The sequence below is a fragment of the Bos grunniens genome, chromosome 29 (genome assembly GCF_055505025.1).
Source record: "Bos grunniens cultivar Pamir isolate PY7600 chromosome 29, Bosgru_T2T1.0, whole genome shotgun sequence".
Classification (NCBI taxonomy): domain Eukaryota; kingdom Metazoa; phylum Chordata; class Mammalia; order Artiodactyla; family Bovidae; genus Bos; species Bos grunniens.
This window is the reverse complement of record NC_141193.1, coordinates 37,876,711-38,020,889: the sequence shown is the minus strand read 5'-3', so window position 1 is coordinate 38,020,889 and position 144,179 is coordinate 37,876,711. Positions and strand designations below refer to the sequence as shown.

At 37.5% G+C, this 144,179-nt stretch overlaps 2 long non-coding RNA genes across 4 annotated transcripts; both read right to left on the bottom strand.

Annotated features, from left to right (window-relative positions):
• Positions 1 to 45,056: 45,056 nt before the first annotated feature.
• On the bottom strand, positions 45,057 to 57,329 carry LOC147342508 (uncharacterized). The gene is made up of 2 exons (XR_015157850.1): positions 55,076 to 57,329; positions 45,057 to 54,897 (listed from the first exon to the last, which is right to left on the bottom strand). It is a non-coding gene; the product is annotated as an uncharacterized LOC147342508 (long non-coding RNA).
• A 13,306-nt stretch (positions 57,330 to 70,635) lies between these two features.
• LOC147342507 (uncharacterized) lies at positions 70,636 to 110,305 on the bottom strand. Of its 3 annotated transcripts, none has more exons than XR_015157848.1 (4): positions 110,097 to 110,301; positions 107,400 to 107,498; positions 74,251 to 74,476; positions 70,636 to 70,926 (listed from the first exon to the last, which is right to left on the bottom strand). It is a non-coding gene; the product is annotated as an uncharacterized LOC147342507 (long non-coding RNA). The 3 variants fall into 3 exon arrangements; XR_015157849.1 differs by lacking the exon at positions 70,636 to 70,926 and adding an exon at positions 108,476 to 108,516 and having other exon boundaries at positions 73,131 to 74,476; positions 110,097 to 110,305; XR_015157847.1 differs by lacking the exon at positions 70,636 to 70,926 and having other exon boundaries at positions 73,131 to 74,476; positions 110,097 to 110,299.
• Between the last annotated feature and the right edge of the window lie 33,874 nt (positions 110,306 to 144,179).

The following is a 144,179-nucleotide window of genomic DNA, read 5'->3' as shown; positions in this document are numbered from 1 at the left end:
ATCAGTACTGATTCAGTGTATTACACTGAAACCTCCAGGTCATTACCATGTGGTTCATTCTAGCCTCCACTCCTTTCTTATCTATAACCTTGCACTTCAATAATGAAAATCCAGGCTCCTACCATCTGCTATAACATTATTTAATTGTCCAATTCCAGCATACTTGTCTAATGATGTAAGAATTATAAATCAGGGACTTCCCTGGTGGTTCAGTGGTTAAGAATCTATTTGCAAATGCAGGGGACATGGCTTCGAATCCTGGTCCAGGAAAATCACACACCATAGGGTAACCTAGCCCCTGTGCCACAACTACTGAGCTTGCTTCCTACAACTACTAAAGCCCACACCACATGCCTAGGGTCCATCCTCTGCAATAAGAGAAGCCACGCCAAGGAGAAGCCTGCACACTGTAACTAAAGAGTAGTCCCCACTTGCCAAAACTAGAAAAATCCCACACATAGCAACTAAGACACAACGTATCAAAAAATATAAATTAATTAATTAACATTCTTAAAAAGAATTATTAATCAATATTTGCTTGGAAAATAACTTTATCCACTAGAGTACTTTGTTTGTCTTTAGTTGTACAGATTCTTTCCCAAAGGTAGTTGGAACAGCAATTTTTACTTCATCCCCTTCAATGAGGTTGTTTCACAATTTAAAAAAATTCATTTAGATATTTTTCACATTGTTAATTTTATCCTGGGATATCTGGACCTCCTAAATGACTTTTTAAAAATTTGCCTAAGTTAAGCCCTTTCCTTTGTGCTATATAGTTCATAGGTATTAAAAAGGAATGGTGGTATGAATTCAACTTCGTGGTAAGCAGCCTTTTCAGACTGGCTTCTTTCACTTAGCAATATAGATTTAAGTTTCCTCCATGTCTTTTTATGGCTTCTTAGTCATTTATTTTAATCACTGAATAGATCCCATTGAATAGATATGCCATCGTTCGTTTACCTGTTCACCTGTGAAGTACATTTCTTTTTGCCTCCAGTTTCCAGTGTATGAGAAAAGCTATAATAAACATTGTGTGAATATAGTTTTCAATGTGTTTGGGTAAATACCCAGGAACATGATTTCTGAACTGTATGGTAAGACTATATTAAGCTTTGTAAACAACTGCCAAATTGTCTTCCAAATGAAAGTAAAAGTCACTCAGTCGTGTCCGACTCTGCAACCCCATGGACTATACAGTTCATGGAACTCTCCAGACCAGTATACTAGAACAGGTAGCCGTTCCCTTCTCCAGCGGATCTTCCCAACCCAGGGATCTAACCCAGGTCTCGGGCATTGCAGGGTAGCTCAGCTGGTAAAGAATCTGCCTGCAACTCAGGAGAACCCCTGCTAGATTCCTGAGTCGGGATGATCTCCTGGAGAAGGGAATGGCTACTCACTCCAGTGTTCTTGCCTGGAGAATTCCATGTACAGAGGAGTTGGTCAGGCTACAGTCCATGGATTTGCAAAGAGGTGGACATGACCAAGTGACTAAAACATGCCAGAGTCCAGCTCCAGCAGCCAGGGATTCAACCTGAAGGGGTGAGTGGTGTCGGCGAGAGAGAAACTGAGGCAGCCTCTCAGTTTTCTTGGACTGCCTGTTTATTTCAAGCTTATGATTCTCTTTTATACTTTTACAAAAGCATTAGGTCAGAGGTTTGATATTTTTAGTTCCCATGGACCAGATTTATTTTTCTCCAAAAATCATTGTTGCCCCTCAAAAGGAGTTCCTTCCTCAGCGATTCTCTTATCTACTTTTTCTCATGTGTCCTTGTGAACACTGTAACTCATGCTAATGTCTGGGCTGCATACCACATTCCTCAGTTTATTTCTTGTCTTTATAAGTCCTGTTTGCCACTAGCATCCTAAGCTCACTATTTCTTAGAAAGGGCTTCTACCTAATACTATCTCTAAAGTCCCTAATTTCTATAAGCTATAGTAGAATATGCTAACATTACAGCAATCCTTAAATCTTTAGCTTCTAACTAATTATTCCTAAGCCCTAAATTCAGCAAACTCCTTTGCTATAAACTTTTCTCACAAATGGGCTTCAGATAGCAATCCCTCCCATGGCCTCAAGCTGCGGCCTGTGTGCTCACCCCGGAACACTTTTTTGTAAAAGTCCTTGAACAAATGTCAGTGATTAACTTTATGAATTATTCTTTGAGCACAGCTGCAGAAGGCTTTATGCCTTCTCATGCTCCTCTCAAAAACAATAAGCACCTTAATATTCTCTTCAGTCAACTCAGCCCGAGGAAAGGGAAAAACAAGTCAGAATCACAAAGCCTAACTCCTTCATTCCGGGTCCGTGCCTACAGAACAAAGGGAGGGGGTTTAGGGCCGTGCCTCTATTTTGTCAGTAATGCCTAACGTGGCTCCCGACAAATCCACACCCACCCACCCACCCACCCACACACACACCCCCCCACACACAAATGCATTGGCCTCATAGAATGAAAAAGAGTCTTGCTGTAATTTTTAGAAGAGCTTGTGTGCAATTGACATCATTTTTTCCCTAAATATTTGGTAGAATTCACCAACAGAACCATATGGTCCTAGTGCTTTCTTTTTTAGATGATTAATTATTGATTCATTTTATATTTTAGATTTTAAAAGAAACTAAAAATAGAGCTACCAGATGATCCTGCATTCCCACCCTGGGCATATATCCAGAGAAAACTATAATTAGAAAAGATACAGGCACCCCAATGTACAGAGCAACTCTATTTACAATTGCTAATACATGGAAGCCCCCTAAATGTCTATCAACAGAGAAACGGATAAAGGAGATGTGCTATATATACACAATGGAATACTACTCAGCCATAAGAAAGAAAGAAATAACGCCATTTGCAGCAACATGGGTAGACCTAGAGATTATCATATCTCTGAAGTATCTCTGAAGTAAGTCAGAGAGAGAAAGACAAATATCATATGATATTGGTTATACGTGGAATCTAAAAAATGAAACAAATAAACTTATTTATAAAACAGAAATAGACCTGTAGACATAGAAAACACACTTATGGTTGCTAAAGGAAATAGCAAGGAGGGCTGGTAAATTAGGAGTTTTGGATTAGCATACACACAATATATAAAATATACACTGTATATAACATATACACTACTTGATACAAAATAGGTTAGCAACAAGGATCTACTGTATAGCACACAACTATACTATCTCATTATAACCTATGATGGAAAAGAATCTGAAAAAGGACAAACACATATGTAAAAAAGTATTGATTCATTTTATTTATTAGATATAGGCCTATTTCAGTTCAGTTCAGTTGCTCAGTCATGTCTGACTCTTTGCGACCCCATGAATCACAGCACGCCAGGCCTCTCTGTCCAACACCAACTCCCGGAGTTCTCTCAGACTCATGTCCATTGAGTCGGTAATGCCATCCAGCCATCTCATCCTCTGTCGTCCCCTTCTCCTCCTGCCCTCAATCCCTCCCAGTATCAGAGTCTTTTCCAATGAGTCAACTCTGCATCAGGTGGCCAAAATATTGGAGTTTCAGCTTTAGCATCAGTCCTTCCAATGAACACCCAGAACTGATCTCCTTTAGGATGGACTGGTTGAATCTCCTTGCAGTCCAAGGGACTCTTAAGAGTCTTCTCCAACACCACAGTTCAAAAGGATCAATTCTTCGGCACTCAGCATTCTTCACAGTCCAACTCTCACATCCATACATGACCACTGGAAAAACCACAGCCTTGACTAGACGGACCTTTGTTGGCAAAGTAATGTCTCTGCTTTTGAATATGCTGTCTAGGTTGGTCATAACTTTCCTGCCAAGGAGTAAGAGTCTTTTAATTTCATGGCTGCAGTCACCATCTGCAGTGATTTTGGAGCCCCCAAAAATAAAGTCTGACACTGTTTCCACTGTTTCCCCATCTATTTCCCATGAAGTGATGGGACCAGATGCCACGATCTCGTTTTCTGAATGTTGAGCTTTAAGCCAACTTTTTCACTCTCCTCTTTCACTTTCATCAAGAGGCTTGTGTATTTGTGTGACATGTGCTTTATGTGTCTTTCAATGCTTTGGTACATTTAAGTTATAAATTTATGAGTATAACATTATATATAGTATTTCTTAATTATCCTTTTAAGATTCACATGATCAATAATCATGACCCTGATTCCTGATATTGATAACATTTCTTTTTTCTCTTTTTTTATTAGTTGGGTGAGATATTTACAAAATTTATTGATATTTTTCCAAAGATGCAGCTACTGATTTTTGAATTTTACTAGTTTTCTATTTTTTAAATTATTGCTATCTGCTAAAATTTTTACTATTTCTTTTCATCTACTTCAAGCTTAAATTATTTTTCTTTCTGTGGTTTATTATGGTGGAAGTTGATCTCACTGACTTTTGATCTTTACTTTTATTGAAGATGTATATTTCAAACTATAAATTTCCATCCAAATACTGTTTAGGTTGCATTCCTCAAATTTTCATAAGCTGTTTTTAGTGTTCATTTATTTAAAGTTTTTAAGTTCTCTTGTTACATCTTGTCGTGTGTTACTTAGAAGTGTGTTGTTTAATCACCAGGTTAGCTGGAGATTTTCAGTTATTTTATTGGTTTCTAGTTTAATTTCATTGTTGTCTGAGAATATAATTTGCCTAATTTCTGTTTTTATGAACTTAGGTTTTTAGGACTCAGAATGTGGCCTATCTTGATGAACATTTCATAGGATCTTACAAAGAATATATATTCTGCTCTTGCAGATAGATCTATAAATGAAAATTAGTCAAACTGATTAAGTTGTTGAACCATCCTCAGTGGTTTTAGCTGATTTGATCTATCAGTTAATGACAAAGGAGTGTTTAGTTTGACAATGATAGTGGATTTGTCTATTTCTCCTTTCAGTTCTTTGAGTTCTAGTTGCACATACTTTTATGTTCTATTCTTAGGTCCACAGACATTTAGGCTGATTATTATGCCTTTTTTGGAAAACGGAACTGTTTATCATTATGTAATGCATTTCCCCCCTGATTTCCCTTGGTTTGAAGCTTGCAGTATCTAAATTTAATGGAGCTACTGCAGCTTTCTATTACTGTTAACATGGTATATCTGTCTCCATCATCTTACTTTTAACCTATAAGATTTTATATTTAAGGTGAGTTTCTTATAGTGAACCTATAATGAGGCTTTGTTCTTTCTCATCCACTTTGACAAATTTCTTTTAACTTGTGTTTACATCAGTCACATGAAACTTATTGTTGATGTAGCTGGATTAACACTGTCATATTCTTAAGTATGTTCTATTCATTGCATTTTTTATTCCTTCTCTAGTTTTAAGTGAACATTTTATATATTTTATCTACTCTTTTAGCATATCAGTTATACTTACTCTGAATGATTTTCATGGTTGTCCTAAAGTTTATAATAAATTTTTTTTATAAACCTGTGTCCACTACCTATAATACAATTTATGTAGTATAGTGGAGGTAATGGAGGTGCTTCATGACAGACCATCTCCAGCCCCTCCATCTGTCCCTGTGAAATCTGTGATTCATTCATCTATCTGCTATAACCACCAACTATACTGTGCCAGTTATTACTTAAATATCAATTATCTATAGATCAATTATGAATAAGAGAAGAAATTGTGTCTTCTCGTATGTTAACAGGCTTTGGATTCCTATAATTTTCTTATGATTCTCTACTGTACTTCCATCTCTCTGATTATGTTACCCATCTGACAAGTATTTTACTTATAGCTTTTATCAATATATTTGTGAACATTTAAGTCTTAGTTATTTTAAGCTCTCTGTGTTATAGCTGAGTCTGTGATATTTGCTTTGCCTCTTCAGAGAGTGATTTTTTGTCTACTTTTAGCATGCTTTGCAACTTTTTTGTTGAAAGTCATGCATGGTGTATTGAATAATAAAAACTGAGCTAATAGGTCTCTAGTTGTCAGGTTATACATTAATCTGGCTATGCTTTGAGTTTTATATTTCCTGTAACTCTATGTGCCAGAGGCTTCAAATTCCTGTAATGTCAGTTTTTATCTTTGCTGTTGTCTTTGGATTTCCCTAAGAACTACTCTTGAAATAGCCTGCGTCTTGCAGCTCTTTTAGCTGTAATCTACTGCTATTGTATGGTGGTGTCAAAATATGGGAGTGGGAAACTGTTGTATAATCTTGTGATTTAATCTCTTTGTGCTGTGGAGCAGGACTGTGATCTTAACAGGCATTTCTCAATTATCCCTCTCCTCTCCTTAGGTGACCCAGACTCGCTAGAATGACTGGAATAAAATAAATGCCCTTCTTCTATGGCTTTAGGAAAAGCCTATGATAAATCTTTTTCTCTCAAAAACGAACCTATTTTTTTTTCAATGGAGAATGGTTTGGAGGTAATCTGTTAGGATTCTTTCCTTCTCCCTCACAAGGTGTTTCTTACTATCTGGCGAGTTACCTGCAAATAAAAGCCATGAAAATGTAAGGTCCCTTTAAGACTAAAGCCTCCAAGAGTTTCTCATGTAGTCCATACCCAGATAATATCTATTTGTCAAATTTGCCATTTAAGAACTCCTCTGTTTGTCTCCAGTGACTTCTCCAGATTTTCCTGTGACAGTTTTCCCTGCAATGTCAGTTTTTTGATAGGTTCACAAAAAGTCACTGATCTTCAGTTTCTTCAGGTTTTAACTGTTGCAAGAATGTAATGTTGACTCTCAAGCCCTTTACATGGTAGGGGTGAAACTACAGATCTCATTGCCTTTTCACTTTAAGAACAAGCATTTTATCAATGTTTTCCTTTTTTTTTTTTTTAACCAAATTTCCAGTTTATTTTTCACTTTCATGTTTTATCTAAGACTCTTTTATTTACTCCTTTCCTTTCACTAACTGTAATTAAAATTAAATACCGCTCATCTCATTCAGGATCCAGTATGTGCCTCTTAGAAAAACAAATGAATATCTGCTCTTTCTCAGTTAATTCCATAGAGCTGCGACCAAGAGTAAATACCACATTCAAAGAAATGTATAATTCAGACAAGGCTTTTACTGATGAGAAGAATTTTGCTAAAGCATGAAAGCTTTTTTTTTTTTAAATTGTTCTCTGAGAACTATCTTTTATTTTTTTTTGTTTTTGTTTTTAATTTTATTTTATTTTTAAACTTTACATAGTTTTCCATTAATAGCATCTCCACAGTAGCATTTGCACTATTTGTACACTTTTGTCCATTCGATGGTATCAGGTTAATGTGTATTCTCCTTGGTGATTTCCAGCTTCACAATTTTGGGCCTCATATTGTGGTAATGCTTTCTGCATGACTCAGATAAATAGATCTATCTGTACTCATTTATGGAGAAGGCAATGGCACCCCACTCCAGTACTCTTGCCTGGAAAATCCCATGGATGGAGGAGCCTGGTAGGCTGCAGTCCATGGGGTCTCTAAGAGTCAGAAATGACTGAGTGACTTCACTTTCACTTTTCACTTTCATGCATTGGAGAGGGAAATGGCAACCCACTTCAGTGTTCTTGCCTGGAGAATCCCAGGGACGGGGGAGCCTGGTGGGCTGCCGTCTATGGGGTCGCACAGAGTCATGACTGAAGCGACTTAGCGGTACTCATTTATAATGCTAATCCTATATTTTGCCCTTTCTTTCATTCTCAAGTAGATCTTTTTGTTTCCTTTAACCAGGTAAACCTAAAGAATTCTTCTTCCCCACTGTCATATAGAAAGAAAAATTCTGCTTCCTCTGTACTGACACAAACTTGAGCAAGAGATTGACGAAATGTGGAAAATTTAAAAGACTTATAGTTTAATTAAAAGACTGAGTCATACCAAAGATTTAAGCCAAGACTAATAAGTAGATGAAATTCAAAGTGACAAAATATTTTAACTAAAAGGGATAGTGATTAAACTGGAAATAAATATTTTAATTTGGCAAGTCTAAGTTGTCTATGCTACTGAGTGGGTTGCAAGCCTTTGAAACAAGATGTAGAGAATAAAAAAAAAAACCTATTCAAGTATGGAATGATTAAATATGTTATTCTGTCTTTCAAGTTAAATGTTACATATATACATTTGTCTCAAATAACATTTTTTAGCAGATTACTATACTTTTTTATAGAGTATATTTTCATATTTCTAATTCTAAGGCAATATTTATTAAAATGAAAAGTGAAATAGCTTTCTAGGGAAATAAATAATAGCATTGATAGCTTTTAAACTGGTTTAATTACATTTAGTACAAGAAAGATCCATAATATCACTGAGAGATCATGATCATATAAACAATTTATTACTAGTTATTTTGGGTTTAAAGCAGCAGTCTTTGAAAAATGCAAATGCATCCTCTATTCATAGAGGAAACATGATTTTCAAAGACAATCCCTTCCTGGTTGCTTGAAAATTTTCCTATATGTACACTGGTTGGCTTAGTGGGAAGGGAGGAATTAAAACCCAGGTTTATGGTGCTGTAATTTCTCTGTAGTTGTGAATGCTCAGGAAGGGAAATGGATTTTTCATACAAAGGCAAAAGGCTTGGAGGAAGAACAGAAAACAAAACAAGAACAGGATCTTTAGGTAAGTCAGATTTAAGAAAAAGAATACTGAGTTGGAATTTGAATATCTGGGTATTGAAATAAGCTCTTAGGGACACACCCTGTGACCAGGAGCAGGTTATATACTCTTTGGGCTTCATGTCCTGCAATAAAATAGATCTGAACTATATAAAAGTTTATGATCATCACAAGGTTCCAGTTTAAAATACTAAGTCTCAGGAGTACATAGCTTGATTTTTAACAAGAAAATGGCAAATAGCCTACAAAATGGTATCTTTTAGAGTCCATCAGAAGCCTGAGGTGGAAAGGTAGTGAGACACATCCAGAGTTTTGAGGCCGTCCAATGGAGAGTGGTACACACGAACTGATCCCTCTTTTACAGAACAGTGGTAGCTAGCATAAAAGTGGATAAGAAAAAGAGCAGCCCAAACTACAGCAAATTACTAAAGAACAAGTATGGCTGGCGTGACAATTTGAAATTCTTTGGATTCCCCAAACACAGTAAAAATCTATTACAACTTGGCATAAGAAAAAGTGTCGTATTAGACATGTGAGACCCCATCTTTGCTACAAGCATGGCAGTGCTTCCAAACTTTGAGGGTGAAGCTGGAAGATCAATAGAAACTTGTAGGGCACTGCATACATACAAACTATTGACCATCTCCATTTGGGGAAACACGAGAAAAGTATTCCTAGTCTGGACCCTGCACTGACGAGCAGTCAGAGGGAGCTTGCTTTTGGAAAAGGAGGAGAACAACTGCTCACTCCCTGAATGCTCCACCTGAGTGTAAGCAGGGATCATCTGCTACTGGAGCACAGGCAGGGACTTTGAAAGATCCTGACCCCTGAGGTACAGGCACATAGAATCCAACTCAATAAAAGACAAGAACAGGAAATTAAGAAAAAACCCTCTCTAAATCTCTGATACTTAAGACTTCATATCCTTGCATCAAGTAGCAGGCAAGAGATGACTCCCAGTGGGAAAAAGGGTGTCAGCACCAAGAGATCCTTTACAGATAGGGAGAGCCTCTTGATTTTTTAAGATAAAGCAGGACCGTGAGAAACTCTTTAGTACCGCAGGCCTTATTCTAAGTAGTCTATCACAGGAGCAATTTAAAGCACTGAATGTAACCAAAACAATAACAATAACAAAGATGGAACACTAACCCCAGGTTAAGTGTAAAATAAATGGACTAAACTCCCATTCCCCATGGGCTCACAAAAGAAATGGGGTGGAAGCATGCACGTTTCAGGACTTAAATATTAACTGCCACAGTCTCCTACTCATGGCTGGCATTATTAACCAAATAACAATAATAACAACGAAAAAAAAAACAACACACAAAGAGTTAGATCTGTTCTACCATCAAGAAATAGAGTAGTCAATAGAAACAGCCAGGAAAGAAAAGGAACTGTTAGTGTAACAAGGTTTCACAAAGATAACTCCAGGCCCAAATGACTTTGCTGATTAATTCCATCAAGCATGTAAGGAGAATACAATGCCAGCTGAGAAAAGAATATACCACAACTCATTTTATTGAGTCACTTATCCTGATGCCAAAAGCAAATAAAAATATTATAATACAATAGAAGAAAATTATAAAACCTAATATTTTTCATGATGTACAATATTATCAAATCAAATCCAACAGTGAATAAAAAGAATAATCACTGATCTCATGGGTTTTACTCCAGGAATTCAAGGTTGGCTTATATAAGAAATAAAATCCATCTTATTTACCACATTAAGAGATAAAAGGGGAAAACACACACACACTTTTAAAATTTGCAGAGAAAGCATTTGGCAAGAAACACCGCACATTCTTGGTTTAAAACTTCCAGTAAACCTTAATGGAAAGACACTTTTTCAATCTGATAAATAATGGAAAAACCTAAAGTTGATATCACAGACTAGCATAAAAAGTTAAATTTCTTCCTCGATTGTGGGCAAAATCAAAACAAGATCTAAAAATATTGTAAGTTATAGAACATACCACTGATTAGAACACTCAGTGTGATGAAAGGTCAAATTTCCTCAAATTCATCTATATTTGGTACAATCTCAATAAAAATATCAGCAAGTAACATAGACATTTACAAGCTCACTGGAAAATTCATTTGGAGAGGCAAAGAACTTAGACTAGCTAAAATATCTTTAAAAAGAAAGAGACATCATTTCTTCAAAATCTAGCATAACATTAAGAGTTACACTAACTACTTACATCAAGATTTATTTTAAAGCTATAGCAATACTTTGTCATATTGGTAAAAGCACGGGGAAAAAATCAGTAAAACATAATAAAGAGTCTATAATTTATCAGCACAAATATGGTCGGTATTTTTGACAAGATTCCCAAAATAATGCAAAAAACAGAACTTCCAACAACTGGTGGCACCAAAGCTGGATATTTATGTGGACTAAAGGAAAGTTGACCGGTAACTAACTGTTCATGTCATCATTCCAAGACAGATCATAGATGTAAGTGTGAAAAATCAAACAATGTCCGTAGAAGAAATTTTAGTAGGGTCTATCACTATGTTAGGGTAGACAAATATTTCTTAGAGAAAATAGAAGATACATTATTGAAGAAGGAAAATTAATAAATTGGAACTCTTACATCTTCAGTTCAATCGTTCAGTCATGTCCAACTATTTGTGACCGCATGGACCACAGCACGCAAGGCTTCCCTGTCCATCACCAACTCCCAGAACTTGCTCAAATTCATGTCCATTGAGTCAGTGATGCCATCCAACTACCTCATCCTCTGTCATCCCCTTCTCCTGCCCTCAGTCCTTCCCAGCATCAGGGTCTTTACCAATAAGTCATCTCTTCACATCAGGTGACCGAAGTATTGGAGCACCAGCTTCAGCATCAGTCCTTCCAGTGAATATTCAGGACTGATTTCCTTTAGGATTGACTGATTTGATCTTACAGTCCAAGGGACTCTCAAGGATATTCTCCAACACCACAGTTCAAAAGCATCATTTCTTCAGTGCTCAGCTTTCTTTATGGTCCAACTCTCACGTACATAAAAGACTACTGGAAACACCATAGATTTAACTAGATGGACCTTTGCTGGCAAAGTAATGTCTCTGTTTTTTAATATATGTCTAGGTTGGTCATGACTTTTCTTCCAAGGAGCAACTATCTTTTAATTTCATGGCTGTAGTCACCATCTGCAGTAATTTTGGAGGCCCCAACATAAAATATGTCACTGTTTCCATTGTTTCCCCATGTATTTGCCATGAACTAATGGGACTGTATATCATGATCTTCATATTTTGAATGCTGAGTTTTTCACTCTCTTTCACCTTCATCAAGAGGCTCTTTCGTTCCTCTTTCTGCCATCAGGGTGGTGTCATCTGCGTATCTGAGATTATTGATATTTCTCCCAGCAATCTTGATTCCAGCTTGTGCTTCATCCAGTCCAGGATTTCTCATGATGTTCTCTGTGTATAAGGTAAATAAGCAAGGTGGCAATATACAGCCTTGACGAACTCCTTTCCTGATTTGGAACCAGTCTGTTGTTCCATGTCCAGTTCTAACTGTTGCTTATTGACCTACATACAGATTTATTAGGAGACAGACAGGTCAGGTAGTCTGGTATTTCCATCTCTTTCAGAATTTTCCACAGTTTATTGTGATCCACACAGTCAAAGGCTTTGGCATAGCCAATAAAGCAGAAGTAGATGTTTTTCTGGAATTCTCTTGCTTTTTCTATAATCCAATGAATGTTTGCAATTTGATCTCTGGTTTCTCTGCCTTTTTGAAATCCAGCTTGAACATCTGGAAGTTCACGGTTCACGTACTGTTGAAGCCTGGCTTGGAGAATTTTGAGCATTACTTTGCTAGTGTGTGAGATGAGTGAAATTGTGTGGTAGTTTGAGCATTCTTTGGCATTGCCCTTCTTTGGGATTGGAATGAAAACTGACCTTTTCCAGTCCTGTGGCCACTGCTGAGTGTTCCAGATTTGCTGGCATATTGAGTGCGGCACTTTCATAGCATCATCTTTTAGGATTTGGAATAGCTTCACTGGAATTCCATCACCTCCACTACCTTTGTTCGCAGTGATGCTTCCACAGGCCCCTTGACTTCACATTCTAGGATGTCTGGCTCTAGGTGAGTGATCGCACCATCATGGTATCTCGGTCACTAAGACCTTTTATGTATAGTTCTTCTGTGTATTCTTGCCACCTCTTCTTAATAGCTTCTGCTTCTGTTAGGTCCTTACTGTTTCTGTCCTTTATTGTGACCATCTTCACATGAAATATTCCCTCAGTATCTCTTCTTTTTTTGAAGAGATCTCTAGTCTTTCCCATTCTGTTGTTTTCCTTTATTTCTTTGCATTGATCACTGAGGAAGCCTTGCTTATATCCTTGCTATTCTTTGGAATTCTGCATTCAAAAGGGTATATATTTCCTTTTCTCCTTTGCCTTTATATTCTCTTTTTTCCTCAATTATTTGTAATGCCTCCTCAGACAACCATTTTGCCTTTTTGCATTCCTTTTTCTTGGAGATGGTCTTGATCTCTGCCTCCTGTGCAATGTCATGAACCTCCATCCATAATTCTTTAGGCACTCTATCAGATCTAATCCCTTGAATCTCTTTGTCACTCCACTATATAATTGTAAGAGATTTGATTTAGGTCCTACCTGAATGGTCTAGTGGTTTTCCCTACTTTATTCAATTTAAGTTTGAATTTTACAGTAAGGAGTTCATGATCTGAGCCACACGCAGCTCCTGGTCTTGTTTTTGCTGACTGTATAGAGCTCTCCATCTTTGGCTGCAAAGAATATAATCAATCTGATTTCGGTGTTGACCATCTGGTGATGTCCATGTGTAAAGTTGTCTCTTGTCTTGGAAGAGGCTGTTTGCTATGACCAGTGTGTTCTCTTGGCAAAATTCTGTTAGCCTTTGCCTTGCTTCATTTTGTACTCTAAGGCCAAATTTGCCTGTTACTCTAGGTAGCTCTTGACTTCCTACTTTTGAATTCTAGTCCCCTAGAATGAAAAGGATATCTTTTGTGGATGTTAGCTCTAGAAGATCTTGTAGTTCTTTATAGAACCATTCAACTTCAGCTTCTTCATCATTACTGATTGGTGCATAGACTTGGATTTCTGTGATATTGTATGGTTTGTCTTCGAAATGAACAGAGATCTTTCTGTCTTTTTTGAGATTTCATCCAAGTATTGCATTTTATACTCTTATTGACTGTGAGAGCTACTCCATTTCTTCTAAGGGATTCTTGCCCACAGTAGTATATATAATGGTCATCTGAATTACAATCACCCATTCCTGTCCATTTTAGTTCACTGATTCCTAAGATGTTAATGTTCACTCTTGCCATCTCCTGTCTGACCACTTCCAATTTACCTTGATTCATGGACCTAACATTCCAGGTTCCTATGTAATATTGCTCTTTACAGCATCGGACCTTGCTTCTATCACCAGTCACATCCACATCTGGGTGTTGTTTTTGCTTTGGCTCTGTCTCTTCATTCTTTCTGGAGTTATTTCTCCACTGATCTCCAGTAGCATATTGGGCACCTACCGACCTAGGGAGTTTATCTTTCAGTGTTATATCTTTTTGCCTTTTCATACTGTTCATGGGGTTCTCAAGGCAAGACTACTGAAGTGGTTTGCCATTCCCTTCTCCAGTGGACCACGTTCTGTCAGAACTCTTCACCATGACCTGTCCATCTTGGGTGGCCCTACAAGGCACTGCTCATAGTTTCATTGAGTTAGACAAGGCTGTGTCCATCTGATCAGTTTGCTTAGTTTTCTGTGATTGTGGTTTTCATTCTGTCTGCCCTCTGACCAATAAGTATAAGAGGCTTATGGAAGCTTATCCTGGTTGAGTGTTCACAAATGGCCATATTTTACCCATTTCTTTTCAAAACCAAACTTCACTTAGACTTTTTTCTTCCTTTTATTTCCCTGAACTCTGATGGTCCCAAGTCTGAGAAAATATTAAAAAGAGAATGTAGCCCCTTATTATTAAGAGCTTATCCCAAGGATTGGCTGATCACAGCAAAGACACATTCCCCATCAGGTACTACTGATTGTTTTCTCTACTTTGTCTCATTTCCCCTCCCTCACTTCTTATCCTCACTGTATAAAGAAAAAGCCATTTTTCTTCTTGATGTTGAGTTCTTTGCAGATTTCCAGTGTTTTCCCTATTGCAATAGGGAAATAAAGCTTGTCTTACTTTAAATCCAGATTTGTTTTAAAGTGCCACCACTCTTCTAAAGATTCTGTTGTAGAAATGAAAGATAACTCACAGACGGAAAAACTTTTGGAAAGCATATCTGATAAAGAACGTGAACCACAGTATTTACAAAACTTTGTTGTTGTTTACTTGCTCAGTAATGTCTAACTCATGGCCTGTAGCCTACCTGGCTCCTTTGTCCATGGGATTTCCCAGGCAAGAATAGTGGAGTGAGTTGCCATTTCCTTCTCCAAAGGATCTTCCTGACCCAGAGATCCAACCTGTGTCTCTTGCACTGGCAGGCAGATTCTTTGCCACTGAGCCACCAGGGAAGCCTTTATAGAACTATACCTCAATTAAAAAAAAAAAAAAAAGAATCATGCAATAAAGACAAGCAAAACTTTTGAGCACATCTCACAAAAAAGACAAATGCCACTGAAACATGTGTAATGTCATATGTGAAATGAATCACCAGTCCAGGTTCAATGCGTGATACAGGATGCTCAGGGCTGGTGCACTGGGATGACCCAGAGGGATGGTACGGGGAGGGAGGTGGGAGGGTGGTTCAGGATGGGGAACACGTGTACACCCATGGCGGATTCATGTTGATGTATGGCAAAACCAATACAATATTGTAAAGTAATTACCCTTCAATTAAAATAAATAAATTTATATTAAAAAAAAGACAAATGCCAAATAAGCACACGAAAATATTATCAAAATTATCAGACACGAGGAAAATGCAAATTAAAGTCGAATGAGATGCCAGTATAAATTCATTAGAATAGTTAAAAGAAATAGACACTACCAAACGTTGGATCAAATCTGTAGTAACTGGACTTTTTATATATTACTGGTGGGATTTTGAAAGCGGTCTAATATTTTTCTATTTTTTTCTGTAACAAATTACTATACATTTGGGGCTTAAAATAACACAAATTTATTATCTCACATTTTTGTAGGTCAGAAGTCTGATATGGTTAGCAGGGCTATGTTACTTTCAGGGGGACCTAAGTGAGAATCCATTTCACTTCTTATTTAGGTTGTTGGAAGAACTTAGTTTCTTGTGGTTTATGACTGAGGTCACCATTTCCTTGCTGTGAACTGAGAGCTATTCTCAGCTTCTAGAAGCAGCTTGTAGTTTTTGCCTTGTGAACCTCTTCATCTCAAATCCAGCAAAAGTAGATCAAGTTCCTCTCATACTTTTAATCTTTCCTGCCTCTATTTCCAATGCCACATTTCTGACCCACTCTCTGCCTTCCTCTTTCATTTTCAAGGTTTTATATGACTATGTTTGAACCACTAAGATAACACTGAGAAATCTCTCCATCTCAATATATTTAACCTAATCACACTGACAAAGTTATATTTGCCATATAAGGTTACTTATTCACAAGTTCTCAGGGTTAGGTCCTAGAAGTGAACGGGCTCTTTTCTATCCTAACACAAAAGGTACAATCAAATTCAGAGATTTTGTTTTCTTAAAAAGTTAAATACATATATGCCTTATTACCTAGAAATCCTACTTCTATGTACATAATCAAAGAAAGAGAAACACACGTTCACCAAAAAAACAAAACAAAACCCACATACAAAAAAGGTCACAAAATGTTGTTCATACTAGCTCTAAACTTGAAAGATCCTAAATGTCTACAAGAATGAGAATGAAGAAAAGAAGTGATGTATATGAATTTATGAAAGGGAACATACTTCTGATTAATGACAAAATGTGAATGAAACTTCAAAATATATACTGAGCAAAAGAGAACACAAAAATATGCATGCTATATTTTCCCATTAATATCAAATTGAAGAATAGGCAAAATTGGTTTATAGGGAAAGAAATCATATTACTAGTCTTTCTAGGAGGAGGATTGTCTGGGAAGAGGCATGTGAAATGTTATGTATCTTCATATTATTCATCAAAATTAAATTGATGTGTCTTCCCATCAGTCATCGAACCTGATTAAAGAATATATTTAGGATCTGAGCTATCAGTGAATGTAAAAGCTACCTAAAAAAAATAAGATCTTTCAAATTCTCAGATTCTCAAATTCTGCAAAGAATACAGTTTGCTTTTACTTGTTGTTCCTAAAAATGAAGTGGAAATTTATAAATGAAATAAATTTTCTTGGATGTTTAGAAAGCATTATCTTTTTAAAGCATGATGACCAAATTTTAATGTCCGAACACCATTAGCAATCAGTAAGCATTTCTTTAGTTCCATCCTTTTAGTAGCCAAAATGAAAATTAGTGAATGTTTGGGGGGACCAAAAAATATTCTTTTTCTCAAATGTGAGATTTAGTATTAAAAGCAGTTCAGATCAAGAAATTAGATTTCGGGGGAGGAGTCAATATGGCATAATACGAGGATTACCAAAATGGTCTTTCCTCACAAGTACATCAGGAATACATCTACAGACGGAACGATTCTCACAGATCACCTGCTGAACACTCGTGGAAGGCTTTGGATAGCTGAAAGGGTAAGAAAGATCCCCTTGCAATCACTTGGATGAAGGAAAGAGGAAAAGAGAAATCTAAAAAAGAAACCAGCAATTCTGGTGAAAAGCTGAAGGGGAGGAGGGATTCCTACCATCAGGGGAAAAAAAAAAATCCAAAAAAGCTTATAGTGGGGATGTCTGCTGGCACAGTAAGAGACTTTCAGGGGATCAAAGGGGAACACAGTGGACAGCCTCTGCAAGGCAGGACAAAGCAAGAAATGTGCACGTGGTCTGTCGCAGTTCTGCGCTGCCCCAGCCTGAGTCTTGTGTCTCCTGCTGTGCAGGGGGTCTGGGTGCTGGAAGGTGGAGTTTGGAGCATGGACCTAGGGAGGGGACAGCTGCTGGCTGCTGAAAGACAGCCTGAGGGAAAAGAGTAAGGAGCTCCACAACCAGGAAGGTTTGTGGGAAAAGCCCAGGACACCATAGAAGGAAGACATCATCGCTGAGTGGCATGCAAAGGGTAAAGACAACCATTGTAACCCCCTTCCCCACCAACCAGCTTCAGCTTCCTCAGGCCTTGGGAAGGGCACTCATCAGGCTTGCCCACTCCTCAAGCTCAGGCCTCATCTGCCTGCATAAACTCTGAGGTCCTGACAGGCATCCATCCCAAAGCCTCCTCGAGAATCAGCCCTGAGCACCCCTGCCTGAGACAGGAATTCGCCAGTGCTGGCAGGGGTTGAGCGCTAAGGCATGGGGCTAAGCAGACCCAGGGAAAGGACTGCTGTTGGCTGAGCAGGTTACAGCAGTGGGGATGGGGTGAAGGACTCTGTGGCCAGGAATGCCCCAGAGGAAGTGCAGTTTACCTGGCAAATGAGGGGCCAGTGTTGAGTGGTGTGCAAAGGTGGGGCCGCCACCACCCCCCCACACCAGCTCCTACCTCTGAGGGCACAGGGAGGGACTCACACCAGAATGAGCTTGTCCCAGTCTGTGGCAAGTGCCTGCTGGTCTCTGCAGCTGTAGCCATTTCAGCCACACCCAAGCTGGGTCTGCCATACCCCTACCCAGTCTGAGTAGGTAAGTGTGCCCCAGGCAGTCACAGCTTTCACTCCCTTTCACCTGGCTAGCAACTGACACCTGAGGAGGTGTCCACGCAGAAACAGAGCCCAAACCAAAGCCAAGGCCCAGGGGTGGTGGGACAAAGGGAGAGGAACAGAAATCTCTTCCTACAGCTGCATAAGCCACAGATTAAATACTTGGAACTGGCATAGTAAATCCAGCATCTGTGGAGGTGAGGCTTACCACAACTGAGCCAAGTTTAGTTTTACCAACAGTGGACTTTTGGGGACAAGTCCATGTGGGAGATTGGCCAGACTCTGAGCTGGTCCCACAGTAGGTCATGGGACCTATCTAGAGGTATTGGGGGCCCTCCTGGAGAGGTGGGTTTGGCTGTGGCTCACTGTGGGACACTGAGAGAATGTTTTTGTTCAGTCATTGAGTTATGTCTGACTTTTTCTGACCCTATGGACTGCAGCATACCTCCACAGTCCTTTACTATCTACCCAAGTTTGCTCTAATTCATGTCCATTGACTTGGTGATGCTATCTAACCATCTCATTCTCTGCCACTCCTTTTTTCTTCAATTTTCTCCAGCATCAGGGTCTTCCCCAGGGAGTAAGCAATTCACATGAGGTGGCCAAAGTATCGCAGCTTAAGCATCAGTCTTTCCAATGAATATTCAAGGTCAATTTCCTTTAGGATCGAGTTGTTTGATCTCCTTGCCATCCAAGAAACAAGCATCTTCTCCAGCACCACAACATGAAAACATTAATTCTTCGGCGTTCAGGTTTCTTTATGGTCCAACTCTCAAATCCTTAACCTGACTAGTGGAAAAACCATACCCTGACTATATGGACCTTTGTCAGAAAAATGATGTCTCTGCTTTTTATATACTCTCTAGATTTGAAATAGCTTTCCTTCCAAGGAGCAAGAATCTTTTAATTTCATGGCTGTAGTCACTGTCTGCAGTGATTTGGGAGCCCAAGAAAATAAAACCTGTCACTGCTTCTACTTTTCCTCCTTCTGTTTGCTATGCAGTGATGGGAGCATATGCCACGGTCTTAGTTTTATTTAATGTTGAGTTTCAAGCCAACTTTTGCACTGTCCTCTTTTACCTTCATCAAGAGGCTCTTTAGTTCCTCTTCACTTTCTGCCCTAAGGGTGGTATTATTTGCATATCTGAGGTTATTGATATTTCTCCTGGCAATCTTGATGCCAACTTGTGCTTCATCCAATCCAACATTTCTCATGATGTATTCTGCATATAATTTAAATAAGCAGGATAACAATATACAGTCTTGACATACTCCTTGCCCGATTTGAAATCAGTCTATGATCCAGCAAATGTTGGCAATTTGATTGCTGGTTACCCTGTCTTTTCTAAACCCAGATTGTACAGCTGGAAGTTCTAGGTTCATATACTGCTGAAGCCTAGCTTGAAGGATTTTGAGCATATCCTTGCTAGCATGTGCAATGAGCACAATTGTATGGTAGTTTGAACATTCTCTGCCACTGCCCTTCTTTGGGATTTGAAGGAAAACTGACCTTTTCCAAACCTGTGGTCACTGCTGAATTTTCCAAATTTTCTGAAATATTCAGAGAAGCACTTTAACAGTATCATTTTTTGGATTTGAAATAGCTCAGCTGGAATTCCATCACCTCCACTAGCTTTGCTCATAATAACGCTTCCTAAAGGCCACTTGACTATACTTTAGGATGCCTGGCTCTAGGTGAGTGACCACACTATCAAGGTCTGGCTCATAAAGACCTTTTTTGTATAGCTCTGTATACCTCTTGCCACCTGTAGTTATTCTTACTACCTGTTCTTAATCTCTTGTTGCTTCTGTTAGGTCCTTACCCTTTCTGTCCTACTTATGCCGATCCTTACATGAAATTTTCTCTTGGTATCTCCAATTTTCCTGAAGAGATCTCTAGATTTTCCCATTCTATTGTTTTCCTCTACTTATTTTCACTGACTATTGAAGGAGGCCTTCTTATTGCTCTGCTATTCTTAGGAACTCTGCATCCAGTTGGATATATCTTTCCCTTTCTCCTTTGCTTTTCACTTCTCTTCTTTCCTCAGCTATTTGTAAAGCTTCATCAGACAAACACTTCTCCTTTTTGCATTTCTTAATCTTTAGGATGGTTTTGGTCACTGCCTCCTATACAATATTATGAACCTCCATCTATTGCTCTTCAGGCATTTGTTTTACCATATCTAATCCCTTTAATCTATTAATTACCTCCCATGTATAATCAGAAGGATTTGATTTAGGTCATAATTGAATGGCATAGTGACTTCCACTACTTCCTTCAACTTAAAACTGAATTTTGCAATAAGGAGCTCATGATTTGAGCCACAGTCAATGTCGGGTCTTGTTTTTACTGACTGCATAGAGCTTCTTCACCTTCGGCTGCAAAGAACATCATCAATCTGATTTCAGTATTGACCATTTGGTGATATCCATGTGTAGAGTCATCTCTTGGGTTTTGGGAAAGTATATTTGCTATGACCAGCATATTCTCTTGGCAAAACTCTGCCTTTGCCCTGCCCCCCCCCTTTTTTTTTGTACTCCAAGGCCAAACTTGCCTGTTATTCCAGGCATCTCTTGACTTCCTCCTTTTGCATTCTAATCCCCTATGATGAAAACTTTATTATTATTATTATTTTTTTTTTGGTGTGAGTTCTAAAAGGTCATGTAGGTCTTTATAGAACTGGTCAACTTCAGATTCTTTGGCATCAGAGGTTGGGGCATAGACTTGATTACTGTGCTATTGAATTGTTTGTCTTGGAAATGAACCACAATCTTCCTGTCATTTTTGAGATTGCACTCAAATCCTGCATTTCAGATTCTTCTTGACTCTGAGTGCTACACCATTTCTTCTAAAGGATTCTTGCCCACAGTAGTGTAGTTATAATGGTCATTTGAATTAAATGTACCCATTCCCATCCATTTCAGTTCACTAATTTCTAAGATATAGATGTCCATTCTTTTCATCTCCTGCTCGACCAGTATAATTTACCTTGATTCACGGACCTAACATTCCAGGTGCCTATGCAATATCGTTCATTACAGCATCAGACTTTACTTTCTTCACAAGGCACATACACAATTGAATGTCATTTCTGCCTTGGTCCTGTCTCTTCATTCTTTCTGGATTTATTAGTAATTCTCCTCCACTCTTACTCCAGTAGCATATTAGACACCTTCCGACCTGCTCATCTAGTGGTGTCATATCTTTTTGCCTTTTCATATTGTTCGTATGTTCTCCAGGCAAGAATACTGGAGTATGCGGCCATTTCCTCCTCCAGGGAACCACGTTTTGTCAGAACTCTTCACTATGACCTGGCAATCTTTGGTAGTCCTGCATGGTATGGTTCATAGATTCATTGTGCAAGCCCCTTCGCCATGACAAGACTGTGATTCATGAAGGATACTGAAAATGGTGGCCTAGTAAATATTCTTATTACTATTGTTCTTTTTGGTTTGTTTAAATTTGTTTAGTTGTTGATGGTGCTATTATTATTTATTGTATTTTTTAATATATGTTTTAAAGTGTGTCTATTTTTAATTTTTGTTGTTTTATGTGTTTGTTTTTGTTACTGTTAAAATCACTTTTTATGTTTATGTTTTCTTTTTTTGTTTAAGCTTGCAGTCTGTTTCTGTTTCATTTCTCATTGTTTTCTGTTAGTGTAGTCCTTATTGTTTTCTATTTTAAGTTCTTTTATTGTTCTCTTTCTTTTGTTTTTTTATTTATCATCTATCTTGGCTTTGATTTGTCTATTTATTTACTTTATTCTTATTTTTTGTATGTGTATATTTGTTGTCAGTGGTGCTGTTTATTTTGTTTTTGCTATTTGTCTTGGGGTTTGTGTTTTCTTTTTTCTTCTTTTCCCTTTCTTTCTTTTTTGTCTGGTCACACTGTGTGGCTTACAGGATCTTGGCTCCCAGACCAAATCAGACTTGGGTCTTCGAGGTGGGAGCCCTGAGTCCAGGACACTGGACCACCAGAGAATTCCCAGGACCAGAGAATATTAATCAGCATATGCTTTCCTGGAGGTAATCTTCTCAACACCTAGACCAGGCTCCACCCAACTACCTGCAGCCCCAGTGCTGGACATCTCATGCCAAACAACCAGCAAGATAGGAACACAGCGCCATCCATCAGCAGACAGGCAACCTACAGTCTTCCTACCACATAATGCAGTCCCGCTCATCACAAGGAAAAGGATTCAGCTCCACCAACTAGAGCACAGACACCATTCTTTCTCACCAAGAAGCCTACATAAGCCTCTGGACCAACCTCATTTGCCAGGGGGCAGACAACAAAAGTAAAAGGAGCTATCACCCTGCAGTCTGTGGAAAGGAGACCATAAACACAGTAAATCAGACGAATTGAGAAAAGAGAGAAATATGTTGCTGAAGAAGGAGGAAGGTAAAATCCCACAATACCAAATAAATGAAGAGGAAATAGTCAATCTACCTGAGAAAGAACTCAGAGTAATGACAGTAAAGATGACCCAAAATCATGAAAATAGAATGGAGGCACATACTGAGAAACAGATGACAATGAAAACACAATGGCCTCAAACCTAAGTTATGCAACAAAAGCAGGTCTAAGACTCATGTACCCCAATGTTCACTGAATTACTATTTGTCAGAGCCAAGACATGGAAGCAACATAGATGTCCACTGACAGATGAATGAATAAAGAAGTCATGGTACATATATACCACAGTAATGGAATATTACTCAGACATAAAAGGAACAAATTTGAGTCAGTTCTAGTGAGATGATTAAACCTAGAGCCTATTATACAAAGAAATGAGAAAGAGAAGCATGTATTGTGTATTAATGCATATATAAGGAATCTAGAAAAATGATACTGATTAACCTATTTGCAAGGCATGAATAGAGAAGCAGACATAGAGAACATACTTGTGGACACAGCAGGGGAAGGTGAGGGTGGGACGAGTTGAGAGAGTAGCATTGAAACATATACATTGCCAGATGTAAAACAGACAGCTAGTGGGAAATTTCTATATAACACAGGGTGTCAACCTGGTGCTCTGTGACAACCTAGATGGTGGGATAGCATGGGGGTTGTGAAGGAGGTTCAAGAGGGAGGGAATATATATACTTACGGCTGATTCATGTTGTTGTATGAGAGAAAGAAACAAAGCATTGAAAAGCAATTATCTTCCAATTATAAATAAAGAAAGCTAGACAGGTCTAAGAGGGAAGTACATAGCAACAAAATCCTGCCTCAAGAAACAAGAAAAATTTCAAATTAACATCCTAACCTTATACCTAAAGCAAATAGAGAATTAAGAACCACAACAAAAACAACCAAAGTTAGTAGAAGGAAATAAATCATGAAGACCAGTGAAGAAATAAATGAAATAGAAATGAAGAAAATATAGCAAAGATCAATGAAACTAAAAGCTAGTTTTTTGAGAAGATAAACAAAACTGATAAACCTTTAACAAGACTCAATAAGGAAAAAAGGGAGAGGACTCAAATCAATAAAATTAGAAATGAAAGAGAAATTACAACTGATGCCATGAGATACAAAGGATGGTAATTAATTACTATGAGCAATTATATGCCAGTAAAAAAGACAAACCGGAAGAAACAAACTTTTTTAAAAAGCACAACCTTCCAAGACTTAATCAGGAAGAAACAGAATATATGAACAGACCAATCACAAGTAATAAAATTGAAATTTTAATTAAAAATCTTCCAACAAACAGAAGTGCAGATGGCTTCAGAGGTGAATTCTATAATACATTCAGAAAAGAGGTAATACCTATTATTCTCAAACTCTTCAAAAAAAAAAAAAATGGAGAGAGAGAGACACTCCTAAACTCATTCTACAAGGCTACCATTACCCTGATATGAAAACCAGACAAAAATATTGCCAAAAGGAAAATTGCAGGCCAATATCACTGATGAACATAGATGCAAAAATCCTTAACAGAATCCTAGCAAACTGAATCCAGCAACACACTGAATGGACCACACACCATGATCAAGGGGGATTTATCCCAGGGATGCAAGGATTCTTTAATATATGCAAGTCAGTTAATGTGATATACCATTAAAAAAATGGAACAATAAAAACTATTATCATCTCAATAGATGCAGAAAAATCTTTTGACAAAATTCAACACCCTTTTATGATAATAATAATAATAATAATAAACAACTCTCCCAAAAAAAGGCATAGACGAAACCTGCTGCTACTAAGTCACTTCAGTCATGTCCGACTCTGTGCGACCCCATAGATGGCAGCCCACCAGGCTCCCCCATCCCTGGGATTCTCCAGGCAAGAACACTGGAATGGGTTGCCATTTCCTTCTCCAATGCATGAAAGTGAAAAGTGAAAATCAAGTCGCTCAGTCATGTCCGACTCTACCTCATCGTTAACAAAAGCCATATATGATAAACCCAGAGCAAACATCATTCTCAACGGTGAAAAACTAAAAGCATTTCCTCTAAGATCAGGAACAACACAAGGGTGTTCATCCTTGCCACTATTATTCAATACAGTTTTGGAAGTTCTGGCCATGACAGTGAAGAAAAATAAATAAAAGGAATCAAAATTGGAAAAGAATAAGTAAAACTGTCATTGTTTGCAGAAGACATGATGTACATAGAAAATCCTAATGATGTCCAGGAAACTACTAGAGTTAATCAATGAATTTAGTAAAGTCACAGGATACAAACTTAATACACAGAAATCTCTTTAATTCCTATATACTAATAATGAAAGATCGGGAAGAAAAAGAAATGATCCCATTTATCATTGTCACTAAAAGAATAAAATACTCAGGAAAAACCTACTTATAGAAGGAAAGACTTGTTTGCAGAAAACTGTTAAGGTACTGATAAAAGAAATCAAAGATAAAAACAGATAGATATATACTATAATCTTGGATTGGAAGAATAAACACTACCCAAAGCAGTCTGCAGATTCAGTGCAATTCCTATTAAATTACCAATGGCAGTTTTCATGGAATTAGAACAAAAAATTTAGTGTATAGAAACTAAAACCCTAAATAGCCAAAGCAATCTTGAGAAAGAAACACAAAGTAGGAGGATTCAGGCTTCCAGACTTCAGGCTATACTGCAAACCTCCAGTAATCACGACAGTATGGTATTAGTTCAAAAACAGAAATACAGATCCATGGAGCAGGATAGGAAGTCCAGAGATAAATCCATGCACCTATGGTCATCTAATCCATGATAAAGGAGGCAAAAATATACAATGGAGAAAAGATCTTGTCAATAAGCAGGTGCTGGCAAAGCTGGACAGATATGTGTAAAAAAATGAAATTAGAACACTCAACACCATATACATAAACAAATACAAAATGGATTACAGTCCTAAACATAAGGCTAGACACTATAAAGCTCTTAGGAAAAAACACAGGCAGAAAACTCTTTGACATAAATTGTAGCACATTCTTTTTTGACCTACCTCCTTACAGTAATGAAAATAAAAAAAATAAACAAATGGGACCTACTTAAACTTAAAAGCTTTTGCACAGCAAAGGAAACCATAGAGAAGACAAAAAGACAACCTTCATAATAGAATAAAATATTTGTAAATGAAAAAACTGACAAAGGATTAATCTCTAAAACATAAAAACAATTCACGTAGCTCAATTAAAAAAAAATCAAAAAATGGATAGAAGACCTAGATAGACACTTCTCCAAAGAAGACATACAGACATAGCCAACAAACATATGAAAGGATGATCAATATAGCTAATTACTAGAGAAATGCAAATCACAACTACAATGAAGTTTCACCTCACGTCAGTCAAAATGCCCAGCATCAATGGATCTACAAACACTAAATGCTGGAGAGGTTATAGAGAAAAGGTCACCCTCTTATCCTACTGGTGGGAGTGTAAATTGATAAACTACTATGGAGAAACATATGGAGGTTCCTTAAAAAATTAAAAATAAACCTATAGTATGGACCAGCACTCCTACTACTGGGCACGTACCCAGCAAAAACCAAAATTCAAAAAGGTACATGCACCCCAGGGTTTGCTGCAGTATTATTTACAATAGACATGGAAGCAATCTCAATGTCCATCAACAAAAGAATGGGTAAAGAAGATGTAGCACATACTGTGATGGACTATTAACTCAGCCATAAAAAGGAACAAAATGGTTGCTTTTGCAGAGATGTGGATTGATCTAGAGACTGTCATACAGAGTGAAGTAAGTCAGAAAGAGGAAAAATAATACATACATATAAATGCATATATGTGGAATCTATAAAAATGGTAAAGATGGTCATATGTGCAAAGCAGAAACAGAGACACAGACGTAGAGAACAGATATACGGAAACCAAGGGGATAAATTAAGAGACTGAGATTGACATATACACACACACACACACACAATTATGTATAAAATAGATAACTAATGAGAAACTACTGTATACCATAGGGAACTTGACTCAGTGCTCTGTGGTGACCCAAATGGGGAGGATATCCTAAAAAGAACAGATTTATTTATAGGTATGGCTGATTCACTTTGCTATACAGTGAAAATTGACAGAGTAGTGTATAAAGCAACTAAAGTACACACACACACACACACAAGATAAAAGGAATTCAATTTTATGCTATGGATGACAATTCACCAACAGCTTTCAATATTGCTAATCCATCTCAATACTATTATGAGTCAGAGCAATGTTTTTGATTTTGAGGTTATTTCTTATACTTTCACTCTAAAGTTGTTGAAAACAACACAGTAAACTGTGGTGCCCAGTTGGGGGACATGGGGAAGGGGAGTTAGGAGTAGACACGCTACCTTCCTTTTGCCAACATTTTCCACCATGCCATATGACTTGGAGAAAAACAATTCATAGGTTAGAAATCTTCTTCACATAAAAAATAAATCTGGAGCTAACAAGAAGGGAATAAGTCTTTCCTGAGGCACAGTGAGTCTGGGCAACCATTTCCTCAAACAAAGATGATTTAATAACATGGAAGACCTTCTATTCACTATAATAAGGCACAGTACTTGGCCCATTAATTGAAGAGACTGAATAAATGAGGAATCACATTCTATGATACAGAATACAAAAAATTTTACCTTAAAACATATGAATGTATGGCAAAAACCACCACGATATTGTAATTAGCCTCCAATTAAAAATATATATATATAAATGCACTTTGATTCACACTTTTTGATTACTATGAGGCTAAGGACTTTTTCCAGTGTTCTTGCCTGGAGAATCCCAGGGATGGGGGAGCCTGGTGGGCTGCCGTCTATGGGGTCACACAGAGTCAGACACGACTGAAGTGACTTAGCAGCTTAGCAGCAAGGACTTTTTATTAAATATGAGTCATATAATTGGAGCTCAGTCTATTTTTTTGCCTGTGGATCTTGTCTAGTTTCATTTCAATTCTTTAAAATGATATTACAGCGTAAGGTGACTAAAGTGAGAGCATGCATGGTGTATAATAAATCTAAATGCAGAATAAAGATTTTTAATAAATATCTCAACACATTCCCCAGCATTTTAGTTGCTTAAATTTCATCAAAGTCATCCATTGATATACAGATAATATTTCTACTTCTGCACCCATATTGCAGTGTGTTACTTAATAGTGAGTACAAGCGGCAACATGAAGTTGGAAACAGAAACAACTAACTCTCACCTGAAACTGCTTGACTTTCATGTTGGGAGAAATACAGGGGCGAACTGGAGAGTAACCTGCTGTTTCACACATTCAGGGGGTTTGGGGTATCTGTTAAATTCTTTATGGAGAGAACAATTATTCTGACGGATGTATTAAAAGGACATGTGACTAAGAGAACGTCTTTTGAAGTAATAATTGACATAATTACATGTGGTGATTAGAAAAGCTCTAAGTCTAGACTGTCATTTTCCATAAACCTACTTTCTTTCCTGACTCATTTTACTGTATTTAGTTGTGCATTATGGTTTCAGAAACACATGTGACTTTCATATTTTATTTCTATAATCAGTCACAATGATCTATCAGTTAGAATTGGTAGCCTCTACATTTCTATCTCAACTAGTGCCTAATATTCTTCCTGTAAAATAACACACAAGGGCATATCTACAACCATGCACAGAGTGTACAGTTCATAGATCATTGCTATTCAGTATTACTGCTAAAAGAATAATTCACAAGTCAAAACCACACTAGTTGTTATTGTTCAGTCGCTCAGTCACATCCAACTCTTTGTGACCCCATGGACTGCAGCATGCCAGGCTTCCCTGTCACTTGGAGGAATTTACCTTATACTAGAGGATAAGTATATACTAGTGAAAGTGAAAATGAAGTCGCTCAGTCGTGTCTGACTCTTTGCAACCCCATGGATTGTAGCCTCAGAGGCTCCTCCGGCCATAGGATTCTCCAGGCAAGAATACTTGAGTGGGTTGCCATTTCCTTCTCCAGGGGATCTTCCCGTCACAGGGATTGAACCCGGGTCTCCCACACTGCAGGCAGACTCTTTACCATCTGAGCCATATACAAGAGGATAAGGTAAATCCCTCCAAGCATCTTGGAATTCATGAGCAATTAAGAAACATACTCACACCATTAGTATCTCCTATAAGTTAATATATTATATTTGGCTTTCCTTTGACAGCATTGTTAACAAGTGCTTATGCTGTTGACTCTGTTTATTGTTATTTGACTGCCAGGATTAAGAACTGAATGGTCATTAGGAAAGGATCTTCAATATTTAAATAACAAAGCTCCCTTCTTCAAGCCCTCAAGCTAACAACCCATCTCTAGCATTATGCCTCTCCCAATATATCCACTTATTCCTCTACACTTACATCTGAGTATAAGTTGGCTCCTGCTATTCACTCATCTATTCTTTTAGGGCATAATCTATTCCTTACCCCATAAGTTTACTTAAAATAGGAAAGCATCCTAGCATTTGAGATGTTTCACATACTTGGTCCAGGTGGCACAGTGTTAAAGAATCTGCCTGTCAATGCAGGAGACACAGGAGACGTGGGTTCAATCCCTGAGTCAGGAAGATCCCCTGGAGAAGGAAACAACAACCCACTCCAGGATTCTTGCCTGGAGAATCCCATGGACACAGGAGCGTGGCCGGTGATAGCACATAACAGGGTCACAAAGAGTCATACATGACTGAGCACATGTGTAAACCTGGCCCTGATTGATGGTGTATCCTTCTCCACAAAACATATCTAGTAAAGGAACACTCTTTGGCTATAATATGCCAGGAAGATGCTGCTTTCCATGAACAGCAATTATATTTGAATTAGGGTTACATTTGGGAGTACAGCAGCAGGAAAAGATTATCTAGAAGAAAGTTGCTATAGTGGGAAATGCTTCAAAGAAGAACAGAGACAAGGAATCAGTAGCAGCTAGTAATAGGAGAAAATAATGACATTTTCATTCATGTACAGGAGCTTAAATAGTGATAACTTTTAACATTCCCTGTTTCCCACTCCTATTAGATACTAGTAAATACCTACAATGGCAGAGATCGAGGAAGGAAAAATGTTAAGAACACTAGAAGCTATTAATCCCTTATTAGATACAGGGATTAAAAATATTTTTCCCATTCTGCGCATTGTCTTTTCAATTCATCAAATCAACTTTGTTGAATTTTTTGATTGAACTACAGCTCAATAGCAAAAAAATAACTATACTGAAAAATGGGCAAAGAACACTGATTAGCCATCTTTCCAAAGAAAACATATGAGCAGCCAATAGGTATAGGAAAAGCCTCTCAACTAATCATTAGGAAAATGCAAATCCAAACAATGTGATATAACTTCAAACTTGTTAGGATACTATTACCAAAAAAAAAAAAAAAAACAACAACAAAGAGAGTAACTATCAGAGAGGACATGGAAAAAATTGTGCCCATGCACACTGTTGGTAGAAGTGTAAAATAATGCAGCAACTGTGGAGAACATCATGGAGATCTTTCAGAAAAAAACAAAACAAAACACTACCATATTATCAAGCATTTCCATCCCTGAGTATATATCCAAAATAACTGAAATCAGCATCTCAAAGAAATATTTGCATTCCTGTGTTCACTGCAGCATCATTCACATAAGCAAGATAAGGAAGCGATTCAAGTGTCCATCAACAGACGAATGGATGAGGAGATGTTGCATATACATACATTAAAATATTGTCATTTGTGACAACAAAGTAGACTTGAAGGATCCTAATCAAAATGAATTAAGCCAGTAACAGGAGTTATTGCTTGGGTCCACCTATATGAGCCATCTAAAAAGGTCAAATTCATAGCATCAAGAGTGTACAGTTACAGTGCCACAGGCTGGTGGATGAGGAAAAGAATGGATATAAAGTGACTGCCAAATGAATAAATTCTACAGATATGCTATACAACACAGTCCCTTTAACAATGCAGTGTTGTGTACTTAAAAATTTGTTTAAAAGGTAGATATCATTGTATTTTTTTCAATTTTATTTTTAATTGGAGGATAATTACAATGTTGTGTTGGTTTCTGCCATTTAGTGTTCTCATGAAAGAATTTTTTACCATAGTGTGTGAAAAATGGTAATAGAGCAGTTTCTAGTGACTTCTGGAAAAAAATGTGGTTTCTAAAAAATTCTATCTAGGACTAAAATTCTTTCACATGTAACACTAAAAGCTACTTTCAAATATGTGAAAGTTCCAAAAATGTGCAACCAGTGTACACTTCTCAGAAACAAAAACACACTGAATACATAGTTGAGCCAATATATACATAAATAATATAGGTTAATAATATAAATCAAAATTAATAAAAAAAAAACACAGCCTAGCTATATCTCTGTATGAAAGATCATCATAAATTATAAAGCCTCCTAAGAAACCCTTATGCAGGCCAAGAAGCAACAGTTAGAACTGGACATGGAACAACAGACTGGTTCAAAATTCAAAAGGAGTACATCAAGGCTCTATATTGTCACCCTGCTTCTTTAACTTATATGCAGAGTACATCATATGAAATGCCCGGCTGAATGAATCGGAAGCTAGAATCAAGATTCTACCTCAGATATGCAGATGACATCACTCTGATGGCAGAAAGCAAAGAGGAACTAAAGAGCCTCTTGATGAAGGTGAAAGAGGAGAGTGAAAAAGCTGGCTTAAAGCTCAACGTTCAAAAACTAATATGGCATTCAGTCACAGAACTTCACGGTAAATGCAACGGGAAAAAGTGGAAACAGTGACAGACTTTATTTTCTTGGGCTCCAAAATCATTGAGGATGATGACTGCAGCTGTTAACAGAAGCTTGCTCCTTGGAAGGAAAGTTATGATGAACCTAGACCTATATTTAAACCTGTATTAAAAAGCAGAAACAAAGCTTCTTATAGTTAAAACTATGGTTTTTCCAGTGGTCATGTATGGATGTGAGTTGGACCATCAACAAGGCTGAGCACCTAAGAATTGATGCTTTTGAACTGTGGTGCTGGAGAAGACTCGAGGGTCCCTTGGACAGCAAGGTGATCAAACCAGTCAATCCTAAAGGAAATCAACCCTGAATATTCATTGGAAGGACTGATGCTAAAGCTGAAGCTCCAACACTTGGCCACCTGATGCAGAGACGACTCACTGGAAAAGACCCTGATGCTGGGAAAGAGTGAGGGCAGGAAGAGAAGGGGACGACAGAGAGGATGAGATGGCTAAATAGCATCAGTGACCCAATGGACATGAATTTGAGCAAACTCTGGGAGACAGTGGAGGACAGAGGAGCCTGGCATGCTGTGGCAGTCCATGGGGTTGCAAAGAGCCAGACACGACTTAGTGACTGAACAACAAAGGGGAAATCATAAAGTTGAATATAAATGTAGCAAACAACATATGATATAATAAAGGGGAAATCACTGTAGGGAAGTAATATTTGCCACCCCCAAATGCCTCATGAAGATTAATTTAGGCTGAATATTTTTAATAAACAGAAAATTCAAGAAGTTTTTCTTGTCCTTCTCCTTAACTGCCTAAAAGAATTTATGTAAAGAGACTCTTCTCACAATATAGCTATCAGACATTATCTGTGAAGAATATGAGCTTGGTGTGGTGGGGTCAACTCTAGAGATCATCTAAGTCCCATAGTCTCTGCATGACCCAGTAAATATTTGTATACTAAACATTGGCTCCTCCATCTCCATGTGAATCCTCTTCTTTAAAATCCCAAACATCATCTGTTTCTTTAGTACTGAAGATAGTACTGAAAGTGAGAACTTCAGCCATTCTGGTTAGACTCAGTTTTCCTGAGTCTTTCCCATATATACCTGTTATCAAACTTTAAGTTTCTCCTGTTAATCCGTCTCATGTAAATTTAATTCTTAGATGACCAAAAGAATTTAAAAGGACAGAGGAAAATCTCTTCCTTCCCTCCAATGCTAACAAGAAAGAATATTCTATAAACAGGAATTACTTTTGCAAAAGGTTGGACTTGTAGCTTTTTAAGTGTGACATTAGTCTTGATTTTTATGTTACAAAATTAGTCAAATGTTATTTTGAAAAGTATAAAAACCCACCAGTGGAATTAAAAATGATAATTACCTTTCACATCACTATGCAAGGTAAAAAGCAAATATAGATTCTACATGACAAATTACAAGAAGCAAAGACAAAAAAATATTAAAAAACAAAACTGAGAACATAAAACAAACTGACAGAATTAAGGCTGCATATAACAGTGAAAACAGGAAAGGAAATTGCCTTAAACTATTTTGTTATTAGGAAGGAAATGTTTTCAGGAAGAATAACAAAACTAAATCAAATTTTAAAACCTACAGAAAATGACATACAAAGATTTCAAGTAAAAGGATGCATAAAGTTTATCATGCATGGACAAAAGAAAGCAATTGAGCGTGGAAATGCTAGCAGCAAACAAGGAAATATTTAAGGCAAAGAGCATTAGCTAAGATAAATAGGATCATTTTATAATTCTAAAATTGGCCCTCAATAGTGCAAACTAAATGGCATTAAATCCTTGTACATTAAATATGTAATATCAAAGTATACAAAATAAAAGCTAAGAAATAAAGCAATAAATTCATAGGGGAAAATTATACCGATAAACACATGCTGTGTGCTTATTGCTCAGTAGTGTCTGACTCTTTGCTACCACATGGACTGCACCTGCCAGGCTCCTCTGTCCATGGGGATTCTCCAGGCAAGAAGCCTGCTGTGGGTTACTATGCCCTCCTCCAGGGGGGTCTTCCCAACCCAGGGATTGAACCCAGATCTCCCACATTGCAGGTAGATTCTTTACCATCTGAGTCACCAGGGAAGCCCAAAATAAACATATAGATATTTATAATATTGTATAAGTACATTAATATTTAAATTAACATGCATCAATTGGCTTCCTTGAAGATGCAGCCATTAAAGAATCTGCCTGCAATACAGGAGACACATGAGACATGGGTTCGATCCTTAGGTCAAGAAGATCCCCTGGAGGAGGAAATGGCAACCCACTCTAATATTCTTGCCTGAAAAACCCCATTGACACAGGAGACTGGCAGGCTACAGTCCATATGATTGCAGAGTCAGATACAACTGAGTGACTAAGCACATTCATGCACACACACAGGAAAAATATGAATGAGTCAAAGCTTTTACAGGGGTTATCACCTCATTTTAAATAGGCATGCAATATTTGGGAGAAATATTATCCCTAATTGGGCTTTCCTGGTGGTGCAGATGGTAAAGAATCTGACTGCAAAGCAGGAGACCTGGGTTAGATCCTGGGTCAGGAAGATCCCTGGAGAAGGGAATGGCTTCCCACTCTAGTATTCCTACCTGGAGAAATTCACAGATGGAGGAGGCTGGAGGGCTACATTCCATGGAGTCACAGAGTCAGGACTAAGCAACTAACACTTTCATTTTTATCCCTAATTAGCCAAAAGGACCCACAAATTCTAAAATGTGAAAACTGTATTTGACTATAAAACTAGGAATTATTACCAGTGTTTATACTAAAATATATCTACATTAAAATTTAAAACAATACACAAAATTACTATAAAGAAACTAGTATTAAAAATGAACAATATATTGTAACAGATTATTTGATAAGAGGTTTTTATATTTTATTGAAAAATAAAGAAGTAAACTAATGTTCAAAACAATTTTCTTTAAAACAAAGGTGTCCTAGAGAAAATTTAAAGTATTAGGTAATTCAGTAAAAGTTGTGAAAGGCAAAGGAGAAAAGGAAAATATACCCATCCAAATGCAGAGTTCCAAAGGATAGCAGGAAGAGATAAAAAAGCATTATTAAGTGAACAATGCACAGAAATAGAGGAAAATAACAGAATGGGAAAGACTAGTGATCTCTTCAAGAAAATTAGAGATAATGAGGGAACATTCCATGCAAAGATAGGCACAATAATGGACAGAAATGGTATGGACCTAACAGAAGCAGATGATGTTAAGACATGGCATGAATACACAGAAGAACTGTACAAAAAGTCTTAATGACCTGGAAAAACACAATGTCATGATCACTCCCCTGGAGCAAGACATTCTGGAGTGTGAAGTCAGGTGGCCCTTAGGAAGCATTACGAACAAAGCTAGTGGAGGTGATGGAATTCCTTAAATGCCAAGTCGAATCAGTCATGTCCAACTCATTGAGACCCTATGAATTGTAGCCTACCAGCCTCTTCTGTCCATGGAATTTTCCAGGCAACCATACTAGAGTAGGTTGCCATGCCCTTATCCAGGGGAACTTCCCAACCCAGGGATGAACCCACCTCTCTTGTCTCCTGCATTGGCAGGTGGGTTCTTTACCACTAGCGCCACCTGGTAAGCCCAGGTGGAATTACAGCTGAGCTAGTTCAAATCCTAAAAGATGATGCTGTTAAAGTGCTGTATTTAATATGCCAGGAAATCTGGAAAACTCAGCAGTGGCCACAGGACTGGAAAAGGTTAGTTTTCATCCCAATCCCAAAGAATGGATATGCCAAAGAATGTTCAAACTACCTTGCCTTTGCACTCATTTCACATGCTAGGAAGGTAATATTCAAAGTTCTTCAACACAGGCTTCAACAGTACGTGAACCAAGAAATTCCAGATGTACAAGCTGGGTTTAGAAAAGGCAAAGGAACCAGAAATCAAATTGCCAACATCTGTTGGATCATACAAAAAGCACAAGAATTCCAGAAAGACACCTGCTTCTTCTTCATTGACTACGCTAAAGCCTTTGAGGGTGTGGATCACAACAAACTGTGGAAAATTCTTAAAGAGATGGGATTACCAGACCACTTGACCTGCCTCCTGAGAAACCTGTATGCAGGTCAAGAAGCAATAGTTAGACCTGGACATGGAACAATGGACTGGCTCCAAATTGGGAAAGGAGTATGATTAGGCTATATATTGTTATCCTGCTTATTTAACTTATATGCAGAGTACATCAGACAAAATGCTAGGCTGGATGAAGCTCAAGCTGGAATAAAGATTGCCAGGAGAAATATCAATAATCTGAGATACTAAGATGACATCACTCTAATGGCAGAAAGCAAAAAGGAACTAAAGAGCCTCCTGATGAAGGTGAAAGAGGAGAATGAAAAAGCTGGCTTAAAACTCAACATTCAAAAAATGAAGATCATGGCATTCAGTGTCATATCTACATGGCAAATACATGAGGAAACAATGAAAACAGTGACAGACTTCATTTTCTTGGGCTCCAAAATCACTGCAGGTGGTCACTGCAGCCATGAAATTAAAAGATGTTTGATCCTTGGAAGAAAAGGTATAACAAACCTATACAGCATATTAAAAAGCAGAGACATCATTTTGCCAACAAAGGTCCGTATAGTCAAAGCTACAGTTTTTTCAATTGTCATGTGCAAATGTGAGAGTTGGACCATAATGAAGACTGAGTGCTGAAACACGATGGTTTTGAACTGCGGTGCTGGAGAAGACTCTTGAGAGACCCTTGGACTGCAAAAAAATCAAACCAGTCAATCCTAAAGGAAATCAATGCTGAATATTCATTGGAAGGACTAATGCTGAAGCTGAAGCTCCAATAGTTTGGCCACCTGATGCAAAGAGCCAACCCTGGAAAAGACCCTGATGCTGTGAAAAATTGAGGGCAAGAGGAGAAGAGGGTGACAGAGGATGAAATGTTTGGATGGCATCACCGACTCAATGGACATGAGTTTGAGCAATTTCTGGGAGACAGTGAAGGACAGGGAAGCCTGGCATCCTGCAGTCCATGGGGTCACAAAGAGCTGGACAAGACTGAGTGACTGAACAACAAGAACAAAAGGTAAAAGAAAATTTGTCAAAGGAAAAATAGTATGAACATTATAAAGATCTTAATATTGACTCTAAAAATTATCAATGAAACAGAAACAAAAGAAAAGCAGATACATTTAATGTCTTTGCTACCTTTCAACCCAATCTCAAATTATTTGCTTCCATTTGTAAAGGTGTTCTTGGCAGCCATAGGCAGATATACAGTGTATGTGTACATAAAATGAGGCTTTGTTGGGGTCTTGGTAAAAACAAATGATCTAGGACCAGGCAAGAGATCGAAAATTAGCACCATGGCAATAAATACGGAAATAAAACTGTACTTTAAAAATTTCTGAAAGCTTCCAGGATTAAAATTCATCAAACTTGCCTGACTATGCCGGTTTGTCCTGACTCTCAAAAGAAAAGAAACTGCTGAATGAGCACACTGAGTCTCTGTGGCTTTGAGGGAAAGAGGATGCAAAGAGCCTGGAGAACAAAGACAGGGGAGCTGCTGCAGCACAAGCCTGGTACCTTTACCGCACCTATACAGCAGTCACAGGACCCTAGACACTGTTCCACTTCCATGTGTGAGACATCCCAGTTTCATGGAAAAGGACATTCACATCCGTTGAGGAAATACCTCATTTTGCAGATTGTAACCAGTGGCCTATTTCTAGAAAGGAAAAAGGAATAGAAATATACATTTAGTGTATCTGTAGACTATCCCTGAACTCATGCAAAAGGGACTAAGTTATCTACAAAGTGTGGGGGGTTTCTACTATCATTGTTCAATAAAATAACAAACACATTGTAAAAAGTCAAGAAAAATAAGATAACTACAATAGTTAGAGCAAATAGAAATACAGACTAGAATTACTTGGTTGGGGTCAAGATAGCAGAATATGAGGGCCTGGAGCTCATATCTCCCCACAGGTACATCAAGAATACATCAACAAGTGGAACAATTTGCACAGAGCACCTACCGAACACTAGCAGAGGACCTCAGACACCTACCAGGACAAGTAAAGATCCTTGTGTAATCGGGTATGACAAGTAAGAGAAAGGGAAGGAAAAGAAAAGAGGAAATGGGATAGGACTCTCACCCCTGCTGGGGGACTGAAAAAGAGAAGAGGTTATAGCATCTGGGAGGCCCCCTCACTGGCAGGGAGATCAGCTGAGATAGAAGGGGAGCTTCGGGGGCTATCAGAGGAAAGTGCAGCAGACAGTCAGGACAGGCAGGACAGAGTGAGACTTAAGCAGACAGTCCATGACATAGCCCTGTGTGCCCAAGCCTGAGGGGGGGTTCATCAGTGCTGGCAGGGCCTGGGTGCCGGAAGAGGGGTTTAGGAGAGTGGGCCTAGGGAGAGGACAGCTGTTGGCTGTGCAGAGATGGCCTGAGGGTATGGGAGTGAGGAATGCTCCTCAAAGAAGCCTGGATGGCCATAGCAGTGAGTCAGCATTGTTGAGTGATGCTCAAAGGGTGAGGTCACAGTCACAAGCTCTCTCCACGCTCCAGCCCCTGCCTCTGCAGGCTCGAGGAGGGGCTCTTCCCAAAGGAACCACTCCTGCCCCAGTCCCTGCCACCTTCCTGCCCTCCCCCCAGAGCGGCAAGTGTGCCCCAGTCAGTCGAGAAGTTACAAGAAATACTTAACAAGGACCTACAAGAGCTAATGAACAAACAACGATGAGCACCAAAAGAAAAAAAAAAGGAATACACCAGAAAGAATTAATAGCAGAATAACTGAGGCAGAGGAATGGATAAGTGAGTGGAAGATATGATGGTGGGAAACACTGCTGCAGAACAGAATAAAGAAAAAAGAATGAAGAGAAATGATGGCAGTTTCAGAGGCTTCTGGAACATTTAAACTCCAACATTCAAAATTATAGGGGTTCCAGAAGAAGAAGAAAAAGAGAAAGTGTCTAAGAAAATATTTGAAGAGATTATAGTCAAAAACTTCCCTAACATGGGAAAGTAAATAGTGACCCAGGTCCAAGAAGCACATAGAGTTCCATACAGGATAAACCCAAAGAGAAACATGCCAAGACACACAATAATCAAGCTAACAGAAATTAAATACAAAGAAAAAATATTGAAAGCAACAAGGGAAAAGCAACAAATAATACACAGGGAACACCCATAAGGTTATCCACTGAGTTTTCAGCAGAAACTCTGCAAGCCAGAAGGGAGTGGTGCAATACATTTCAAGTGATGAAAGGGAAAAAACATGACAACAAAGAATACTCAACAGAGCAAGGCTCTCATTCACATGCAACAGAGAAATGAAAAGTTTTACAGACAAGCTAAAGCTAAGAGAATTCAGCACCATCAAACCAGTTTTATGGCAAATGATATAGGAGCTTCTCTATATCATTTGGGACTCATATCATAGGCAGGAAGCACAAGAAAAGACAACAGAAGAGGAAGGGAAGAAAAAGACCTACAAAAAACCAACCCCAAACAATTAAGAAACTGGCAACAGGAACACGAATAATAATAACTTTAAATGTAAATGGGTAAGTGCTCCAGCCAATCAACATCAAATATCTTCAGTCAAAATCACTGAATACAGTTCAGCTCTAAGCTGAAAGATTAATAGGGGAAAAGAGCTTATCCCAGCAAAGAATGAATGGTAAATTTGAGACTATCTATTAACACAACAGTTCCTATTAATACATCAAAAATAAACTATGAGCTGGTATTACCATTATTATACTTTAATCCCTGGTAGCAGAATTATTTTTAGGGAGAACGAGACCCAGACATGGAACAACTGATTTGTTCACACTTGGGAAAGGAATATGACAAGGCTATATATTGTCACCTTGTGTATTCAAATTCTATGTGGAGTACATCACGTGAAATGCCAGGCTGGATGAAGCATCAAAACTGCTGAGAGAAATATCAATAACCTCAGATATGCGGATAAGAGACAGGGGGGCCTTCTTCAATGAATAGTGTATAAAACTAGAAGAAAACAACAGAAGGGGAAAGACTAGAGAGCTCTTCAGGAAAATTGGAAACATCAAGAAAAAATTTTGCTCAAAGATGGGCACAATAAAGGACAGAAATGGTAGAGACCTAATAGATGCTGAAGAGATCAAAAAGAGATAGGAAGAATACACAGAACTGTACTAAAAAGATCTAAATGAATGAACCAGATTACTACGATGGTGTGGTCAGCCACCCAGAGCCAGATATTCTGGAAAGCAAAGTCAAGTGGGCCTTAGGAAGCACTCTGTTACTAAAGCTAGTTAGTGAATGTAACAGAATTCCAGTACGGAATTCCAACTATTCAAAACCCTAAAGGATGATGCGTTCAAGGTGTTGCATTATATGTCAGCAAATTGGAAGACCCAGCAGTGGCCACAGGACTGGAAAAGGTCAGTACTCATCCCAATTCCGAAGAAGGGTAGTACCAAAGATTGTGCTGACCATTGGACAATTGCACTATATCCCATGCTAGTAAGGTCATGCTTAAAATCTTGCATGCTAGGCTTCAGCAGTATGTGAACCAAGAACTTCCAGATGTCCAAGCTTGGTTTAAAAAAGAAAAGGATCAAATTGGCAACATTCGCTGGATGATAGATAAAGCAAGGAAATTTCAGAAAAACATCTACTTCTGTTTCATTGACTATGCCAAAGCCTTTGACTGTGTGGATCATAATAAACCGCAGAAAGCTCTTAAAGAGATGGGAATACCAGGCCATCTTACCTGTCTCCTGAGAAACCTGTATATGGGTCAAGAAGCAATAGTTAAAACCCTGTATGGAACAACTGATTGGTTCAAGATTGAGAAAGGGGTACAACAGGGCAGTCTGCTGTACTGCCCTGTTTGTTTAATCTATACGCTGAGCACATCATGAGAAATGCTGGGCTGGATGAGTTACAAGCTGAAATCAAGACAGGCAGGAGAAACATCAACAACCTCAGATATGCAGATGATACCATTCTAATGGCAGAAATCGAAGATCAACTAAAGAGCCTCTTGATGATGGTGAAGGAGGAAAGTGAAAGAGCCGGCTTAAAACTAAATATTAAAAAACACTAAGATCATGGAATCTGGCTGCATTTCTTCATGGCAAATGGAGGAGGGGAAAGTGGAAGTAGTGACAGATTTCCTTTGCTTGGGCTCTAAAATCCCTGCGGATGGTGACTGCAGCCATGAAATCAGAAGACATGTGCTTCTTGGCAGGAAAGCTATGACAAACCTAGACAGTGTGTTGAAAGCAGAGACATTACTCTGCCAACAAAGGTCCGGATGGTCAAGGCTATGGTCTTTCCAGTGGTCATGTATGGTTGTGAGAGACGGACTGTAAAGAAGGTAGAGTGCAGAATAATTGATGCCTTTGAATTATGGTGCTGGAGAAGACTCCTGAGAGTCCCCTGGATAGCAAGCAGATCAAACCAGTCAATCTTAAGGGAAATCAAGCCTGAATACTTATTGGAAGGACTGATGCTGAAGCTGAAACTCCAGTAGTTTGGTCATCTGATGCAAATAGCTGACTCATTGGAAAAGTCCTTGATGCTGGGAAAGATTGAGGGCAGAAGGAAAAGAGGGCATCAGAGGATGAGACAGCAGGACGGCATCACTGATACAATGGACAGGATCTTGGGCAAAATTCGGGAGATAGTTAGGGACAGGGAGGCCTGGCATGCTGCAGACCATGGGGTCACAAAGAGTCAGACATGACTGGGTGACTGAACAACAATGCAGATGATACCACTCTAATGGCAGAAAGTGGAGAGGAACTAAAGAGCCTTTTGATGAGGGTGAAAGAGGAGAATGAAAAAGCTGGCTTAAAACTCAACATTCAAAAACTAAAATCATGGCATCCAGTCCCATCACTTCATGGCAAATAGATGGAGAAAAAGTGGAAGCACTGACAGATTTTCTTTTCTTGGGCTCTAAAATCACTGCAGATGGTGGCTGTAGCCATAAAATTAAAAGACTCTTGTTTCTTGGTAGGAAGGTTATAACAAACCTAAATCAGTTCAGTTCAGTCGCTCAGTCAGGTCTGACTTCCTGCAGCCCCATGAACCACAGCACACCAGGCCTCCCTATCCATCACCAACTAAAACTTAACAAACCGAAATAGTGCTTAAAAAAACAGGACATCACTTTGCTGACAAAGGTCCTTCTAATCAAAGCTATGATTTTTCCAGTAGTCATGTACAGATGTGAGAGTTGGATCATAAAGTGAGAGTTGGATCATAAAGAATGCTGAATGCCAAAGAATTAATGCTTTCAAATTGTGGTGCTGGAGAAGATTCTTGAGAGACCCTTGGACAGAAAGGAGATAAAACCAGTCTACTTTAAAGGAAATCAACCTTGACTACTCATTGGAAGGACTGATGCTAAAGCTCGAATACTTTGCCTGCCTGCTATGAAGGGCTAACTCATTGGAAAAGACCCTGATGCTGGGAGAGATTGAAGGCAGAAGAAGATGGGGGTGGTAGAGGACGAGATGCTTAGCTAGCCTCACTGACTCAATGGACATAAATTTGAGCAAACTCTGTGAGATAGTGGAGGACAGAGAAGCTTGGCTTGTTGCAGTCCTTGAGGTCACAATGAGCCAGATATGACTTAGCAACTGAACAATAGCAACGACAACTGCTTTTGTTAAAAGACGCTTTGACTGGGAAGTGATTCCTCTGGTGCCTGGAAAGATATTCATACCAAGGTTTCCAAAGAAGAAAGACGCAATCTTTATTCATGGAGGAGATTTTTATTTGTGTAGCCCCTAGGACCAACTGAGACAGAACAGAATAAGAAAGAAATCAAAAGGAACATAAGGAAAGCACAAAAGGTGGTAGATGTGTTAGAAAATCTGTTTCATTTCTCTGTAGCCTTAACTCTTTAATTACTAAGTAATAGTAAAATTTCTTACAAAAAAGCAAATGTACTGAATTTTGCATTTGGTTTGCCACAGATCCAAATTAAGATACTGTGAGAAAAAAACTAAAGCAAGGAGGGAGACAGAAATAAAGAGAAGTAAACCCTGAAAGCACAGAGTTGGGTCACTGGTCAATTTTAACCACATTTCCCCAAATCAAGGAAATCTACCTAACATCTGAGTTACATGTGGAAACCTTTTTCATCACTTCTACAGAAGTTAAGAAAAGTATTCCATTGAATTCAATAAAAAGTTTTGAAACTGTATCAGCCAGGGCTCCTCAGAGAAATAGAACCAGACTTCCACACAAGGTGGAGAGGCTGCTTTCACTTGCAAAAAAAAAGACTGCAGAAATCAGAGGATCAGTGTCCCCAGCTTCATTAGGGTCTTTCCACACATCTCATTACAACTTTCAGGATCCCTTACCTCCTCGGCAATGGCCTCACTTTACAGTAGACACCCTGAAAGGCTGGGAGTTGTAGTTGCATTGATATTCAGCCAGTGACAGGATGAGATTCGCAGCTTGATTTTCAGCAATCTTGCTCTTTGGCTACAGGAGACAGGTTCTCCTACATACAGAAGACTGTGGGTCACTAGTGCAGTGTTTGAGCTGGGAAGTCAAATCCCTGATTTCATCCTTTTCTTTTCCCACACTGACCAGCCACATCCAATCTCATTATATTCATCAGTTTGACAAAACGTTCAAAAATATATTTACAATTACTCGGCTATTTGCATCTTGTAAGTGGTTGATTAGGAGTAAATGATGGTGATATTTTTCACAGCTCTACTGCCAGATCACTCTCTGGACTACCCGTGCTCTCTTTACTACTGGAAATAGAATCACTGGCATCTTTAAATCAAGTCACATTTGAGATTCAATTCCATAGCCCCTAGAACAAATTCAGGAGACTCATCCTAAAAGTCTGTTTCTCAAGAGCCATTCCTGGTACCAAATCTATACAAAAACCCTTATTATAGGTGCATAATAAGTACATATTAAACATTAACTTTCATTATTAAAGCCACCACTGAGCTATTTAACTCCAAGTTCCTCTACTCCACCCATTCTTGCCCTTAAAAAAAGAGGCATATTTAACACTATTGAACTGAGAAATTCAGTTATAAATAAAACAATCACTCATTTTTTATTAGGAAAACAGTAATTTCACAAACTTTCATATCACATTTACACAGATTATTTTGCTATCTATTTTTTTTTTTAAATCAAGATGACCAGATGTGATAAGTTTTCCTCTAAAATATCTAATCTCATCTAACTTGGCAAATTCTTCAAATGTAGAAGAATATAGAAAGGAAATACATTTACTTAGATTTATCAATGAGCATAATTCTACACTTCCACATGTGTTATCTCTGTTTCCCCATTCATCCTTTCCATATTGTCTTCCTTCCCCTCTCCTCTCTCATTTTTTGCTCTAAACCATTAAGAATTTCAAATTTCATAACACTTCATCACTAAATACTTCAAAATACATATTTTAACAATAAAAGCATTCTCCTACATAGCCACACTATCATAATCAGACCTAAGAAAATTAACAATTTGATGGACTATCTAAATGAAATCCATTTTTGAAAGCTTATTTTGCCATTCTCTCAAAGATATCTTTCATAGCCCTTTAAAAAAATCTAGAATCTAATCAGTATGTACCCGTTTGCATTTAGTTATTATGTCTCTAAGTTCTAATGAACTCAGCTTTTTAAATCAATCACATTGCTAATCTTGGCTCATGTCATATTACTGTAGTTATCTTGGCAAATTCTGGATCCGTCCGTTGTTTCCTTCTGAACAGACTCATGATAAACATTTTGGCAAGAATGCGACATAGATGATTGTTTGTGCTTATTACATTATACTAGGACACACTATTGAACAATACTGTGACTATGATGTGAGCTAAATTCTGTACTATGGATTAACATTTTACAGTGCCACATTTTATATCCATGTTATGCCAAGATTCTTCCATGAAGGTTTATATCATACTTCATTTTTACACCTGAGAAAGCATATCATTTCGGGTAGGAGTCTGTGGCATTCTCTTACTCTGGCCTGGGGAAGGACATTTGTTTTCCTCATCATGTCTTTACTAAAACTCTAACTGCTTTTAACTGTCACTTTCAATAGGGAAGCCAATTTCATGCACCCTTAGAAATAATAGCAGATTATTTTGCTACCTTTTTTTTATCATCTGGTCATCATGACCAGATATCATAAATTTTCCTCTAAAATATCTAATCCCATCTATAGTATCCAAGACCTTAAGATATATTTTGCTTTCTCAAATACTTTGTCATTCATTTGTTTTCCGTTGTTAACAATATTGAAAACTGCAGAATATTTCTAACCCAGTAGGACAAAGCTGGTTTATCAAGTTGAAGCAAAATTATTAAATTATAATATTTATTCTACAATGATTAATAGGTCTTGTATTTTCTTTCCCAATATATATTATAAAATGATAACAATTCTTCTGTTTTCAATTTGTTTTGTTTTTTACCACCTTGAAATTAAAAAGATACATATTTGTATAGCACATAGGTAAACAAACACAAGACATGTTTGGTAATAAATGTAACAAATGTGGTAAATAGTATAGCTCATATTTTATGCCTGTTTTATGACTTAGCACTAACCTGTTATTTCATTTTCCACTTAAATCAACTTGCTATTTTTCTTTTTCCTTCTCTACCTTGAGCTAAATTCTTTGTTTCACATAAACTTAAGAAGCTCTGATCAACTGCTGATGAAAACCATCTCTCTTTTCTGTCTCTTTAAAAACTGCATGAATACAAATGTAGGCATTCAGTGTTTTTAAACTTCAAGTCTATTTATTTTAGTATAATTTTATCTACTTCATATAATCAAATGTTTTCTAAGGGATTTTTTAGAGAAAAAATACCTACTTAAGGAAAAAAAAAATCTAAATCACTTTTCTATGCAATAGAAAACCATTGAGTGACTTGTTTTCAAAAGTCATCTCCACTCTACAAGACTCAGCAAGGCTAAAAAATGTTTGGAACAACTAGATACTGTGTGCTAGGCGAATAAAGTAAAACTCCTAATTCTTTCTAAAAGGCTTGAAATTTTATTTAAGCACCAAAAGGTATGACCTGTTATATATGCCTGGGTATGGTATAAGGCATAATATCTACTAAAGATTAGAAGAATAGAAAATTATTATTGGCTGGTTTTGTTGTTTAGTTTTTAAGTCATGTCTGACTCTTGCGAACCCATGGAATGTAGCCCGCCAGCCTCGGTGGAATTCTCCAGGCAAAAATACTAGAATGGGTTGCCATTTCCTTCTCCAGGGGATCTTCCAGACCTAGGGATCAAACCCAGGTATCCTGCATTGGCAGGCATCCTTTTCCACTGAACCACCAGGGACCTGGTTGGATAAAACTCAAAAAAGCAAGTGTCTTCAATTAGGTCGCATACAGACCTGGGATTTCAACATGTAGAACAGACAAGGGTCAATACACACTCTCTTCATGTATCTTCCTTTTCCTAGAGGTTTTGCCCTCCAGGTAGCTGATCCCATCTGTTTACATAAGTGTTATCCATGGACACCAAATTAATTCGATATCTTTCCTTTCCCTTTATCATCTTGAAGTTGGGTGAGAGCAGCTGTCTGAGATTCATAAATCTCCATCAGTTCTGGTGCTATGCTTGCTGTTCAGCTCTAAATAGGCAGCTTATGAGTTGTGATGATTTATAGTTTTAATCTTTTCTATAAATGAGTATGGAGGCTATGCAACAGGCCCATATTTACAAAGAAAACAGCAGATAAATAAGTAAATAAATAGATAAATAGGTACATAGATAATCACAACAACCTTGAGATTAAGGCATAATGTTAAAAGGCATTAAGGTTGAAGAAATACATTTTTAATCCCCTCTTCTGAAGTGATTCCTAGAATGTTATTTGCTGTATCTATAAATTTCTATGGACGAATAATTGGAAATATATCAGATTATTTTATTGCATCCACAATAGTAATACATTAGAGTATGGCCATTATCTTACACATAGATTTTTAATTTATCTAACAAGCTTTAAATAGTCTCCTATCTCTATGCATTTTCTAAAAGTACAATAGAAATATAAAGTATCAGAGACAAGATGTTTTAAAGTGAGTTTAATCTATGCCCAAGATTACTAAAGTATTTATGGCTAAAGTTATAGTAATAGTTGGGGCTTCGCGGGTAGCACAGTGGTAAAGAATCTGAGGGCCAATGCAGGAGATGGGGGTTCAATCCCTGAGTTGGGAAGATCCCCTGGAGTAGGAAATGGCAAACCACTGCGGTATTCTTACCTGAAAAATTCCATGAACAGATGAGCCTGGTGGGCTATAGCCTGAAGGGTCACAAAAGACCCTTTGACTGAGCAACTGAGAACAAACCCTGAGCACATAGCAATAGTTGTCAGAAACTGTAGACCGAGACTCAATTTTTCACTCTTTGCCCAATATAGCATGCTATCTGTGTTAAAACCATGTTAAGATTTAATGCTAAAATAATTAGCCAATAGAAAGATAAATCCCTGAGTGTTTTGTGTGAGTTGTGTTCTTTAAAAATGTGTTCAAATTTTAGAATGTGTACATATTTTAAAATGTATACATATTTTAAACTATTCTGGGAAGTCTCACCTTGGACACTATGCATGATCATTGGTTTATTGTGATGACCTCACTGATGGCTAAATTAATTGAAGGTATTGGCTTATACATTGTGATGCATTATAAATTTTGGCAACTGTATTTTATTTCCTTTCTGTGAGATTGCCATTTTCTTTTTCTATTGACATTACAATAACCGCATCAATGTTGTTTACTAGCTAAGTCGTGTCTGACTCTGCAACCCCATCAACTGTAGCCAGCCAGGCTCCTCTGTCCGTGGGATTTTCCAGGCAAAAATAATGGAGTGGGTTCCCTCATCCCAGGGATTGAGCCTGTGTGCCTGCGTTGGCAGGCAAATTCTTCACCACTGAGTCACCAGGGAAGCCATGTATTTCTCCAATACAAACTAATAATTTAATCTATTATGTGTATAGAGAAATGTTATAATTCAGTTTGTTAGAATAATATGCAGTAAATAAGCATTGAATGCAGTTTGACAAAAGTATTTAAAAGTTATGGCATGGATTTTGTTACTTTTACAAATTAATATCTCAACTATTAATTCCATACTGGATGGGTGTAATTGTTGGGTTCTTGACTTTAAGTTCAGGAACTGAAGCAGGAAAATTCTGTCATCAGTAAAAACCTTGTAGAATGTTCATCCTCATCTTCATTATCATCATCATTCTCATCACCACAGAGACCTTTTATTAATAAAATACAGGTGAATTTATATAGAGGTTTAACCCCGACTCTAGCATTTATTATGTGCAGAACATCGAGGAATTACCTAGTCAGGTCTTGAATAATAAAATGAGAATAACAATAGAACTTATGCATTGAGTTTTTATAAAGACTAAATGACTGAAATTGTTATAAAAGTGTGTGTCACAATGCCTAGCACACAGTAAGTACAGTGATTGTTGTAGCAGTTACAGTTATAGTAAAAAGTAGTAGTCGTTGCTGTTGAGTCACTAATCATAAAGGAGTATTATTAAAGCATATAGGTAGACTGGTGGTAATAATATTGGTGCTAATACCTCATGTTTCCCTAATGCCAACCCTGTAGAAATGATCGATAAAGGTCCCTAAATTTAATGGAATTAATTTTAAATTGTCTGTTTTCCAACAGCAAAATGGAAATAAGAAAAATACTCTGAGGACAAAATAAAATCTCATACAGTTTTTACGAAAACTGGGCCAAGGGCAGCCACTTCAAAATATGCTTCAATACATATTGATTATTTTGAATTAAAATTACTTAAGAAGTGACTGATCAAAGAAGGACATTTGACCCTGATCTTTCTCTCTCTCTGAAAGCAAAAAATATATCTCCCTCATGAAAGGTGCCCTTCCTGTATTGGGAGGCAGAAAGGCATTATCAGAGAGACAGAAAGCAGAGCTGAGAGACCTATATAAACAAACCTCATTATATAAACAAACCTCTCTACTAATTTTCAACCCAAGTCCAAACTTTGCTTAAATTCCTTACTAACTGAGCACCCAAAATTGTTTGTCTTTTCAATTTCTCTCAAATTTATTGTTTCTTTGTCTAAAAAATATAAAAGTTGCCTCCTTTGGCCACTTAGGTCTTATTTCCATGAGAACTTTGGGTACGCTAATTAAACTTTTTTTTTTCTCCTGTTAATCAGTCTTGTATCAATTTTATTATCAGTCTAACCACAAGATGGGTAGAGGTGGAGAATTTCCCTCTCTCTGACAAAATAAAATACAGTGGTATACGTAAACACCAAGGACAGAGCCTTAGAGGCTCTTCTGGTGGCTCAGTGTTAAAGAGTCTGCCTGCCAATTGAGGAGACACAGGATCAATCCCGAATCAGGAAGATCCCACATGCCGTGGAACAAATAAGCCCATGTGCTACGACTGTTGAGCCTGTGCTCAAGAGCCCAGTGGCCACAACTGCTGAGGCCCACATGCCCCAGAGCCCTTTTCCACAGAAGCCACCACAAAGAGAAGCCCACACACTGCAGCTAGAGAGTAGCCCCCACTTGCCACAACTAGAAAAAACTTGTGAAGCAATGAAGACCCAGTGCAGTCAAAAGATAAACAAAATTAAAATTATTAAATAAAAAAGAACAGTGCCTTACTCAATAAAGATTATTATTTTCTATATTATTTTGATGTTTTTGTTGTACCACATCACTGGGCTCGGAAGTGATATTACTGACGTTTACATCTATTGTCTATAACCAAAAATTATACTTTACCCAACACTATATTGCCTCCCCAATTAACATACTGATTGATGAAGTTGAGTTTACTTTTCTATCACAGTAGTGAGAATGCCATAATCCAGTCTAAGTGAATAAGCTTCCTATCATAGGGAATAGTTGACTAACTTGTTAAGCATTTTTACTGTATTAATATAACCTGGATTCTCTTGAGATCTGACTTCAGGAAAGCACTGTCAACACTATATGTTAACTCTGATGTTTTGTGGCATCCAAGGAGATCCAACCAGTCCATTCTGAAGGAGATCAGCCCTGGGATTTCTTTGGAAGGAATGATGCTGAAGCTGAAACTCCAGTACTTTGGCCACCTCATGTGAAGAGTTGACTCATTGGAAAAGACTCTGATGCTGGGAGGGATTGGGGGCAGGAGGAGAAGGGGACGCCAGAGGATGAGATGGCTGGATGGCATCACTGACTCGATGGATGTGAGTCTGAGTGAACTGCGGGAATTGGTGATGGACAGGGAGGCCTGGCGTGCTGTGATTCATGGGGTCGCAAAGAGTCGGACATGACTGAGCGACTGATCTGATCTGATGCCTCCAAACCTTGAGGTGATTTTAAGGGCCTAATTCCCTATTTTAACATATCTTTCTTCTTAAATTAGTGGTTTGATATGTCCTTTTCTCTCTCCTCTCTTTTTGAAACGTTTATTTAACACTCTACCATTGAACTCATGTTGGCTTTACGTTAGGTAGATAGTAGACTTTTAAATACCATTCTATTGTCTTACAGTTCTATAATGACCTCATCTAGATATCAATAACAATAGCCAACTGCAACCATTGGAGAAGGTGATAGCAACTCACTCCAGTATGGTATTCTTGCCTGGAGAATTTCACAGACAGAGGAGCCTCATAGACTACAGTCCACGGGGTTGCAAAGAGTCAGACACGACTGAGCGACTTGCACTAATGAGATCATAATTTGTATACAATGTGCCTGAGTGTGTGTATGTGTGTTTCTTTCTTTCTTCTTCTTAGCTATCATCTAGGTTTTTGTATCTGGAAATTGATTCCCTTCTCAAAATTCAAAAAATATAGGGCTTTTATTTTTTCTATTTTTTCCTTCTCTCTGAGACTATGATTTATGTTAATTTACATGATATCATGCCCCATGTTTGACACTCTGCTCATTGTCTACCATTTTCCTCTTTGTTTGGCTCAGATTTATAATTTTCTATGGGCCTATTTTCAACAGGCGGCACTAGTGGTTAAGAACCCGCCTGCCAATGCAGGACACTTAAGAGATAACAGGCTCGATCTCTGGGTTGGTAAAATCCCCTGAAGGAAGTCATGGCAGCCCACACCAGTTTTCTTGCCCAGAAAATCCCCCTGACAGGGGAGCCTGACAGGCTACAGTCTGGTCCACAGTGCTGCAAAGAGTCAGAAACGACTGAAGCGACTTGGCACCCAAGCACACATTTTCAAGTATACTTTCTTCTGTCTTCCATTAACCCTTATCAACTGGTTTATTTTTCAGTTGTTGTACCCTCCAAGTTCTAGATTTTCCATTTGCCTTCTCTCTATGGTTTCTATGGTAAAATTACCTATACATTAACTCATTCTGTTTATTTAAGTTTCTAACTATATTTATAATTGATGTTGCTTAGTCACTAAGTCATGTCCAACTCTTTGTGATCCCATGGACTGTAGTCTGCCAGGCTCTTCTGTTGGATTTCCCAGGCAAGGATACTGGAGTGGGTTGCCATTTCTTTCTCCAGAGGATCTTCCAAATACAGGGATCAAACCCATGTCTCCTGCATTGGCATGCAGATTCTTTACCACTGAGACATCAAAGATACCTGTTTTTAAATCATGTCTATCGTAATATCAAGGTCATCTTGGGTTTGAGTACTATCAACTGTTGTGTTTTGTTTTTTAAGTATACATGGCATTTTCCTGTTTATCACAATGACATCAGTAGGAATCTGGCTGCAGTCTTTTATATCTTACTTTTAGCAAGAGAGAAACTATGTAAACAACTAATTATTATCCGATTTGAATGTGGCCACAAAGTAAAGCAAGGATTTTGGAGGAAGACAACAGAGGAAATGTCCATGTTTTTGAGACAGGAAATATTTTACAATCTTTTAAAAATAAGAATGTTCAGGATAACAAAGAATACATTGCATCTTTAGCAATATAATTCAGATCAAATGTTGTTTTTTAAACTCAAAAGCTATATAAACATATAGTATAAGGAAATGATAATTCAGAGTTGCAGAACTTGTCTGCAGCTTGGTTTGTCAGATAACCGATACAAGCTCTTTCCTCACCTGAAAAATATCTATTCCTGCCAGATCTAAGAACATGTATAAATAAACGACATTCCTGAGAACAATGAAAAATGCCCCTCAATCCTTTGAAAAGTGTAAAGCTTTTTGCAAATTTCATGTATTATGATCATTATTTCCTACAATTAAAAATTTTTACACATTTAGAATAAATTATTCTGTATCAGAAAGAATAAAATGCCTAAGAATAAACCTTACCTTAAGAGATAAAAGACCTAAATTTGGAAAACTATAAGACACTGATGAAAGAAATCGAAGACCACACAAACGGATGAAAATATATACAGTGTTCTCGGATTGGAAGAATCACTATTGTTCAGATGAACATACTACCCAAGGCAATCAAGAGAGTCAGTGCAACCCCTCTTAAGTTGCCAATGTCATTTTTCATAGAATTAGACAAAAAATTTAAAATCTGTATGGTAAAACAAAAAACCCAAAACAGCCAAAGCAATTCTGAGAAAGAAATCAGGAGCAGGAGAAATCAGGCTCCCTGACTTCAGACAATACTACAAATCTACAGCAATCAAAACAGTATGGTATTACTAAAACAGACACAGATCAAGGGAACAGGACAGAAAACTCAGAAATAAATCCATGCACTTATGGCTTACTAATCTACAACAAAGAAGTCAGGAACATACAACAGAGAAAAGATGCTTTTAAATAAATGATGCTTGGAAAACTGAACAGCTACATGTAAAAGAATGAAACTAAAATATTCTCTAACACCATATCCAAAAATAAACTCAAAATGTATTAAAGATCAAAATGTAAGACTTAATACCATAAAATGCTTGGAAATATAGGGAGAACATTCTTTGATATAAATCATAGCAATATTATTTATGATTTGTCTTCTAGAGTAATGAAAATAAGAACAAAGTTTTAAAAAATGGACCTAATTAAAAATTTTCACAACAAAGTGAAAGTAAAGTCACTCAGTCATGTCCAACTCTTTGCGACCCCATGGACTGTAGCCCACCAGGCTCCTCCATCCATGAAATTTTCTAGGCAAGAGTACTGGAGTGGGTTGCCATTTCCTTCTACAGGGGATCTTCCTGACCCAGGGATCGAACCAGGGTCTCCTGCATTGCAGGCAGATGCTTTACCGTCTGAGCCACCAGGGAATGGAAACCGTAAACAAAAAGACAACCTTCAGTCAGTTCAGTTCAGTCGCTCGGTTGTGTCTGACTCTGCGACCTGATGAACTACAGCACACCAGGCTTCCTTGTCCATGACCAAATCCCAGAACTTACTCAGACTCATGTCCATCAAGTCAGTGACACCATCCAACCATCTCATCCTCTGTCATCCCCTTCTCCTCCTGCCTTCAATCTTTCCCAGCATCAGGGTCTTTCCCAATGAGTCAGTTCTTCGCATCAGGTGGTCAAAGTATTGGAGCTTCAGCATCAGTCATTCCAATGAATATTCAGGACTGATTTCCTTTATGATTGACTGGTTTGGTCTCCTTGCAGTCCAAGGGACTCTCAAGAATCTTCTCCACCACCACAGTTCAAAAGCATCAATACTTTGGTGTTGTCCTTTCTTTATGGTCCAACTATCACATCCATACATGATTACTGGAAAAACCATAGTTTTGACTAGATGGACCTTTGTCAGCAAAACAATGTCTCTACTTTTTAATATGCTGTCTAGGTTGGTTATAGCTTTTCTTCCAAGGAACAAGCATCTTTTTAATTTCATGGCTGCAGTCACCATTTGCAGCGATTTTGGAGCCCCCCAAAACAAATTCTTTGTTTCCATTGTTTCCCCATCTATTTCCCATGAAGTGATGGGACTGGATGCCATGATCTTGGTCTTCTAAATGTTGAATTTTAAGCCAACTTTGCTACTCTCCTCTTTCATCAAGAGGCTCTTTAGTTCCTCTTCACTTTCTGCTTTAAGGGTGGTGTCATCTGATTATCTGAGGTTACTGCTATTTCTCCCACAAACTTGATTCCAGTTTGTGCTTCACTTAGCCTGGCATTTAGCATCAGGTGTTCTGCATAGAATTTAAATAAACAGGGTGACAATATAAAGACTTGTTGAACTCCTTTCCCATATGGAACCAGTCCCTTGTTCCATGCCTGGTTCTAACTGTTGCTTCTTGACTTGCATACAGATTTCTCAGAAGGCAGGTAAGGTGATCTGGTATTTCAAAGTCTCTAAGAATTTTCCACAGTTTGTTGTGATCTATACAGTCAAAGGCTTTGACATAGTCAATAAAGCAGAAGTAGATTTTTTTGGGAGCTCTTTTGCTTTTTCTATGATTCAGTGGATGTTGGCAATTTGATCTCTGGTTCCTTTACCTTTTCTAAATCCAGCTTGAACATCTGGAATTCTCAGTTCACATACTGTTTTGAGCATTACTTTGCTTGAGTGTGAGATGAATGCAATGGTGTGGCAGTTTGAACATTCTTTGGCATTGCCTTTCTTTCAAATTTGAATGAAAACTGACCTTTCAAGTACTGTGGCCACTGCTGAGTTTTCCAAATTTGCTGGCATATTGAGTGCAGCACTTTCACAGCATAATATTTCAGGATTTGAAATAGCTCAACTGGAATTCCATCACCTCCATTAGCTTTGTTCATAGTGATGCTTCCTAATGCCCACTTGACTTTGGACTCGAGGATGTATGGCTCTAGGTGAATGATCACATCATTGTGATTATCTGGGTCATTAAGAGCTTTTCTGTATAGTTCTTCTGTGTATTCTTTCCACCTCTTAATATCTTCTGCTTCTGTTAGGTCCATACCATTTCTGTCCTTTACTGTACCCATCTTTGCATGAAATGTTCCCTTGGTATCTTTAATTTTCTTGAAGAGATCTCTAGTCTTTCCCATTCTATTGTTTTCCTCTACTTCTTTGCATTGATCACTGAGGAAGGCTCGCTTATCTCTCCTTACTATTCTTTGGAACTCTGCATTCAGATGGGTATATCTTTCCTTTTCTCCTTTTCCTTTAGTGCTTTGTCTTTTTTCAGCTATTGGTAAGGCCTCCTCAGACAACCACTTTCCCTTTTTGCATTTCTTTTTTTTGGGGGGATGGTCTTGATCTCTGCCTCCTGTACAATGTCACAAATCTCAGTCCATAGTTCTTCAGGCACTGTCTATCAGATCTAATCCCTTGAATCTATTTGTCATTTCCACTGTATAATCTTAAGGGATTTGATTTAGGTCATAACTGAATGATCTAATGGTTTTCCCTACTTTCTTCAATTTTAGTCTGAATTTTACAACAAGGAGTTCATGATGTGAGCCACAGTCAGCTCCTGGCATTCTTTTTAATGACTGTATATAGCTTCTCCATCTTCGGCTGCAAAGAATATAATCAATCGAATTTCAATACCGACCATCTGGTGATGCCCATGTGTAGAGTCATCCCTACACATTGTATTGTTGGAAAAGGGTGTTTGCTATGACCAGTGTGTTCTCTTGTCAAAACTCTGTTCACATTTGCCCTGTTTTATTTTGTACTCCAAGGCCAAACTTACCTGTTACTCCAGGTATCTCTTGATTTCTACTTTTGCATTACAGTCCCCTGTGATGAAAGGACATCTCTTTTTGGTGTTAGTTTTAGAAGGTCTTATAGGTCTTCATAGAACCATTCAACTTCAGCTTCTTCACCATTAATGGTTGGGGCATAGACTTGGATTACTCTGATTTTGAATGATTTGCCTTGGAAATGAACAGAGATCACTCTGTTATTTTTGAGATTGCACCCAAGTACTGCATTTTGAATGCCAGGCCAAACATCTGACAGGAAGGGAGCACAGCCCCACCCATAAGCAGACAATTGGATTAATGTTTTACTGAGCACAGCCCTGTCCACCAGAGCAAGACCCAGGTTTTCCCACAGCCAGCCCCTCCCACCAGGAAACTAGTACAAGCCTCTTATTCTCATCTACCAGAGGGCAGACAGAAGAAATAAAATTACAATCCCATCATCCTCCAGAACTAATACCACAATCACAGAAAGCTATCCAAAATAAAAAGAAATAGGATTATGTCCCAGATCAAAGAACAAGATAAAACTATAGAAAAAGAACTAAATGAAGTGGAGATTGGCAACTTCCCAGAAAAACAGTTCAGAATAATGATACTGAAGATGATTCGGAATCTTGAAAAAAGAACGGAGGCAAAGGTTGAGAACATGCAAGAAGTGTTTACCTAGGACCTAGAAGAACTAAAGAACAGACAGAGATGAACTGGACAGTAGAAGGAATCAGTATCAGATTAACTGAGGCAGAAGAACAGATAAGTGACCTGGAAGGCATAATGGTGGAAATCAATGCTACAGAACAGAATATAGAAAAAAGAATGAAAAGAAATAAAGACAGCCTAACAGACCTCTGGAAAAACATTAAATGCACCAATATTCATATTATAGGTATCCCAGAAGGAGAAGAGAGAGAGAGAGAGAGGACTTGAGAAATATTTGAAGATATAATAGCTGAAAACATCCCTGTCATGGAAAAGGAAACATTCAGCCATATCCAGCAAGCATACAGGGAGCCAGGCAGGAGGGACACATGGTAATCAAACTGACAAAAATCAAACACAAAGATAAATTATTAAAAGCAACAAGGGAAAAAATACAAATAATATATAAAGGAACTCCCATCAGGCTATCAGCTGATTTCTCAACAGAAACTCTACAAGCCAGAGGGGAATGGCGTGATAATTTCTAAGTGATGAAAGGGAAGAAGCTACAACCAAGAATACTCTACCCAGCAAGACTCTCATTCAGATGTCATAGTGAAATCAAAAGCTTTCCAGACAAGCAAAAGTTAAGAGAATCCAGCACCACCAAACCAGCTTTAGAACAAATACTAAAGGAAATTCTCTAGGTAGGAAATACAAGAGGAGGAAAAGATCTGATGAAAAATAAACTCAAAACAATTAACAAAATGATAATAGGATCAGACATATTGATAATTACCTTAAATGTAAATGGATTAAATGCACCAACCAAAAGACATAGGCTGGCTGCATTGATACAAAAATAAGACCCATATATATGTTGTCTACAAGAGACCCACTTCATATCTACCAACACTTACAGACTGAAAGTAACGGGATGGGAGAAGGTATTTCATGCAAATGGAAATCACAAGAAAGCTGGAGCAGGAATACTCATAACAGACAAAGTAGACTTTAAAACAAAGACTGTTATAGAGACAAAGAAGGACACTACTCCATTTCATCAATAGATCATCCAGACAGAAAACCAATTAAGGAAACGGGGGCCTTAAATGACAATTTAGATGAGTTAGACTTAATTGATATTTATAGAGTATTCCATCTTAAAGCAGCAGACTACATATTTTTCTCAAGTGCACATGGAATATTCTCCAGGACTGACTGCATGGTGGGCGACAAGACGAGCCTTGGTAAATTTTAGAAAATCAAAATAATAGTAAATATCTGTTCTGATCACAATGATATGAGTATAGAAATAAACTCAAAAAAAAAAAAAAAAAAAAAAAAGAACACAAATGTGGCGAAAACAATATGTTACTAAACAACCACTGGATTACTGAAGAAATCAAAGACGAAATTTAAAAAATACCTTGAGACAAATGAAAATGAAAGCACAATGGTCCAAAACTTTTAGGATGCAGCAAAGCAGTTCTAACAGGGAAGTCTATAGCAATACAATCTTATGTCAAGAAACAAGAAAAATCCCAAACAACCTAAACTTACACTGAAAACAACTAGAGAAAGAAGAACAAACAGCACCTGAAGTTAGTAGAAGGAAGGAAATCATAAAGATCAGAGCAGAAAGAAATGAAAGAGAGACAAAGAAAACAATAGCAAAGATCAATTAAACTAAAAGCTGGTTCTTGGAAAAGATAAACAAGACGGATAAACCATGAGGCAGACTCATCAAGAAAAAAAGTGAGAGGACTCAAATCAGTCAAATTGGAAATGAAAAAGGAGATAACTGACTCCACAGAAATAACAAGAATTATAAGACTACTGTGAACAACTGTATGCCAATAAAATGGACAATCTGGAAAAAATGGACAACTTCTTAGAAAGGTACAGTCTCCCAAGACTGAATAAGGGAGACATAGAAAATATGAACAGACCAATCACAAGCACTGAAAATGAAACTGGGATTAAAACCTCCCAACAAACAAAAGTCTGGGACCTGACGGCTTCAAAGGTGAATCTTATCAAACATTTATAGAAAGTTAACACCTATCCTTCTGAAACTGTTCTAAAAAGTTGCAGAGGAAGAAAAACTTCCAACTCATTTCATGAGACCACTATCACCTTGACGGAGAAGGCAATGGCACCCCACTCCAGTACTCTTGCCTGGAAAATCCCATGGAGCCTGGTGGGCTGCAGTCCATGGGGTTGCTAAAAGTCAGACACGACTGAGTGACTTTACTTTCACTTTCATGCACTGGAGAAGGAAATGGCAACCCACTCCGGTGTTCTTGCCTGGAGAATCCCAGGGATGGGGGAGCCTGGTGGGCTGCCGTCTATGGGGTCGCATAGAGTTGGACATGACTGAAGTGACTTAGCAGCATCACCCTGATACCAAAATCAGATAAATATACCACAAAAAAAGAAAATGACAGTCCAATATCACTGATGACACATAGATGCAAAAATCCTCCACAAAATATGAGCAATTTGTAACTAACAATATGTTAGAAAGATCATACACCATGATCAAGTGGGATTTATACCAGGGATGCAAGGATTTTTCAGCATTCACAAACCAATCAATGTGACACACCATATCAACAAACTGAAGAATAAAAACCATCTGATCATCTTAATAGATGAAGAAAAGGTTTGTGATGAAATTCAGTTCCCATTTATGATAAAAACTCTCCAGAAAGTGGTCATAGAGGACACATACCACAATATAATAAAGGCCATATATGACAACCTACAGCTAGCATCATACTCAATAAAATATAAGAGCATTCCCTCTAAGATCAGGAACAAGACAAGGATGTCCACTCTCACCACTTCTATTCAAAATAGGTTTGGAAGTCCTAGCTACTGCAATCAGAGAAGAAAAAGAAGTAAAGGAAATCCAAATTGGAAAAGAGCAATCAACCTGCAGTCTCTACTACAAAGCCACAGTCATCAAGACAGTATGGTACTGACACAAAGACAGAAGTATAGATCAATGGGACAAAATAGAAAGCCCAGAGATAAATCCACAATCCTATGGACACCTTATCTTTGACAAAGGAGGGTTAAAGACAATCTCTTTAACAAGTGGTGCTGGTAAAACTGGTCAACCACCTGTAAAAGAATGAAACTGGAACACTTTCTAACACCATACACAAAAATAAACTCAAAATGGATTAAAGATCTAAACATTAGCCCAGAAACTATAAAATTCCTAGGGGAGAACATAGGCAAAACACTCTCTGACATAAACCACAGCAGGATCCTCTATGACCCACCTCCCAGAATATTGGAAATAAAAGCAAAAATAAACAAATGGGACCTAATTAAAATTTAAAGCACTGCACAACAAAGGAAACTATAAGCAAGGTGAAAAGACAGCCTTCAGAATGGGAGAAAATATAGCAAATGAAGCAAAGAACAAAGAATTAACCTCAAAAATATATGAGCAACTCCTGCAGCTCAATTCCAGAAAAATAAACGACCCAATCAAAAAGTGGGCCAAAGAACTAAATAGACATTTCTCCAAAGAAGACATATAGATGGCTAACAAACATATGAAAAGATGCTCAACATCACTCATTATCAGAGAAATGCAAATCAAAACCACAATGAGGGACCATTTCATGACAGTCAGAATGGCTGCTATTCAAAAGTCTACAAGCAATAAGTGTTGGAGAGGGTGTGGAGAAAAGGGAACCCTCTTACACTGTTGGTGGGAATGCAAACTAGTACAGCCACTATGGAGAACAGTGTGGAGATTCCTTAAAAAACTGGAAATAGAACTGCCTTATGACCCAGAAATCCCACTGCTGGGCATACACACTGAGGAAACCAGAAGTGAAAGAGACACGTGTACCCCAATGTTCATCACAGCACTGTTTATAATAGCCAGGACGTGGAAGCAACCTAGATGTCCATCAGCAGACGAATGGATAAGAAAGCAGTGGTACATATACACAATGGAGTATTACTCAGCTGTTAAAAAGAATACATTTGAATCAGTTCTAATGAGGTGGATGAAACTGGAGCCTATCATACAGAGTGAAGTAAGCCAGAAAGAAAAACACCAATACAGTATACTAATGCATATGTATGGAATTTAGAAAGATGGTAACAATAACACTGTATGTGAGACAGCCAAAGAGACACAGATGTATGGAACAGTCTTTTGGACTCTGTGAGAGAGGGTGAGGGTGGGATGATTTGGGAGAATCACATTGAAACATGTAAATTATCACACATGAAACGAATCACCAGTCCAGGTTCAACGCATGATACAGGGTGCTCAGGGCTGGTGCACTGGGATGACCCAGAGGGATGGTACGGGGAGGGAGATGGGAGGGAGGTTCAGGATGGGGAACACATGTACACCCATGACGGATTCATGTCAATGTATAGCAAAACCAATACAATATTATAAAGTAAAATAAGTAAATAAATAAATAAAAAAAACTGAGATTAAAAAAAAAAAGAAGTTAAACTGTCATTGTTTCCAGATGACATGATACTATAAACAAAAAATCCTAAAGATGCTACCAGAAAACTACTAGATCTCAATCAATTTGGTAAAGTTGCAGGTTGCAAAGTTAATACAGAGAAATCTGTTGCGTTTCTATACACTAACAATGAAAGATCAGAAAGACAAATTCAAGAAGCAATTACACTTACCATTGTATCAAAAATAAACCTACTAGGAATAAACCTATTGAAGAAGACACAAGACCTATATTGTGAAAACTATAAGATGCTGATGAAAGAAACCAAAGAAGATTTAAATAGTTTGAAAAACACACCATGTTTGTGGATTGGAAGACTCAATATTGTCAAAATGGCATGCTGCCCAAGCCAAGGCAGTCTACAAATTCAATGCAATCCCTATAAAATTACCAATGACATTTTCTATAGAGCTACAACAAAAAAATCTCAAAATTTGGATGGTGACACAAAAGACCTGAAGACCCAGAGGAATCTTGAGGAAGAAAAATGGAGCTGGAGGAATCAGGCTCCCTGACTTCAGATTACATGAAAAAGCTATAGTCATCAAAGCAGTATTGTACTGGCACAAAGACAGAAATATAAATAAATGAAACAGGACAGAAAACCTGGAAATAAGTGCATTTACCTATAGTCAATTAATCTATGACAAAGGAGGCAAGACTACACAATGTTGGAAAGACAGTCTATTCAACAAATGGTGCTGGGAAAACTGTATATCCACATGTAAAAAAATGAAATTAGATCATTTAACTCCACACACAAAAATAAGTTCAACATGGATTAAATACCTAAACGTTAGATTGGACACTATAAAACTATTAGAGGAAAACATAGCCAGAACACTCTGACAAAAATCACAGAAACATCTTTTTCAATGCATTTTCCAGGATAATGGAAATAAAAGAAAAAAAGAAGAAATAACCAAATGGGACCTACTTAAACTGAAATGATTTTGCACAGCAAAGGAAACAATAAACAAAACAAAGAGACATATGTACACCATATGTTCGTTGAAGCACTATTTATAGCAGCTAGGATATTGAAGCAACCTAGATGTTCATTGGCAGATGAATGAATAAGGAAGTTGTGGTACATATACACAATGGGATATTACTCAGCTATAAAAAGAAACACATTTGAGTCAGTTCTAATCAGGTGGATAAAACTGGAGCCTATTATAAAGAGTGAAGCAATTCAGAAAGAGAAAGACAAATACTGTATTTTACCACATGTATATGGAATTTAGAAAGATGGTAATGATGATCCTACATGCAGGGATGCAAAGGAGACACAGATGTAAAGAACAGACTTTTCGACTCAGTGGGAGAAGACAAAGGTAGGATGATTTGAGAGAATAGCATGGAAATCTGTACATTACCATTTGTAGAATAGATGGCCAGTGCAAGTTTGATGCACGAAGCAGGGCACCCAAAGCCAGTGCTCTGGGACGATCCAGAGGGACAGGGTGGTAAAGGAGGCGGTAGGGGGTCAGGATGAGGGGCACATGTTTACCTGTGGCCAATTCATGCTGATGTATGAAAAAACCATCACAATACTAATGGGTAAAGTAATTTATCCTCCAATTAAAATAATCTTAAAAAGAACAAAATTAAGTAAAAAAATAAATAAACAAAATGAAACAACAACCCACAGATTGGGAGAAAATATTTTCAAATGATGTGACTGATAAGGGATGTCTCTGAAATTTACCAACAGCTTATGACAATTAATAGCATAAAAATAAAAAACCCACTCTATAAACGGGCAGAGGACCTAAATAGACATTTCTCTAAAGAGGACATACAGGTGGCCAATGGGCACATGAAAAGATGTTCAACATCACTATTCAGTTCAGTTCAGTCGCTCAGTCTGTCTGACTCTTTGCGACCCCATGAATCACAGCATGCCAGGCCTCCCTGTCCATCACCAACTCCTGAAGTTCACCCAAACCCATGTACATCGAGTCAGTGATTCCATCTAGCCATCTCATCCTCTGTCGTCCCCTTCTCTTCCTGGCCCCAATCCCTCCCAGCATCAGGGTCTTTTCCAATGAGTCAACTCTTTGCATGAGGTGGCCAAAGTATTGGAGTTTCAGCTTTAGCATCAGTCCTTCCAATGAACACCCAGGACTTATCTCCTTTAGGATGGACTGGTTGGGTTTCCTTGCTGCAAGCGAAAACTACAATGAGATGATCACCTCAAGCCAGTCAGAATGCCTATCACCAAAAAATCCACAAACAACAAATGCTGCAGAGAAGGGAACCCTCCTGAACTGTCAGTGAGAATGTAAATGGGTATACCATTATGGAGAACAGTATGTAGGTCCTTTAAAAAAAACTAAAAATAAAGCTAACATATGACCCTGCAATTACACTCCTGGGTGTATATCCAAGAAAAAAACACGTCCTGGAAGATACATGTGTGCCAACATTCTTTGCAGCACTGTTTACAACAGCCAAGACATGGAAACAACCTAAATGTCCATCAACAGAGGAGTGGATAAAGAAGATGTGGCACATATATACAATGGAATATTACTCAGCCATTAAAAAGAATGAAATAAGGCCATTTGCAGCAACATGGGTGGATCAAGAGAGTGTCATACTGAGAGAAAGAAGTCATACAGAGAAGCAGAAATGTCATACGACGTCCCTTATATCTGGAATCTAAAAAGAAATGATACAAATGAACTTACTTACAAAACAGAAAGAGACTCAGACTTAGAAAATGAAGTCATAGTTACTGGGGGGAAGGGACAGTTAAAAGACTTTCGGAAGGTCATGTACACACTGCTATATTTAAAATGAATAACCAACAAAAACCTATAGTATAGCACGTGGAACTCTGCTTAGTGTTATGGGCCGGCCTGGATGGGACAGGGGTTAAAATAATACACATGCACCTCAATAGTCACAGTAGAACTAGTTAAAATACTCAAGATGTGGAAGTAACCTAAATTTCAATCAACAGATGAATGGATAAAGGAGATGTGGTATGTATACATAAGCCATGAAATATTACCTGACCATAAAAAATACCACTTACAGCTACATGGATGGACCTAGAGATTATTATACTGAGTGAAGTCGATCACACAGAGAAAGACAAGTATCATATATCACTTTTACGTGGAATCAAAAAAAATGATACAAATGAACTTATTTACAAAACAGAAACAGACTCACAGACATAGAAAATAAACTTACGGTTACCAAGGGGAAAGGGAAGGGAGGGATAAATTAGGAATTTGGGATTAACATATATATACTACTATATATAAAATAGTCAAACAACAAGGATCGACTATATAGCACTAGGAACTATAGTCAGAATTTTGTAATAATCTATAAGGGAAAAGAATCTGAAAAGTATACATTTTTATCGATATTAAAAGTATGTATATATATGTGTACATAAAACTGATTTTGCTCTGCTACAGTTGACACTAACACAACATAAATCAAATATACATCAATTAAAAAATAAGTTTATCTTGAAACATCAATGTTCAAATACTAAAAGTTTTACTATAATTTTTTAAAATTACAGAGCTCTTTGAAATCTAATATAATTTTAACGTTGGAATATCCTGCACTGTCCTCTTTAAATCTTTTCTCTTTTGGTAAAAAATCTAACACCAAAAAGTTATCTTCAATTTAAGTAAATAAACGTACAAACCAGAACTTTAGTAAAGAACATAATACAGTATGAATTAAGACATAAAATATTAATTTTCTCAGAATTTAAAGAAGGCTTTTTGTTATATCATATGATTATTATGATTGGGAATGACAACATGATTTATTGATTTAATTTTTAATGGTATTAAAGAGAGTCACGTAGTATCTGGAGGCTTTAAATGAACTCTTCTGTCATAAAATGGTATCTCCTTCACACAAGTATACATTTTTATTACTTTCAAGTTAATTATAAATGTGGTATTAACCATGGGATAGATATTTAGGTCTGCAAAGAAATAAGAATATGTATCGGTTTTGGTAAAATAAGTTTTACTTGTTAGATTGCAGTCAGCATTTGGAAAATTACTGTTGAGTTTTCCATATTCTTGCATGCCTAGAAAGAAGTCAGTTGTTTTCAATAATGGTGCTTCAGAAACTATCACCATCTCCTTTATTTTCTTTAGGATGTTATTGTTATCATTTTTAACATTACATCTCAGGAGATTTTGCTTCAAACATGTGAAGCCTATAAATGAATCCATGAATACTGAATAAAAAACATTTTGAAAAGACAACAGTATAGGAATCTAATTAGTATTATTCATTTCATATAGTTTTAGAATGGTATCAATAAGATATTTAATTTATTGTGATTTTGGTTAGCTATAGTCTGTAACTGCTTTTACAAAAGTCTTAAAAATTCTGAGCTCACTCTAAGTTTCCCATGTCTCTTTTCAGGTATGGGTCCCCTTCTTTGTCTCTCTCCTCACGTCTGAGTAATTCTTCGGTTGAGGCTCGCTCTCTCTTTCCTACATTCTTTCTTTGTGTTGTTTTTCCACTTTTCTGATGCAAGAGTCTTTCCTCAAATATGTGCTGCATTTTCAAGACGGTCTAGTGTGTGCTGGTCTCCAGAGTCCAGCAGACTGACGTATGGAAAATATAAAAGTACATAAAAAGATCACTATAGTAATTTTTCCTTGTGTTCTGAGTACCAAGATACTTATCTACGATACGAAACTGGCTAGAATTTGGTTGGCAGGCTCAAATAGTACCACAAAGATATTCAAACAGGGCAAGTCATTAATTTTCTCACATATTTATGGGATATTTCTCACACAACATCTATCATAAAAGGAGACACTTTATTCACTGAACAGAGAGAGTTAGTGAACAAGTCCTCTAGTCCAATACTACTATGCTTTCAAATCTTTTGTTTTGACTAGACAGCAGAATGTCATGAAAGAATTCAATGATAATTAAAAATTCTATGACCCTAGTATTCAAACACCACCATTGAAAGAGTAGCAACTGTGTAGAAATAACGTTCTTAGTAATGTGTGAGAGACAGTGAATTTACAGTCTGGTTTAGAGCTTGACTAAAAAATGTAGGGATAAAATAAAGAGTAAAAGATATTTGTCACAAATGATGAATTGAGGGTCCTGAAAATAAGTGGACTAACTTGTCAAATTTCAAGTAAAATTTAGCACTGCTTTAGTACAATATCTTCCAAAGAACAGGTCTGCTGTTCCTTGCTTCATGGACGTGGAAACAACACAGATTTCCTGAAAGCAGGTTTCAGAAGTTATCTGGATGGGCCTTTCCATTTGGGGATAGGACTCGTAATGAGATGCTTTGAAGATAATGAATTTGCTAAATCAGCACATTGCCTGCTAAAAAACACCACTGATGGCCTTCTAACTCTTCCTCAATTGTCTCCATTCGTTCCCTCATATAACCTTTTTAACACCTAACACAGAGATCCATGTTCTTAATGCAAAGTTGTGTCAAGCGGTTTGCTACACAGAAATCATCAAGGATATAATTAGTGCATCCAGGGGACTACATCTTACATCAGTTTCTTCCCTGGGTGCAAGGCCAACATTTCCTTCCTCTTGATTCCACCACCATCACACAATTCTACTCAGTTATCTCACTACTCCTTTAGTCTCAGTATTTCTCAGTCAGAATTCTTGATCTCTATTTCACAAACCTTGCAGTTGACAATCTTTGTTTTGTCTGTCTAGCACTTACTCCGTCTGGATCACAGGCCCCTCAACCCCACTAGAGGTATGGGCCATTCAACCCATACAGCACTCACTATTCATAATTATCTTTAGTTTCAGAAATGTGTTCAAAGAGCAGGCATATGAGCAAGGCTGGTTCACCTACAAACTGGGAGAGGAAAATCCCTTGCCCCAGTGAATCATGGAAGGAAATATATCTGGACCTGAAATTCCTGGACCTATGCTTTTAATCATATATTTTTTTTAATTCAATAGGAGCAAATAAAGAAGGAATCAAGTTGAGATGACAGTGTCTGAATCTCCAGTTCTAATCTTTGAAGTATCTAGAGATACCATGTTTCCCATAGCTTTTCCTTTGGTTTTGTCAAAGACTCCAGTACATTTCCAATGAATTATCTTATTCGTGTATGTGTATAAGCTAGTTTAAAGGGAGGTTTCTGCACGTGTAACTACATATTCTGACTAATTGATTCTCCCTCTCCTATTTTGCCTTCTTTTATAATACCATCCCTGCCCAACCTTCTAAAGTAGCAATTTGCAGACAGGCCATTCCTGTCCCTTTTGTTTACCTTTGTTACTGAAACAGTGACTGTAACGTCTTCATCTATAACACTTTATCTTAATATTCAATGACATCTTAATAACTCCGAAGGTTTTCTGCATCTCCATCACCACTACGACACTGAGGCCACTTGCTTCAGTCATCTCTGCCTCCTGAATTCTGGTGCCAGTTTAGTCTCTCCCAAGTGCCCAGGAATTAAAATACAAATCTGATCATGACTTCCCTGTGTTCAATTTTAGTGCTCACAATTTACGCTGCACTGATAATTTTAAGTTTTCCATTTTATATGTCCCCTAAATGTCCCAAACTCTTCAATACAAAATGCTTCCAAATTAATTCCCCACCCCCACTTCTGTTTTACTTTTCACTTTCTGACTTGGTTAACAGTAACTTATTGTGGTGATCATTTTGCAACATATACAAATATCAAATCATTATACAGTATACCCAAAACAATGTTATAGGTTTACTGTAACCTATAACAAAAAAAAAAAAAAGAGAGAAAATGGCGATTCTGGGGCACAAATTCATATTATCTCCATATAGAATCCTTTTTTTTTTTCTATTTATTACATATAAGACTCTAGTTGTTAAACTATACTTTGTTTTCTTAAGAAATCCAGGGAAAATACATATTACAGGTTTGGTGGTGGGAGCTGGTGGGAGAAACAACAATGAAAATATGAACACAGTGCCCCTTAGGGTTGTTTATGTAGATCACTTAATTACATATATTTGAGTGACTTTCATATTAAAAACATTAACCAAATAGTATTTTTAAAATAAGATGATTCTTTCAAGAACATCAGATATGTTTTTCATACCTGATTTGTCTTTATCCTATATATATAATCAACGTACAGCTTCTCTTTTCATTCTATATCACCAAACCCTTATTGAAAGGCTCATTGTATTCAAAATAACTCCTTTTAAATTGCTTGTTATGAGGCAATTTAAAATCATTTCTTGTCAGTCAACTGCATAATGCAAGCTCCCTCTCTTTGAGAGAATGGTGTTATATATCCAAAATAATCTCCAAAAACATAATCAAGGAGAAGAATCACTTTGAAAATGCTGCATGCTATATTCATCAAAGCATAGGCCAGAGATATCCTCAGTTGATTTTAAGACCATTGAATTAATGGCAGTTTCACTGGATTGGGATATTTGAAAGTTGAAAAATCTTATCAACAAGACAAGCTTAGATAGCAGCAGCAAGCTGCACCAGGCTTAGGTATTTAGGAGAAAACTCTAACTGGCAATGTATCATGAGGAACATTACTCAGTGTCTTAGGGTCCCCATTTCTTCTTGGGCTATATGAAGGATACTATACCTGACTAACCATTTCCTAGTTTTCTTTGAACTGCAAGTTTCCCTGATATATGAGAGAGTTAGAGTATGTGGCTACAGTCATTATTTATAAAAATTACAGAGGAAAGAACAACCTATTTTGGATACAAAATCAGATGTTGATGTAACTTTCTTGTTTTTTATATGCATAACTATGTCTTCATCTTTTTATCATTTTTAAAACTACTGAATGAGGCAGTTTTGTCATAATGTCGTTTCTCTCACTGCATTACTATATTTAAACTATTAACACTAACAAACAAACATTTTGAGCACTTAATAAGCACAAGACATTGTATTACTCACTTTATACTTTTTAAAAATTTTATTGGAGTATAGTTTATTTACAATGTTGTGTTTGTTTCAGATATACATTAAAGTGAATAAGCTATGTGCGTGCTCAGTCATGTTCGACTCTTTGTGACCCTAAGGACTCCTCTGGTTCTGCCAGGCTCCTCTGTCCATAGGATACTCCAGGCAAGAATACTGGAGTGGGTTGCCATTTCCTCCTCCAGGAGAGCTTCTTTACCCAGGGATCAAATCCACGTCTCTTGTGTCTCCTTGCATTGAATCAATTATACTTATTAATATATCCACTCTTTTTTTTTTTAAGATTCTTTTCCCATATACCCCATTACGGAATATTGAGTAGAGTTCTCTGGGCTGTACAGCAGGTTCTTATTGGTTATCTATTTTACACATAACAGTGTGTATATATCAATACCAATCACCCAACTTATCCCTCCCCCTCATCCCCTGGTAACCATATGTTTGTTTTCTACTTCTGTAACTCTATGTTTGTTCCATAAATAAGTTCATTTATACCTCTTCTAATATTCCACATATAAACAATATCATATGATATTTATCTTTCTGTGTCTGACTTAACTCAGTATGACAATCTTTAGGTTCATCCACATTGCTGCAAATGGAATTATTTCATTCTTTTTGTGGCCAAGTAATATTCCAACATTCAAAAAACTAAGATCATGGTATCTGGTATACTATCACTTCATGGCAAATAGATGGGGGAAAAGTGGAAACAGTAACAGATTTTATTTTCTTGGGCTACAAAATCACTGTGGATGGTGACTGCAACCATGAAATTAAAAGATGTTTGCACCTTGGAAGAAAAGTTATGACAAATGTAGACAGCATATTAAAAAACAGAGATATCATTTTACCAACAAAGGTCTATATAGTCAAGGCTATGGTTTTTCCAGTAGTCATGTATGGATGTGAAGAGCTGAACCATAAACAAGGCTGAATGCCAAAGAATTGATGCTTTCAAACTGTGATGCTGGAGAAGACCCTTGAGAGTCCCTTGGACTGCAAGGAGATCAAACCAGTCAATCCTAAAGGATATCAACCCTGAATATTCATTGATAGGACTGATCCTGAAGCTGAAGCTCCAATACTTTGGCCACCAGATGTGAAGAGCCGATTCACTGGAAAAGACCCTGAAGCTGGAAAAGACCGAGGGCAAGAGGAGAAGCGGGCTACAGATAAGATGGCTGGATGGCATCACTGACTCACTGCACATGATTTTGAGCAAACTCAGGGAGATAGTTAAGGACAGGAAACCTGATGTGCTCCAGTTCATGCGGTTGCAGAGAGTTGGACAAGACTTGGCAACTGAACAACAACAATATTCCACTGTGTATATGTACTACCTCTTCTTTATCCATTCCTCAGTTGGTGGGTATTTAGGCTGCTTCCATGTCCTGACTGTTGTAAATAGTGCTGCAGTGAACACTGAGGTGCATGTGTCTTTTTGAATTACAGTTTTCTGTGGGTTTATGCCCAGGAGTGGGATTGCTGGGTAACTTGGTGGTCTTATTTTTAGTATTTTAAGGAACCTCCATATTGTTCTCCATAGTGGTTGTACCAATTTACATTCCAACCAGGAGTGTAGGAGGGTTCTGTTTTTTCTACTGGAGTATTTATGGTTTGCAGATTTTTTGATGATGGCCATTTGGACCAGTGTGAGGTGATTTCTCACTGCAATTTTGATTTGCATTTCTCTAATAACTAGAGATGTTGAGAATCTTTTGATGTGTATTTTTTGGAGAAATGACTATTTAAATTTGAAGTCCATTTTTGATTGGGTGTTTTTTTTTTAATATTGAGCTGCATGAGCTGTTTGTACATTTTGGGGATTAATCTCTTACCACTTGCTTCATTTGCAAATACTTTATTCTGAGGGCTGTCTTTTTGTTTTGCTTATGGTTTCTTTTGCTGTGCAAAAGATTTTACATTTAATTTGATCCATTTTGGCTATCATATAGAGATCAAGACAGATACTGTGCCCAACATGTGATACATGCCTGATAAATATTTTTGAATGGATACTTTCATAAGTGATTTCTTGAAACCATTCAAAAATATTTATCAAGCATGTCTTACATGTTGGGCACAGTATCTGCCATGATCTCCATTCGATAGATGACATAAAAGAACGAACTTGCCATAGCTCACATACCACATAGAACTTTAGTGTTCTGATTCCAGTGATCATGGACAGCAATGGCAGAAGGAAAATTCATAAAACATGGTGAAAGAGCAGCCTACAACTGTCAACAGAATAGATAAAGCAGTTTGTTTGTTTTTTTTTTAAATTCTGCATGAGCTATCTTGGAGACCAGGCTACAGGTCTGGCTTAGGAGACAGAAACAGAAGTCAGATATCTATGGATGAATGAAAGCTTAAGACATCTGTCTTCCACTTGTCAGAGTAGATCTGATTCTGCAGAGATGACACATGAATCCTTTCCCATTTGGTCTCCAGGGTTACCATTTTTAATGCTATGGTCTATGATTGTTTTTCTCATTTGATGGTTTACTTCTGTAAACAATGTGAAGGCTTCTCTTACATATTCTTGGCTCTACAAACTTTTCAAGACCCAGGCTGTCTTCATAACACAAGTAGCCTGTTTTACCATTTATCAGGCTGGTTTTTTTTCATGCCTAATGTTTTCAGAGTTCAAACCTGAGACCCAAGGGCAGATTTGAGGGCCACGATCTCCTCACTGGACACTTTTAACATCTCCATGCTTCTTCTGGATGTCTAAAAGTATTAAACAAATCGCTTGGTTTCAGGATAGTGCTCTAGTGGTTTCTAAAACAATGAAATCTTTTCTTAAAAAAAAAAAAAAAAAAAGGATTTCAAATGCTGTAAGAAGTGACATCATTATTATATATTTGGGCCAGGGACGATTTCTTTCTACAAAACAGTCTATAATCTTTTGGAAATGTTTTAACATCCTTTCTTTAGTGGTATAACTAGGCTCTCAAAAGGTGTCTAGAGGACTTCTGATCGCTCAATGCATTGCCCTCTTTCTTAGTTCCCACCTTTCTCTCTCAGCGGCAACTGGACTGTCAACATTTGCAGAAATGATCATGGGCTTTGGAAGAAATACACATAATTGATTCTAAGTTAAGTTACTTGCAAGCTGTGTATCCTAGGGTATGCTACCAAACTGTCTAAGATTTATGTTCTAGTAGATAAAAACAGTTTTTAGAACCATCTTGTGGTGTAGAGAATTAAATGAATGTTAGATATGTTTCCCAGGGTAGGATTGTGCAGGGTAACAGCATCTCTCAATTGGTCCTGGTCTGTTAATAAGTTAAACACCATGCCTTACTTTTATTCAAATATCTGTTATTTTATTCAAATAACTTTACTTTTATTCAAATATCAAATATCTGGTGTAAGCATCATAGAGACTCGTACAAAGCAATAAATATATTTTTTCCTTTTCAAAATGCTCTTATCATCTGGATTAATTCATTAAAGCTCAGGAAGTATTTACTATAACTGAATATTAAGTTCTTTCTCCTTTAGGAGAAGTGCTTATTATACCACTGGGGAAACTATGACAGTAAGGTTATGTCAGGCACTATGTGGAACATTTTAGATGAAATGTAGCTCAAACTAGTAAGAAAACAGAGCCCTTTAAAAATACTCCATAGTCAGATAAACTGTGTCTACCTAAATTGCCAACAAACATTGCTACTCACGGCTCCAAGTGTTAGCACATAGTCTGTTTTCCCAGTTTCAGGACACTAGTTCTTTCCATGGTTACTTTCCTAAAAGCAGTCCCTAATTCAGCCCTTTGAGACAAGACCTCCCAAATGTATCTATTTCCTATTGTCACTGAAATCACATTGGGTGTTCAGATACTGACACTTTCTGACCACAAAGTGCTTGATGTCACTCACTTTGTATAGTTCAACCCAATATTAACTGCCTTGATTTTATCCTGAGCTTCTTTAGCACTACAGGTTAAGTGGTATGACAAAGTTTAATCATATATATATATATATATCCATTCATTCATTCCAATCCCCAAGTATTTATTGCTTAATATCATTCCTATATACTGTCCTGGTCATTGGAGAATAAACTCACAGAGCAGGAAACATACAAACAGAAGTAGAATTTATTTATGTAAAATACAATGCAAGTAAGCAAAGGGAATGTGGAAACTCGCTACCTGAGAGGATACTGAGGGTTTATATCTGTAGGATGGGTCGAATACTCAGATAAATATGTAAGAACAATCCCAAATGTCCAAGGACAAATGAATGCATGAAGCACTCTGGTAAAGGGAAAGCTAGTAAAAAAATAAATAAGACTGGAAATGGTTCAAAGGGAACAAAGAACTTAATATGGAAGACAACATTGGTCTTTGTCAACATTAAAATTAATATTTTCTTAGAAATCATGTTAAAAGTCATACAAAACTTAAAAGATGTACATAGTTTTATGACAGTTTGAAGACTATTATCACAATGTGTCCTTTTGGAAATAAGCATTGGTAACTGACATATATTTTGATAGAGATTTGTTGTCATTTAATAAAAATTAAACAAAAACACAAAAAAGATTTGTTCACCCTGGGGAAAATGATAAACCAACTTTATGTCCCCATTACACCTAGCACATATATTTAGTTGTATATGCGACACTGAATAGCCTCCACACTTTCCTGTAGTCTGAATGTCCCTTGAGTGATCACTTTGAACTATATAGCTCCAATTCTCATCTATGTGCTTATTACTCTCAAAATTAGAGCTTCAGATTGATTTTTATTTTGTTATGCCTGCTAGATAAGATAGCTTAAATATTTCATGCCTTCATTATCATCCACATGACTAAAACTGAACTAATGGGATATCTTCTGGAAATATGTCATTAAAAATATTCTAGGTAACTATCTCCCCTAATTTAGTATAATTTGATCCTAAGTAAATGACAAAAAAGTCTCCCCACAAAACTCTAAAATCATTTATTTTTGATGAACAAAATAAGAAATAGCCCAAGTGTTCCCTCCAAAAGGAATCTTAACAAAATGAGAGCAGTGAATAGTACATGATATAGTAAGTATCACCTGTGGAGAACTGCAATCATTGACCTGGTCTAATCAGATATGGAATTCAAACATGCACAGCCTGTGAAGTCTGGGAAATCTCCAACATATTCATTATATTAAAATAGTTCCAGCCATGTAGCATCTGCTGGCAAAGCAAATAAATGCAGAATTCGCAGGAGGAAAGGATCTGCAACTCAAGCTCCTCAGGACCCCACAGATAAAACAAGTTAACTCTAACAATACAAAATAATAATAATTACTTCATTCATGATGAAATAAACTATTCTGAATAGGAGTGAGCAGTAATAGCAAACAGCTGTTTTAGATCACCAAAGATTACAGGCATTAAATGATCAGACATAGAATATAAAATAACAAAGTTTAAAATATTTAAAAAATTAAAAATATATAAAATTCAAAATATGTGTGAGAACCTAGAAACAGACTTAAATTCCATTTGTAGTCATTGCAATCACTCAGCTACATACCTCTCCTCTTTGGACTGAACTGAATAGGAGGTGCACAGGGATTTTTAGGGCAGTGAAAATATTACATATGATATAACGGTGGATATATCACACTACATATTTTCAAAAATTCACAAAACTTACTGAAGTGTGAACCCTTAGTTATGCAATTTTATAAGGATCATTTAGGAGGTTAGTGGATACAAGCATGGAGAGCAGACTATGACAAATAATCAAATTGTATTACAAATATATTTAGCATCTCACAGAAGGGGCTGGGAAGAAATGCTGAACTAAGCAGACTGGGCAATGTGTGAAGTCTATGAAAGCAGAATAAGAAATTGTACACAGATAAAACTATGAGGTTGGAGGTGTGAATTAACTATTTTAATATTACTATTCATGTATCCTTGGCTTGGACAATTAGGTAAGTGGATAATTCATGACTGAGTCAGGATTCTCATTTTGGAGTAGGATGTTAAAATAGACAAAGGAAGAGGACACAGCGATCAGTGTGGTAGTGGATTAGAAACACTGGTATAAACTCACATTTCGCTGAATAGTTACACATAGAAGTGTAGATTTGTTCCCAAAGTCAGGTCCAACACTTTTGCAACCCCATGGACTATTATCTGCCAGGCTCTTCTGTCCTTGGGATTTCCCAGGCAAGAATACTGGAGTGGGATGCCATTTCCTCCTCCAAGGGATCTTCCTGACCCAGGGATCAAGCCCACATCTCCTGCACTGGCAGGCAGATTCTTTACCACGGAGCCACCTGGGAAGCAGAAATATGTATAGGCATGTATCTATTCACTGGTTAGTACAAACATGGAGTCCCTTGCTCTGTCAGTTCAGAGGACTAGAGCAGAGACACTAAGAAGTAAAGATCCTGACATCTAATATCATTATTCAATAAAAAGAAAGAGGGATGCTTGGGAAAAAGTCTGATATTAGGACTGGGGCAAAAAAATATATATGAACCAGGGACATTTTCAAATGCAATAAAGTAGGGAAGCATTCAAAAATAAATTTAACCAAACAAAAATATCCACAATGATAGAAGTATGTCCAAAAGACACAGTAGATAACTGAAAGAGCTTCCAAAAGTCAAATTTGAAAAGAAAATTGAGCAAATATTTCTAGTAAAGCAGTGTTGAATTACATCCCAAAGTATAAAATAAATATCCAGAGTTCATACTAATATATGAGTAATTAAAGAAGTGAGAGAGTAGGCACAAATCTGTTATCTTCCAAATAATATATGTAGATACTTTTCCCTTCAAAAGATAGAGCGTATCTCCTTTGGATGCACAAAACAATTTCCTTTCAAAGATGACACTATGGAAAGGGCTGGATGATGCACAAATTAGACTCGAGATTGCTGGGAGAAATATCAATAACCTCAGATATGCAATTGACACCACTCTTATGACAGAAAGTAAGGAGGAACTAAAGAGCCTCTTGATGAAGGTGAAAGAGAAGAGTGAAAAAGCTGGCTAAAAACTCAACATTCAATAAACTAAGATCATGACACCTGGTCCCATCACTTCATGGCAAATAGATGGGAAAACAATGGACACAGTGACAGACTTTCTTTTCTTGGGCTGCAAAATCACTACAGATGGTGACTGCAGCCATGAAATTAATAGATGCTTGCTTCTTGTAAGAAAAGCCATGACCAACCTGGACAGTATATTAGAAAGCGGAGATATTACTTTGCAGACAAATGTCCATTTAATCAAAGCTATGGTTTTTCCAGTAGTCATGTATGGATGTGACAGTTGAACCATAAAGGAGGCAGAGTGCAGAAGAATTGATACTTTTGAACTGTGGTGTTGGAGAAGACTCTTGAGAGTCCCTTTGGCTGCAAGGAGATCAAAGTGGTCGATCCTAAAGGAAATCAACCCTGAATATTCAGTGGAAGGGCTGATGCTGAAGCTGAAACTCCAATACTTTGGCCACCTGATGTGAAGAGCTGACTCATTGGAAAAGACCCTGAGGCCGGGAAAGATAGAGGCAGGAGAAGGGGTCAACAGGAGATGAGACTGTTGGATGGCATCACCAACTCAATGGACATAAGTTTGAGCAAGATCCAGGAGATGGTAAAGGACAGGGCAGCCTGGTATGCTGCAGTCCATGGGGTTGCAAAGAGTTGGACATGACTGAGTGACTCAGCAACAGATGCAAAGTGCAGAGGAAAGCACCTTTAACATGGAGAAAACTGATAAATACTACCTCATCCCGGTAACCAAGATCAACAGTGATATGCTGTTTTGATATTATGTACCCATGATAACTCTCTTGTTTTTTCAATGATCCATCAGACATTTGCAATTTGATCTCTGGTTCCTATGCCTTTTCTAAAACCAACTTGAACATCTGGAAGTTCACAGTTCACGTATTGCTGAAGCCTGGCTTGGAGAATTTTAAGCATTACTTTACTAGCATGTGAGATGAGTGCAATTGTGTGATAGTTTGAGCATTCTTTGGCATTGCCTTTCTTTGGGATTGGAATGAAAACTGACCTTTTCCAGTCCTGTGGCCTGGATGGTTTGGATGGCATCACTGACTCAATGGACATGGGTTTGGGTGGACTTCAGGAGTTGGTCATGGACAGGGAGGCCTGGCGTGCTGCGGTTCATGGGGTCGCAAAGAGTTGGACATGACTGAGCGACTAACTGAACTAAAAGCAAATGAACCCATGACAATAATATGATGAAAATAGCATTTCTCTTTCTGGTCTTCATCCCAGTCACTCATAACCCTAGTCTATTCATTTTATGGGAAAGCATCAACAAATTCCAATAGGCCCAAAATATCTGATAAGAATTCCTCAAATCTGTCAAGGTCATCACAAACAAGGAAAACTGAATGTCACAGCTAAGAGTAGCCTAATACGGTATATTGGAAGGGATCCTGGAAAGGGGAAAAAAGACATTAGGCAAACTCCAGGGAACTCTGAATAAAGAATGAAATTCAGATAATAATACTGTATAAATACCGGATCATTAATTACAAAAATATACCATACTAATGCAAAATTTTAATAATAAGAGAAACTAGCTATAGAATATAGGAACTCATATCATCTTCACAATTTTTCTGGATATCTAAAATTGGTGTAAAATAATACTTGTTTAGAAGAAACATCACTATATATTTCATATAAATAAATTTATATGAAAAAATAGCAAATTCAATTGCCAGGATGAATAAAAAAGTATTCTCTTTTATGAACCTAATAAAATAGGCTCAAATAAGTAAATTTATTTACATATTTATAAATACTACTTCTAGTATATATAATATGCATATGCCTAATACACTTAGAATGCATATTTTATAGATATATGCATATATAAACTAATATGTATATATTGGAGGCAAACTATATCCAATGTAATATTTAGTTATTGATAAAAACAGATGAACATTTTCATTATAGGGGACTGGAATGCAAAAGTAGGAAGTCAAGAAACACCTGGAGTAACAGGCAAATTTGGCCTTGGAATACGGAATGAAGCAGGGCAAACACTAATAGAGTTTTGCCAAAAGAATGCACTGGCCATAACAAACACCCTCTTCCAACAACACAAGAGAAGACTCTATACATGGACATCACCAGATGGTCAACAGCGAAATCAGACTGATTATATTCTTTGCAGCCAAAGATGAAGAAGCTCTATACAGTGAGCAAAAACAAGACCAGGAGCTGACTGTGGCTCAGACCATGAACTCCTTATTGCAAAATTCAGACTGAAATTGAAGAAAGTAGGGAAAACCACTAGACCATTCAGGTATGACCTAAATCAAATCCCTTATGATTATACAGTGGAAGTGAGAAATAGATTTAACGGCCTAGATCTGATAGAGTGCCTGATAAACTATGGAATGAGATTCGTGACATTGTACAGGAGACAGGGATCAAGACCATCCCTATGGAAAAGAAATGCAAAAAAGCAAAATGGCTATCTGGGGAGGCCTTACAAATAGCTGTGAAAAGAAGAGAAGTGAAAAGCAAAGGAGAAAAGGAAAGATATAAACATCTGAATGCAGAGTTCCAAAGAATAGCAAGAAGAGATAAGAAAGCCTTCTTCAGTGATCAATGCAAAGAAATAGAGGAAAACAACAGAATGGGAAAGACTAGGGATCTCTTCAAGAAAATCAGAGATACCTAAGGAACATTTCATACAAAGATGGGCTCAATAAAGGACAGAAATGGTATGGACCTAACAGAAGCAGAAGATATTAAGAAGAGATGGCAAGAATACACAGAAGAACTGTACAAAAAAGATCTTCACGACCCAGATAATCACAATGGTGTGATCACTGACCTAGAGCCAGACATCCTGGAATGTGAAGTCAAGTGGGCCTTAGAAAGCATCACTATGAACAAATCTAGTGGAGGTGATGGAATTCCAGTTGAGCTATTCCAAATCCTGAAAGATGATGCTGTGAAAGTGCTGCACTCAATATGCCAGCAAATTTGGAAAACTCAGCAGTGGCCACAGGACTGGAAAATGTCAGTTTACATTCCAATCCCAAAGAAATGCTCAAACTACTGCACAATAGCACTCATCTCACACACTAGTAAAGTAATGCTCAAAATTCTCCAAGCCAGGCTTCAGCAATATGTGAACCTTGAACTTCCTGAATTTCAAGCTGGTTTTAGAAAAGGCAGAGGAACCAGAGATCAAATTGCCAACATCTGCTGGATCATGGAAAAAGCAAGAGAGTTCCAGAAAAACATCTATTTCTGCTTTATTGACTATGCCAAAGCCTTTGACTGTGTGGATCACAATAAACTGTGGAAAATTCTGAAAGAGATGGGAATACCAGACCACCTGACCTGCCTCTTGAGAAATTTGTATGCAGGTCAGGAAGCAACAGTTAGAACTGGACATGGAACAACAGACTGGTTCCAAATAGGAAAAGGAGTTCGTCAAGGCTGTATATTGTCACCCTGTTTATTTAACTTCTATGCAGAGTACATCATGAGAAACGCTGGACTGGAAGAAACACAAGCTGGAATCAAGATTGCCGGGAGAAATATCAATAACCTCAGATATGCAGATGACACCACCCTTATGGCAGAAAGTGAAGAGGAACTAAAAAGCCTCTTGATGAAAGTGAAAGTGGAGAGTGAAAAAGTTGGCTTAAAGCTCAACATTCAGAAAACTAAGATCATGGCATCCGGTCCCATCACTTCATGGGAAATAGATGGGGAAACAGTGGAAACAGTGTCAGACTTTATTTTTTTGGGCTCCAAAATCACTGCAGATGGTGACTGCAGCCATGAAATTAAAAGACTCTTACTCCTTGGAAGGAAAGTTATGACCAACCTAGATAGCATATTGAAAAGCAGAGACATTACTTTGCTAACAAAGGTCCGTCTAGTCAAGGCTATGGTTTTTCCTGTGGTCATGTATGGATGTGAGAGTTGGACTGTGAAGAAGGCTGAGCGCTGAAGAATTGATGCTTTTGAACTGTGGTGTTGGAGAAGACTCTTGAGAGTCCCTTGAACTGCAAGGAGATCCAACCAGTCCATTCTGAAGGAGATCAGCCCTGGGATTTCTTTGGAAGGAAGGATGCTAAAGCTGAAACTCCAGTACTTTGGCCACCTCGTGCGAAGAGTTGACTCATTGGAAAAGACTCTGATGCTGGGAGGGATTGGGGCAAGAGGAGAAGGGGACGACAGAGGATGAGATGGCTGGATGGCATCACTGACTCAGTGGACATGAGTCTGAGTGAACTTGGGAGTTGGTGATGGACAGGGAGGCCTGGCGTGCTGCGATTCATGGGGTCTCAAAGAGTCAGACACGACTAAGCGACTGATCTGATCTGATCTGAAAACAGATGAAACACTAGTGAATTTTAAAAAAATTAACAACACAATTAGCTTACTTGATTTAAAGGAAATATATGGAATGACAAATAACAAATTAGAGAAAATGCATTCTTAGTAAACATGATAAAATATATACAAAATACTTTGTGTTCCCAGTCATAAAATGTCAACAGAGCAAGACATTTTGCATACATATTCAACTTTTCAAAGAAACAATATGCAGTTAAATCAGAAATCAGCAAGTATGGGATACCTTTACCCTCCAATCAATCTGAACATTATCATAGACACTTCTGATTATCTGTAGCTCATAAGAGCTTGTGCTCAGTCATGTTTGACTCTTTGGACCCATGGACTGCAGCCCACTAGGCTCCTCTGTCCATGGGATTTCCCAGGCAAGAATACAGGAGTGTAGCCATTCCCTACTCCAGGGGATATTCCTGACCCAGGGATTGAACCCATGTGTACCTGCAGGCAAATTCTTTACCACTAGTGACACCTGGGAAGCTCTGTTCATAAGAGAAATCATAATAAAAATTTAAATGCTTAGAACAGAATTGATTACTATTTTAAAAATTTTAGCATGAAGATGAGACAAACAATATTAAAGATAAATGTATAGCCTTAAATGTTATATTAAGGAGATAAACTACTAAAAATTAATGAGCCAATAACCAAATTCAGAATGAAAAAAGTAGGAAAAACAGTGGCAAGAACAGAAATTAAAGTAAAGATTAAAAATAAATGGAAAATTTGCTTTAAAAGAGTTAAATATGCCACTTTTGGGCAAGAGAAAGTGAATAAAATACAGAAATGCTCAAATAAAAGTACATTAGAAAATGAAAATGGCAAATTAAAAAAAATAAGAGCATACCTTTAAGAAACATGTGCCAATACTTTGCATATTTATATACTACATACTATATATATGTATCAATATATGTGTATGTACATACATATATATACACATACATGTCATATGTGTGTATATGTGTGTACATATATATATACACACACACACACACAACAAATTTCTAGAAATGCTCTTTAAAGAGGAGAAAACCAAAATTCCATCAGGGGAATTAAGTTTCTTATAGAGGTTCAAAATATTCTCCAAAGAGAAATACCAAGCTTTATGATTTAAAGGACTATATGACAAAACATTAATAAAACAGATCATTGCAATTTTAAACAAATCTCCTAAGGCATAGGAAAAAAGGACTCTCTTCAATTAAATCTATGAAGCCAATATAATCTTGATAAACAAACTTTGGCATGGTAGTATAAAAGAGGAATGTTACAAGTAAATCACCTCGTGAATAAATTTGTAAAACCTTCAGTAAAATATGAGCCAGCTAAATTCAGCAATATATAAAAGAGATCATAACTCATGAGCAAGTAAAGCTTATCTGTAACAAGCAAGGTGGGTTTAACACTGAAAAATCTAATGATGAAGATTGTCACATTAACTGATTGAAAGAGGGGAAAAAAGTTTTCCATAATGCAGAGAAAAGTAACTGATATTAGTAAGCATTCATTCAAGATGTTTAGTTATTAACAATAAAAATAGAAAGGATTTCCTCAGTCTTCTAGATATTATTTACAAAATCCTACAGCAAAGTTGGTTACTAAAAATAAAGAAGATGCTCATGAATGGTTTCTGTTGGACTGAGATTCTTGTCATTGGAGTATGCATAAGGAAAAAACTTAGTTAAATGTTTACAGATCATGAAACAAGAAACACAAGCATATCTGTAGACAAAATTATCTAAAATAAACACTTCAAAGAATCTGCAAGTTATTAGAATGAAGAAGAATGTTTGCCAACGTAACTAGATACATACTGCTAAGTCACTTCAGTCATGTCCGACTCTGTGCGACCCCATAGACGGCAGCCCACCAGGCTCCCCCGTCCCTGGGATTCTCCAGGCAAGAACACTGGAGTGGGTTGCCATTTCCTTCTCCAATAACTAGATACATAACCAATATATAAAACTCAATGGGAATATTGCACAGCAGCCACAAATGCAAATTGTAGTTTGTAAAATAATACAATTTACTAAATCGTAACAAAATGTGAGATTCACAGCAACATATATAATGAAGGAAGTACAAGACTGAACCTCAAAATTTAAAAACAAATATTGAAGGGTATTTATGAAGAGACCAAAAGAGGTGTGGAAATATACTTTGCTCTTGGATAAAACAACTCAATATTCTGACATATTTTTTCTTTATATCCAGAATCATTAGTTTAAATAAAATTCTAATAACACTTTCAAAGTTTTTCTTTAAAAGAAACTTGAGGGCTATTTAAGGATTATATAATAAGAATGATGTTAGAAACACCAAACTCTTCTGAAAGAATTGAAGAAGAAAGTGGAAGATATATATCCATCATGGTATCAAAAATAAATTAAAAAAAAATACAGTAACTAAAATATTACTTAAGAATTAGAAATAATTGGCATGGGAAGAGAAAATAGCCACATAAAATAGTATAGAACACAAGAATATTTTCAGCATTATATAAAAGCTTGATATATAAAAAAGTTTTGTTTTGCCAATTACTGGGGAAAGATAGGCTTATAAATTAATTATGCTTGGACAATTAATTATCATGTACACGATTCTATTCTAGGTGGATTAAAGAAAATAATAACTTATGTGAAGAGGAAAAATAAATTTTTTTGAAGAGAATATATATAACTATTTATATGACCTCAGGCTAATGAAGAACTTCTCATTACAAGATTTCAAATGCACAACCCATGAAGGGATGCAATAATGTAAAATTCTGTTTATTAACTCAACAAATTCTCCTTGAGTACTCTGTGTTCCAGTCATTGCGCCAGAGGCTATGGACACATCAGCGAATAAAACTTTTTGTGTCCCCCTTGTAGAATCTACTTTCTAGTTAGATGTTTGCAATATATGTGTCTCAGGCCATTTGTGCTGCTATAACAAAACACCATAGACTAAATGACTTAAAACAATAAAAATGTATCCCTCACAGTTCAAGAGGCTGGAAAATCCAAGATGAAAGCACTGACGGATTCAGTGGTGTGGCTGCTGCCCGCATGTTTCCTGCTTCACAGATGACTATCTTTTCACTGTGGCAGAAAGGAGGGATCTCTCTGGGTCTGCTTTATAAGGGCACTAATCTCATTCAGGAGGGCTCCACCCATGCTATCCAATTAGCTCCCAAAGGCCCATCACCATCAACGTCACATTGGATATAAGGTTTCAAATATGAACATTAAGGGGGACACAAATTTTCAGCCTATAGAAATAGAACTGTCAAAGGATTTGTATTTAGATACATACCTATCTTCAAAATGTAAGTTTTCAGAAAGGGGCAAAATAACCTCATAGAAAAATAGCCAAAGGTCATACACAGTGTTTTTTACAGAAGGAGAAGCCTTGATATTCAATAAATAAAATACTTTTATGTAACAGTAATGAAGAAAATAAAAATGAAAATCAAATGTAATAGCACTTTATACCCTCCTGATTGGCCAAAACTAAAAAGCAAGACAAAAACCAGACACTTGTGTAACTAAGAAACAAATACAAATTTTAGACACTAATGACAGAAATACAAATCATTAAACCACTTTGAAATCAATTAAGCATTATCTTGTGAAGTCAAAGATATGCATTTCCAATGACTACGCAGTTCCCCTCTTAGCAAAACACTAGGATATGTGCACCAGAAGTTCATGTTCAGAGCACCAATATTCGCTATAGCAAAAAGCTGGAAACAACCCAAGTGGACTAGATCAATAATCTGAATTTTATTTATACAATGAAATATGTACTTTTCCACATAATTTTGGAATCAACAAATCTGAATAAAATGACATTTCATATTTTGCAGACTTTTATCTCTGCCCAATATTCCTCTGTAACTAGCCTTTTTTTTAAACCAATTATTAAAAATGACAATGCTATGACCTGTGTTATACATTTCTCACAAGTTAACCTATTTACTACTTTGTTTGACAAGTATTATCTCCTGTTTTGCAAGGTAAAGAAACAACATCACAGGGATCAAGTGCTGTACCCAAATCTCACAACCCAAAAGAGGCTGGTGTTATATTTAAACCCAAATCTGTTTATCTACAAGGGCTATACCCCTCTCTATTATTTCTCTGTTTCAATTTTGTGTGTCATATCTTTTAAGGACTACTTTTACAGTTTTTCTCCCATGAAACCTTTGAAAAATGATCCCCAGATGGAAAACCTGTAATATCCATCTGGGAAATGTATCTGTGTCTATATGTAAGTATGTATATAGATACACACATTAATACATACACAGATATATATATATATATATATATATATATATATATATATATATACACACACACACCTGAATTTCATTCAAAATAAACCATCAAAAGTTTTTATGGATGAGAAATCATATATATTTCTATAATAGAAATAAATTATTATTTTACTTGGCTATACAATTTTACATTGTAGCATAGTTTTATTTGTTCCTCTATACCTGATTCCTTTTGCTGGAAGTGGGTAGAGAGCAATTATTAAATTTTGGCTTCCTGTTGCAACATTTTTTAGAGGATCTTTCATGGCAAGTACTGAATTAAGTGTATTTCCATTGAATTATGTCTTTTTATCTTGATAGACAGGTAGATAAATTAAAAGGTACACACAATACACTTAAAAGCAATACACAATAAGGTTACTGTCTAAGAAGTAATTTAAAATTTTGTGTGTACTAGATTTTGAGCCATGTGCCAACACAAACAGGATGACTAATGATGACAGATAAACTGGGAAACCCAGGTGACAGCTAACATTTGGCAAAAGATCCGTTCCCCATCACAGAGAACTAAATAGTTTCACTATATCATACAAATTGCAAAATTATGACTACCTGGAAAACTATAATAATTTACTGTAAATCAGAGTACAACAGGACAAACATTTTCAACTGTGTATCTCTCTAGCTCTGATCTTCAAAATATTTCAGCCTCTGAGGAAAGATGTGAATTTACTGTAGTCATAAAGAACAATTTGCAATGCATATTTTGATGTCATGAGACTAATAAAACTGCATCCTCTGGGCAATGATTCGTCCCAGGATTGGCACAGCCTCTAAAGGGCTGTAAATATTATTGTACATAAATAGTGCACAAATTCTCAACACGTCAGTATACTTATGAAATGAGGAAAATTACTGTTTTAATCATAGTCAAAATGTTATGGCAGGTAGAGTTGGAACATTTATAGGGCAGAGATTCTATTAGACATTATCATTTTTAGAACAGCCTCTATTATTTCCACCAGTTAGGTCAAACAAATTTAAAACAATAAAACAAAAGCATGTCTCCTGAAATTCACAAAGGCATGGAAGAAGACTGTTTCACCACTGTCCTTCATAGGTACAACCATCATCTCCCAGCCTAAAGGAGACAGGACATTTCCATCTTCTTTGAAGTGGTTTTAGCTGAGTGACTCATCTGAGGTTAATTTCACAGTCTATGTTCCTCGGGGTCTTTATGTCTGGATTTATTTTGTCTCCTAAGAATATGCATCTTATTTAGACTTATTAAAGATATATTTATTGAGTACTAACTACTAGACATTATTCTAGAGATTGCATATACGGAGATGGAGAAAACAGATCAGGTCATGCAGCCGACATTCCAGAGAGGACAGAAACAGTGCCACTTCTATGACTGATTATCCCTGAGGTGGTGTAGAAAAATATTTTTAGGTAGTAGGATTGAGAAATAGTTTTTTTTTTTTTCCTGAAAAATATTTATTACTATATAGCAGATTTAGCTGGAATATGTATGGAAATGTTCTTTGGCTTCAGACAACGGAACAACAAAACTACAGTGCTCAAATAGTGGCTTATTTCTCATATAACAAAATGATGTGAGTAGCTAAGTCTCAGCTCTGGTTCAGGGTCTGCATCTATGTGACTTATTATCTTTCTTCATGAATACCAGATGGTGGACGCAGTTCAAGCCTTGACCTACTGACAAAGCAGGGGGAAAAAAGGGAAGGGGGCAGTGTGGATTAGGTTTGTCCCATTGGCCAAAACTGTAGCATATTGTCTTCCCCATTTCTTTAGTTGAATCGGAGGTTGGAAAGTAAATATTTGCTTCTATGGCCTTTAAAACAGAGCTAGACAGGACAGAAAGGAAATGGAATTTTGAATTGAATTAGACTACCTATACAACCTGCCATAACAGAGGAAGCAGATTTGGGTATCTTCTGCATATGATATTTAAATAGAAGTGAATGAGATTGATGTGTCTAGATCAGTGCTTTTGAATAAACCTCTGTAATGCTTAAATTGTTCTGTGTCTCTGCTGTTTAATACAGTAGTTACTGGCTACATGTGGCTGTTGAGTCCATAAAATATATCTAATGTGGCTGAGGAACTTTATTTTATTTTTTAAATTTTATTTTATTTTTAAACTTTACAATATTGTATTAGTTTTGCCAAATATCGAAATGAATCCGCCACAGGTATACCTGTATTCCCCATCCTGAACCCTCCTCCCTCCTCCCTCCCCATACCCTCCCTCTGGGTCATCCCAGTGCACCAGCCCCAAGCATCCAGTATCGTGCATCGAACCTGGACTGGCGACTCGTTTCATACATGATATTATACATGTTTTTAAAAGTTAACTTCACGTAGCTACTGATGACCATACTAAACAGAAAATCTAGATAGTGTAGGATTGAAAAGAGAGATTAGCACTTAGAAACTCAATATTTTGAAGGTTTGTACAAAGAGAATGACAAAGACTATATATATATACACATACACACACACACACACATACATACATACATATATGAAAGTGAAAGTCTTAGTCACCCAGTCATGTCTCTTTGTGACCCCATGGACTGTAGCCCACCAGGCTCCTCTGTCCATGGGGTTTCCCAGGCAAGAATGCTGGAGTGGGTTGCCATTCCCTTCTTCAGAAGATCTTCACGACCCAGGGATTGAATCCGGGTCTCCTGCATTGTAGGCAGAATCTTCATTGTCTGAGCCAACAGGGAAGCCCATGCATACATATACATACACACATTTATGTTTTGTTTATTTTTCTATATAAATAATGATATATGATATCTGAAGATGAGAAAGGTGGGAAAAAAACTGAAAGATAAGGTATGAAATACTTAAATAAGGTAACAATATAGAAATGGATCAGCTAGTGATGTCAGTAAGATAGTGGGATAGGATATTCCAGGCCTCATTGCCCTTAAGAAACCAATTCGACAACCATTCGTGGAGCAAATACCTTCACTAGAGCACCGAAATCCACATGAGAGATTGTAGCATTTGAAAATAGCACAGAAATGAGAAAAGACATGGTAGAGAGAGGAGGAAGCCCAGTTTTACTTAGTCTGCATCGCTCTTCCTCCAAGCCTGTGCAGCACAGGACCAAGAGAGAGAGCCCCCCAGCCCAGAAGTTCTCTTATGAAGGTAAGAGAGCCCAGTGACTGTCAGACTTCACTGCAGACCTTCTCTCCAGGCCTGCCAGGGTCTGCAAGCTAGCAGGTCTAGGTTCACAGACCTAGCTTGCTTGCAGACCCTAAAGCTGAGCCCACCTGTGGTCCCTGGTACAAGGTAGGGGAGCAGAAAAGATTTAAATGAAATAAACTATAAATAAGACACTTATTAGAGAGTTAAGGGAAGAAATCATATACATAAACCATTACCATGGTACCAACACCAAGGTATTAATCATAAAGGAACAATGAGAAACCAAAAAAGCATTGTTTGAAAATAAAAAGTGAAAGTGGTGAAAGTTAAAGAATAAATCGCAGAAAGGTTGGAGGATAAAGCTGAGAAAAATCTATGAAAGTAGAACCTCCCCAATCTTAAAAAAAAAATACCAAAAATTGGACAGAAAGAAAATTAGGTGACTCACCATTATACTAACAGAAGTTTCAGAAAGGTAAGCACAAGTGAAAAATAATGCCTATGACCAGTCCTCCAAGCTGCTCCGTGACAACACAATGCTGCAGCTGGTTGGGCATAGAAACACTGCAGACTGTACTGCCAAGACAATCAGCGACAGACACATTTTGCAATAGTTATCACACGACTCCTGTCATTGCTGCCACGGGCACAACTGGATGGAACTAACCGGTTCCTGTTTATTTGGGTCAAAGCTTCCGATTCAAGGTCCAGAAGAGGTGGATCTGATTCAGGAAACCAGGTGGAGTGATCGTAACCTTGTTGCAAAGGAGGCTGAAGACTTCTTTATCCACCAATTTCAACTTCTATAATGAGAGTCTGGCTCAGAAAGTGTATGACTTCACCTACATAGGAAAGGTTTAGATACTAGCACCCAAAAGAATCACAAATGTTCACTACACATGGAGATCAATATTAGGAAGCAGAGAAGAGGAGTCTTAGGGTGAAGTTAAAGAGAAGATCAGAAGAATGGCTGTCCACACAGCAGGAAGTCTACACTGAAGCAGGAGGAGAGAGAATTTGGGGAGAATTATAGGCAACCAGTCCATTCTAAAGGAGATCAGTCCTGGGACTTCTTTGGAAGGAATGATGCTAAAGCTGAAACTCCAGTACTTTGGCCATCTCATGTGAAGAGTTGACTCATTGGAAAAGACTCTGATGCTGGGAGGGATTGGGGGCAGGAGGAGAAGGGGATGACAGAGGATGAGATGGCTGGATGGCATCACTGACTCGATGGACGTGAGTCTGAGTGAACTCCGGGAGTTGGTGATGGACAGGGAGGCCTGGCATGCTGCAATTCATGGGGTGGGAAAGACTCGGACATGATTGAGCGACTGAACTGAACGGATAAAGAAACAGACAAACTCAACAAACACAACAATAACAACAAAAATCTGGTAGTGTATCTGAAGAATTAGAATATTTAGAAAATAATGTTAACAAATGTTTTACAGTCCTTAAGGGACATTTCAAAGAATTTTATAACTTGATAAGTGTAAAACAAACAAAAGAAGTGCAAAATCCAGACAAGCATTTTCAATGAAAAATTAACCCCAAAAAAGAAAACAAAAGAAATGCAATTTCATCAGTTTTCAATTGGATTCTTCAGTATCTTTCAGACATTTAGAGTCATAAAAATGTGTTTTACCTATATAAAATAAAATAGGTGTATGAACAGAAATCTTTCAATTTGTATTGAAATTTTTTTAAAAAAAGCACACACACACAGTAGTATTTAGAATAATAAAGTTAGGAACAGAGGAGACTGTTGAAAAGTTTGAAAGTCCCTAGAAATAGAATTTCAAAGTAGGGATGGTAAAGAAAGGACTTGTTAAAAGTAAAAGTATGTTTTTAAAGAGGATCTAAAATATTACCTCTTCTCATGAGTTCTATCATGGCAGAGTGAGTCCTTTTCTTTATGTGTTCCCTCAGCATTTTATATACATTTTTATCATAGTACTGGTCATACTGGATCATAATTATTTAGATTTCTGTTGCCCTCAGTAACTGTACATTCTCTATGCCTAACACAGAGGATTATGCCAGGTGTGATATAAATGCCAAGTAAATTTTTCTTGAACTGATCTATACTCAGCCTTCTCCACTCTAGTGTTTATGTTATTTCATTTTTTCTCCATTTTTACACACAGCATTTCAATGTTTTTGCTCCTAATTAGAAAAGAAAATCTTCCATATCCTCAAGGAAGGAAAGCCAGAAATTTTAGAGTGAGTTCCTCCAGTTATTATCACTTTTCTTTGGGTCTATCTTCACATTTTACTCTGAAATATTCACTGGGTAAAACGATCTAAAATGACATGGGTGAATTGCTGATGACTTTTTATAAAAGTATATTTAAAATATTCCACATATTAAAACTTTCTATAAAAGTCTATTTAAATATTTCACATACTAAAACCTAGATAAGGAAGGTTCAATTCATCCATTGATTAAATGTACCCATTGTAGAAAAACCATGAACAATCCATGAAGATTCTTAGCCCTTCAGATGTCTATAGATTCTTGACAGTTCTGTTCAAGGATTTTGATTACAATCACCAGACAGCAGAATTCAAACCCCAGATTATCACTTCTTTCCAACTTGCAACTTTTAAAGATCACTCTTGAGCTAGGAAACAGAATTCTTTTGTGAATCTGAATCAATGATTTGCAGAACAAGTCTCCAAAGTTAGATTCCTTATTCTATGTTAAAATATTCACATGTATTAAATGCTACACAAAGAAACTGAGTCAGTTTATCTTAAATAATTTGGTCTTAAAGTAATTGTCTAATTTTTTTGCTTTATATTATTTCCTTAAAAAAACCAAATATTTATTTGGGAAAAATACTATAGGTCATCTTCTTTGAGAACATGGGGTTTGGCTTGACGGGGTTGTTAAGAAGATTTAATGGAATCACTAAGATTTATTTTAAACTTGTTTAGAAACATTTTTACACTCAATCTGCCTACCAATATTAATTTTTAAAACACAGATTGAGAATTTATTGGTATCCTAGGAGGAGGGCAAATAAAGACCATAGGGATTTTCAGTTTTGAGCTAGCTGCACAGAAGGTGAAGGTCTTATAAAGGCAGAATGTACCTTCTCAAATCAAAATGAGCAAAAACAAGAAAGCAGTTGTATAATAAAGAGCCTTAGAATGGCAATTGTGATGAATGTGCTTTCCATTGATGGATGAATCAAATTCATGGTGTGCTCAGAAGTCTGACACACAGGGGTATTTGGAGGCTGTGTGGTGGTTAAGGATCCAGTGGTCATTCCCTTTGATATAATTTATTTTCTTGGTTTGCAGATAATGTCACTAAATTTGATCCAGGTTGAAATCAGCACCACTCAAAATCAATGAACTTGGCAGTTGAGATATAACACTGAATGCATTTTTGAGGATAAATATACAGACAAAACAAGATCGAAAATGTTGTATCCTCTGTTCTGGACTCATGACTTTTGCTGAATTTTATGCATTAAAACAAGGGGCATGCTTGAGGGTAGCAGCTGGGTATCATATAATGGAAGCAGTGCATTATGGGTGTCTGGAGGCCAGAATTTGGGCCATAGTTCTGCCACCATGTTGTAACTTTGAGAAAACTACATTTGTCTGTGTCTCAGTTGCTGCATGTGCACAATAAAAAAGTAAGACTGGGTGTTCCCTGGGCTTTTTCCAGTTTGAAAATGAAATGCTTCTGTGTAACTAGAGATAATCAACCATGGATCATTGGGCATTAAACTAGGGAATGAGAGCCACTGGTTGAGTAACTCCTATATTCTAAGGTCTATATGGACTAAGAAGAAGCATGTGAGCCTTGTGGTCAGACCACCTGGGTTACTACCTTGTTTTCACTATTTTACTAGATGTGTAACTCTGGGTAAGTTATCTAAGCTCTCTGCTTTTCTCACCTACAAAATGGGGTTAGTTATAATATTCATAATTCTATAAAGTAGGGATAAATAGTACCCATCTCATAATCTTTAGAAGGATTCATGAGTTAGTTTTTAAGGTGCTTAGAAGAGTACTTTTCATAGGTGTACACAATAATATTAATCATTGTATGTGTTTATTTGAATATTTATAATGATATGTGCTCTTTTACAACTGAAAAAAATGATGTTTCATAGTTTCCTGATTATTTAATTTGTTAAAGAATGACAATTATAATTTGAATATTTTTATCAATCTCCTTTTAACAAGTCCAGCTAAGAGTCTGCAAAATAGTAGATTCTGGCAAGAGTGAATAAATGAATAAGATCAAAAACTTTGTTAGATATTGGAGCCCATGTAACTACGTGTGACAAGTATGAAAATGGATATATTTCAAGCAGGAAAATCATGCCTTTTATGCCTCTTAATAATTTTTAGATAGCAACATTCTTTTTCCCATGCTGATTAAAAGACCTCATAGATTTTTCAGTTACCTTTGACCCTGCTGCCCTGATATTTACATTTATAGAAATTGCTACCTGTCCCCAGAGCTCAGCACTCTTAATGTGACACAGAATATTCAGGTGTTTCTGGAAAGGGGCTGTTGAGCACTAGCAATATAGACATAGAGAATAGCTACTTTTACTAAAATAAAATCAGGGGGAGTAGAGGATTATAAACAATAGAGCAATTCATTATGGCTAAAAAGCAGTATTATCTTAATTCTAACCACCATTTTGATCTAGTTAGCAGAAATCTTGAAATATTACTGAGTGGACGGATTATTACTGAGTGAAAATGTAAATGTAGCAGCATAATGATGGCACAACAGGTATTCTCATCTCTTTTTCTTGTTGCTAGGCTATGGTTACTATGACACTAGTCACTAATACTACCAATCTGATTCGCACTAATAGAAAGCCATTTTCCACAAACTTGTGAAGAGTTTTATTATTAAAATAAAGCTTTATCAAATTTTTACCACTTTATTAAATTTTTAACTTGTTGAATATCAAAAGAAGATCTAACTAAAACTGAAGGCATTATATTTGTTGAGAATATCTGTGCCAGATATTTTATATATATTTTACTTACTCCTTAATGGTAATCCAAAGACTTCGATTTTACTACTCAGTTTTACAGATGGATAAAGTAGGACACATGGAGGTTACATTGTTCAAACTTACACATCCAGCAAAATGAGAGAGCTTGGATATAAATCCATGGCTAACTGACTAATCCATATTTTTTTCATGAGGCTATTGGATTAATTCTTAGAAAATTAGAGAAAGTTAAGTAAAATGAGAAGAATCATTTCATCCAAATGAATTTGGAATGCTTGGCTCTGCAACAGTTTGTGATATTTGAGTTAATTTTATCAGTAGCATCAGCAACCAGGGTCTAATCATGTTCATAGCAACTGAGTGCTTAGCTGTATGTCAAGTACTGATTTTAACACTTCACATTTATATTTTCACTTAATTTTCACAAGAATGTGAAAAACGTATTATTATATCTCCATTTTAAGGACAAAGAAATTATCACAGATATTTTAATTTTCCCAGAGTTAATAATGACCAAGTGCTTGAGTCAGTATTTAAACCTAAGTGGTCTGACTTCAGAGCCTATGGTGTTAATCTCTACCCTACACTGACCAGTTCACATTGAGGGTTGGACTCTGGTCAGAGACTATAGACTAATGATGAGCCAAGAGACGATAGACTAAATATGAGCCAAAACTGGAGTTTTGTCTGATAGGTGGGATAAAAAGGAATCGAGAGTTCTCCTGAAAGAGTGCTTCAGATCATCCTTTTGACTAATTTACTTTCTTCCAATGTCCTCAACTACAGAATAGATAATGAATCCAACTAATGCACACCAGGACCCAGAGGCCTCACAGAGACTGAGCCAGACCTGCCTTTGAGTGTCTCCTGCAGAGGCACAGGTCAGCGGTGGCATGCTGCTGAGTCAGGGCTCTGTCTGCAGCACACCTGGGTCACAAGCCCTCTGCGAAGAGGTTGCCATTAGCCCCACCGAGCAGATGACCCACAAACTGCAGAACAATTGTACCAAAGAAATTCTCACACTATTAAGACAGTTATAGGACCCACAACAGATGTTTCAACCTGGGGCTTGGCAAAGGGACTGAGAACCCCAGGTAATTTGAATTTGGAGGCCAGTGGGAGACTGAGCCAGACTTGCCTGTAAGTGTTCAAGAGTCTCCTATGGAGGCATGGGTTGACAGTTTGGCCTCAGGCCAAAAACAGGGATAGAACATAACCCTGCCCATCAATAGAAAATTGGACTGAAGATTTACTGAGCATGGCCCATAAAGAAAATTGAGTGATGAAGAATTGATGCTTTTAAACTGTGGTGTTGGAGAAGACTCTTTAGAGTTCCTTGGACTGCAAGGAGATACAACCAGCCAATCCTAAAAGAAATCAGTTCTGAATATTCATTGGAAGGACTGATGCTGAAGTTCCAAAAATTTGGCCATCTGATGTGAAGACCTGACTCATTGGAAAAGACCCTGATGCTGGGAAAGATTGAAGGCAGGAGAAGGAGAAGACGGGAGATGAGATGGTTGGATGACATCACCAACTCAATAGACATGAATTTAAGCCCCTGGGTATTAGCGATGGACAGGGAAGCCTGGCGTGCTGTGGTCCATGGGATCACAAGAGTCGGACATGACTGAGTGACTGAAAAGAACTGAACTGATCATGGCCGCGTCCATCAGAACAAGATCCAGTTTTTTTACAGTCTCTCCCATCAGGAAGCTTCAATAAGCCTCTTATCCTTATTCATCAGAGGGCAGATAGAATGAAAACCACTATCACAGAAAACTAACCAAACTGATCACATGGACCACAGCCTTGTCTAACTCAATGAAACTATGAGCTATGCCGTGTAGGGTCATCCAAGACGGACAGGTCATGGTGGAGAGTTCTGACAAAATGTGGTCCACCGGAGAAGGGAATGGCAAATCACTTCAGTATTCTTACCTTGAAAACCCCATGAACAGAATAAAAAGGCAAAAAGGAAGGACACTGAAAGATGAACTTCCCAGATCGGTAGGTGTCCCATATGCTACTGGAGAAGAATGGAGAAATAACTCCAGAAAGAATGAAGACACAGAACCAAAGTGAAAACAATGCCCAGTTGCAGATGTGACTGGTGATGGAAGTAAAGTCAGATGCTGTAAAAAGCAATATTGCATAGGAACCTGGAACATAAATCAAGGTAAATTGGAAGCGGTCAAATGGGATAGCAAGAGTGAACACTGACATTTTAGGAAGCAGTGAACTAAAATGGGCTGGAATAGGCAAATTAATTCAGATGACCATTATATCTAATACTGTGGGCAAGAATCTCTTAGAAGAAATGGAGCAGCCCTCATAGTCAACAAAAGAGTCTGAAATTAGGTACTTGGGTACAATCTCAAAAATGACAGAATGATCTCTACTCATTTCCAAGGCAAACCATTCAAAATCACAGTAATCCAAGTCTATGTGCCAACCAATAATGCTGAAGAAGCTGAAGTTGAATGGTTCCATGAGAACCTACAAGACCTTCTAGAACTAACACCAAACAAAGATGTCCTTTTTATTATAGGGGACTCAAATGGAAAAATAGAAAGTCAAGAGATATCTGGAATAACAGGCAAGTCTGGCCTTGGAGTAGAAAATGAAGCAGGGCAAAGGCTAACAGAGTTTTGCCAAGAGAATACACTGGTCATAGCAAACACCCTCTTCCAACAACACAAGAAATGACTCTACATATAGACATCACCAGATGGTCAATACCCGAATCAGATTGATTATATTCTTTGCAGCCAAAGATGGAGCTCTAAGCAGTCAGCACAAACAAGAGTGGGAGCTGACTGTGGCTCAGATCATGAACTCCTTATTGCCAAATTCAGACTTAAACTGAAGAAAGTAGGGAAAACCACTAGACCATTCAGGTATGACCTAAATCAAATCCCTTACGATTATACACTGGAAGTGATAAACAGATTCAAGAGATTAGATCTGATAGACAATGCCTGAAGAACTATGGACAGAGGTTCGTGACAAAGTACAGGAGGCAGTGATCAAGGCCATCCCAAAGAAATAGAAATGCAAAAGGTAAAATGGTTGTCTGAGGAGGCCTTACAAATAGCTGAGAAAAAAAGAGAAGTTAAAGTCAAAGGAGAAAAAGAGAGAAATACCCATCTTAATGTAAAGTTCCAAAGAATAGCACAGAATGATAAGAAAGCTTTCCTCAGTGATCAGTGCAAAGAAATGGAAAAATTAGAATGGGAAAGACTAGATATCTCTTCAAGAAAATTAGAGATACCAAGGGAACATTTCATGCAAAGACAGGCACAATAAAGGACAGAAATGGTATGGACCCAAAAGAAACAAGATATTAAGAAAAGGTGGTAAGGAAAAACAGAAGAACTATACAAAAAAAGATCTTTATGACCCAGATAATCACAATGATGTGATCACTCACCTAGAGTCAGACATCCTGGAGTATGAAGTCAAGTGGGCCTTAGGAGGCATCACTATGAACAAAGCTAGTGGAGATGATGGAATTCCAGTTGAGTTATTACAAATCCTAAAAGATGATGCTGTGAAAATGCTGCACTAAATATGCCAGTAAATTTGGAAAACTCAGGAGTGGCCACAGGACTGGAAAAGGTCGGTTTTCATTCCAATCCCAAAGAAAAGCATTGCCAAAGAATGCTCAAACTACTGCACAATTGCACTCATCTCACACGCTAGCAAAGTAGTGCTCAAAATTCTCCAAGTGAGGCTTCAACAGTCCATGAACAAAGAAATTCCAGTTGTTCAAGCTGGTTTTAGAAAAGGCAGAGGAACCAGCGATCAAATTGCCAACATCCGCTGGATCAACAGAAAAGCAAGAGAGTTCCAGAAAAATATCTATTTCTGCTTTATTGACTATGCCAAAGCCTTTGACTGTGTGGATCACAATGAACTGTGGAAAATTCTTCAAGAGGTGGGAATACCAGACCATCTTACCTGCCTCTTGAGAAATCTGTATGCAAGTCAAGAAGCAGCAGTTGGAACCAGACTTGGAACAATGGACTGGTTCCAAATTGGAAAGGGAGTACTTCACAGCTGTATATTGTCACCCTGCTTATTTAACTTCTATGCAGATTATATCATGCCAAAAGCTGGGCTGGATGAAGCACAAGCTGGAATGAAGATTAACAGAAGAAATTTCAATAACCGCAGATATGCAGATGGCACCACCATTATGGCAGAAAGTGAAGAGGAACTAAACAGTCTTTTGATGAAAGTGAAAGAGGAGAGTGAAAAAGCTGGCTTAAAACTCAACATTCAGAAAGCTAAGTTTATGGCATCCAGTCCCATCACTTCATGGCAACTAGATGGGGAAACAATGGAAACATTGAGACACTTTATTTTGGGGGACTCCAAAATCACTGCAGATGGTGACTGCAGCCACAAAATTAAAAGATGCTTGCTCCTTGGAAGGAAAGCTATGACCAACCTAGACAGCATATTAAAAAGCAGAGAGAGTAGTTTACCAACAGAGCTTTGTCTAGTCAAAGCTATGGTTTTTCCAGTAGTCATGTATGGATGTGAGAGTTGGATTATAAAGAAAACTGAGTGCCAAAGAATTGATGCTTTTGAACTGTGGTGTTGGAGAGGACTCTTGAGAGTCCCTTGGATTGCAAGAAGATCCAACCAGCCCATCCTAAAAGAAATCAGTCCTGAATGTTCATTGGAAGGACTGATGTTGAAGCTGAAACTCTAATACTTTGGCCACCTGATGCGAAGAGCTGACTCATTTGAAAAGACCCTGTTGCTGTGAAAGATTGAAGGCTGGAGAAGGGGACAACAGAGAATGAGATGGTTGGATGGCATCACCGATGCAATGGGCATGAGTTTGAGTAAGTTCTGGGAGTTGGAAATGGACAAGGAAGCCTGGCATGCTGCAGTCTGTAGGGTCTCAAAGAGTCAGACATGACTGAGTGACAGAACTGAAAAGAGGATTCTTTACTATCTGAGCCACAAGCCCAGGTTTCCTTTATATCAGATGCAAACTATGCAACTTATAATCACTGTCTGACTGAGCATTCACAGCAGCACTAGGGGATAGTTATTAATATAATGTATTAAGGAAATCTCCAGGGAGGTGATGACTCACTTGATCTTAGGCAGACATAAGTCTCACATCCTTAAGCACAATGCTAGGCTACTGATGATGTTTCATGCTGCTTATCAAGTTTTGAGAATAAAGACATTAGTCTGGGGTTGAAAGTAGATTCAGAATATATTAACTAGCCTGCCCAAACATAAATAATTGCTAAAAGTCATCATGGAGCAAACTAAAGCAAAATTACTTTGCCAACAAAGGTCCATCTAGTCAAGGCTATGGTTTTTCCAGTCGTCATGTATGGATGTGAGGGTTGGACTGTGAAGAAGGCTGAGTGCCAAAGAATTGATGCTTTTGGACTGTGGTGTTGGAGAAGACTCTTGAGAGTCCCTTGGACTGCAAGGAGATCCAACCAGTCCATTCTAAAGGAGATCAGTCCTGGGATTTCTTTGGAAGGAATGATGCTAAAGCTGAAACTCCAGTACTTTGGCCATCTCATGCAGAGTTGACTCATTGGAAAAGACTCTGATGCTGGGAGGGATTGGGGGCAGGAATAAAAGGGGACAACAGAGGATGAGATGGTTGGATGGCATCACCGACTTGATGGATGTGAGTCTGAGTGAACTCTGGGAGATGGTGATGGACAGGGAGGCCTGGCATGCTGTGATTCATAGGGTCGCAAAGAGTCGGACACGACTGAGCGACTGAATTGAACTGAAGTAAGAAGTAATAAGTTTTCTAAGAGATGACCTGTGGTTTGAGTTACCCCATAGTACCCAGGCAAATAAGTTGATAGAGCAAAACTACTGACTTTTGAGACATGTTGGACAAACCTCCCCAAACAAACTTATATATTTTCACATAACACATAAACAAAGAGCAATTTATATAGCTGTATGAGTACATATTATTTGAAGTCAAAAGCTTTGAGGTGAGAGTCAAAGAAACACCATACAATCTCAAAATCAACAATTAAGGACACTGTAGCACAGTTTAGATCAACATAGCACAGTCTAGTTTTCTGTGACAATGAAAATAGATGAGGGCTGGAATCAACAGATTTATATTCTTTAAGAATTCCAAAAAGAATGTTAGGAGGAGGAGACCAGTGACCCACTTAGCCTGTGCTTCAAACTTGAGAGGGCTTCAAAATGTAAGCACCCTTTAGTAGCAAATATATATGGGGTTGTAAGTAGAGACATTCCATATTAGTTCACTTTTGACATTTAACAAACACTCTTCAATTTAATGGTTGAAACAACTACCGCTTAAATAAATCATGATCTGTGGGGCGTGTGGCAGTTCTGGTCTGACTTGGCAGATCTCTTTTGGGACTTACTCATCTATTTCAAGTCAACTGACAGTTGGCTGGTGGCTAGATGATCAAGGATGACCTCACTTCAGTCTGGTACTCAGACGCTCAGGATGAAAGAGCCTCCTGGGATAATTCACAGGCTAAGTATCCTTCATATTGTGGTAGTGGCAGAGTTCCCACAGCAGTAAGCCTCACATATGAGTGCTTTGTAAGTCTGTTTGCTCACTCTAGTAATGTCCCGCTGGACAAAACAGGTGACAAGGCCACCCCAGTATCAGTGTGAGAGGGTACTTTCAAAGGCCATGGAAGATAAGGGATAATCTGTGGCTATTTCTGCAGTCTTACTATAATCTCTATCACAAATTGATCAAACTATGTTGATCATAATTGAAATATGTCAGCTAATGATATTAGCTAAGTTTAAGTGGCAAGAATGATTCCAATGATGAAAGGAATCCAAAGGGGGTATAGTCCAGGTTTTATGAAGCTTGTAGAGAGCTTAGAAATTAATAGTGGTGCATTAGTCAGTTGATTGCTTTAAAAGAGGCAAAATGTTTTAGCAGAAAGAACATGGATGGAGTCAGATCAAGCCAGTAGGCGTCTTGCTTAGTTGTCTATTGGCTGAGTGACTAAATTCTGTAAGTACCCAATATCACTTTGTTAACAGTAAGGGTTAGATATATTAGAAGGTACTTTTCCTTTCTAATGCTTCACTTTCAACCATTAAAAAAATATTCTTTTATAGAATTTCTTTTGTAAGGATGAATAAAATCACCTAGAAGGGTAGTTTTGATAATTTGTAATGTACTACATAAATGTTGGTTATTTCAATTAAGAAGAATTTTTATTCTGAATTATCCATTATAGTCTTCCCTGTCAGTTCCTGAATTCAGCTTTGATATTGTTTTGAACTTTTGAAGCAACTGGAAATCTAAAGCTTGGGAGAATGAAGGGACATGAAAAACCTTAAATGAACTGCTTGGATACTAAATTGATTTAAAAAAAAAAAGTCAAGTTGTTAGGCTGTTAAAGACATTATAATGATCATGTCTAGAAAGATAATTTAAATATAGAAGAACTTCATGCTAACATTTGTCCTTCACTGTGTTTAACAATGCACATATTAATAAATATGTATTTGGCAATGAATATATATTTACATTGTCATTCATGAGATGAAATTCAATTATTTCTACTTTCATGTGGTCTGTGCTTTCAGTGAGTCATGTAAGTTTTCTAAAACTCCAGTCCCCAACCTTTTTGACATCAGGGACCGATTTCATGGAAGACATTTTCTCCACAGATGGCTTTAAGATGATTTAAGCACATACAACTCTTGTGTATTTTATTTCTATTATTATTACATAAGCTGTACCTCAGATCATCAGTCATTAAACCCCAGAGTTTGGGGACTCCTGCTCTAAAACTCAGTTTCCTTATTTGAGGAATAGGAATAATGGTATCTCAAAGGACTGTTCAATGATTAAGGGATATTGTAATTGTTAAGTCTCCAAACCAGTCTTAATTCAGACAAGACCCTTTCACTTTTCCCTTCCACGATTTCTTCCCCTTATATTTGCCCACACAGACTTCAGCATCTCTTCTTTCCCTGTAACAGGACCTGAGATAGTGGTAATGAGATGTCAGAGAACAAGTTTGAAGGGGAAGATATATGCTTTCTTTAGGCTGTGCAGAGCTGAAGATGCCTATGTAATTCCAGATGGTGAGAGGTCCCAGGGGGTTATGCAGATTCTAACTTCAGGAGAAAGGAGACCAAGGCCTGCTCTTCTATAGGCCTGACTCTGGATCCCTGTAGGAAGCAGAGTCATTGTTCTCCCCCTCAAGAGTGCCCCAGCAGGTTGCATCAACTTGTGACAAAAGTTCAACTCTATTTTGACAATTTATCCAGCCCAATCAGGGATCTGTTCAATTCCTGGTGAAATGATGTCATTAAAATTGTAGAGCCTGGCTGGGCTGCTGGGAAAGGATGGCTCTCAACTTGATTTCTATTGACAAAAGGTAGCTCATGCAAAGGCACAAAAAGTTACAATGACAGGAAAAACTTGGGGCTTCCAGTTGGACCTCATTACTCTGAGCAGTCAGACTGGCAAAGAGCAGCAGGGGAGACAGAATTGGCTTCTCAAGGCAAGGAACAATAATGAAATAGCCTAGGAATAGTAAACAGCTTTCCTGAAGAATCAGGACAGTTGAACTCTTGTACAGCAAAGGAGGTTTCTACTAATTATATTGGGTTGGCCAAAAAGTTCATTTGGGTTTTTCTGTAACATTTGATGGGAAAAACCTCAACAAAGTTTTTGGCCAACCCAACACACAATTCATGGCAGAAAGAATAATGGTTTGAGAGCCACAGAAATTTCCAGGCAGGCTTGAATTATCCAAATCCTTTTCTGGGGCTTTGTGCACTGTAGCATTTTACCATCATGGAAATACGAGTTTTGAAACCAAATTATCTTTAAGGTAACTTTCAACTCTAACATTATTAAACGTATAACTCTACTTTTGCACAAAAGAGAACACTAGTGTATATCTTCTTGGAGAGACTCAATGGAGAGACTCTTCTTTAAAAAGAGGAAGATAAGTTATGATACTTAGAATTAAGAGCCAGAAATATTAGCATGCATTATCTGTATTTAATCCCTATATTGTCTTTAAGAGAATAGCTGGACTTTCCCCTATGTCCTTTATTTTCCCCCAGATTAGGAAACTGAGGCTCAAGGAGATAAAGAATCCTCAAGGGACATAATATCTAGGTGTAAACCATATATCATCCTCACAGATACCTATAAATATTCTTCTTTTTCAGATGAGGTTAATTGAGAATAAGTGACTTGCTTCAAATCACACAGATGGGAAGAGACAAAGCAGGGGTTTGAGTTCACTGCCATCCAAATCCCAAAGCCTGTGCTTATTCCTTTAGGCCTTGTGAGCTCTGGGAACAATCACCTGTAGCAGCAACAGGAAGGAACCAAATGAAATCTTCTCAACTTTTTCAGAGGGTATAGAATGAAGAAAAAGAAGCTTCAGTGGAGGATGAAGGATCAAAAGGAAGAAAGGAGGGAGGAGGCCTAGAGGGAGAAGCGTAGGAAAATAAATATTCAGACATGAAATTATGGTTTGTGTTGTCTTCTTTATGTACAGAAAGGCATATACTTTTAACAGCTTGTTGAGTTATAATTGATAAAGTAGGCTGTGTATAACTGTTTGATAAATCTGACACTGAGAAAATGATCATGATAACTAGTATGAACATACCATCACTGCCAAAATTTCCTTGAAAATATGTTACACATGTAAGTGAGAGTATTTATGGACTCTTGTTTTGACTGTAGTGTTGTTTTGACTAATTTAGGTCTTCTGCATCTTTTTGTGAATCTTAAAATTAGTTCAAAAATTTCTAAAAAAGTACTAGAGTTTTGATTCGTCTTGCATAGACTCTTTAATTTAGGGGAAGCTGACATCTGAACAATACTGAGTCTTTAAACCCATGAAAGTGATATAGCTCTGCTTCAACTTGTATCTTATTCAGCTTCTCTTAGCAAAGTTTTATAGAATTCACTTGAAAAGGTTTTTCATCTTTCATCATGTTTATCTATAAGTGTTCCAAATTTTCAATACTGTTGCAAATTGTATTTTAAAAATTCAGCTACCAGTCCTGACCCAGAGGGATGGTATGGGGAGGGAGGTGGGAGGGGGGTTCAGGATTGGGAACACGTGTACACCCGTGGCAGATTCATGTTGATCTATGGCAAAACTAATACAACATTGTAAAGTAATTAGCCTCTAATTAAAATAAATAAATTTAAATTTTAAAAATTCAGCTAATTATTTTTGCTACTGTACAGAAATATACCTGTGTTTTTAATATTGATCTTATATCCTGCAACCTTGCTAAACTAATTTTTTAGGTCTACTAAATTTTTTGGGGCTTATATTGGATTCCTTACATAATACTGATGTCATCTGTGAATAAAGAGTTTTTACTTCTACTTCAATTTGTACACCTTTTAAAATATATTTATTAAGTGGCTATAACTTTCAGAGATTTGCTCCACTCTCTATCACTTTCATTATTTCTGATAAGAAAATATGCTGTAATTCTATATCCTTATGTTGGTTCCTCTATACTTAAATATATTCTTTAAGTTCTTTTTATTTTTTATGTTTTTTTAAAGTTCTTTTTAAAGGTTTTTTTTTAAATCACTGGTTTTGATTAATTTGATTATGATATATATTGGTAAAATTTTTCCTAACATTCTTGTGTTTGAGGTCATTAAGTTTTTTGCATTTATGGGTGTATAATTTTGGGCCATTATATTTTCAAATATCTTTTGGCATTCCTATAAGAGATTCTAATTGCACATGTATTAGGCTACTTCACATCATTCTGCAGCTAAGTGATGATCTGCTTATTTGCTTTTATTATTCCTTTTTCTCTAATTTATTTTGGGTAGTTTATTTTTATGTCTCTAAGTTCACTAATCTTTTCTTCAACATTAACCTGCCATTAATCTTATATGTAAGATTTCCATCACAGACATTGCAGTTTTCATAACCAGAATTCAATCTTGGTCATATTTATCTTTCAAGTCTCTTAAGTTTTCAAACTTAAGTTTGTAATGTAATTATAAAACTCTTTGAGTTTCCTTCTCTCTTAATTCTAATAGCTATGTCAGTTAGGGTTGACTTAGTTATTCACGAAAGCTTCTATTTTTCTGCTTCTTTTGAGCAACTGATAATTTTTAATTGGATGCGATTTTACCTTTTTGGTCCTGGATAATTTATACAGTCACATAAATATTCTGAGCTTTGTTCTAGAACACATCTAATTAGGTTGTAGGTAGTTTTATCCTTTTACATCTTGCTATTGCGCTTTAGGTAGGACTGAAACACTGCCAATCCTATAGCTGATTTCTCCCTACTACGCAGCCAAGTCTCATTTGTGTACTCCGCCCCAAACCAAATGAGTCTGATGGGAACTGGCATTATTCCTGGTTCTCTGTCAATGCCAGGCACTAAGATTGTGGATAATTTTTCCCAGTTTTGTATATTTTTTTCACAACGTATGCCCTAATCAGTACTCAATTGATTTCTTGTGAGTTACCCTGTAAGAAATCTGTATTTCTCACTCTGAAGTTTTCTCCTCTTTCACACTTTATCCTGTGAATTCACACTCTTATTCCAATCTCCTCAACTCACAGAGTCTCCTGGGCTGTGCCTCAGTATCCTTTCACTACTCAGAAGCTTAACAATTATCTCAAGACTTTAAGCTGAGCTCATATCATCTGTTTCCATTTCTCAGATATCACTATCCTTCTTTATTTTCAGAGTTCTGAAAATGTGCTGATTGTTCCGAGAAGAAAGATAAATCTAATTTTGTTACCCTATTTTAACTGGAAGGAGAAATCTCCCCAAATAGGTATTAATATAATGGCATTGACCACTGATGCCAAGAGCACGGGAGTCTGACTACTGCAACACAGAAAGGAAAAATGGCTCATGTCATATCCCCTCCAAATTATTGTCAAAATGCTATGTATAAAGAATATCTATGCCTTCCAACCCTGATGAGAAAGATTTGAAGGCAAAAGGAGAAGGGGAAAACAGAGGATGAGATGGTTAGATAACATCACTGACTCAATGGACATGAATTTGAGCAAATCCTGGGAAATAGTGGAGGACAGGGGAGCCTGGCATGCTACAGGCCATGGGGTCACAAAGAGTTGGACACAACTTAGAGACTGAACAACTACAAATTCTTTCTGATATTATTCTATCTTTTATTGGCTTTTTTTTTTTTTTTTGGTGACAGGGTAAGTTACTGTCTTTTACTTAAAACTATTTGAAATACAGGAAATGGCATTGGGAGTGGTTTAGAGACTGACTTCTAGATTCAACGTTACTATTTTCTGAATGCATGAACTTGGATGTTATTTGTCATCTCTCTATAAGCCCCAGTGTTATCCCCTGCAAAATGTTGATAATACTACCTGCTTTGCTATAAGTGTAAACAATCTTTTTAAACTACAAAATATTATTATCAATATAGGAGTTATTAAAATTATGACAATGCTTTGGGGGAACTTAACATATCATAGAAAATTATGACTTCCATTGTCCTTAGGATAATCTCCTCAATATATTCACTCAGACCTGCAGGGAAACACTTATCTGCAAAATGCTACACTTTATTCTTTGAGATGCACAATGGAGTATTAGAAAGAATATTAAGTTCTAACATAAAGTAATCCTAAACTACAGTCAGAATTTGTTCGTGCACGTTCTTGAGAAAGTTATTACACCATTCACCCTTCTAATACCTGAAGTGAGAAGAGCAATATCAACTTTGTCAGGTTTTTATAAGGCTAAAATGTTATAATGTGTATGAAATGGTTCTTTGTAAGCATCCAATAAAAATTATTCTAGAATATTTTCATTATTCCACTAAAGAGGCTACGTGGACCTAGTTTCATTAGAAAGGAAGATGTTCTTTTCCTAATCAAAGCTCAGTACTCAGATAACAAACCTTAATCACCTTTGCCTCCTTTTTATCCCTTGTGCTTCATTTCCAATCTGTTCACCAAGTTCCAGCACCTCATGCAGACTTTCTACTCCCAACTACCCATTTTCATTTCAAATTCATGGATGACCGTTCTCTCTCCTGTATGTCATTAGAGCAGGAGCATAACCAACTTCTCTCCATGAGTTTTCTCTGCACCAATTTATGCATTATATTTGAGTCCACATTTTGATAGGAGTAGCCCTAATCATGACATATCACTTTTACAACCTTCTCAGTTGTTCAGTTTTACGTACAAAGTGTACATTCTCTGACTTGGCATACAGGTTCCTTCAAAAAAGTTCACCATTTTTCTTTCCACATGTCTCCTCCCACAGCCCCCTTCTCAGTTGTTCAGTTTTACGTACAAAGTGTACATTCTCTGACTTGGCATACAGGTTCCTTCAAAAAAGTTCACCATTTTTCTTTCCACATGTCTCCTCCCACAGCCCCCAATGCACTCTAAGCTCCATTCATTCTGGGCAATCCTTCTCAAACATGTGTGGTAGCCTTTACTTGAATCATGTTCAAGCTATATAGTATTCTGGAATTTTTTCACTACCATCTATCAAAGTTATAATATTCCAGAATTTTACTACTATCAAATGTACCCCATCACTTGTTAGCTTTCTCAAACAAGTTGCTATTTACATAATTCTCATAACAAATCAACCATTAGTCTCAAAATGTTGTTTTATTTGATATTGTTGGGCTACATCCCACAGGCCTGCAAGGCTTGTACACATTCAGCTTCAGGACCAAAGAGAGAGCCCAGAGTCAGCAACAGAGACATCAGTGGTTTAATGAAGGAGCTTACACCTGAAACAAGGTTCTGAAGTGACCACCCAACACATGTGGCAGATCAGGAGCAGGACAGGGAAGCAGCCTTCACCCCCAAAGGGATAAGGGAAGTTATCAGTCATATGGGGAACTAACATCAGGTTGGCTCACTGGTTACCAGGGAAACCAGCAGAGGGGTATGGCCCTCACCACCTCTTTGGTAAACTCTCATGGTGGAGACATTCTGATCCAAAGATTAGAGCAAACACTAGCTGGAGCCGGAGTCAAGTAGGTAAGGAGTTCAGTAAGGTGAGCATAGGTGAAGCAGGCACTGGTGGAGCAGGGGATGTGTAAGCAAAAGAACAGCCATCTTGGGTGGCCTGATGATACACCCCACCCCTATATAACCTGCGCAACCCTTTACAATCCTGGTCTCCATGATATCCCTGGGGTCAGGTATGCAGAAAGGCACTGCAATCAGATGTCACAAGTACAATACAGATAACCACAGCCAAAAAGCATGATAAATAAGATACCTAGCATGCTAACAACAGTCACATGCCAGGACATGGGCACATTCTGGAGCCAAGTGCTTACCTGTCAATGGAGAGGAGTCCATGGCAGCAGCAACCTGCACAGTTATAAGGAAAGTCTGGCCAACCCTGGTTTTCACAATTCAAGAGCTACCCCCATAAGGAAGTGAAGGTCCTGCTCTAAAAGAAACATTCTGATGGCCTAGCCAGGAGTCAGCAATCACAGCACAGGTCTACCACCTCATGTCGTACTGAGTGCCACTAGGGTGGACCCATTCTCTCTAAATGAAAACCAGTTAATCCCACTAGGTGGCCTTGTGTGTCCACAAGCCAGCTTATTCCATTCCACACAGCATAGCCCAGGGGCTTATGGGCAGTCAACCTGGCAAAGTGTATGATGTGTTGTATAGTAATGTTTATCTATGAGATCCTTCTGCTATATTGGCATTCTGGACAGAGAGAAGGTAAGGGTCTTCCCCTCTCCCCAGCCCCCACATTATCAATTGTCCCCATATGGTCACATTAGCCAGGTCTATTTTTCATTGAAGTCCAGAGGAAGACGACAATGGCATCTCACTGTAGACCCCAGCAATTAGACTTATTTCACTGTGAAGCCATTGTTTCTACCCAGTCCTCAAATGGATTTCCATCACTCAAGCTAGGGATAAAATGTAAGACATTTAACAGGCACAATACAGGGGAGATCATGACAAGCAAAATACAAGCAGTAATGCATTCAGGGATGATACCACACCGGCCTATGATTTTTGTCCTGGTTTGCAATACAGTTCAGAAAACTCACGTTTTCAATAATACAGGAATTTGTACAAAAATCACATCTATAATGACCACCTAGTTTTACCTTGGATGTCTGAACCACAGGTACAACATTTTGACTTTCAAATGTATTCCTTTCCACAATGGCCAAAGCAGATATACAATGTGTGTTCTATATGCCACAAAACAGGTCACTGTAAAGTTTAAGCGAAATAATTTATAGACCAGAATGACTTACTCAATACCTCCGCATATGAAAAATTTTTTCCATGATTTTCCCATTTTCATTACAAATCTTTCAGTAGACCAAGTGTACATACCTTGAAGCCAGAGTGAATGCTGCATACCCTGGATCCAGATCATGATCCTTGGTACTAGGCTTCCTTCATATTTTCCTAGTTATCCATCTTGGAGGAAAACTGATCAGAAATTGTGAATAAGTTCAGAGGTATGTTAAGGGGAAATATTTTATAGGCTTATACCAAATTGTTACAAACATTGTACATGTGCTTTTAGTGGCAGACTTGAAGCAAGTAGTGATACATCATAAGTAGTTATATTGTGACAACTCCAATAGATAACCTTTTTTTTCTGAATATCAGGGCAAAAGTGTGGCTAACACAATAGATTTCATACATATAGATTTCAGTAGACATGTGTAGAAGTCAATATCCACCAAAACATAATATTTTTCTCCCTAAAGTATCCTCATCACCACCCAAGATACCAAATCAAGGCTAATTTGTATGCAAAATAAGTCTGCTCAATTGACCACATAGGCTTCTCCAACCTAATTGTGAAATTCAGCCTCAGACTGAATTCCCAAAAGGCTTCTCAAAAGCATGAAAGCCATTCCAGAGGCCTGCCATCAGACTCTACCTCAGTGGACCTCTTCTAGAGGTCCCTAAAATAAAGATTACCACACATGCCAAGAGACAGTCTTTCCCACTAGCCTAATAAAGCTGCTCAGAAGCCAAGAGCAATTCCTGGAGGGACCAGAGAGAAAGAAAAATGTTTTACTTCTAGTTGTAATTTACCAAACTGCTGAAGTCATAACTAAACTTAATGGGGGAAGAACACAGATCAAACCATTAATATTCCAGACAAAATACATACAAATGCTAACTGTATTCACCATTTCACTTGGTAACCAATTCTTTCTACTTCTTATTTTATGAAGCCATCAGGTTTTCTATTAGAATTCTTTAATTTCTTATCTAGTATGATCTGAAATTGATCAGAGACCTGTACTTTTCAGAAGGAACTTCCTAGGAATCTTCTTGAAGATGAAGCACTTTCACAAATGTATTAGGATACAATAACCACCTACATATATGACAAACGACTTTAAAAGGCATGGTTAAACACCTAATTACAATGTAACTATTTGTCATACCTTATTTTTTTATTGGAGAACTTATGCTTTAGTCTTCCTCTCTGAAGAAGGCAAACATAGGTAAATTCAGGCCTGCCCAGCAATTAATGTTCCAATGTTCCTTATTATTCATATTTAAAATGACTCAGTCAATGAATTCTCTTCATTTAACTTAGGTTAGTTTCAGGTTGCTAAAATCTCAAGAGACTTTTTTTTTTTTTTTTAGTAAAACTAATACAATATATTAAAGTTTAAAAATAAAATAAAATTTAAAAAAAAAGAAATTTCTAAAACATTTATTCCTATAGAGTTTACCTAAAACTCTCAATTACATTTACTTAAAGTTTCATCAAGCTATTCTCCTTGATGACAAATTTTCAGCAGATATAATAAGATTGTATTTGACCTTCAGTAAACCTAGGTACAACAGAAGTGTTGTATTTAACACTGATGACTCTAAAATCATGTCTATATTAATCAAATCAACAAAGTTAAGATAGTTTCAACACCAGATTATTCAGTACTGAATATTTCCCGGATTATATAAACATGAAAATCATTTGAGCCAGTTTCTTTAATAAGAATCAGATAGCTTAATTTAAGTCAATTAAACATATCTCCTCCATGAACTAATCTTGGCAATGACATTTTGAAGAGACACTTCATATTTATAAAGTACACACAGACAACATATATCCTGTGTAGAACCAGAGATCTCAGTTTTCCTGACAGAGATTTAAAAAGCCTCATTTTTTCCTGAGAGTGAACTCAGAAGAAATTAATTCCCTGAGAGCCCAAGTAGATTATTTACATCTTCAAGGCACAAGAAGAGAAGTACCACTTCCTTCTAGAAAGCTAACTTTTAATGGCAAATGCAAAAAACAATTTTAGAATGTCAAGGTTCTCATGTTGGCCATTTTCAGGGATTTTTTTTTTTTTTTCAGTTTCTAAATAGTTAACTCACAGATGGAAAGATATACCAAAAAATAATTAAATACAAAGCCAATTCAGTTTGAGCAAATAACAAGGATAGTAATACATATGATTCACTCACATTCATGTGCCTCAATTTCATAGGAACATGAATCCGTTTTCAAATTAACTTTTGCCTTGCCTTTGAGCTCAGCCTCTGTGGCCTTTAGAACAAAACGCACTGGCTAGTCCACAGCTGTGGCTACTGCCTTATTGTCTAACTGCTTTCCCATTGTAATGTCAGCCAACACCTCCCCAGCAGCCTTAGGGGGTCTGTGAGTTCTCCATACTCACTCAACAACCGCCATTCATCAAGGAAAGCCACCACAAAGCCCCACATTCTAGTAGTTAGCGCCCCCTGGGATTTCCTCTGCAACTTTCAGGATCACCCCACAACTTTCTGGCCCCACATTACACAACAGCTACCCTGAGGTTACACCTGTAACTTGTAGCCCCACACGTCAGTGGACGACCCCGCAACTTCCCATCCCGACCTCGTTTCCCGACATCTTGCCCTCATGGGAGTTTCCTCCGTCTCCCAGCTCCTTGGCCGCTTGCCCGGCTGCACCCTGCAGGCCTGTAAACCCTGTGCAGGCCCAGCTCTAAGACCAAAGAAAGAGCCTGGAGTCAGCGACTGAGACGCCAATGATTAATGGATGAGGGAGCTTACCTGTCTGAAGTACGGTCCTGGAGCGACATCTCACCGAGTAGGACCCACAGCGGACAGGACATGGCGGCCACCTTAGCTCCTAGGGTCGAGGGGGGAGGTTACTAATTAGAGGCGGAATGGACATCAGGTTGGCTCGTTTGTTACCAGGGAAACCAGAAGAGGGGGGGCGCATCCCTCAGGCTTCTTTGATAAACCCTCCAGGTGAAAATGCTCTGACATAAATAGGTTAGAACAATCACTGACTGAAGCAGGGCCAAGTGTGTAGGAAGGTCAGTCATGTGAACAGGTGAAGCAGGCAGTAACATCAGGGAATGTCCAGAGAGCAAGAGAACAGCCATCTTGAGTGGCCTGATCATACAGACATACTCTAATCCTCATCACACAGTGTAGGAAATATGTCATCAATATACGTTTTTAGAAAAAGTAAGACATGGTTAAGTGCTAGTTTCAAGGCAGTTAGCAAGTACCGGCTAAATAAGGTTGTGACAAAGCATGTGCTAGAAAATTTACACTCAACTGCTTCTGCTCAAATTCTAGACTTTCCCAGATTTTCCCCATGTAATCAATTAATTCATTTATCCTGGTTTCAGCTGTTATTTTGAGAATAGTATATCAATGTTATAATCAGCCTTGCACTTTACCATGCATGTCTATCATCTCCTCTATTGAAACTCAACTTTTCAAAGGAGTATGTCATATTTGCAATTAATAACTCAGGTTCTGTCACAAAAATTGACAAATTCAAATCTGACCTAAATGCAAGTCCCAGCCTTTTCATTTACCAGTTGATCCATGCTGAACAATTTGTTTACTCTAAAATTCAATTTTCTCATATGTAAAATGGGATTAATAGTAATACCCACTTCACTGTATTGTAAAGATTAAAAGTGATCATGTGTGTAAAGCACTAATCATACTATCAGGCGTATGATAGGAGTCAATGCCTTTACCAGTTATTGTTATTATTATTATTGATGGGCTTTCCAGGTGGTGCAGAGGTAAAGAATCCACCTGCTGACACAGGAGATGCAGGTTCGATCCCTGGATTGGGAAGATCTCCTGGAGTATGAAATGGCAACCCACGCCAGTGCTCTTGCCTGGAGAATTCTCCATGGACAGAGGAGCCTGGCGGGCTACAGTTGCAGAGTCGGACATGACTGAGCATGCACATTATCACTGACAGCATTTACGCCCGTTTAGTTTTCCAGTATTGAAATACTTTGCTCCCTTCTTCTAACCATATTCCTCTTCTAATAGTGCTGCAAGGGAACAGAGTAATGATCTAAATATAAGGGGGCTGAAATGAGCCCTGACATCTCTGACCTTACCAATGTTCCTCCAGATGTTATATTTCGTTCCCATAAGTGGTGATTTACAATAAATGACACATTTATGAATAGCCCTCAAGAAAGAAATTCCTTTTGATGGGAAGTAAATGATGCTCCTATTGAAATACAAAATGACTCTGCCAAGATTAATGTTCTTCCCAGAAATGCCAGGGTAATTAATAACAATTAGCAATTTAATATAAAATGATGCCAACAGCTTGAAAGCTGTGCATAGTTTTGTGGCTTGCTGTCCTTTAGAAAAGGTAATTTCATTAAGAGTCAAGTTTATTTATAAAAACATCTATATTATAAGGAAAATAAATATGATAACTGAAGGTCAAAGAATATAAGAGCATTAATAACAATGCTACGGGCGAGCCTGTTGTAGTTGAGAGGTTCACATAAGCAATTTAGAGTCCGGTGGTCCCTTTAAGCTGTGAGCTCTAACAAAGGTGCAAGGAAGCTGGACTCGGGGCCTAAGTTGAGGTCGAAGATTTGGGTACTGAGTCATCATGGCCTGGACTGGTCATAGGAGGAAAACCACTCCAAGAGGCATTTCCCTGTACAGAGTCTGTGAAAATAGAGTAAATATATGATCTACTTCAATATTCATAATTTTATATCAGTGATTTTCAAAGTGCAGCCCACTGAATGGCAGCAGCATAATCTAGCAGATTGTTATAAATGTGAAATTTTCTCTCCACCCTCAGACCTACTTAACTAGAAACTCTGGGAAATGGGTCAAGCAGTCTGCATTTTTACCAGTCCTCCTGATGATTCTGAGGCCCTAAAAGTGAAAAATCACAATCATTATTATCAGCTGAAGAAAATCAGTGTGCAGACAGACTTAGTCACTGCCTGATCACATACAACCAAGGATGAAAATGGATTCCAGCCTCATGTCTGCCTGATTCCACAACTCACAATTTTTCCTTTCTGACAAATTGCCTCCAGAGACAAAGCCCAAAAATAGGCCACTTGGTTCAGGCCCAGTTCAGGCCAGGAGTGGAGTACAAAACAGAATTTGAGGTCCTGTTTCCTGCAAGGCATTTCCCAGGTGCTGCAGTGGTAAAGAATCTGCCTGAAATGAAGTAAATGCAGGTTCAGTCTCTGGGTTGGGACGATCCCCTGGGGAAGGAAATGACAATTCACGCCAATATTCTTGCCTGGGAAATCCCGTAAACAGGGGAGCCTGATGGGCTACAGTCCATGGAGTCACAAAGAGCCGAACATAACTGAGCAAGCATGCAACAATTCTCTGCAATTGGTGGTCTTAACAGGAAGGTACTCTAGCCCTAGCCCTGCTAGGGTTCCCAGAGCTAATGCTGAGGCAGTAGGAAGACAATACATGTTGCTCAGAGCCAAGATGAGTGACTAAGACAAGATAACAATGTGCTGACGGTTAAGGCTTGTCATACAGGGCCTATGATGAATCTACGCCTTGATGAAAGGAGCAAAAATAGCCTTTCATTCTTAGATGCCTTTTTGAAGTATTGAAATGTCCCTATTCTTAGAAAGAAGACTATTCAAGTGTATCAGATGAAAAGACCTTCATTCTGGAACATTTACATAATGTACTTGTGACTGTTCTTTTACTTCCTCTGTCCTCTGTTTGAATGTGAAGTATAGTATGCCTTGCCTGATACACCTCATTATAACAAATCTAATAAAATGCAAATAAACCTTAATAAACAGCCCCCTCCACCTTTAAACCTGCTCACTTTCTTTCCTGCTTTATTTTTCTCCCAACATATATGCCCATTTAATATAGCCCATATTTGCTTATTTATTAATTTGCTAGTCTCCATCATATACTGCTCTTATAATGTTGTCTTCTCAGCCACTTATACACACAATGCTCTTGATTAGACCACCCCATAATTGACAACGTATTAGCCTTATCAATAAATATTAAGTCTTTGAGACTTTAAATTTCATTCAATAATATATGGTTAGGCACAGGGAACTCTGCTCAAAGTTATGTGGCAGCATGGATGGAAGGGGAGTTTGAGGAAGAATGGATACATGTATAGGTATGGCTGAGTCCCTTTGCTATTCACCTGAAACCATCACATTGCTAATCAGCTATGCTTTTGAATCATGGTGTTGGAGAAGACTCTTGAGAGTCCCTTGGACAGCAAGGAGATCCAACCAGTCCATCCTAAAGGAGATCAGTCCTGGGTGTTCATTGGAAGGACTGATGTTGAAGCTGAAACTCCAATACTTTGGCCACCTGATGCGAAGAACTGACTCATTTGAGAAGACCCTGATGCTGGGAAAGATTGAGGGCAGGAGGAGAAGGGGACAACAGAGGATGAGATGGTTGGATGGCATCACTGACTCAATAGACATGGGTTTGGGTAGACTCCGGCAGTTGGTGATGGATAGAGAGGCCTGGCGTGCTGCGGTTCACGGGATTGCAAAGAGTTGGGCACGACTGAGTGATTGAACTGAACTGAACTGAGTACCCCAACACAAAATAAATTTTTTTTAAAAACGAATTTATGTTTAGAGAATTTCCTGGTAGTCTAGTGGCTAAGACTCCGAGCTCCCAATGTGGGGGATCCCTTGTCCGAGAACTAGATCCCAAATACTGCAACTAAAGATCCTGCATGCAGCAACGAAGATTAAATATGAGTGCTGTGACTGAGACCTTATGCAGCCAAGTTAATAAATATTAAAAAAGAAAAATAATATATGTTTAAACAAGTTTTAAAAAAGTAGAGAGCACTTAGAAGAGAGTCTGGCTAAATATTTACCCAAATATATATTATGCCCTTTCAAGGAAGTTCTGGTTTCTAGACAGCATCTTTCTTTAATGATAAGACTGATTCTTGGGAGAACAAATAACAGTTCAACTACTACAGATCTAATACTCTTATATAAATTAAGTATATAAAGATAAATAAGACAATACATCATAACTTTATACTCAAAGTCATAATCATCTCATATGAAAAAAAAGTAAATGATGAATAAGACAATGCCATATGTTCTGGGGTAAAGGGAGACACAGTGTGGCCTGTGAGCCCAGGACATCACCTTAATTAACAAAGAGGTAGGTTAGCCAGAAGAGTTTAAAGAAAAGGTATGGCTTAAGCTAGTTCTGAACTCACATAGCCTATATTAATAGGTCTTATAGAATACTAACTGACCAGATGTGAGTTCCAGAGCTAAATTCAGCCAGATGGAAGTTTTTCAAAGTCATATTAAACTATTTCCTCTAAGGGTAGCTAGAGATAACCCTGAAGCCAGCTCCACCCTTTTATCATGTCCCATTGCTTGTTCTCTTCTGTATAATGCTGTTGATAAAAGTCTGACGGTAGAACTTACCAGTATCTCATAAAATTGTCAGTTTGAGATGGATCTGAATCTTGGTGATCACTGAGATCATCATGAAAATATGCATTTGGCCTTTTAGTGGAAATACTCAGAGTGTTGTCTGTATGAAAATTTATAATAACATGTGTGTTCTTCTGGTTATTAAAATATTTGTCAGTTATTTTGAAAAACAAACATGTGAAAAATTAAAATCAATAATATCACTAACCTGAGATCACACTCTTATTATTTTCCAAATATAACAACAGAGTAGTTCTATTTTTGTTGTTTCATTTTTATGCTGCCTGTATTCCACTTATTTTCATGATAGATAAAAATAAAATGGTATTTATTTGGTACTAATGAAACTGAACTTTTTCATAACTTTTGATCGTTTCTGTTTCTTTTCTTCCTTTGTCCACTTTTTGTTGCTGCTTTTATTGGGGCATTTATTTTACCAGATATTGAATTTTGTTCTATATTTAGAATTGTGAGCATGTGTTTATATTGTTCTTTATCTTTAAATTTTATTTACAGTATATTTTTGGCTCAGAAACTTTATATTTTTTTCCAGTTTTTCTTCATGATTTACATTCTTTTGCTTTAAAGCTAGCAAATACTTCCCTCTACAGCATACCAGCACACATTTACTTTTATTGTCTTCTTTATTGTTTTATTAAATGATTTAATTCTTAAGTTCACTTGGAATTTATGGCTTTGTAGAATGAGGTAGGCCTCAAGTATTTTTGTTGAATAATGATTAACTGACTGTCATTGCATCATTTAGTAAATAAACCACATTTTTCAAGTGAATTCAGTTGTTTTTGGTACTTAGAATTCTTTGAATGTTTACATGGGAATCAGGGAGGAGGCAGGTCAGTTGGAAGAGAGGATCTACATGTTATCACACTCAAACAATCTGGATGAATTTTTAGGCAGATTCACATAAAACTGTGTTTTCACTAATTTCCCAAACATCTGCTGGCAAGGCTTGCTCATTAAACTGTTCAGCTGAGTGACTGCATTAAAAAAAAAAATCTGTTTCCAAAGCTTAATGAAATTGAATAAAAAGGTAATTTAAAAACTGATTTTTTTGAGCTTTTCTCTTTTCTTTAAGAATAAAAGGTAGTATCTGAAAGGTTAAATTACATCTTTGATGTCCCAGTTGAGCGGAAGCTTTGACTTAGAAATCAGGCAGGAAAGCAGAAACTATGTCACCTGTGTTTGCAGGTAATTATATCCATAAAAATTCAGCTGGAAGTGACCCTGATGTATTACCATATCAAAAGATTTGGAGAGAAGAAATTGCTTAGATATCTTAACTAGAAAACAAAGATGAGGCCTGCTAATTATTGGAAGTTCTGTATCCATGCTGAAGGCTGAGGGGCCTTTGTGTGATCTGTGAGCCCTCTGAGTGAATCGACAAGATGCTCTTTTCTAGACACTGATGTATAAATCAGTCTTAGGGACTCTGTGGGAGAAGGAGAGGGTGGGGAGATTTGGGAGAATGGCATTGAAACATGTAGAATATCATGTATGAAACGAGAAAAAAAAAAAAAAAAGATGCTCTTTTCTGAAAGGAGCACTAAGTTGCACTTTGAAGCCATGTCTGCATGAAATTCCTGAAAGTTTAGAAATGAGGAGAGATGAAATGACACTCCGCCAGTAGTCACAAGATCTGGTAGTTAAGAGTTGTCACCTTGTAGAAGTTGTTTAGTCTCTTTGTTGTGCCTCAGTTTCTACATATGAAAAATGAAATACTTTATAGGGCTGTTAGGATTAAATGAAGTCATACCTGTTAACCTTGCCATGAAAAGGACAGATCATTCTCCAAAGGCAAGACAAACTGCTTACCCTTAGTAAGAATTATCATTTATACCACATACATTACATGCTAGGCCCTGTGATAAGTAATTCACATAAATGGGTGCATTTGATATTAAAATATTTGTCAGGTAGGTAGAGTTATTGCCTACCTCTTACATATGGAGAAGAGAAAATGAGGCACAGAGAGTTTGAGGACCTTGACTAAGTTACCATAATCAGTGAATGGCCAAGCCTATGGCTCCAGACCTTGCACGCAACAGATAATCAATTATGCCCAAATTATAAGATGTGCAAATGGCATTCAAAAAAAAAAAAAAGCCATATTTCCTTCAAAAGTATGAGAATATTTCTGTGATTAAATGCCAACAATATAGAGACTGTGCAACCTCCCGTCTGGACTGCTGCTCTTTCAGATTTGTGTCATTTATCAATCCTGCTTATAGAAAACCCTCAATTTACAAAGGTAGAGCTTTCTTTCCTTCCAGTCATAGCTCAATGATAGACACTGTATGAGAATGGAGAAAAGTCCAGTACTGACCAATATAGGCTTCCAGGTTAAATTAGACTTCAGGGACAATTCTGAATCCATTACTTACAGATGTAGGAAATGCTACATGTTATTAATCTTCTAGAAGTCTCATTTGTTCACATATAAAATGGAGCTGGTGATCACTATTCTATATAACTCTGGATGTGATATGTACAGTGCAAAGAAGTAGAGGGAAAAAATAGAATGGGAAAGACCAGAGACCTATTCAAGAAAATTGGAGATGTTAAGGGAAAATTTCATGCAAAGATGGACATAATAAAGGACAGAAACGGTAAGAACCTAAGAGAAGCAGAAGAGATTAAGGAGAGGTGACAAGACTACACAGAAGAACTATACAAAAAAGGTCTTAATGACTTGGATAACCATGATGGTATGGTCACTCATCTAGAGCCAAACATCCTGGAGTGTGAAGTCAAGAGGGTCTTAGGAAGCATTACTACAAACAAAGCTAGTGGAGGTGATAGAATTCCAACTGAGCTATCTAAAATTGCAAAAGATAATGCTGTTAAAATGCTGCACTCGATATGTCAGTAAATTTCAAAAACACAGCAGTGACCAAAGGACTAGAAAAGATCAGCTATCATTCCAACTGCAAAAAAGGGCAGTGCCAAAGAATGTTCAAAGTACCATACACTTGCACTCATGCTAGCAAGGTTGTGCTCAAAATCCTTCAAGCTAAGCTTCAGCAATATGTGAACTGAGAACTTCCAGATGTGTAAGCTGGCTTTTGAAAAGGCAGAGAAACCAGAGATCAAATTGGATCATAGAGAAAGAATGTCTACTTCTGCTTCATTGACCATGCTAAAGGCTTTGACTATGTGGATCACAACAAATTGTGGAAAATTCTTAAAGAGATAGGAATACCAGACCACCTTACTTGTCTCCTGAAAAACCTGTTTGTGGCTCAAGAAGCAACAGTTAGAACCTTACATGGAAAACTGACTGGTTCAAATTGGGAAAGGAGTACAATGAAGCTATATATTGTCACCCTGCTTATTTTATATATATATATATATATATATATATATACAGAGTACATTATGCAAAATGCTGAGCTAGATGGATCACAAGCTGGAATTAAGATTGCTGGGAGAAATATTAACAACTTCACATATACAGAAGATACCACTCTAATGGCAGGAAGTGTAGAGGAAATAAAGAACCTCTGGATAAGGGTAAAAGAGGAGAGTGAAAAAGCTGGCTTAAAACTCAATGTTCACAAAATTAAGATCAAGGCATCTGATCCCATTGCTTCATGGCAAAAAGAAGGAGAAAAAGTGGAAGCAGTGACAGATTTTCTTTTCTTGGGCTCCAAAATCACTGCGGACAGTGATTGCAGCCATGAAATTAAGACGCTTCTTGGAAGGAAAGCTATGATAAATCTAGACAGTGCATTGAAAAGCAGAGACATCACTTTGCTGACAAGGGTCCATATGGTCAAACCTATGGTTTTTCCAGTAGTTATGTACAGATGTGAGAGTTGGACCATAAAGAAGGCTGAGTGCTGAAGAATGGATGGTTTTGGTTGTGGAGCTGGAGCAGATTCTTTAGTGTTCCCTGGACAGCAAGGAGATCAAATCAGTCAATTCTAAAGGAAATCAACCCTGAATATTTGTTGGAAGAACTGACACTGAAGCTGAAGTTCCAATACTTTGGCCACATGATGCATTGGAAAAGACCATGATTCTTTGAAAGACTGAAGGTAGAAGGTAAAGAGAGTGACAAAGAGGATGAGATATTTAGATAGTATCACTGACTCAAGAGACATGAATTTGTGCAAACCCTGGGAGATAGTGAAGGATGGAGAAGCCTGGTATGCTGCAGTCCATGGGGTTGCAAAAGTTGGACATGACTTAGTGACTAAACAAGAACAATTACATGTGACATGAGCAACACTACAGGAAAATTCCCTAGCATACATTATGATGACTCACTGAAATTATAATGGAGTAATCACAATCCATGCATACAAAATTGTAATTAGGCAGCCATTGAAGGTCTGGTGATGGACAGGGAATCCTGGTGTGCTGTAGCCCATGGGGTCACAAAGAGTTGGACAGGACTGAGTGACTGAACTGAACTGAAGGTCTGGTCCCAGACATGACTCTGTCCTACTGATAATTTGAACTTTCTTTTCTTTCCCAGACCCAAGGACACCATCAGCTGCTTTCAAAATAACACTTGCCAAATGCAATAATGGTCTCAACATTTCCCCATGTAACTATGCAACCATTTCAAATCCCAACAATTCCTCACTTAACAAACACCCTGAGTTTTTGCAATTTCCTATTATAATTCTTGACAGACAATCCATGTAACTACTGAAATCTTACATTATTTGCCTTTATAGGTCTCCTCCATTTTGCAGTCCGGTATAACACAATTCAAGTAGTCCTAAAATCAGTGTCTTCTGGGCTGTAGTCCAAATAAACTCCAAATAAACACCTTTTTATTTCAACTAGGTCTTCATTTCTGAAATTTTGGTTAACAATCATGTGCTTGAGAGTCCCTTGGACAACAAGGAGATCAAACCAGTCAATCCTAAAGGATATCAACCCTGAATATTCATTGGAAGGAATGAATATTGAATGCTGAAGCTGAAGCTTTACTTTGGCTACCTGATATGAAAAACCAGCTCATTGGAAAAGACCCTGATGCTGGAAAAGACTGAAGGCTAGAGAAAAGGGGGCAACAGAGGGTGAAATGGTTGGATGGCATCACTGACTGACTCAATGGACATGAGTTTAAGCAAATTCCAGTAGATAGTAAGGGCAGGGAAGCTTGGCATGCTGCAGTTCATGGGGTCACAAGAGTTGGACACAACTTAGGGACTGAACAACAATAAGGTATCTAGAAAAGATGATACTGGATCAGTCAAAAAAAGAGGAAGAAAGATCCAGGTGCATTGCTCACATGGTTAAGCATGGTTGAATAGTTTATTATTAGTAATAACATTTTGGATATCTTAATGAGCATGAAGACTGCTGAGTCATTAATTCTTTCCTACCTTATAGCCTACAAAAGGCAATTAATTTTAGCTCTAAAACATTTTGTGGTTGATTACTAGATTTCATTTTCTAAATTTAAATCATTAATTTAGTACTTTAGGCTGGTTAACCCAAGTGAAATATGATAAAAATAGTACTTATGCAAGGGTTTTTTTTGTTTTGTTTTTTTTGAAGATTCAGAGAATGAATGATTTGGCATGGTGCAGTGCACAAAATATATTCTCTATGAGTAGTCACTGATAGCAATATTATTTTTTATTGTTTTATCTCTCCTTACCTTCTTTGTTGAAAGAGCTGATAAGTTTAGATGCCTTTGATTAAAATGAATTAGCATTATAATCATATAATGAGAGAATCAGAGATTAGGGTTACAACAGTCTTCAAGATTATATAGTATTTGGGTTTGCAGATGGAAAACCTGAGGTTCAGAGATGCATTGCAACTTACCAATGGCACCCAAATAGGGGCAGCATTGGGATGTCACCCCAAACCACTGACACCGAGAGGCCTTTCAACAATGCATTTAACAGTATTTTCTACTTAAGGATGTTTTGCTTCCATTTCTTAAAATCTTGGACTTGGTGACTTTACAGGTCTTAGTGCCTAAGGGAGAATGAATCCTATTGTCCAAGGGAAAGTTGATTGTCCTTCAATGGAGAAATGAAGTTTTTACCTGGAATTCATAGGCTCATTGGTACACATCACTACTTCTTAACTAAAAATAATGGTACATCAATAACTGCAATCTAATAAAGAAAACATCACTGAGGACTTTGAGCTACAAGCAATGAAGTTTATCCCATCAGGTTAAAAAACCTCTATAGGCTATGATCTAGCAAAATATAAGAGGAACAGAGAAAAATAAGTTAGAGTAGGGTTCTATGATTATCAGTCTAACTCCTGTAGCCAGTTTAAAAAGCAGAGACCACACCTGGTTTATTGTCCCCAAGCCCGCCCCATTCCCATACAGTCTCTTCTGCTTCCCTACATGTAGAGCACAGACTATTTCTAGTTTTACAATGGACATTCCAGTAACAGTAGGACTAACTGATCACCCTACAATGATAGAGTAGCCGACAGGACTCTGATTCCCTTGGTGGTAACACAGGGCTTTTTGCTTATTTTTTTGTTTGTTTGTTTGTTTTGTTTTGTTTTAATCTAAAAGAATGACAAGAATGAATAATGAGTGGGAAAATGGATTTGTTGGTCCAGATGGCATTTTTCATGATTCATTTCCCCTCAGTTTTATTGAGAGGTAATTGATATATAACACTGTGTAAGTTTAAGGCATACAATCTAATGATTTGATATTGATATGTGTGTACATTGCAAAATGATTACCAAAATAAGTTTGGTTAATGTCCATCAGCTCATATAGTTATAAACTATTTTTTCCTGTGATGAGAAAGTTTAAGATGTACTCTCTTGCATGCATGTGTGCTAATAAGTCCCTTCAGTTGTGTCCAACTCTTTGCAACTCTACAGACTGTAGCCCGCCAAGCTCCTCTGTCCATGGGATTCTCCAAGCAAGAATACTGGAGTGGGTTTCCTGCCCTCCTCCAAGGGATCCTCCTGACCCAGGGATCAAAACTGCATCTCCTGCATTGGCAGCCAAGTTTTTTACCACTAGTACCACCTGGGAAGCCCATGCACTCTCTTAGCAGCTTTCAAATACACATTACAGTCATTGTCAACTTTAGTTACCATGTTCATTACATCCCTAGAAGTTACTTACCTTTTAACTGCAGGTTTGTGTTTTTTATGACTGCTGCTGCTGCTGCTGCTAAGTCGCTTCAGTCGTGTCCGACTCTGTGCGACCCCATAGACAGCAGCCCACCAGGCTCTGCCGTCCCTGGGATTCTCCAAGCAAGAACACTGGAGTGGGTTTTATCCGATTATTCCACCTCCCTCCCCATCTCTGACAAAAACCGATCTCATCTCTCTTTCCATGAATGTTTTTTTTTAGATTCCACATGTAAGTGAGATCATGCAGTATGTATCTTTCTCTTTCTGAGTTATTTCACTTAGAAAAATGTCCTCGAAGTCCATGTACATTTTTATAAATGACACAATTTTATTTTTTAAGGCCTAATTATACATATGCTAGATATAAAACATTTCCTTTCATATTCTTTTATCTGTCATCTATCAACGACCATGTAAGTTTATTCCAAGTCTTGGCTATTGTATTAATAAACAAAGCTGCAATGAGCATAGGGGTGCAGCTACCTTGCTTAACCATGTGAGAGAAGTGACTTCACACAGACAGTGGTTGTGTTCCTCTCGGTGATCACAGTTCAGTTCAGTCGCTCAGTCATGTCCGACTCTTTGCAACCCCATGAATCGCAGCACACCAGGCCTCCCTGTCCATCACCAACTCCCGGAATTCACCCAGACTCACGTCCATCGAGTCAGTGATGCCATCCAGCCATCTCATCCTCTGTTGTCCCCTTCTCCTCCTGCGCCCAATCTCTCCCAGCATCAGAGTCTTTTCCAATGAGTCAACTGCTCACATGAGGTGGCCAAAGTACTGGAGTTTCAGCTTTAGCATCATTCCTTCCAAAGAAATCCCAGGGCTGATCTTCAGAATACTGGTTGGATCTCCTTGCAGTCCAAGGGACTCTCAAGAGTCTTCTCCAACACCACAGTTCAAAAGCATCAATTCTTTGGCACTCAGCCTTCTTTACAGTCCAACTCTCACATCCATACGTGACCACAGGAAAAACCATGGCCTTGACTAGACGAACCTTTGTTGGCAAAGTAATGTCTCTGCTTTTGAATATGCTATCTAGGTTGGTCATAACTTTCCTTCCAAGGAGTAAGCGTCTTTTAATTTCATGGCTGCAGTCACCATCTGCAGTGATTTTGGAGCCCAAAAAAATAAAGTCTGACACTGTTCCCACTGTTTCCCCATCTATTTCCCATAAAGTGATGGGACCGGATGCCATGATCTTCGTTTTCTGAATGTTGAGCTTTAAGCCAACTTTTTCACTCTCCACTTTCACTTTCATCAAGAGGCTTTTGAGTTCCTCTTCACTTTCTGCCATAAGGGTGGTGTCATCTGCATATCTGAGGTTATTAATATTTCTCCCGGCAATCTTGATTCCAGCTTGTGTTTCTTCCAGTCCAGCGTTTCTCATGATGTACTCTGCATAGAAGTTAAATAAGCAGGGTGACAATATACCACAGTTCCTAGCAAATGCTTACACTCCAGTGGCCACAGCTGCCATCATACTGGAGAAACTCTGTTCCCTTTTTCTGTCTTTTCGGTCATCCACTTGGGTGACTGTGCACCTTAACGTAGCTAGTTCTTGAATGCCTAACCAGCCCTTGTGGATCTTCTTATCTCTCTCTGTGTCTTTATAAACAATTCCATCTTTGTGTGTGTGTGTGTGTGTGTGTGTGCATGCTCAGTCATGTCTGACTCTTTGTGACCTCAGGGAATGTAGCCCACCAGGCTCCTCTGTCCATGGGACTCTCCAGGCAAGAATACTGGAGTGGGTTACCATATCCTCCTCTGGGGATCTTCCCCACTCAGGGATTGAACCCAGGTCTCTTGCATCTCCTGCACTGGCATGCAGATTCTTTACCACTGAGCCACCTGGGAAGCCTCCATCTTTAAACAATTGCAATTAATTTGTTGAGTGAGACATATTTTTTTTTTTCAGAATTCTGATTCAACAGGGATCAATTTTTAAAGAAGAACTGACAACAGATAATATAATCAGAACTGGCAGCAGAGAAGGCAAACATGATGTAGTGGGGGAAAGACCAATACTAAGATTGTAGTTCATGATACTTAGTCCTTCTTAACCATTTAGACTACACGTCAAGTGAATAGAGTTCTACACATGTACCTATCCTCTGGCAGGACTGACATAAAGTATCCACTTCCCTTTCCTTGCTGAAATCCAGTATTTGCCCACATTCAGTTCCTTCTAGCCTATTTTTTTTTTTTAAATCTTTTGGCTGTGCCACATGTGAAATCTTAGTTCCCCAACCAGGGATAGAACTGCATCCCCTGCATTGGAAGTGCAGAGTCATAACCACTGAACCACCAAGGAAGTCCCTCTTCTAGCCTCTTGACGGGGCTTATGTCTGAGAGTCTCCAATGATGCAATGAGCATCCTGAACATAGTTTGATGACCACAAGGAAAACTATTGTCAATTCTTAACAAGGGGAAAATACAAGAGGAGTGATGTTTTAGGAAGATTCAGAGCTCTCCCATCTAACATAATTTTCCCCAGAGTACTCAGCAACAAAACTATTCATGATAAAAATTACTAAATAATTTTTGGATGTTTAAAGGTGATATTTAGAAGTTTGTAACTTATCAACTAAGAGTATCTACAATTCACTGCTCATAAAAATGGCACAGATCACATGAGAAATACAGAACCTTTAAAATGAATCCTCTTTACTGGTCAGGTTTCTCTCAATTTCTCTTAAAAATATGCTTTCAGGAAACTTTAATGAGCACCAATAAGCAAGATGAAATTAATACTTCATGATTCTGCCTTCTTTTAATACAAAAGTACATCTTTATCATTTTTATGCCAAAAGCAACTAATTAAAATCTGTATCTGTTTCTCCATAATAAAATATGATGATATTAGGGGCAAATATTTCACCAATAAATTAACCTGCTATAGTATATTGTAAAATGTTTTTAAAAGTTTATGTGGATATGCTTTTATATTGTCCTTTTTAGCCTGAAACACATTTTAAGTGTCTCATCCATTCCCCTCTTACACCCTCCAGAAAAGGTAAAATGAGGGTAGAAACACATGCAATACAAAAGATTATGTTTTAAATCTGACCACTGCAGGATCGTCATGTTTATTTAACTTAACAAATTTATTTAACTTAACATTTATTACATAATAAAGAGTAACCTGGATCTGAGATCCAGTCCTTCATTTACACCGTGGCCATCATTAGTGCATTTTAACTTACATGTGTTCATGATAGTCAGTCCTTTTCTTCCTCCTTCAAAACGCTGAGGTTTTAAATTACTGCTCAAGAGCTGGGAAGCAAGATGGGGCTATTAGATTTAGCATCATATATTTTCCCAAGCGGTATACACAGCACTTTTTAAATATGTATGCAGCCCGTTTTAGACTGTAATCTCTTTTCAGTTATTTATACCACCGACGGGCTTTAGATTCTTATTTCTGACACTATAATTTAATGCCACGACACAAGCCCTAGATTTACAGCTTCCAGTGTTGGCCAGAGAATTCCGCTCCACTTCTCTGATATGGTGAATTCAGGGGAGTTGCAGAAGGGAATTTCATCAGCCTTTTTGTCTTTCTTAACAGTAATTTTTGTTGACTCAGTGTTGATTCCTTTGCCTTTAGAAAAGTGCTCTAACCCTGGATTTTGAAGGCCATTTTGTAATCCCTGATTATCCAAAACTGACAATCCACTGTATTTATCTATACAAGTTCACTTGTCATTCACCGAAGGTTTATAAGACCATGGATACATCACTGCACCTCTGTAAGCCTCCATTTTCTCATATGTAAAATACTTACTACATGGGGCTGTTGTTAGAAATAAATGAGTTTTTACATGTGAAGTACTTAGAACATCTGGTGCATAGCAAAGGGCATTGTAAAAATAGCATTCGAAGTGTGGATTGGGAAGTTGGAAACTATGCTCTACCTAATTTCAGGGTCATCCTTCCCACAAATCATGAGAATGTTTCTTCTGAAATCATTCAATGTGCTAGCCCTGACTTTGCCCTGAATTTCCAGACCTTACCCCAGAGGAGAAAAGTGCAAACAGACCAGATATGTAAAGGGAGTTGTATGTGTAAATAAAATTTGAATACATTAATAGAAATAATTTAAATATTTACTAAAAGAGACATGGTTAAATAAAGTATGTAGCATACAAAAAATAAAATATATACTCTGTAGCTATTACAAAAGAAGGCAGGAAGTATTCTCAATATTGTATTGTACTGTACTGACATTCTTAATACTCTATAATATGTTAAATGACAGAAGGAACTTGCAGAAATGTATGTGCATCAGGATTTAATATGTTTATTATATATTAAGTATATAGGGAAATGTTGAATACTGATACTAAACTATTAACCAGTGATTATTTTTTTTAAATTTTATTTTATTTTTAAACTTTACATAATTGTATTAGTTTTGCCAAATATCAAAATGAATCTGCCACAGGTATACATGTGTTCCCCATCCTGAACCCTCCTCCCTCCTCCCTCCCCATACCATCCCTCTGGATCATCCCAGTGCACTAGCCCCAAGCATCCAGTATCGTGCATCGAACCTGGACTGGCATCTCGTTTCATACATGATATTTTACATGTTTCAATGCCATTCTCCCAAATCTTCCCCCCTCCCTCTCCCATAGAGTCCATAAGACTGTTTTATAATAAAGAGTGGGATTGCAGAACATTTGTCTTTATAAGTATCAGATTACTGCAATTTTTTTCACAAAAATAAGCAAAAATGTCAATAAATACATATCTGATAATATATATTATTTCTGTTTGTCTTAGTCTATACAAGCTCCTAAAAAATTACATAGGTTGGTGGTTTATAAACAACATAAATTTATTTTTCATAGTCTAGAGGCTGGGAAGTCCAAGATCAAGGCCTGCTGGATTCAGTGTCCTTCCTGGTTCACAGATGAATGTCTTTGTGTTATGTTCTCACGTGGTGGAAGAGAAGAGGAATCTCTCTGGGGTCTCTTTTATAAGGGCACTAATCCTTTTCATGAGATCTCCACCTTCGCGAATTAATCACCTCCAAAAGACTATCCACCCAAATAACCACATGTTGAATGTTAGGATTAAACATAGGAATTTTGGCAGGGGTGAAGGGGGACGAAACATGTAGCTAATAGTACCGCTGCTGCTATGTCGCTTCAGTGGTACTAGTGACAACCTTTAAAGGAACACCCAGTACTTACAGGGTAAAGACCAAGGCCTTCATAAACTGTACACTCGCCTACCTATCCAGTGTCTTCTACCCTTATCCATATTGCCACAAGTTCACAAGTTACAGAAAATAATTGTAGTTTCCATTACTCATTTCACCAGATTGATGTTTCTGTTCATGCTGATTGATCTGCCTATAATGCACACCTCAGTAGTAGACTTTACTACGATTGCCTACTTTTATATACAGCTCTCTTTCTAAGTTTTGACCAGTTGAAAAAAGACAACTAATATAAGGACTGATAAATAATAATCCCTCAATAAATGCCCATTAAATCAAGTGAACTATACTGATATTTTAGGAGAGCTGACAGGCCAAGATGAGCTCGCACACAGGCAGAGAAAATACAGAAATATATGTTAAAAACTAAATAGTAACCAATATATTAGTAGGGTTGAAAGAAACTATTTGAAAACCATGTTCAATCAGACAATATATGATTTCTGCTAAATACTTGTAACTATAATAATTCAGCACTTTTGGGTGATTAGTAGTTTGCCAGATACCTGCAAGGATATAAATAAAGAACACAGATTGTTGCATTAATACAAGATTGAGCAGTACGTTTCTTGACTAGAGTTACAGACCACTTACAGATAAAACTGGGCATAAGAAAGGTATCAAGAGATGGAAGATTGGACAGAGATAATATAGGGAAATAATTAGAAAGAAATAATGTCGCTTTAAAAGAAGAAAATGCAAGTTAGGAGATTGAATTTGAGAATATTGATGTAAAACAATAGAGGAGAGATGTCTTATAGACTGCTCCTGAGGATCATTTAATTAAAGTATCAGAAGAAATTTGTATGTTAGTGCTTCATCTCTTTAAATGGATGCCATATTATTTGGGCTTGTTTTGATTGTAATAAAACCAATTCTAGCTTCATTTGATAATGTATCTATCTTCTTTCTTTGTTATTATTTTTAAACAACTGAGGATGAGATCTCTGAATTTCAGATCCAAGTTTATTTGGAAGAACTAATTTAGCTAACATAAACCAGATGTCCACTTACATTTATTTGGCTGGACCAATGAGGTTCAGTCATGTTTTTAGAACATTGCTTTCAAGAGTTCATGGCTGTCACCATGAAGTTTGAAGTAGATGCTATTCACAGAAAAATGTGGGCAGAAAAATTCAATTGATGTTCACTGCTGGACCCAGAAAGAGCTATGAAAAACCCTAGATAATTTCTTTTGGATTGCTTTTTTGTCAACATTCATGTATCCATTCATTCATTCCTTCATTCACTCAAAACATTAAATCATCTATTCATCCATTTATTCACTCTCAAACTATGTTTGATGGCTAGAACTGTCATGAATGCTATCTAAAATCATTGAGACACAACCGTGGTCATTTAAAGGCATAAAGACTGGCAGAGGATATAGACATTTTGGTACAAGTTAGAAAGTACTATAATGATTTCGTAGTATATCCCTTGGAGCTGTCAGAGCACAAAGGACAGCTTATTAACTTTGACCAATAAAACCTGTAAGGGGTGATATTTATAGCTGAGCCTTAAAGAATAAATAGGCATTTCAAGAGGAGAAAGGAAGTAAAAATAAAATTTGCAAAACCTTAAAAGAAATAAAGGGCTTTATGAGTTTAGAAAATGGAGAAAAACTAAGGATGAGTCTGAAGATATGTTAGGAGACAAATACAGGGAGGTGGGTTGATCACAGATTATACGGGCCTTAATGAAACACATTAAGGAGTTGGGGTTTGTCAGGGATTAAAAACATCTTTAAGAAGGGAAGAACTGAATTAAGCTAACATTTAGCAAGAAGACTCTGATGATGGTATGGGTGATTGGTAGTGAGATGGTATGAAGCAGGGAAACCAAATAAGTGGCTTTTATAAAACCTTAGTTAACAGATTTAAGAGTCTGGCCTGAAGAAAATGTTCTATATGATTTCTTTTAGTGATTAGGTTTTTTAACCTAAAAAAAAAGCGAATATGAAAAAAAAAAAACCAGAGTTCTGTGACTGACGAGGTGTTTCCCTACATCTGTGGCCTAATTAATTAATTGTTCTCTGATAGATATTTAATTAAATATTGTAGGGATCGTTGTAAAGGATGTGGAACAACCAATTAAAATTTTCATTGTGGCCTTTCAAAATTAATTACCTGTTAAAAGCCACAGACCAACCTATAACACAGATATTTAGATATTAGGGAAAAATAATGTTTGGATTTGGGTGAATCACAGTATCTAGCCTATATTCACACCTCACAGGGGGAACAAAAGGCAATCAGAGATATACCACAGATCAGTGTTTTTCAATAAAACTTTTGATGGTGATGAAAATGTTCTATCTGGCTGATAATATACTTACTTTTAGTTGTGCATAGCTAATGAGCATTTGAAATGGACCTGGTACAACTAAGAGATTGAGTTTTTAATATTATATGTTTTAATTTGAAAGTGAAAGTGTTGTTCATCTCTCAGTCGTGTCCAACTCTTCGTGACCCCATGGGCTGTATAGCCTGCCAGACTCCTCTGTCCATGTAATTCTTCAGGCAAGAATACTGGAGTGGGTTGTCACTCTCTTCTCCAGGGATCAAATCCTGGTCTCGAATTACAGGCAAATTTTTTTGTTGTCTGAGCCACCAGGGAAGCTGCTTCCAGAGAGAGGCAGGCTACAGTTCATGGAGTTGCAAAGAGTCAGACATGACTGAGTGACTAACAATTTAATTACAAATTTAAATAATCACTTGAAGCTAGTGGCTACCATATTGGAAAACACAGCTAAAGACCGTGAGAAATGTACAGGTTTGGTTGAACTGTACTATAATATCTAGCCACAGAGGAGACAGCAAGAGGAGGCAGAGGAAGGAGAGGGGGGAGACTAAGGATGAAATTTATTCTCAATACAGCTTGTTAATAAGCTGTGACGCCTTGGGGAAACCAGTTCACACGAAGACTTCAGTATCTTCACATGTACTAGGAAATTATTATCCATTTAAGCACTGTGTTTCTATAGAAATAAAAGCAATTTGTCACAATTCAACTAAATAAGACAGAATTCAAGAAAAATTCTTTAACTAATTTTATTATGAAATTGCTATTGAAATTATTATTATGAAATTGCTCTATTCTTATAAAATTGCTCTAAGTGTGACTTTGAGATATGAAAGTCTAGCATGCATATCTTGGGTAGGTTGAGAAAGGAAAGGCAAATGTGTATATTTGGTGAAAGCTGTTTATTTTCAAACTATATTTTATGTGTACCTGACTCTATAATTATCTTTTATGGCTTTCTCTTTATCGCTTGTTACTTTCTGTGATAGCAACCTCCAAAATGACTTCCAATGATATCCAGTTCCTTCAATTCACACCCTCCTTTCCTCTCCTTCCACAAGAGTAGCAGGTTTGGTTTGTGTGAATATGGCAGAAGTAATGGAAAGTCACTTCAGAGATTAGGGTATAAAAGCTTGAGATTTCTGAGCTTCCACCTTGGGTTTTCTCTCTTTCATTCTTACTTCTTTGAAAATGATCACATGGTAAAAAACAAACAAACAAAAAACCTTAGGTATACAGCCTACAAGTAGTAAGGAAGTGACCTCCAGATAAAAGCCATGTGTGTGAACCTCCTTGGAAGGGAATCCTCCAACCACAGTCCAAGTTTAAATGATGCAGGTTCATTGCAGTCTTATGAGAGACCTTGAGCCAGAATCACCAGCTAAGCTGCTCCCAAATTTCTGATCCTCAGAAACTATTGATACAAAATAATAAAGATCTGTTGTTTTAAACTACTAAGTTTAGGGTAATTTCTTATACAGTAATGAATAGCTATTACACCTTCTCAACTCTTCTCATTCTTTACTAATTTTTCCAAAATGTTAATCATCATACTAAACTATCTGTAATCACCCAAATATGTCCTATTCTTGTAGGTAACCATAATTTCTTGAATATTATTCTTTTGGCATAAATCATCCATCTTTAGACAAAAATAAACTCAAAATGGATTAAAGATCTAAACGTAAGACCAGAAACTATAAAACTCCTAGAGGAGAACATAGTCAAAACACTCTCTGACATACATCACAGCAGGATCCTCTATGACCCACCTCCCAGAATATTGGGAATAAAAGCAAGAATAAACAAATGGGACCTAATTAACCTTAAAATCTTCTGCACATCAAAGGAAACTATTAGCAAGGTGAAAAGGCAGCCTTCAGAATAGGAGAAAATAATAGCAAATGAAGCAACCGACAAACAACTAATCTCAAAAATATACAAGCAACTCCTACAGCTCAACTCCAGAAAAATAAACGACCCAATCAAAAAATGGGCCAAAGAACTAAATAGACATTTCTCCAAAGAAGACATACAGATGGCTAACAAACACATGAAAAGATGCTCAACATCACTCATTATCAGAGAAATGCAAATCAAAACCACTATGAGGTACCATTTCACACCAGTCAGAATGGCTGCGATCCAAAAGTCTACAAATAATAAATGCTGGAGAGGGTGTGGAGAAAAGGGAACCCTCTTACACTGTTGGTGGGAATGCAAACTAGTACAGCCACTATGGAGAACAGTGTGGAGATTCCTTAAAAAACTGGAAATAGAACTGCCTTATGATCCAGCAATCCCACTGCTGGGCATACACACTGAGGAAATCAGAAGGGAAAGAGACACGTGTACCCCAATGTTCTTTGCAGCACTGTTTATAATAGCCAGGACATGGAAGCAACCTAGATGTCCATCAGCAGATGAATGGATAAGAAAGCAGTGGTACATATACACAATGGAGTATTACTCAGCCATTAAAAAGAATACATTTGAATCAGTTCTAATGAGGTGGATGAAACTGGAGCCTATTATACAGAGTGAAGTAAGCCAGAAGGAAAAACATAAATACAGTATACTAACGCATATATATGGAATTTAGAAAGATGGTAACAATAACCCGGTGTACGAGACAGCAAAAGAGACACTGATGTATAGAACAGTCTTATGGACTCTGTGGGAGAGGGAGAGGGTGGGAAGATTTGGGAGAACGACATTGAAACATGTAAAATATCATGTAAGAAACGAGTTGCCAGTCCAGGTTCGATGCACGATACTGGATGCTTGGGGCTAGTGCACTGGGACGACCCAGATCAATGGTATGGGGAGGGAGGAGGGAGGAGGGTTCAGGATGGGGAACACATGTATACCTGTGGCGGATTCATTTCGGTATTTGGCAAAACTAATACAATTATGTAAAGTTTAAAAATAAAATAAAATAAGAAAAAAAAAAATAAATAAAATATCTTAATACTTTCTTATTTGAACTTGTTCTTTTTTTAATAATTCCATGTTCCCACAAATCTGAATGAAATACCCATAATCATTCATGCTTGCACGGATCCAGAAGTCTATATCTACCTTAGCATTACTCACAATGTTAGCACCAGTAGTCTACAAAAGAGATATTTCATATTCTTCAGTCTGTACATGTAACACTTCAAGCTTCACCCCTCCAGAAATACTGTCTTAAGAAAACACTTTAACAAAGATGCTTTGCTCTCGAAAAATGGATAAAAACAAGCTAACTCAGAAACAGAGTGGTTGCCAGGGGTAAGGGGTGGAGCATAATAAAGATCCTGACAGGTCATAGAATCGAATGTAAAATATGGTGACTGTATGGCATAATAGAAATTTGCTAAGAGAATAGAAGTTAAATGTTCTCACCAAAAAATAAATAAGTAAATATGTGAGGTAACAGGATTTGAAAATTAAGCAGATGGGGAAAATGCCTTCATGATGTAAACATATATCAAATCACTGCAATGTATACATTAAATATCTTACAATTTTAAATATCAATTATACCTCAATAAAGCTGAGGAAAAAAGAACTTTTGGTCTTACTTCATTCTCAACTACAGATTTAGAGAAACTCAAAGCTCTCCATTATCAGCTCAGAAAATCCTTATGGAGTTTTTCTTACACTGTTGCTCATAACATTTCTGGCTTTTATTGATACCTGTCATTTTAACAACCATTGGTAAACTGTTTCTTTTCATTTTCAGTGTCTGTGAGAGTATCATTTAATTGTTTAGCACCAAATATTTTCAAAATGTGTTCCAATAGATTCTAACAGTCTTTAATGTAAAAAATTCTACTTATTTCCAGTCTAATGAAATGTTTTCTTGGGTCCCTGACCTCTTTGAGACTTTAGAAATATAGATCTTTTCACACAAAATTCAAGATCACAGGTAAGATGGAAGGAAAAACAAAGAAGAACAGGAAAAGAAGAAGAGAAAACACCAACCTGTACTTCACTGCTTTTCACTGTGCTCCACTCAGGTAAAACAGCAGAGGACTGTGAAAGTACATTTTACCCAAACATTTATAGCGTATCTCATGCTCTTCAATATGTTTATGTTGTTTTAACACAAAGGTTATTTCCATAAAGTTACCTACCACTAGATGAAATTGGGGCCCTGGAAACTGAAATGTAATAGACATGACAATAGATATTATCATATAATTCTGCAGTTTTTACATAGTCACCCTCCAAAAGCTCCATTAAAAAAAAAATATTAAATAAGATCTCTTTCTCTCTTCACAGCAAAACTTGCTTTTATTCACAACTTACATTCTTGGTTCTGTAATCTGCAAGGATTATTATTATTATTATTATTTTGATGAAGTTTCTTGGGCTGTTTTGCAATTTTATGTCTATGTACGTCAACTTGAGCTTTAGCATATCAAAACATGTACTGTGTAGAAATTGAAGCTTGCACCCTAAGACTAGAAATATTCAGATAAGGCAGTTTTGAGCAGTCCTGAATGAAGTATTTAGCTATCTTAAAATAAAATAAATTGGAGCCCTGCCTTTAAACAAAGGATAACAAAGTTGTACTTGATAAAAATAAACCCACCCTGCACAGAGCCTTGAGTTCATTATCAACATTACCCATAGTAGATAGAGATGCTTATTAGCTGTTCAAATAACACACAATTCCATTACATCTTTCAGGTCTAAATTCCCTTACCACAAATGAAAATAATAAAGTTGAAAATATATTCACACTACCCTCTAAATTATATCACAAGTCTATCAGTCAGCTTTCACTGAGGGTTGGTACACTGCCAGTTATTGAAAAGTCTCTGCTTGACTGACTTCTTTCACAGAATATGAGTATATACTTCTTGTTTGTAGAAGCTCGTTCATATTCCATCACTCCCTGGCATTCTCATTGTTGCTATAATGTGATCATAATTTAGTGTATTGGAGAGACATAGTGGCGACTCCCTGCTGAAAGCTTTATAAGGGGTGCTTTTCTTCTGCTCTAAAGAAGCTTTGTTATAGAATGAAGAAAAATTACCCAAATCTCAGTAGAAAAATGAGCGTGACTTTTTAAACAAGGTTTCGGGGACTCCTGTCATTTTCTTATTTTTGTCTGTGGGAGGTATCTGGAGGATGGTGGAAGAAGCATTGGTTTTAGTGCCACAAAATGCTAGATTGAAAGAGTGTTCTGTCTTTTACAGTCTATGTGACCTGGAGCATAATTGTAGGCTAACTATAGAATTTTTCCAACCTTAATTTCCTATGGGTAGGAAGAAATTAAGAAGAGGTGGCAAGAATACAGAGGAAAACTATACAAAAATGGTTCTTAAACACCTATATAACTACAATGATGTGGTCACTCACCTAGAGCCAGATATCATTGAATGTGAAGTCAATGGCCTTCAGAAGCATTACTACAAAGTTAGTTGAGGTAATGGAATTCCAGCTGAAATATTTAAAATACTAAAAGACGATGTTGTTAAAGTGCTACACTCAATATGTCAACAAATTTGGAAAACTCAGCAGTGGCCATGGGACTGAAAAAAGTCAGTTTTCATTTCAATCCCAAAGAAAAGCAATGCCAAAGAACATTCAAGCTACCATACAGTCGCACTCATTTTTTATGCTAGTAAGGTTACGGTCAGTTTCCTTCAGGCTAGCCTTAAGTATGTGAACCAAGAAGTTCCTGTCATAAAAGCTGGTTTTAGTAAAGGTAGAGGAAACAGAGATGACCAGCATTCGTTGGATCATAGAGAAAGCAAGAGAATTCCAGAAAAACATCTACTTCTGCTTCATTGACTACTCTAAAGCCTGTGACTGTGTGAATCACAACAAACTGTGGAACATTCTTGAAGAGATGAGAATACCAGACCACCTTACCTGTCTCCTAAGAAACCTGTATATCGGTCAGGAAGCAACAGTTAGAACTCAACATGGAACAACTGACCAGTTCCAAATTGGGAAAGGAGTCTGATAAGGCTGTATATTGTCACCCTGCTTATTTAACTTGTATACAGAGTACATCATGCAAAACACCTGGCTAGATGAATTGTAAGCTGGGATTAAGGTTGCTGGGAGAAATATCAATAACCTCAGATATGCAGATGACACCACCCTACTGAGGCTTCATTGGTGGCTCAGATGGTAAAGAATCTGACAGCAGTGCTCAAGACCAGGGTTCAATCCTTGGGTTGGGAAGCTCATCTGGAGAAGGGAATGGCAATTGACTCCAGTCTTCTTGCCTAGAGAATTCCATGGACAGACGAGCCTGTATGGGTAGCATCTATGTGGTTGTGAAGAGGCAGACATGACTGAGAGACTAACACACCCACACACACACACACAAACACACAACCCTAATGGCAGAGAGTGGAGAGGAACTAAAGAGCCTGTTGATGAAAGTGAAAGAAGAGGGGGAAAGAAAAGAGTGAAAAAACTGGCTTAAAATTCATCATTCAAAAAACTAAGATCATGACATCCAGTCCCATCTCTTCACGGCAAATAGAAGGGGAAAAGTTGAAAGCAGTGACAGATTTTCTTTTCTTGTGATCCAGAATCATTGTGGACAGTGACACAGCTGTGAAATTAAAAGACATTTACCTCTTGGAAGGAAAGCTATGACAAACTTAGACCTCATATTAAAAAGCAGAAATGTCACTTTGACAAAGGTTCATATAGTTAAAGCTATGGTTTCTCCAGTAGTCATGTATGGATGTGAGAGTTGGACTGTAAAGAAGGTTGAGTGCCTTAGAATTGATGCTTTAGAACTGTGGTGCTGGAGAAGACTCTGAGAGTCCCTTGGACTGCAAGGAGCTCAAACCAGTCATTCCTAAAGTAAATCAGTCCTGAATATTCACTGGAAGGACTGATGCTGAAGCTAAAGCTCTAATACTTTGACCACCTGATGCAAAGAGCTAACTTATTGAAAAAGACCCTGATGCTGGGGAAGATTAAGGGCAGGAGAAGGGGTGATGGAGAATGAGATGGTTGGATGGCATCACTGACTCAACAGACATGAATTTGAGCAAAGTCTGGGAGATAGTAGAGGACAAAGGAGCCTGGTGAGCTGCAGTCCATGGGATCACAAAGAGTCAGACACAACTTAGCAACTGAACAACAAAGAAGGAAATATATATTGGTAAGCAAGAAAAATATAGCTCCTCTCATTATGGAGATATAGTCTAGCAGGCAAGATAGGAAGAGAAGTCATAGTTAACACTTTGATGTGTGTCAGGAACAAGAAGCGTAGGGTTAAATGGTGATGTTTAGTGATCAATATGTCACAAAAACTATCCCTGAGGAAGTAACAAAAAGCTGAATGCTAAAGATAAGTTGATGCTAAGCAAGTAAAGAAAAGTAGTGGGCAGATGAGTATAAGTCCCATCTTCATACTCCTAGAAAGGACTTATTTTTCCTATAGCCCTTGTAACAACAAGTAGCCCCTGAAATATGTTTTAAACTCTTTCATTTAATCAACAAAGACAACTCACCTTAATGAATGTATTCTTACAACTTGATGAATCATTGACAGTTCCTCACATGTAAGTCAGCCAGTCAGGAATGAAAACACTCCAGTAAAAAAAGTCTTTTATGTGCCAACCAATCAAAAATTTCTCCGTTAAAGTATTTAAATATTCATAATATGATTCACTGAAAATCCAACCGACCAATTTGGTCTAATACAGGTGCCTGAAAATCCACCAATCCCTGAAATCTACACATTCCTAAAACTCTATATAACATCAATAATCTGTTCAGCTCAGAGAAATTATGTCTAAGCTACATAAGTCTCCCTTGCTAGAGAAAGCAACACGTCTAGTTCTTTTCTTTTTTATTCCCCCCAGATGGTGAATAATGGTCTATCATTCTTTATCATAAGTGTGGCATATTTGATGAAGGGGATAAAAGTCCAGCAGAGCTAGATGGTAACAAACATAGGGAAATCAGATGAGGGTTTAGTCAACAACAAGGCTGAGAAGGGCTTTGTAAGCCATCCACGTGATCTTGGACTTCATCTTAGAGCAATGGAACGTCAAAGAAGATGTTCAATCCATGGATGGCATGGTCATACATCTTTTTATATATATATTGATATTGATAACTGGTGGCTCAGATGGTAAAGCATCTGCCTGCAATGCGGGGGACCTGGGTTTGATCCCTGGGTTGGGTAGATCCACTGGAGGAGGAAAAGGCAACCCATTCCCCCACTCCAGTACTCTTGTCTAGAAAACTCCATGGATGGAGGAACCTGGTAGGCTACAGTCCATGGGGTGGCAAAGAGTCGGACATGATTGAGTGACTTCACTTTCTTTCTTTCTATGGCTGTATTGTGGGAAATGGTATAAGATGCATATATGGAGAAAGAGCAAAGAAGAGCTGTATTAGCAGTTGAGCTAATGGCCAATTAGAGCTTTTGCTTATTTTTGGAAAAGGGATGGATACATGTAGAGGTATTAAAGAAAATCATAGAATAGAACGAGCTTAGTAACTTACTGAAGTTTAAGAGTGAGGAGGGAGAAAGAGCAGTTCTGAGTTCTGGTCTGTGCAGCTGGATCATTGCTGTCACCATTCTGTGAGGTCAGGAAATGCTGCAGATAAAGTATTTTTAGGAAAGTCATATCAGTGTAGTATGTGTGCTTATGTGCTAAGTTGCTTCAGATGAGTCCAACTCTTCGTGACAGTAGCCCACCAGGCTCCTCTGTTCATTGGATTCTCCAGGCAAGAATACTGGAGTAGGTTGCCATGCCCTCCTCCAGGGGATCTTCCTGACCCAGGGATCAAACCCACATCTCTTCTGTCTCTTGCATTGACAAGCAGGTTCTTTACTACTAGCATCACCTAGGAAGCCCATCAGTGTAGTACAGACTGAGTTTGAAAACTGCAAGCAAGTGGAGACGTTTAGTAGGAAGCTGGGGTTCAGAAGAGAGGGCTCAACTGAAGATGTAAATGTAATATGTCCAATTGTCACTCCAAAATTCTGTGATCATTAAATGTTTTGGAGAAGTGATATCTAGAGATATGCTCTAATATTTTCTTCCTTCATGCAGATGAAGCCATTGTTTTTCTCTTTCTCCTCCTTCTTCCATAACCACACCAGTCTCCTGCAGAGACTCTAGCCCAAATCTGAATAAGCACATATCTGTACCCATTGCTAAAGCTCAGAAGGATTATGGGGCTATGGAATGCTGGTTCTTTCAGTGTTCTGGTGGTTGAAGGCTTCAAGTCATTCAAATTAGGTTTATCAGGTGACCAAAGAAAGAAAGAAACTGTAATGAGAAGGGAATCCAGCAAAGACTGCAAAGGCTATATGATACTGATTTGGTTCTTCTCCATGATCCTTTCAAACATCTATAAAGTATAATTATCATGATGTGCAAGGTCTGAAAGAATTTGTGGTATAAATTGGGTAACAAACTTAATTCTGTGCCAGGTTTGTTGTGGAAGAACATGATTAATACAAAATATGGAGCTCAGAAGAGCCATAGGAAAGTTAATATGAGAACTGTTAAGAAATGATAGAGGTTTGGAGTTCTAGAGATTGTGGATACAGAAATTCAATTTCAGTCAAACCAGATCTAGGTGGTACTTCTCTTCATTTTTTTGTCTGAAAACTCAGCTTTTAGAACTGAACCCACAGGAAAAGGCTGAACTTCACCTCAACAGTTGATTTATCCCCAAATGATGTAACCTTTTTGTAGTAAGCTCTTGGTACCAATATTATTCCCAGCCACAGGAGCCATCTAAGAGTAAAAGGCTTATCTTTTCAAATTAGAGGATTTTTTTTTTTTTTTTTAATGAAACCAAATCCTTTGGGAGGAATTTAAAAGTTGCTCTGTCCAGCTCATCTCAAAATTCTCTTCAGAGCTCTTGTCTAGGATGGCTCTTCTCTTGGGTGGAAAGGGTATGGGTATGGAAAACCTGAAGCTTTATATCTGCCCAAAAAACCCCTCAAATAGAGTCCTCAGCAACTTTCCAGGTAACATGGAAGTGTTTCCTCTGAATTTCAAATAACAAGGAAACAGATAAAGTCAATTGACTTTCTAAAAGAATTACAAAAGAGATTTTCTACTGAAGATATGCTGACCTCTGAATTCCAATTTAGGAATACAGAAAACAACATTTTTGAAATATGAACTTTAAAAAATTACTATAAATTTATATTTAATAGTATATCTAACAAGATATTTTCCATCAACATTTTGTAAGTTTTTAGTGATGGATTAGAATTTTAATATCAAGTCAGTATGTTAAAATGTATAAACTCTTAGATGTGTAATTTTAAGTGAGATGTCTCCTTTCTAAAAGGGTATACAAATAAACTGTTTCATTCATATGACCTAAAATATTTCTTCTTTTTTCTTTATCCTATTAATTATGACCTTTCTCAAAATTATGGTATTCTAAAACCTTGAATAAAATATCAATAACTTTGTTGAAACTTTGTGTTGGAATATCATTTTTAAAGTATTAACTGTTCTTCCTTCATTGACTTTTTCTCTTTAATCTAATACCATCCCAGTTACATAATGTTTGATCAACAGTATCTTGTGGCAGCTAAGTCACAGTGCTGGTTTTTCTCAACTCAGACTGTCTGGAGCCTTGTTCCATCAAGAGGTAACTTTGCACTTAACACCTTAATGGTCTTAACAAAAAAGAGATGAAGCGAAATGGAGATCTTCTGTGGTGGGAGTGATTAAAGACAGACCTACAAATGCATTTGGTGCCAGATTTGATTACCCCAAATCAGTAAAATTAAAGTAAACATTTTATCATCTCCCATTACACAGTTACTCCCTTGAGTATAATTAAGACAAATGGGTAGAAGACACTAATGGCAAAATTTTACTTAGTTCTCAAGGCAAGTTGAAAACTCACAACAAATAACTGCAGATCAGAAATAGTTACTATTTAGTTAATATTTCTAATTATTATATAAACTGGAATAATCCCTTTTAACTCTCCCTCATCTTGTGTCAAATCAGAAACATTTAAGTCCCATCTTCTGCACCAAGCTTTATTTGAGTATAGCACTGCTTACATGGAGACAATTTGAATTAGCAAAAAAGGAATTGGCTTTTGAATTTAGATAACACAATGTCTGCATCTTACTAGCTAAGTTTTGTTGACCCACTTAGTGAGAACACTGTTTCTCTGAACTTCAGTTTCTTTGTCTAAGCAATAGGAATTATAATAATACCCAATCACATTAATCCCACAAGATGGCTGTGAGTAGCAAATGTAATAATGTAAGAGATAGTAATCAATGAATGGTAAACCAGTATATACAATTTAATCATCAATTATTGACCTCTTTCTCTGTTTATCTTTAAATTTTATAATATTCTTATAATAAGATGATTGCCATTGTAAATTCAAAATCCAAATAGCAAATATTTACCCAAAATCTGTTATATGAATCACAGCTAAAATCTTGTGAGGACTCAATAGCTCCTTTACACTGTGTTGGGGTCATTTATTCAGGTAACATGTGTATTATTCATTTTTATGTCCCAAATGTCTATTCCAAAATGTGGTAAATTCAATGGCTCAATAACGAGTAAACAAATATATCAAAGAATAGTAAAAATGTGTCTTATTGATTGATTTCAGCAACAATACTAGGCAAGTAAAATATATGTTACTGAAAAAAAATTCAAAGGTTAAAAAATGTGCTCAAAGTTAAAAAAAATAGCAGTCAATGACAAAGTAGTATTATGTTAAATCAACCTAATAAATTATTTGCTAATATACTGTTCCAGTTGTTTGGATTTGGTATATAATTGTACTTGGAATAGGATTCTCCTAATAAATGCATAACCCAAACAGTAAATGAAATAAAATATATGAAAATACTATAGTCCTTAGCTTTGCATCCAAATACATATCATGAGTTGCTGCACATTATCTATTATATCTACAGAAATCCCTGGCTTTGAACCAGAGACATTTTAACATTAAAGAAAATCTATGAAATTCATTAGTTTTTGGCAGGATTGTTCATACATTTGTTTAATATATGGATACCCTATATCCACTTTAATAGAGAGCTGTTCATGGCATGTAAATTAAAGCATCACTTTTGTCTGCCTTCACACTGGTATACTGAGTTCTAAATACAAGGACTACTTGGTCAAAAGGCTTGGTAAGGATTAGCTAATTTTTAAAGATGTTAATTTATGAGTACTATATTCCTTTATTTGTCTTTTCCTTCTTTTCTTTAATTAATACCCAGGTACCAAGTGCCTTCATATTAAACCTGGTCTGTCCAGAATCCTCACTGTATTGATACCCCCATCCAACTCTTACCCACATCCAGCCTTCTTACAAAAGATACCTTTAGCTCTGGATTTTATTTTTCAATTGAATTTTTGAAAGCTTTCTGTCTCATATGTCCAGACTTTGCCTGTGACAGTGCTGATAAGACTTGTCCACTGGCACATCTTTCAGCATATTTACATCTTGCTCTTTTATCTGTACAATGAAAGATAGAGTTGAACTTAATGATTTCTAAGACTTTTTTCATTTGGATATTGCCATGCTTGACTGTGTGGATCACAAGAAACTGTGGAAAATTCTGAAAGAGATGGGAATACCAGACCACCTGATCTGCCTCTTGAGAAATTTGTATGCAGGTCAGGAAGCAACAGTTAGAACTGGACATGGAACAATAGACTGGTTCCAAATAGGAAAAGGAGTTCGTCAAGGCTGTATATTGTCACCCTGTTTATTTAACTTATATGCAGAGTACATCATGAGAAACGCTGGACTAGAAGAAGCACAAGCTGGAATCAAGATTGCCGGGAGAAATATTAATAACCTCAGATATGCAGATGAGACCACCCTTATGGCAGAAAGTGAAGAGGAACTAAAAAGCCTCTTGATGAAAGTGAAAGAGGAGAGTGAAAACGTTGGCTTAAAGCTCAACATTCAGAAAACGAAGATCATGGCATCCGGTCCCATCACTTCATGGGAAATAGATGGGGAAACAGTGGGAACAGTGTCAGACTTTATTTTTTTGGGCTCCAAAATCATTGCAGATGGTGACTGCAGCCATGAAATTAAAAGACACTTACTCCTTGGAAGGAAAGTTATGACCAACCTAGATAGCATATTCAAAAGCAGAGACATTACTTTGCCAACAAAGGTCCGTCTAGTCAAGGCTATGGTTTTTCCTGTGGTCATGTATGGATGTGAGAGTTGGACTGTGAAGAAGGCTGAGCTCTGAAGAATTGATGCTTTTGAACTGTGGTGTTGGAGAAGACTCTTGAGAGTCTCTTGGACTGCAAGGAGATCCAACCAGTCCATTCTGAAGGAGATCAGCCCTGGGATTTCTTTGGAAGGAATGATGCTAAAGGGGAAACTCCAGTAATTTGGCCACCTCATGCGAAGAATTGACTCATTGGCAAAGACTCTGACGCTGGGAGGGATTGGGGGCAAGAGGAGAAGGGGATGACAGAGAATGAGATGGCTGGATGGCATCACTGACTCAATGGACATGAGTCTGATTGAACTCCGGGAGTTGGTGATGGACAGGGAGGCCTGGCGTGCTGCGATACATGGGGTCGCAAAGAGTCGGACACGACTGAGCGACTGATCTGATCTGATGCTTCTTTCTATACACTGTTTTGGAGCTTGCCTTAAAGTTTCTCAAATATATTGGATTGGCCAAAAAGTCCATTTGGATTTTTCCATAAGATGTTGCAGAAAATCCTGAACCTACTTTTTGGCCAACCCAATACCTTTGCATGTTTCATGGACTAACAGTTATAACAGAATTTGAAGGGTGTTTAGAAGCTATTTACATCTTTGACTTACCAGTCATCCCATCTCTGAAAACTTATTCTGACACTAGAAAGATGTGTTAATTAGCTGATGCTTGTGACTGTTCAGTTCAGTTCAGTCACTCAGCCGTGTCCGACTTTTTGCAACCCCATGGACTGCGGCACGCCAGGCCTCCCTGTCCATCGCCAATTCCTGGAGTTTACCCAAACTCATGTCCATTGAGTTGGTGATGCCATCCAGCCATCTCATCCTCTGTTGTCCCCTCCTCCTCCTGCCTTCAATCTTTCCCAGCATCAGGGTCTTTTCCAATGAGTCAGTTCTTTGCATAAGGTGGCCAAAGTATTGGAGTTTCACTTTCAGCATTAGTCCTTCCAATGAATATTCAGGACTGATTTCCTTTAAAATGGACTGGTTGGATCTCCTTGCAGTCCAAGGGACCCTAAAGAGTCTTCTCCAACATCACAGTTCAAAAGCATCAATTCTTCAGTGTTCAGCTTCCTTTATTGTCCAACTCTCACATCCATACATGACTACTGGAAAAACCATAGCTTTGACTAGATGCATATTTGTTGGCCAAGTAATGCCTCTGCTTTTTAATATGCTGTCTAGGTCAGTCATAGGTTTTCTTCCAAAGAGCAAGTATCTTTTAATTTCATGGCTGCAGTTACCATCAGCAGTGATTTTGGAACCCCAAAAATAAAGTCTCTCACTGTTTCCCAGTCTATTTGCCATGAAGTGATGGGACCAGATGCCATGATCTTCGTTTTCTGAATGTTGAGCCTCAAGCCAACTTTTTCACTCTCCTGTTTCACTTTCATCAAAAGATTCTTTAGTTCTTCACTTTCTGCCATAAGGGTGGTGTTATCTACATATCTGAGGTTATTGATATTTCTCCCGGCAATCTTGATTCCAACTTGTGCTTCACCCAGCCCAGCATTTCTCATGATGTATACTGCATATAAGTATTAAATAAGCAGGGTGATAATATACA